Source organism: Xiphias gladius, chromosome 8, assembly GCF_016859285.1.
Source record: "Xiphias gladius isolate SHS-SW01 ecotype Sanya breed wild chromosome 8, ASM1685928v1, whole genome shotgun sequence".
NCBI classification, from domain to species: domain Eukaryota; kingdom Metazoa; phylum Chordata; class Actinopteri; order Istiophoriformes; family Xiphiidae; genus Xiphias; species Xiphias gladius.
In genome coordinates this window covers 22,081,454-22,185,531 of record NC_053407.1, presented here as the reverse complement: position 1 = coordinate 22,185,531, position 104,078 = coordinate 22,081,454, and the positions used below count along the sequence as shown (strand labels likewise).

At 41.1% G+C, this 104,078-nt stretch overlaps 4 protein-coding genes and 1 long non-coding RNA gene across 14 annotated transcripts; 3 read left to right on the top strand and 2 right to left on the bottom strand.

The window, feature by feature from the left end:
• Positions 1–7,576: 7,576 nt before the first annotated feature.
• tmem117 (transmembrane protein 117) lies at positions 7,577–49,885 on the bottom strand. 5 transcript variants are annotated; one of them, XM_040132477.1, is made up of 8 exons: positions 49,437–49,885; positions 47,610–47,917; positions 30,554–30,686; positions 19,424–19,523; positions 16,058–16,155; positions 13,852–14,011; positions 10,522–10,651; positions 7,577–9,491 (listed from the first exon to the last, which is right to left on the bottom strand). In XM_040132477.1, exons 2-8 carry the CDS (start codon positions 47,887–47,889, stop codon positions 8,830–8,832), a joined length of 1,563 nt encoding a protein of 520 aa, XP_039988411.1. In that variant the 5' UTR covers positions 47,890–47,917; positions 49,437–49,885; the 3' UTR covers positions 7,577–8,829. The 5 variants fall into 5 exon arrangements, 4 of the variants coding, with proteins under 4 accessions (XP_039988411.1, XP_039988410.1, XP_039988412.1 ...); XM_040132476.1 differs by having other exon boundaries at positions 49,489–49,885; XM_040132478.1 differs by lacking the exon at positions 49,437–49,885 and adding an exon at positions 48,375–48,468.
• LOC120792992 (P2Y purinoceptor 1-like) lies at positions 35,507–38,477 on the top strand. The gene is made up of 2 exons (XM_040132489.1): positions 35,507–35,593; positions 37,477–38,477. Exons 1-2 carry the CDS (start codon positions 35,557–35,559, stop codon positions 38,475–38,477), a joined length of 1,038 nt encoding a protein of 345 aa, XP_039988423.1. The 5' UTR covers positions 35,507–35,556.
• Positions 49,886–51,969: 2,084 nt separating the features above from the next.
• Positions 51,970–61,193, top strand: twf1a (twinfilin actin-binding protein 1a). The gene is made up of 9 exons (XM_040132487.1): positions 51,970–52,021; positions 53,611–53,691; positions 53,851–54,029; positions 55,492–55,587; positions 55,796–55,900; positions 58,012–58,137; positions 58,698–58,848; positions 58,974–59,095; positions 60,026–61,193. Exons 1-9 carry the CDS (start codon positions 51,997–51,999, stop codon positions 60,191–60,193), a joined length of 1,053 nt encoding a protein of 350 aa, XP_039988421.1. The 5' UTR covers positions 51,970–51,996; the 3' UTR covers positions 60,194–61,193.
• A 14-nt stretch (positions 61,194–61,207) lies between these two features.
• On the bottom strand, positions 61,208–68,691 carry irak4 (interleukin-1 receptor-associated kinase 4). 6 transcript variants are annotated; one of them, XM_040132481.1, is made up of 11 exons: positions 68,353–68,691; positions 68,075–68,220; positions 66,915–67,088; positions 66,046–66,209; positions 65,903–65,967; positions 65,375–65,489; positions 65,181–65,290; positions 64,683–64,869; positions 64,088–64,150; positions 63,511–63,675; positions 61,208–61,734 (listed from the first exon to the last, which is right to left on the bottom strand). In XM_040132481.1, exons 1-11 carry the CDS (start codon positions 68,511–68,513, stop codon positions 61,678–61,680), a joined length of 1,407 nt encoding a protein of 468 aa, XP_039988415.1. In that variant the 5' UTR covers positions 68,514–68,691; the 3' UTR covers positions 61,208–61,677. The 6 variants fall into 6 exon arrangements, with proteins under 6 accessions (XP_039988415.1, XP_039988416.1, XP_039988417.1 ...); XM_040132482.1 differs by having other exon boundaries at positions 66,046–66,206; XM_040132483.1 differs by having other exon boundaries at positions 66,933–67,088.
• Positions 68,692–69,870: 1,179 nt separating this feature from the next.
• LOC120792993 lies at positions 69,871–89,805 on the top strand. Its single transcript, XR_005707919.1, has 3 exons — positions 69,871–69,942; positions 70,330–70,403; positions 89,629–89,805. It is a non-coding gene; the product is annotated as an uncharacterized LOC120792993 (long non-coding RNA).
• Positions 89,806–104,078: the final 14,273 nt, after the last annotated feature.

Sequence of the window (104,078 nt, the reverse complement as noted above, 5' to 3'; positions counted from 1 at the left end):
GCAGCGGCTGCTCGTAGGTTGGCAAGGGCACCATCTGGCCTGCTTTGGTCCAGTGGCTTCTAGCTGCTGGTGGAATGAAGCCAGTGGGCACCTGAGTAGTGGTGGCACAGCAGGGCAGACTGGTCCTCCAGCTGGCTCCTAAATGTCCAATTTTCCATGGCAGTGCTGAACCCTCTGCAACAGATGCTTGGACCCACAGGGAGTCCACTTCACTGCCTGTCCTATATTCACCGTTAATGACCGCACATATCATTGTTATTGTGGCCGGTGTAGCAAGGCAACAGAGAAAAGTAATTTTTAATTTAGTGGGGAGTCTAAATTGATAAAATGCATTAGCAAGCAATATTTTGTGCTGTATGATTTTTTTTGTTTCCATTACATTTTTAGTGATCTTCAAATAGCTCTAATTGGTCTGCAAAATGTTCTCAGCTTTGGAAGAGATCTCTGTGGAGAGAGATTATTTCTGTCAAAGAGAGAGCAGGAGCGTGCTCTTAATCAAAAGTGTTCATGTTTTGACTTGGCATTTACCATCTTTGCAGTTAGTATAGCAAGAGTACTTGGACATGTGCAGATTAAAGCATTAACATGTAGAATATTTACATTTTAATCACTGCAGGATCAACTCTGTGTTGTCTGTTTCCAGCAACACGTGCAGGATTGACTGAGTGCACAATCATTTTGAGCCTGGACCAGAACAAGGAGAGCATACTTGTCTGTATGAAAACAAACCACCAGGCAAGTGTGAATGCTCTACGGTCTATGGTTTTGTGTCCCAGATTTAACTGTGGCTGCAGCTGAAACTGAAATAATCAGAATAGCCACCATTCATCAGGAACCGATTCACTGTTACACTGAAACTCTAATATGCTGGATATGAGAGGAATGTGACTATTTGTCAATAAAAAACATTTTCATTAGTTCTCTCCCAATTTAATAACTTCCAATTCAAACTGCTCTGCAACAGTAGCTGTAACTTGATGTGACTGAGCTACCCCTGGGAACCAGATGTTTGTTGGTACTGATTAAATGGATATGCTTTGTCAATTAGGGAAGTTGTACAAAACTAAAATGTGCTTTTTCTTTTATTGTCACTTATATCATGTATTTTTTACAAATGTTATGTCATTCAAAATGTGATTATTGGAGGACTTTGCAGTGATGAAAAAACAGATTTTAGCACAGTCAGATTACTTGGACATCCCACAGATACTAGAAAAAATATCGTTTAATCAATATCTTCACTCAAGGTTCACTTACTAGTTTTTTTTTTCTGGAGCTTTCAACTGTATCACACACTCTTCCACAGTGGCTAAATATTGTTTAGCTGTCGTGGAGGTGTCGGCTGTCATGATGACTGCAAACTCCGTCTGCTAAGAAAGACTGGAAAATGCAGCTAAACGCTCAGGAGGAAGCCTCACCAGTGGACCCGGAGTTAAGATGTGAGTTAAAAGCAACGCTACGATGTTCATCTCACAGCAGCTTTTGCTTATTTTAGAGGCCAATTGTTCTCGTTTCCATGAATTGTACAAATAATCTGACAATGCTAAAATGCTGATTTGATCTGGAGTCCTCCAACAAGGTTTCCAAAGACAAGAACGAAATTTCACACTCATATAGATGTTCACACTCCTCGGTTTTATTGTGTCTCATGTCTTCCCATGCGGGATGGGTCATTTCAAACGCACACATACAAATTGACCTCAAATGAACGAAATGCAGTGTTTAATTGCTAAAAGTAGCTGGATTTTTCAGCAGTGGATTATCTCCTAGCATGTGTCACTGGCTGTTCAAGTCCTTGCTGCCGCGAATCACTCCCGCTGTGCAGCACCTAGTCCAAATTTTCACTGTTAAATTCTTCCCTTGATCTGACTAAAAATAAACAGATCCCCTTCCCTCACAGAGGAATAGTAAGGCAGACATTATTATCACAAATCCATGTCTGGGGATTCAGTCCTCCAAGTGAGTTGTTGGATGTGTTGAGAGATTTATCCGACTCACAAGTTCCTCTGTAAGGTATCAGAGACCTAGTAATTAGTGATGAATTCTGTTTCCCTTGTGGCCCATGGGGAGAGAAACCATCAGGCTCGGTAAAGGGACTGAGGGGCAAACCAACTAGCTGGCTGGGACTGACTGCGCTGATAAATTTCACAGGGTCTCCCAGAGTCACGGAGCTGTCAGCACAGAGTGATGGGCCATGCTAGGACATGATACACTGATCTAATTGCAGGATAGCTCAGAGACAGTAGAGGAGATTCCAGATGCTGTGGCTCTCCTCCTCTGGGGGATTTTTCTGGTTTATATTTAGCCGTAGGTACAACACTTGCAGCACTAGTTCCTGTGTGTTTCCTGATTCTGCGGTAAAAGATATGTGCATAGAGCAAAAAGTAAATAATGTGATAAAAATAATGTGTCAAAAAAAAAAAAAAAAAGCCTCCAGAGAGTTTAAACCCCAAGACATGAAAAAAAAAAACGTCATGAAAATTTGATTAAAAGTAGAGCGAAATCGATGATGAACGTTGCCAACACAAATGCATCCACTGCTTTGAGGAAGTAGTCGATACACCGGTAACACAACAAGGGCATCAGGCACCAACACCCTACAAACATTTTTGAAACTCCAGTTTTGATGTGTTCTCTCAATTACTGCGTGGTCCTCCAAAAATCAATATCTCATTTCTCAGCTGAATGGCAGACTTGGAAGAGGCCTCAGTCAAACAGCTAATACTCTCTGGCAATGAAATTTCCCAGACAAACAACAAGCAACAGTAAGACCTCAGGTGTTCATACAACTACTTGGTTTTCACACAGTAGGTATTCTTTCAAATTTACCATTAACAGCAACTAGCTGTTGTTCCTATCAAGGAAAATAATTACACGTCAAAAACACTATCTAATGGTATAACTACTCTAGATGGCATTGTCCCGGCCTCCAGCACCACCGCAAGGAGTTTTGGAGTTCTCTTTGATCGGGATATGTCCTTTCACTCCCACATAAAACAAACTTAGAGGACTGCTTTTTTTCACGTACGTAACATTGCAAAAATCAGGCGCATCCTGTTTCAAAAAGATGAGAAAAAAATAGTCCATGCTTTTGTTACTTCTAGGCTGGATTATTGTAATTCCTTATTATCAGGCTATTCCAACAAATCTCTAAATACTCTCCAGCTGATCCAGAACGCTGCAGCGCGAGTACTGACAAGAACTAGGAGAAGAGATCATATTTCTCCTGCGTTAGCCTCTCTGCATTGGCTCCCTGCAAAATCCAGAATAGAATTTAAAATCCTCCTCCTCACCTACAAAGCCCTTAATGGTCAGGCACCATCATATCTGAAAGAGCTCATAGTACACTACTACCCCAGTAGAACAAAGGCTTACTTCTGGTTCCTAGAGTCTCCAAATGTAGGATGGGAGGCCTTCAGTTATCCGGCTCCTCTACTGTGGAACCATCTTCCAGTTTGGATCCGTGAGGAAGACACCCTCTCCACATTTAAGAGTAGGCTTAAAACCTTCCTTTTTGATAAAGCTTATAGTTAGGACCGCCTCAGGCTTGGCTTGAACCACCCCCTAGTTATGCTGCTATAGGCCTAGACTGCCGGGGGGACTTCCCTTGATGCACCGAGCTCCTCTCTCCTCCTCTTCCTCTCCATCTGTATGCATTCATATCCCTTCAATGCTCGTTACTACCTTGACTTCTTCTCTCCCCCGTAGTTTTGTGCTTTCTCGTCTCTCTCCTCTCTCTTCCTGTCGCTTTCTGCAGGTACTTCTGCCCCTGGATCTGTAGAGTCTGGATCTGTGACTGCAAACCACCTACTGCCCCCATGATCCCACCACTACAATTGTTATCAGTAGTAGTCACCATCTTCTTTTACAATTATTATTAGTTTTCTTCTTCTTCTATTATTATTACTATACATCTCTCTATGTGGAACTTTGTGCTATGTTCTCTTTCCTCCCGGCCCCTCTCTCTCTCTCAAATTCAAATGTGCTTTATAGCTATGAAAGTTTTTAAAAAACAATGTTGCCAAAGCATCAACATTCAATTTTGCCAAAAAAGAACAATAAAATAACACCAAGATCGATATACATGTACGTATTGATTTTATATTTACAGTATATTAATTTCTGTATGCGTGCGAGTGTGTGTGTGTTTGTGTGTGTGTCTAGGTCATTCACTGTCCCTCAGGTTGTGGCATGTTGATACGCCCTGTCTCCCCCTCCTAGGAGTATTTTTAATTTTGAGAAGTCATTTAGTTCATTGAAATTAGGAATTACAGAAATGAACCGGTTAAAGTAAATCTTCCTTATTTTCATTGAATGACACATTTTAGGAGGAAGTCCATCTCCGTCTCATCCTCACCTGCTGAACAGTGACCACATGTTCTGTGTCTTTCGGTTGCCATGGTTTTTCGTGTCTTCCTTGTTCGATTGCCAGCCTCTGGCCACCGAACCTGTACTTGGTCAGGATCTGCCTCTGCTTTCTATCTCTGACAGTTCAGAGATATTCTGCCAGTTCATAATCTCTGTTTAGGGACAGATAGCACTCTAATCTACTTTGACTTTGAGTTTCTTCTCTCCAGTGTTTCAGATGGGTTTCCTTACATTGTGTTATAATTCAGTTTACTCTGACCGGTGTTTGAAAAGCCCTGTTGTTGTGAGACCGGTCAGAGTGTGTTTGAGAGGGGGCAGTTAGTCTCAGCACTAACTGACATAAGGGCACTCATTTCTGGGCTCAGCTCTTGGGCTTTGTAGGGCTTTGGAATGGAGGGTGTCTGGGGGGCTGGATTTAAGGAGATCAAAAAAATTGAGTTCTGGCATTTGTTGGTGTTTTTCTTTGTACGTGGAAAATGTATCTGCAGACTTCTGCATGTAGAGATTCTGTTGGGTCTTTATGCCAACGGGTAAAGTCATGGTGACCGGGTGGACGCCATAACTTCACCACCATATAACCCAATGGACAGGATAACACTATCAAATATTTTAGGCCAGACTTTAATTGGAATTTGGCTGTTAGAAATTTTTATTTTAACTGTATTTAGAGCTCTTAGAGCTCTAAATACTCTCTTTCTCTCTCAATTCAATTCAATTGATGAAAAAAAGAATAATTGAAAAAAGTGACCATAGGCTCTTTCCTTTGTTAGTTGCCACAACATTTTGTGTCATCCCTTCTCTATGGGTAGACTGTGGTCACTGAGTCTGTATTTGCTGGGGATCTGTCTCTGCTTTTTATCTCTGACAGTAAAGAGATAGTCTGCCAATTTACAGTACATTCATGTTTTACGGCCAGATAGCAATTAAGTTTGTTTTCAGTTTTGGTTTGATTCGTCCAATGTTCCAGATAGGCATCTTGACGTTAATGTAATAATTCGGTTTACTCTGATTAGTGGTTGGAGAGCAGTGCTGGTCTGATGTTGAACAGTGCTGAGTGTTATTTGAACAGTAAATCTCAGGATTGGAATGTTGTGTCTGTAAAAAATGTATATGAAAAGTGCCCTGAGATATCCTCTGTATTAGTTGTGTGTATTATATATATGCATATACATATACATACATACATATAAACACACAAAAATATACATACACACACATACACACACACACACACATACATACATACATTTACCACACACACACATACATACATATACACACACACACACATATACACACACACATACATACATATATATACACACACATACATATATAGCATGGCAAACCATTTAATAGTTGAGATATTTCAGTCTGGACCAAAGTGGTAGACTGACCAACATTGCCATCCCTAGAGCCACACTGCTACTTTGGCTAAAAAGTGAAAAATTGGAAAAAGATTAGAAGAAATTACCATAATTTTTCTGTAGCAGAGCACATTTTTCCTTCTTTCCTATCCCGTTAATCATCTCGCAACCCCTCATAGTAATCTGAGCTGGGTGTCGTGTATGCAGGCTACATATTCAAGTGTCCTTGTGAAGATAGTGTCATTATTTCTCATATCGCCCATATTAATTGGGTCAGCAGCTGCAAGAAGCTTGACCTTAGCTGTTGCCTGGCAACTATTTCCCAAGCATATAGAAAAACGTGAAAAAGAACTTTTCTCTCTGGGAATTACATAAGGAGATCAGCAACCAATCGGAGTATGTAACAAATGTATTAATTTATTGGTAACACAAGGTTCAGCAGACGTTCAGTACATTGAGCAAACACTGAAAGGAGAAGAGTCAGTTTTGCAACACAAGACAATGAAAATAGTATGAGCAACAAGTGTGAAACACTCACATTTAACCTAGACACAATACATTACAAACATATTGGACCCCCTTGGAGTCCAAAGAGGTTCCACTCTTTGGTTAAACACTAATATCTGATGTCTTCAAAGAGCTGTTATGTATAAAAGGATAATTACAGAACTGGGCTGCAAACCAATTTATGCTAAATAAATTGACCTCTTCACATAACGGCCTTTGACAAAAACAAGTGTAGTAAACACTACACAAGCCTACAGTGCACACATGCACACAGACGCACACAAACACATAGACACACGCAACAGACAGACGGACAGATACACACAAAACATGCACTGTACACAAATGGACACCTCAGCCCCCACAATGTACACACACAGCCCAACACACGCGCACACACAGAGCATTAGTGCATGGAGTCTGGAGTGTGCCACCGGAATAATTACAGAATTTAACAGTGTTTAACTATAATCGATTAATAAATTAATACATTTACAAAAATAATTTAAAGCTATATTTAAATGCTGTATTTATAAAGTAAAAAAAAAAATCCACTTGCTTATTCCATCTTTGTAATATTTACAAATTATGTCAAACATTTAAAGTTTCCATTTTATGTTTGACACGTCTCATTAATTTGAAGACACGTGAGCCGCGTCTCACCTAAAAATGAAACAAAATCAAGTGTTTTGAGTGTTTTAAGAGTGTTATATGTCCGTAAGTAGCAGCAGGCCAATCAGAGCTCTGTCTGACCAACATAGAAGACACATTTAAAAGCCTTTTTTGAATTAATGTTGCAATCCATTTTAATATTTAATAATTAATCATTTAAAGACAGAATAAGGACAATGACTCATTTAGAAACAAATTAAATAATCTTTAATTATCATCGTTATTATTATTATTATTTGAGTATATAAATCCCTCAATGTAATTAACTGATTTAAAAAATCTTTTAAAAATCCATCAATTTACTAATTGATTATAATTAAGCACTTCAAAAGTTTGCAGTACAATTCCAGTTGCGCACTCCAGGCTCCACATTCCTGTACTGCTGAGGGGGGCACTGCTATGTCTTTTGAGGGTAGACCAAAGAAACAAAGCAGATTACTTTGAAAGCGAATAATGCTGAACAAGATTTTTTCAGGATTGTGGTGTTGGGGAGCTATGGATGCGGTTATTTATAGTAGTTTTCTCTTTTTAGGGAAAGACATTAGAGTACATTACAGTGTATTATAATTCAGAGTGATGCAAGAGCCCATAATATCATTCCACTTGAACCATCATGAATATATATATATATATATATATATATATATATATCCCTATCCCTTTTAAATTAGCATATTTTCTTAGGCAGCATAATTGAAAATACTGTATTAGTTGGCATCTTCGGTCACAAATATATGCAAAGTATTCCTTTATACATGATAAACTTAACATGAAAAAGGTACTAATGTAACGATTCAGTTGGTACTTGCACTTTACAGAAAAAAAGGGACACTTTTTGGACCAAAATATTTGTATTTTAAAGAAACTGCATACCAAAGACAAGTATGTAAAAAGGCAGTGAACACTTTCGAAGCGAGTGTAAAGATAAATGCTGTAGGTTTCAGTTGTGTCTGAAATCAAGGATTTTTTTTACAGGAGGATAATGATCCAAATAAATATTTTTCATGCAATTACCAAGCCTGCAAAACCGCATCTACAACCTTCAAGGTTTATCTAGACATAAAGAAGCCCCGAGCTTTGGAGCAAAAGCCTCCCCTGCACTTCAATGGCCTGTTTATTCCAAGGGCAATACCACCTTTCCCACTCTGTTGGTATTCACTCTAGGTGCAGCAGCCACATAAGCAATGAGGTGGCTCGTTGGTTTGCTATTTGATCTCTGCTGATTGCATTTATTATCTCTGCAACTAGTGAGAGGATGTCAAAAGGTCATTAAGAAATATTGACGTTCATAATCATATCATTTCAACAAAAGTGATCATTTTAAAATTGTGTAAAAGACATCACATGGGAATTAAAATGGTAAAGTCTAACGACCAAACGAGGTAACGACTGTCCATATAGTATGATATGAGAGTCAGAATATGTTTCTATCCATATCTCAACATATGAAATATCAAGGCACTACTGCAGCTGTAACACCGATGTGATACTGCAGTTTCAAGACTGTAGAAATACTCCTCTGATATAGACACCAAAATAGTTTACCATGGCAAAATTTAATTACGAAAATGCAAAAACTGGAGCGAGCACCATGTCAATTAAGTTTTGCATTCTGTTTGAAAAGACGTGTTTTATTATCGGAATTGATGCAATTGTTTGGGGGGCTTTTAAAAAGGTTGGTTTAGAAAAATATATTAATACAACTGCAATAGCCATCACATTAGCATGGTAAATATCACTTTGTCCTTCTCTTGAATCTCATGACAAATTGTGTTAAACATCTTTCTGTTGCAGCTTGGTCTTGTCCGAAGAAAAGCAACAATTCAACATCTTGACCAACTCCCATCCCTCCCAAGGCTCCCCTTTTCAACCTGTCTGCAGTTTATATAGTTCAAAGTCTCAGAAGTTCATAAGGTCACGGAGAGGGTTTGTGGACATCAAAAGAGACTGCTGGCTCCTCCTGCGCCATACTGTCAATCACAATGCTCGGATGAGTCTCTCGGGTTTCCGTGGAAATAGTCGAGGTTGTGGAGGGCGTCGCTCCAAAATGTGGCCCATCCACTGAGAGAAGCATGGGCGTCCCCGGTTGTTTTAAACTATCGCTCATGGTCATATGCATTTCCTCTGGCGTCACACCCATTTCCTTGCTGTACTCTGACGGCGACTTCCTCTTTATCCTCTCGTACATTTTGTCTTGATTTTCCGTGAAGGTCTCGCTGTCCTGAAATCGCCCGAACAGCCAGATGAAGAACCCGAAGAGGACGAATGCTGCCAGACTCGGGATGAAGGCCAGGCACTTGACATCCAGGCTTGCTCCGATGTAGCGGCTGTGGAGGAACATGTCCCGCTCCACGTAGCTCAGGTTGGTGCTGGGGTCAATGTTGGTGGAGCGCCACTCGTAGGTGAGCGTGCTGTGGTTGAAGTCCCTGAGTGTTTCTGGTTCCTCCACTGTGTAGATCTTCTCACCAGGCCCGACATACTGACCATATTCATATGGCTTGTAGAAGATCTGGTTCTTCCACATGTTAAGGTCCAAAATCAGCACAAGGAAGATGATTCCATAGTTGAACCACTTACCTGTAACATGACACGTGACTTCTATTAGATTGCTAACCGGGCCATCTTTGACAAACAAACAAAGAATAAACATGCATGCAATGTAACAAATAATTTAACAGACAGGCAGATTGATGTACAATGCAAGCCCAATCCAAACAAGATTTAGAGAGCAGACTCACACAGACAGATATTCTGCCACATTCATTTATCAGGAATCCCTGTCTCTTTGCATAGAGCTCATGCACTGAGACAAATAGATCCATTTGCAGGTGCTACTTCTTCCACAGTATCTTCTAACGAGATCACTACATTACCACGAGACAGCCATCTCCCCAGGTTGACTGATGGCAGACAGATGTCTTCCTGGGAATACGTGACACCGCTCCCTTCCTCTCCCTGAGTTATGTTGTTAATAAGCTTTTAGTTAAACCAATCACGTTGCGCCGGAGCCATTTCCATGATGCTTAATGGAAATGCAACGCATTAAGGTTAACAACCTTTCGCGAATCACTGAACGTTTGAATGGCTTAACATTTAACGCAGGAACACTGGTTTTGCCTTCTCTTGATGGCTGTGAGCTGCCGTGTGCACGCGGCGGGACAAAATGGAGAACCCAGGAGGACGGTTTTAAATGGGAAATATACTCGCTCACCGAGAACATTAGGACACAGAAATGTGAAAGATGATGAGAGACGTGTCTTGCATGACAGGGAGGAACACGAGTTAAAGGGGAAAAAAAAGTTGCAGTGGTGGTGGCACCTGCCACATCAGCTACACATGAATTATAAATGGCTGCTGTGGTTTCACCATCCCCGTGTTTCCCAACAGAGGAAACTGGAAAACTAGAGCAGCCACAGCAAGTTTGGTATTCACAGATCAAGTCAGAAATACACCAAAGTTGCAATATGTCTAACCTAGTGGACATTTTGATGTCTTTCTGCTACTCAATCAGTTTATGAATATGGGTGTTAAAAACTGTTTAGGGAAGCTACATGTACTCCTCGTGAAACAATGAGTTTACCCTGCTCTTTGTATGCGGCAGCTGTACCTGTGATATGAATATGGTATTCCTCTTTAAAGATACGCTTGCAGACAGGAAGCTTGACCTTCACATGCGTTGTTGACATCCCTGGTAGATTCATATCCAGGTCACCCATGAAGTGAGGGAACTCCCAGTCCTAAAGATCACATGCGGAGACACATAGGTCATATAAAAATTAGCTTGCTACTGTTATACTGTAGCCTCAGCTGAAGAAAACTGAACACATTTAAATTAAGGTACTGACATGAACAATGCCAGCCGTGCATCATGCTTTATTGGATGTCCAACATTTCACTGAACTCTCTCATATTAGCTGATATTAAGTCTCTGTGGAGTCTCTTCATACACTGACTGGAGGTCAAACGTGGTCCGCTGTAGACTCTAGACTACACTGTGTGTTTACAGGCTTGTGGAGTGTACTAATGTGCACTGGGATTTCAACACGTCAAAACACATCAACAGGCACCCCAAACTGACATTTAGAATCTGCCCATGCCCTGTGGTGTCACTTAGCTCCTTCTGCTAGTATGTGGTTATATCTGGTGGATAGTGGCTTTCAGCAAAAAGCACTCACTATCATCAAGAAATACATTTTTATGGGTGGCAATAAAATTTAGAGAGTATATGTTTCTAGAACTACCACTCTCCTGTGAAAACCTGGTATATCCAAAACGTCAGCTTTTCATGGGCTAATAAATCAATGCTGTTTTCAGCATTGTAAAAGGGTATTTTTCAGTTAACTGTTGAATTTTAAAAGGGACAGTTAATCATTCAGTTTATCTGAAAAAAAAAAAAAAGAATCTCCAAAGCTTGGAGACGGATGGTTTGGTTGTATTCAAGATACAGGAAATAAAAAAATGTTCTGTAAGTTTTAATACAACAGTTTGCCAATTTGAGGTAACAATTAAATATTACATTTTGCAACTTGCAACTTGTTTGTGGCCTGTAACTGATGTACATACATTAAGGGGTAACTTTGAAACATCTGATGCTGGAGATGGTTCCTTCATTAAGAAGTTAATGTCTTTTATTTTACATAATTGCCATAATTGCTTTATTTTACAGTAAATGAAGTACAGTTTAAATTTCTCATCGATGCTATCTATATTTTTTATGCACTCAAAAATGTCCATTAACTTATGTAACTGTAACTGGTTAGCATGTAAATAAAATAAATAGATGAAACTAATGGAAGTCACAAAAATTGTTTCTTTCTACTGAGCTGACTTAATCATCTCACAAATGAGCTTTTAAAACATCTCTATTACTGAAAAAAAAAACATGTCATATAATTCCTTTTTTTAAATTTCAGATTAGCTACCTTTCCCCTTGGTTACCTTTATTTGCACAGATCGTCCTGCTGCATGAAATTACCACATGTCTGCATCCACTATGTCCTCGTGTGATCCAGAGTCTCCCATGCCAATATCTATGAAAAGCGTAACAGCTTGGTGATGGCCCCCAGGATATTAATTAAGTCCTCCTCTCCTCTTCCATAACTGCAGTATCTGTTGCTATAGCACTAACAGGCATGGCATTTAAGGCAGGCACCTCCCTCCCACAAAACAATGAATCTCTATTACAAATATAGGAAGAATAAAATGGCAGAGGGTTGTCAGTGTATCATTTACATGTGTAAATGTTATATGCTATATGCAGAAAGGACACAGAAATCTAACACTCAGATGGGAAAATGCAGAGTTACAATACAATTATACACAAAACTATGTAAAAAAAAAAAAAAAAAAAAAAAAAAAAAAAAGGAAAACCCAGCTTGGAGGTAAATCCAGACAGGTCATTAATTGGGGCATTAATTAGTTTGAGAACAACGATGCCCATCTTTTCTCATGGAGGTAAGAGATTAACCACGGCACCCTGTGCTCCAAGATGGAGGTGAATGAAACTGTTGGGAGGGCTGTGGTGAATGAATTTTTATCGACTGGAGGAACATAGTGATGGCCGCCAGTGGATGGGCCCTGTAACGGTGCTAGTTAACTCGACTCATAAATAACTGTAGTAAATGTGCTTGCTGTACACTGCGCAGAAAATGAGAAGGGCCCGTCGTAAACAAATCCATGTGGGTGGGGAATGATAGACCACTGAGTTAAAGGGAGAGAGGAGTCGCAGGTCCAGAGTGGCCTCGGGGAGTCAAACGGAGGAGTCAGAATAAGCACTTCATGGGACGTCACGTTCTGTGGCTGGTAACAGCTTGCTGAGCTGTTTCTATATATCTGCATATTCACAATAATTGAGTAAATGAATGAGAAAAACACCAAAGTGTGAAGTAATTACTGTCAAGACCAGCCAGAAGCCCTCCTTATAATAATTAATTGTTTCAATAAATAAGTCTAGAAATCACTTTTAGTGGTACAGTTGGTCTAATACATATTCCCATGGGGATTTATAATGGTGTTCTTGCCAGGTTTCCGTGGAGTGGTGTATTTGTAACACTAGAAGATGTTCTCCCATGCAATTACAGGCTCTAAGTAATTAGCATAATCGACAGAGTAGAAACGTATATTTGGGGGATACCAAATATTAGTCTTGCAGCGTGTCCCCTAATACCCACCAACAAGGCCTAGTGAAATATGTTCATTAAGCATTTGGAGGAGCCGAGCCGTGTTGAATTAGGCTTGCAGTCAAACCACATACATGATTGGCCTGAGGTTCTGGCTCCTGGCTAGCGGGCATGAGGAGAGGAAAAAAAAAAAACAAACAAACAAAAAAAAAAAAACACCTCCCTCTTTCTCTTCAACACACAGTTATGTGTTTTTTTCTTTTGCCCAGACAAACACATTAACATATTCATGAGCCACTGACACAGGCTTTATTGATCTACACTCTCCTCTGGGAGGGAGAGCATTGGGTGGGAAAAAAAGACGGGGGGCAAGAGAGAGTGAGAAAAACTCCAATCTTGTGAGTCATCATTAAAGAAAAATAAACTAGGCTTACAAGGCAGCAGGGGAGGAAAGGGTGAGTTCATGGCTGAGGTCTGGGAAAGAGGAATAAAGGGACTGAAAGAGAGGAGATTTAAAGGAGTAAATAACAGTTTGTATATCTCTATATTTGTTGGTGAATGTGTGTGTGTGTGTGTGTGTGTGTGTGTGTGTGTGTGTGTGTGTGTGTGTGTGTGTGTGTGTGTGTGTGTGTGCGCGTATGCATTTATGTCCATGCCAGCTGGGAGTGATCAACCACCCCTCTCGCTGCTCTGTGCCGCAGTGCCCCATTGATGAATGGGGGGGGGGACTGGCAAGATGGGTATGGGAGTAAGCCAAGAGATGTCCCAGCTCCCTTTTTTTTTTTTTTTTTTTAATTGGCCACAGGGGAGTGGCATACCTGCATGACAATGAGAAGGTCGAAGACCAAGATGAAGGAGGCCAAGAAAGCTCTGGAGACCTCATCGCTGGGCAGGAAGCCACGGTTCAGGTTGTCCCAGCTGATCCAGTCGGTACTGATGACCAGAACCACCACCGACGTCAGAGAGATGAGCACTGCCCTGCAGGAGGAGAGGAGAGGAGGAGAGGAGGAGGAAAAGATGACATGAAAGGAAGGATTGGACAATGAAGCAAAGGAGAGGACAGGATAAGGAGGAAATAAGAGGAAGCAAGGCAGGAGAGGAGAGGAGGAGAGAGACGAGGTGAGGAGAGGAGAGGAAAAAAAGGAAGAAACATAGGAAGATGAAGAAGAGTGGGGAGGAAAGGGGAGAACAAAAAGAGAAAAGGATAGATGAAAGACAGGAGAAAAAAAAAAGAAAGGAGAGGAGAGAAGAGAAAGGAAAAGGGAGAAGAGAGGGGGCAGAGGAGAGAGGAGGGGAAGGAAGGAAGAAAAAAGAAAGGAGAAGACAGAAAGGAAAAAGGAGAGGGAATGAAAAAAGGGAAGGGGAGAGGCAAGGAGAGGAAAGAAAAAAGCAGAAGAGAAAAATCTATTATGTGAATTAAAAAGTAAAAGACCTTGAAAAAAGATCATTTCACTTCAAAACTTCAATCTAGATGAGGTGCAGTGTTGATGTTGTATATCTTGGAAGAAAAACAACCCACCAACGTCAATTACAAGAAAAGATAAATCAAGCACTATTCTGTTTTTCTTTTCATTGATTCAATAATGTATTGAACAACAATTTTACCTGGATTTGAAAAATGGCAGCAGATAAAACATCCAGGAAGATGAATGTGCACAGGTGAAAACTGTGTCTGTTTGTCTGCTTGTGGATGCAGAGACAATGCAATTCAAAACCACCACTGCATACATATTTCCATGTATTTACATATTTAACATGAGCCAAAATATTTCATTTGCCTGCAAGTAGTCGTTGCTGTGTTTCATTTTTTTCCTGTGTTTTTTCACAATCTGCAATTTTTTTAAATGTCATATTGCAGTAATTCTGCTTTCACTGTTTACTGGAAAATGTCTCAGCCATCTTCAGAGAGGCACAATGACAAAGGCTAGTATTATTCTCCACTATGTGTTTGTCTCAATGTCACCCAGTGATTACTGTGGTCTTGTGCGCGTCCTCACACCACACGTCAGCTGGCTGCATTGCAGATAGTGCATCCCAGCTCTTATCCCATTTCAGCTGTTAGGGAGAGAAATTTGGAGGGTTTTCATAATTCCACGGTGGGATTCTTTTCCTTAGCATAGCCCTTGCTTTTGGCACTGTCCTCTAGTAATTGCCACAACCCTTCAGCGCATATTGACAAGACATATCCAGCGACACATTTATCGGTCATATTTCAAGCTCTGCATTCCAAATGATAGCTCGTCAAATCCGGCATTGATTGTGACAGTGCGAGTCGGGGGCATCGATCAGTAAAATGACAGGCTGCAGGAAAATTCACGGAACAATTGCCCGCTTGCATTCCAATCGCAGGTAAATCGATTCTGCCAATGGCAATGTTGAACACCGAGGCCAAACTGTCTCTGAGGATGTCTATGTCTTCAGCTCTTTGTGTACATATTAAACACATGTCAAATTGTGTCAACCCTATCCTCTTACTCACATGTCCTACTTCTCACTGTGGCCCTAAAATGAATCACTGCGGAAGGCATTCACATGTCACATTTGACTGACAGCACTGAGCCACTTTGGTGAATGAACACCGCTGGGACCATGCACTGGTGGTGTAATACATCTCAACCACGAACAATTCTTCTTGGCTTTCTTGTAATGGGCATATCAGACATGGTTTGCAGCATTTGTTTAGCAGTTATTTAAGGGTCACGGCTTGTGGTACGAAAAGTAAAAGGCAGGGCTCCAGTTCGCCCCACGACCTTGCTGTGTCCATTGATTTTCACCCTGTTCTTCTAATTAAAGGTGCTGACACTGAGTGAAGGAAGATTAACACAGCTATTGACTGCGTGTAACCCTGCAATGGGCTGGAGAGACCACATACCACACACACACAAACACACATCTACAGAGCGTCGTAGGAATGTATAATGAATTTTGTGAGCCAGTAGGCAGTTCAAATCTGATCATGTTCATGCAGAGACAGATATACATGGCCTCACAGACATTTTATCTCATTATGAGAAGCCAGCATACCAGAAGAGAACAATCCGGTTGTTGCCTTGTTTCCAAAATCTTCTGGCTGCTTTGCCCCAGTCTGGGTAGTGCTGATCCTGGAGCATCATATCTGTCACCTGCAGAGATGAAAGTGCATAAAATGATTGAATTAACTGAATTAATTGGATGTAGAGGACTTCAATCCATAAAACAGATTATCTTAGCTCAGCATAAAGACAGAAAAAAAGGAAAAACAGCTACTTTGGCTCTGTTCAAAGGGAACCCCAGGAACCTATCCAATACCTGTAGGGTGAGCTGGAATGCTGGCCAGGTCTCGTCTCCCAACATCAGTGCCTGACCTTACTAATGCTCTAGTGACTGAACGGGAGCATATCCCTGTATCCAGGTCCCAAAAACCCTGTGGAAAGCCTTCACAGCAGAAGGGAAGTTGTTGTAGCATCAAAGCAATGCCCAAAGATTTTGGAAGGAGATGTTCAGCAATCACATATGGGTGTACGTTTGCGTGTCCGCATACTTTGGGCCACGTAGTAGGTGTATGGGAACCAAAAAAGGAATGGCAAATCATTGACTGGTTTTAGATAAAGTGTACAGTTGACAGTGTTCACCTACAGGAATTCACTATCCCACGTTCCGGTCCACCAATACACTTTGATTACACTCATTTTTAATTATACATATGCTAACAAACGGTTAATAATAAATAATGCTAAATGATGCAATTATAAACACGCATCAGAAAATGTAATTATATGGATATTTAAATTTAAATATTGAATGACTGATATTGAATAACACGTCATGTGTAATTAAATATACTGAGACTTACCATCAATAAATATTGGCTTGTTTCATTATTAATGTTGTGGTTGTGCCCATCTTTCCGCTTCCTATATAAGTTAGTGATAATGTTTTCACATTGTCAACGTTAATGTCGTCTAAAGTATTCTACAGTAGATTTTCCTATATGGATGTAGGGGTGTATCAGAGAGCTTCGTTTTTTGAACGAGTATAAAAGTTCCCACTATATTCTTTGCGTAGAGCAGCTGCAGAGACATGGTCAATTTGTCAATAAAGTGCCTCGGTGCAGATACTGTAACTCATGTTGGAAAAAGAATCTGAGTCAGGCAATCTATGAGATGTTTGTGGCGTTGCAGCATTACAAAAACAGAAACTTCCTGCCCGCACATGTACTGAAGACGCACTGTAAATCTGCTATGCATAGGAGACACAGAGGTCATCTTCAAAGTGCCTTGTTGAATTAATCGAATGTAAAAAGCCTTGCGAGTAATTTCTGGAATCAGCACTTTGCCATGGCCTGACTTTCTCTCTTTCTCTCTCATACACAAAAACATCTCTGTCTCCCCGATTCACCTTCTCACTTGCTGCTTCCCCTGTCCTCCCTCCGACCAGACCTCCACATTTTCCTTTCCCCTTCACCTCTGTTTCTTACTCCTGTCTCTCCTTCCACCCTCTCTCTCTCTCTCTCTCTCTCTCTCTCTCCGCGGTGCGTACTGTAGAATACTAATGTGACTTGTGAGGGAGCTTGTCAAGTTGTCTTAGCCGTGTGCATGCAGGTGTCAGAGCCCCGCTCCCCCCACCACAGGTAGTCCACTCCCGCTGGAGCTCTCCTCCTCTCTTTATGTTGACAAATTAACTGAGGTAGGTTTCTCCTCCAATACACTCTTGTCCCTCCCTGTGCATCTATTGTCTCCTCTGACCCTCCTTAGATCACAGCCACATGCTACCCTAAAGATTTGGGTAGCGGATTGAACTGGATTGGTTTAGAGGGATACACCCGACAGAGAAATTAGATGAGTGTGTGAAGAACGGCTTCACCGTGTATCTTGATTTTATATGGTCATAAATAAACTTTGAACCGAATTAAGACTTGTGAAATGAACACCATAACTAAGAGTAACCAAGAAAAGCAAACTGTGGGTGAATAAATGCTATTCTTGTATCTTTATCACCAGTGGGCAGAGAATACGAAGTCTGGCCCGAGAAAATGATGCCACAGGAATGCCAGTGTTGCTAACTAGCTCATTGGAAAGGGTGTATCTATGTACTCCTTTATTTTCATCAGCCTAATACCAAGGTCACAGCATGTGGGATGAATAGTAGGGATGGGAAAGATTGCCATGATTATGGAAATAAACATTTCCATGACCCTGAAGTCATCTCAGGGTTAAAATTTCTTTCCATGGAGAGAAATATATTCATTAAATTTGGGTTTCATTTCCTTGAAACTCCACTTCCATATTATTAAACACCAAACTGGATATATCGGTGCTTTTCTAAAAATTCATAACCATCATGACTATGATTTGGATGTTTACGTGAACGCTACTTCCAAGTCGGACACTGGTAATCACGATAAATCCAGTATGACATGTACACGGCATAGGCTGCACTTCATTAGTCACAAGCTGTGCTTTGAGCTAAATGTTGATGTAACATAGTAACTAATACAACTAAATGTCACTGAATGTTAACACTCTGATGTTAAGCATAAAACATTTAGCATGTTAGCGTGCAAGATTTTGGCAAGTTCACATGCTAACATTTAGCTAGGGCTACGTATCAAACCACATTCCTTTTTTGTACCAACTGAGATGTGTCTGCCCGTGTGTCGGAAACTGTCACCTTCTGAAACTTGGAAGCAAATGTCAAATCAAAAAATGTCAGATTCGTTGATTTGAATCAAGATTTTGCCAATTTTAGACCGTAGTTTATTAAGGTCTTGTACAGTTGGTTTGCATTAAGACAACACTTAACATTTGGGAACTTGGCCTTCGGCTATTAAGGAAAAAACATGGTTATATATATATATATCTATATATATATATATATATATATATATATATATATATATATATATATATATATATATATATATATATATATATATATATATATATATATATATATATATATATATATATATATCTATATATATATATATCATAGTAAGGTAATGAAAGAATTTTTGCTTCTATATCAATATAAAAAATTGTTTATCATGTTGGTATATCACACAAATGTTTAGCATTTGTAAAATGCCTTCTTGATGGGCATTAATTTCAGCCACTGGAGATCAAGTGTTACTTTGTCATGAAATTAGGTTTTAATTTTGATCTTGTGACGATAGATGATAAGTTAGAGGATCACCAAAACCACTGAGATTCATCCTCATATATATATACATATATATATATGTAAGTTACCAAACTGTGTTACCAGCAAGGCTAAAAATATTACTTTAAGGTCATGTGTTTTTAATAATGCATTAGTAAAATTAAAGCTTCAATGATATAAAATAAATCTTTCCCTTTGATTAATGCAAACTGCTCTCATGTTGAGAATACATAAGTGTTGGAATCTCACCATCCACGCAGTAACAAAGTCTCCCATCCACGTCCCCACTGCAGCAATCTTCATAAAACTCTCATTCCTGATGCCCATGTACTCTGTCACCATGTGAGCCCTGAAAGGAAAGAAGATCAAGAGTGAAAAGGACGTAAAAAAAATTGTAGTGTACGTTATGAGGGTAGTAAAGGCAGGAAGAAAAAGGTAGGAGGCAAGAGGACCAACAAAAAGAGCCAACAGAGAGTCAGTGGAGGGCGAAAGAGAGAATAGTCACTGTCACTAAGTAACATGATGCTAGCTGTCAGAATCAATCAATATCAATCTAATCCTGTGAAAACAATGAGTGATGGCTCTACCTTCCATAAAGCCCTGAGGATCGTAAACAATTTACGCCAGCACAATGGAATTTATGCAGTATCACTGCTTTCATTTGGTCCTGCAGTGTTTGACAAATCATCCATTTGTTTGGCAAATCTGTCTCGTGTCTAGTTGAATTTCAAATCAACAGTACCAACCCAATGAGATCCCTCCTGTTGATGCACTGGACCTGACTGAGCTCACTTAACATCAACTGCAATGGCACAGAAGGAAGCATAGGCTGGGCCAAGACACACCATTAGAGAAACAATCTCACATGCAATAGTATCTGATAAGAAATGACGTGCTTTCTTTGGAGTCCTAGTTACGCCTTCATCTCTGTACAGTAAGTGAAGATGAGAAGCTTTTGTTCCGCCCCGCAAACCCACCAACCCAACACACAAAGACACACAAACACACACACAGACACACACACACACACACACACACACACACACACACACACACACACACACAGCACATCACTCCATTTTCTCCAGGTAATAGCACAGGGAGGGGGGAAAAGTGGGTCAGTCGCCTCCTATATGGGACTTGCGCTGGGGAGAGAGGAGAACAGAGGGGAGCGAGGAGGCCTGTTTGATCTCCTGGCAGCCAATGTCTTAGAGGCTGAGTGGAGCAGGTGGGCGCCTCTCACCCCCCACAGGTCACACTCATGAATATAATAGATGGCGATGGATAGGGCTCTGGCTGTGCTTTCAAGGGGTCAATGGCTCCATTCGTCTTTGTTTTCCCCCGGTCATTTTCTGGCCACCAGCAAACACCAATAAAAATGTTTTCTACTGCACAAAGGGGCTCTCGCTTACAACCTCGCTCGTGCTGGTTACTCTATATATCTTTCATTTTATTTAATCTTTTAGCTGATTGCAGTAGGAGTTCCATTTGGCGTGCTATTCACTTTGTAAATGAGTCGTTGTCACACGAGGCTAAACAATCAGCTGAAAAGCAGTGGAGGGTAATCCTTTTAAGCTATTAGTTAATGTAGCAGCTTTAATAGGTGTTCATTTTTGATTAATGCTAATTGCTCATGCCTTTTCCTATTATAGGTCCAGATCTGAGAAGCATAATAAATGCTCACAGGCAAAACAGAACAATCATGATTAACTGTGGCAAGCCAGTGACCTAAAATGCAAACAATTTTCAACTACCTGTGTACTGCACATGTGCAACAAATACTCTTTCCTGGAAGGAAACATTATAAATCATATGTCATCAATGAACCATGCGTTTAACAGATTTGACAAGATTTTATTGACGAAAACGTGCAGTACCACAGGTGACGTATTGCCCCACTCAAGCCCGCAAATAAAATGTCCGTGATTGGAATGGCAATTTATATCTGCATTAAGTCAGTTAGACATTCAGTGGCTTGGAACTGCTCCAGTTACCAAGGAGATCCCATTGGGAGTCATTTACCCGCAGCGAAATTCTAATCGATACTTCTGGAAATGCTGTCTGGCACCACAAGCTAGGCTTTCAATCTAAAAAACTACCCTGCTGCCAACCCCTGCCCTTCTCACATATTTAATTGATCAAATGTTACCCCTGTGCTCCTCAAAGAGAGGGTTGTTTTTTTTTTTTTTTTTTTTTTTTTTAATGCAGAGTACCTATGATGAGTTTGGGGACTCTTCGCACTGCATGATCAGAGGCAGCACTCCCTGACTTATTCATGCTGACTGAAAATTTAATGGCCTTTAGAGCCGGCTGACCTAATGAGAGAATTCAGTGTGGTGGAACATCAGTACAGTAGCACCGTGAATAATCAGCCCCAAAATGGCTCCCGTGGCTTAATCGCAGAGCCAGTGGCAGTGTCGGTGCCAGCCTGCCGGCTCAGCCAGCTTTGACCCTCTGTGGAATGTTATCAGGTTTTCCACACTTGTTCAGACATAATATTCAAGGACATTTCAATGCCTTTTAAAGTCTTGTTCCATCACATGCAAGAAATTACAATTTTGCGCTACAGAGGGTACAGAGTTATAGAGTTATATGTTTGGCTGTTACCCTGGTTTGACATTAGCCAGTGAAAAAGGCCATTTTAACTGCTGCATTAAAGTGGTCACCTGCAACATCATTGTTCTTCGATTTTGGTGACATCTTTGGTGCCGAGGAGTCATTGTGATTTTTTGACTGCTCACTTACACGCTTGTAGTTGGAACAATACCTCTGCCATTGTATTTTTATTCTGATGGAGCTCTTTTCTTTGTCTGTTCAGCTATCACTGCTCATGTCCCTCACTCTATATTCACTCCAGTCAGGAATAATGGTAAGTATCTTGAAATCACTTTGACTAACCAACTGTCCAATTTAATTAATTCTTTGTTTATTGATTAATAGTTTCTTCTATAAAAAAAAAAGGTCAGAAAAAAGTGAAAAATACCCATTATATCGTCTATATTGTACTGAATTTGCTTGTTTTAATACATCTAACAAGCCTAAATCTAAAAATATTCGGTATACTTTCATATTATATAATATCCTCACATTTAAGAAGCTGGAACCAATGAATGTTTGCTGGTACTTACTAATTCCTCAATTATCAAACTAATGGCCAATCAAATGACAATAGACAACTGACTAATCGATTAACCAATGAATTTTGCCAGCGCTAATTCAATTTATAATTATACAAAACAGAGAAAAGCTGAAATCCTCATGATTGAAAAAACGGAAACCTGCAAATATTTCTCATTTTTACTTAATAAGAACCTGAAATGATTATTAGCAAAATTGTTTGAGATTAATTTTGTTTTGATTGACCAATCCATGATATCAACTAATTGTTTCAGCATTGAAGAAATGATCTTGTCATGTTCTTGTTTCACAAAAAAAAAAAAAAAAATCATTCGAAGCATATTGTTTTAAAACCCCAATATAATTAGATACTAACTTTTAATTACTGCTTTTTGTTTCACGTTACGTTTTTAAGATTTAATACAGAACACAATACTATTCACGGAGTTCAACGCGCTGAGCATCAGTTTGATTGCTTTTCTCTATATGTGGTGACACACAGTACATCTGCCACATTATAAAATGTATATCAGACAAAAATAACTAAAAAAATATGGTGTTGATTACTCCTTTAAATGTGTAACTACTGTGGCTATATGAAACCATCCAGTTTCACCATGAAAAAGGACTTTTCATAATGGAGTTGCCCCGTAGAGAATTTGTTTTTACATCTAAACCTATGAAAGTCTTCCCACTACAGTTGTGCTTTCCCATTTCATCAATGGTCCACACTGCGGCATAGTGCCAAAAACACTTTTGCAATGTCATACCAAGTACTTCTACAACTACATCTATTCACCAATTTAAAGTAACTGATTTATGGTTTCATTTTATTTTAATCAAAGTCCCAAACTCAAGTATTTCAGGCCCATGGGAGCCCTGGTAATTAAACTTATGAAACAGCGTGCTGAGAGAACTTTCACTACTCTTTGTCATCGAATACACTGATTTCTATAAATTTTTTTTTACTCCACTTGGACGCATATGCTTTCACGCTGGGTTTAATAAACTTGTTTTCTCTGTCAGACAGCCAGTGATTCAGTAACTGTGGAAACTGAGTGGCCTCTTCTGCTTTATAAAGGCTGGACTTGTTCATAACATTAAATTTTGACCTTGGTTGGCTCCACATTGAAGTGCATTGCCTGTTTCGTCCCTGTGCACTACAGTACCTAACGTCGTATTTACAGTGTACAACGCTGAGCAGCAGTAGTTACCAGGGAGCATAAAGCTGCCAGTACACACTCATCATCCCTTTCACTATACCTTCTCCCAAGGCAACTTAAACCCTCAATCTTTATTCATCACTCAGCACAGAATCAGACCACGTATTGTATTAAAGTGGCTGGAGATTGAGTTCTTTAGTCCTTATCATTCCCCCAGCTCAGGAAAGGGAGTGAATACCGTTGGGCCAGCACTGTATCAGGCCATCCATTCCAGGTCTAGGTCTGCCTGAACCTTAACACTGAGCACACTAGTATCCCCGACAAGTCCTCCAAATTAATTAACGAAATACATCATTTTAGAATTACACACTGTCTGTGCCTTCCAAAACTGTTATAAATCACTGTTGAAAAATAAACCTGTTTTATGATGTGAAAATGCTAATGTTAAGGTTTGGTAGGGTTTAGGCAAAAAAAAAGACTTGGTTGGGTTTAGGGAATCATCATTACTACTTGTTAAGTTTAGGGGACTTTCTACATCATGGCTACAATGATTACCACTTGGTTAAGGTTAGGGAACAGCTGTGGTCATGGTCAAAAGGTACCAACATTGACTGGAAATTAGAAACAGTCACCCATGTTAGAGTCTGATATTTTGTTTACCCCGTGATCCTTGCTTTACAAATAACTTCACCTGACCTGGTTATGTTTTGCACATGTAAACACCGGATTCGGGTTTGAGAAACCTGGGTATGCTAGCTGGAGTACTCCCGACTGAGACACTGTTGTGTCCAAAACATTCTCTCCAGGTTTTTGATCATTCTCTGCCATGTGTTCGCAGGTGCGTCCTCAACTCCAGTTACGTAGTTGTTAGTCAGTTCAGAAAAAACATGTATGATGATTACCAGTATAACGATGGTATACATGCTGAGATAAAAGTAAGTCACAGAGGTATTAACAGTGGTAATGCAGAGGATACACTTTATTGTTGCTCTCATCTTCCATCATAGAAGATGAAGATAAAAAAGGTAAATGAAGCTGAGTCCAGGCGGTCAGAAACAAAACTGAATTCACCCTCAGCTGTGGAGGTAAATCACTTTGTGCAAAACTGTCAAATTTGCTGGATGCGGAGAGGTCAAAGACACTCATGCACCCACACAGATGATCAGAACCATGCATAATATTAGAATGATGTAAAAAAGAGATGAATAACCAGGTCTCTGCATGCCCCAGGTATACATTACACCCCAAATAAGACTGTGTAAATATTGTTGTCTTTTACCACTGTCCTTTGAAAACTATGGATCTCTAAAATGTCAATCTTATTTGAGCTAAGAAAGAAAAGCCCTGTTTTCAGTTATGAGACAATGCATATTTCAGAAAACCTAATGTTTTAAATGGTCTTTTTTTGCTTAAGTAGCAAAAACATTTTCTTACGCTGCAGAGGAAAACTGAATCCTGTGATTTATCTAAAAAAACTCGAAATCACACGTACACACAAAGTAAAAACATCATTTTAGACAACTGGTAAGAAGCTAATTGCTTCTAAAACATAGGTTTTTTGTTTTTTTGACACAGAACAGCACCAAAGTAATACAACGAGGTGACAAGACATGCCTAAAGTTGAGCTTAAAATGATGGAAATGAAATGTTATCAGAGATATTAGTTGTTATGGTGAAACATAAGGAACAGATGACAAGACTGAATGGAGTGTAGTTAAGTGGTACTACACACAAACACACACACATGCATGGACAATCTATCTGTCCTGCTGCAAAGCATCAACACATCCATGCACATTTACACAAATCTAGAATATAATACACATATATCCCCAATGGACACACACCGCTGTCACGGTTATGATGTTTATTGTTTAAAACTGCGGCTGTTGCTCTTTATATGACAGGGAGGTATGTGGAGGGCCACGGCCACCGCTGACGCTCCTACACTCTGCCCCAGAAAACAGCAGGATAATATAATCAGAGACAAAATGACAGTCTTCGCTGCTTCATGTAGCACACAGTCTGCTTCAAAGATATTCTGAGAGAAGAGAAAATTACTTTAGACGGGAAGCTTTACACTAAACACTTGTTAAATATGTAATGAGTCATTTTTTGAGGTACCAACGTAACATGCAGGATGTGTAGGGGTGTGAAAGACAGCAGGAGATGTGCTTGGAAAGTAGACGTGGGTGTGTGTAAGTATGAGAGAGGCAGAGTGAGGAGGCAAAGATAGACCAATTAATCTAAACTGCAAGACATTTAATGCGATGTACAAACAGCAACAGGTTTCTATATCAAGGTCTAATTGTAAAACTGTTTCTGACAATGGCTTCAGAAAGGTATTGTGGGTGTTTTGTTTGTCACAAAACTGACAAGCAAATTGGTATATTTAAAACACAAATTCCTAGTAATTATTTAAATAAGAGCTGAAACTAATGATTATTTTTACTGTAAATTTGTCTGCAAATTATTTCCTCGATAAACCGATTAAGTATTTGGTCTACAAAATGCCAGAAAATGATAAATGACCATCACAACAGTCCATAAGCCAAGGATAAAGCCAAGCATCAGTTTTCTATCACATAAGGAAAACAAAAGTGTGAGATGTCACAACCGAGGAGCTGGAACCAGAGAATGTTGAGCATTTTTGCTAGGAAACAATTCGTGTTTATGGAAATAGTTGTTGATTAATTTTCTGTTGATCGACTAATCACGTCAATCACTAATCTTATTATCCTACATGCCCAAAAAATCCTGCAAAAAAAAAAAAAAAGGAAAATGTGCTGAGAATACACATGTTCTTAATACTATATATCCAGTAGTAGATCGGTTCAAGACAGACTCACTGGAAGTTGTAGATGTCCACAAATCAAAATCAAAAGCATTTGCCCAATAGTATCATGTTAGCATAACGTTCCTAGACAATCTTCATCAAGAATTCACCATCTCTTAACAGACATTTGGTGAAAATACAAATGCCATTATTAAAAAGGCTCAGGCTTCCACTGTCTACGACACAAAACTCCTCTGAAGTAGCAAGATTCGTTGCAATATATCCAACTTTTTAATTTATTTGCCGCTTTTCTGTCAAAAGGTCAAGAGTCGAATAGAAGTTGCCTTTAACTTCAGCTCTAAAGTTATTAGCGAGACACAGAGATCTTGTTCTGCCTAATACTAAAGAAGTCCTCAAAAAGGCGTACATGATTAACAACGACCCCATGGCCAAACTTGTTCTTTACAACTTCTTTAAGCTAATGCCATCAAGAAGTTTGGTTTTAGAAGCCACGAGACCTGTGAACAGCTTGGGTTAAAGAGTAGGTGAGTTAACTGTGGGCATAAACTAATGAACGCATGTGCACTTCTTGACATAATATGCCTTGTGGTGTTGGAAACCTTTGGTCAGCAATGGACTCGCCACTGCCGTTAACCCTTGTGTCTTTCAACCTTTTTCCCTCCTTTTTTGCTTGAACTGAAGGTGCTGTAGTTTAATCATCTTTTTAATTACCTACCTATATCTGTAACTGTGTACACAACATGAGTATCTATATCTAAAATTAACATAGAGCTTGTTAGTCATACATTTCGGTGTTGAGTCCAAAGTCCAGGTTATAGAACTGATTGGTAGAAAATGCTGCCATATTGTAGGCAGAGGCAGCAAGTCCCATGTGTGCTTGCATGCAACAGGAGGCATCTACATACCACAACATGCTATTTATTCAGCCTTTTAAATCCACTTGTCCATGGTATTACCCCAGCTTAGTGCCAGACAAGCAAACAGACAGACGAGAGGGACTGGCATGCACGCAGCATAAAGGATCATGGTAAACAAAGACAAATACCCTTACACGATGGGGTCTAATCCCGCTCAGGGTATCGCTGTAGTCAAATGCCAAATCCGCCCCTCCCTGCTCCTCATCAAATATACCCACCAACAGAATCCCACCCCTTCACTCTCTGCTTCATGTTCCCGTAGCCCATTTGTCCCCACTTTTTTCCCCTCGTCCCGACATCTATCAATTTATTCCTCTACTGAGTAACAAAACAGAAGAAGTATAGACATCATTTTACAGATTTACTTTCCCCGTCCCACTGCAGTTCCTCATTAGTTTCCCCACATACTCCCTACCTCCCTCCTTCCCTCCACCTTCACATACTTTCCCAGCCCCTTTCTCTAAATTAGTCATGATTAATGTGTACGCCACGCATTGGGGCATCTTAATTAAATAACACCATCTAATTAGGGGCTGATTTCGGCTGGTAATGGCACCGTAAGATGGCGGAATGGGATTGTGCGGCGTGGCAGAACATTCATGAAGCCCGTCAAACTCCCTGGGCGGTCACACTCCCCTGGTTTCACACAAACAGCCCCCTCTTAATCTGACAGTTACATTAAAATGCAAATAGCCCAGATGTGAGGGTTTGGTAACAAGTGTGGATTACAGCTCCCAGGGAGCCACGAGGGACAGGGCTTTTTTTTCCCCCCTGATATGACATAAGCCAGGTAACAGGTTGATAGCTGTTGACCTAGAAGTGGCTGTTTAAATATTGGCTAACACACTGTTGGACATGTGTAAGATTACACAGTCTAGAAATCTCTTTCAGCTGGGAGATAATGGCTCTGATGAACTGATTTAACACGACTAATCATGAATAAATACCTCTCAACCAAAAAGATATGCACTCTCTTATCAATGATTGTTTACTGTCCTGATGGTGCAGTTTATCTTCTTTCCTTGTGGATGTATCGCTAGTTTTAATTAAATCAAGCTCAAGACCAACTGAAAGGTCAAAGAAAATTAAAGCATATTAATGAGCGAAGGGCGCAGGCAGCATACAGCATCAGGTCAGGGAGACAGCAGGGAGACAGACGCCAACCCCCCATCCTACCACGACACACACAAACTCATATGCATATGCGCGCGCACGCACACACACACACACACCGACACACAGACACGCGCTCCCACATACACATACATGTCCCGACAGCATAGTTTAGCAAAGTGTGAGACGTGAACAATATGTGTTTGGTGTGTGTGTGTGTGTCTGTCTGTGTGTGTGTGTGTGTCTGTGTGTGTGTGGGGGGGGACGCCCTGTGTAGCCACCAGAAGAGCATCCCCTGCAGTGCATCATCATGGCTAGATGTCAAAGCCAACTAACCCATGCCAAAATACCTACCCTTTAAAAACCCTTGGCAGTAATAACACCTTACAGCAGCTTGTTCTTTCAGTACAAATGAAAAGGAAAAAACACCATTCATTCCCACAGAGGGCCAGCTGCAGCCACAAAGGGATATTGTACTTTTCCTTTGTGCTGTGGCAAAAGAGAAAACTACACCAGCCTCGCCGCGGGGTGAGGGAATGGTTGAAGGAATGGGGGAGTTGGGTGGTGGGGTGGAACATGCAAATAGAGCTTGGGCATAGATCAAAAGACATAAGTTTCACTGCATCATCAGGGCTGGAGCACTGCTCAAACTCCCCACAGACTCCCTCCCTCCCAGCCTCCGTCACCCCCCCCACTCTGCTGCATACATGCTATCCCAGCCTGGAGCCCTTCTTCTGAGGGGCATCCTGGCAGAGTGTGAACACTGCTCTTACATGTCGGTCTTGAACAGAGATGTGAAAACTAATGGTTTTTGGCAGGGCCCGGGTCCTTGGTGGACACACTGCTGGAGCAGAAAGAAAACAAATGGGGAGAGAGGGACAGGAAAAGGGGGGGGGGGGGGTCAGTGTGTCCAGAAAAAGACCAGGTGTCTTAGAAGGGTCAGGCTCATTCGTTTTACAACAGCACCATCTGTCTTTGCAAGCAGAGCTCTACAATGATGAATAACTGATGTCAGTGCAGAACACACATCCAAAGCAAATAGTTATGGATGGGTTTTTTTGGTAGTGTCAACTAGTATAATTGTATAATACGCTGTTATGGTTGCTACTTTTTATATCTGGACAACTGATGCAGCTAATATGAATGGTGACTGTGTGACTTGCACGTTAGACGCATATAAATTATATGTTAATGTCTCAAAATGTCTAAGTAACTCTTTATTTTTCTCTAAGTGTTATCCAGATGTCATCTAGTGACGCTCTCCTGACAAAAACGCACTGACAGACTAAGCAGGGCCCACTTTCTTCGCATTTCGAGGCTAAGATGAGAGGCAGTAGAAAGGAATCCTCCACGTGACACGCGCACTCAGTGCGACTGCAAATGTAACTTTTCCCTGAGCAAGCTACATTCGTCGTCTCTGCAGACCTGCCCCTCTGCTCAGCCGCTTCCTTCTTTTCAGCCAACCAGAGAGAACGGACAAGATGGATGCCGGTGTCACTGTGCGGGCCAGAGTGACAGATGGGCCGATTATACAAACTCATCCCACTGGTCGTAGAAATCACAACACCTTGCCTGCTAGCTAATAGCCTTCATCTGCCTGCACCTTATGGATAGTTGATGCTTGCTACTGTTATGGGAAAGCATTGTATAGACAGATCCCATTAGAGCCCTGGCCTCCCTCTTGACAGCTTGTACCTGAATAGACACCTGCCACACTGTTTTGGGTTTTTTTTGTTTTTGTTTTTTACAGCCCAAACAAACAAAATGGTAAATCACCTCGCTGCGACCTCGTGTCTGGCTGGCTGGCTTCAAGGGCATGTTTTCCTTCCTCTAGATGGACACATTGCAAATGCATAAACGGATTCCTGTCATCGGCTTGATGTGTGGCTGTGGAGCTCTGCTGTGCGCAGTGGTTTCTCAGCAGGTAAGTTGGAGCAACAGGAGCAAAAACCAAGGCACAAACAGAGAGACGTGGCAAAAGCATCTTGGTTTTCAGCCAGAGAGGTGTCAAAAAATAAGTCAAGAGCATTGGAGAGTAAGTGTGGGTGCTGAAGGTGATCTTTCAGGATTAACCAGCCTCCCCTTGCCTGCTCATACCTGTGATTTAAAGTCTGGGCTGATTAATCAGGCTGGTATCAGGTCTCTGTTCAGGCGAGACGTTTAGATCAATCACGCCAGCCAAAGGGGAGTGTACAGTGTCTAACAAATGGGAAGCAGAGAATGGTGGAAAAGGGGCAGAGGGGGAGAGAGAGAGAGAGATTGAATGGCTTACTCCATGCTCCCAGCCATCAGCAGGAAAAGGTTGTAGATGTGTGAGAAGATGAAGAGGAAGAGGATGGTGCTGAAGAACATGGTCATCCAGGAGCCATGATCCTCGCGGAACATTTTCAGGCGCAGGTATCGACCTAAAGGGGCATGACAAGGACACTGCTGTCAGTGGCGGTTCAAACAGCATGTCGACCTGCTAACATGTATGTCCCAGAAAAATGAAGATGAAAGTAAATAAATTAGTCACATACATCAGTATTGTCCTACTCTGTCAGACAAGTGCCCTTTAGGCAATAAAATTGAGATTAAAGACCACTCTGAGGTGTCACTTCCGCGACCCTGAAGTAATCGTCTTTTCCTGACCGATTTCAACAGTCACTATGTCATGATCAGTCCCAACAGACAATATTCCACATACACATCATTTCATGCATCTGGTGGGCATGCCGTCAGTGGATTGATGCTAGCTTGTGTTTCATGATGCGAGTTCTGCATGATTAGAGAAATTATTCAAACATTTGTGACCTGTGGTGTTTTTTTTTTTTGTTTTTTTTTGTTTTTTTAAATACGGTTCTGGCATGGAATCAAATTATGGAAAAATCTCTCTCTGGCGGAGCATGAGATTGATTCAGATACGCAACCTTCTGCACAGAATACATAATCACACGAGCTTTTCCTCTGGTGGCAGCGCTCAGCAGAACTCCTGAAGACAATAAGATTTATTATACCACTGTTAGCTTGTTGTTGTACCTTTAAAAGACTACAGTTGGCGCTTTTAGTGCCTCTGTGGCTCGCTATAAATACGACAGACCAATTTTTATTTAGTTGCTCCTAATGACAAATAGAAAACTATTTATATTTTTAATTCAAGGGCTCACATTTTTTTTCCGGTGAGTGGGATGAAAAAGGATTACATAAGTACAGTATAAATTACTGAGAGATATGAAAAATAACGTGTGACGCAATTAGGTATGCATAATGATAATTGCACAACAGCTGTCAGAGTCCTTGATCTACCTCCAACACTGATCGTGTAACAGAAGGATGTCTTGGGTGTCTGTATCACCATTATTCAGACCTGGGTCAAATAGGATTTGAATATAAAATCTAATGAAATAACACACAGATGTTTTAAATATATATATATATATATAATATATATATATATATAAAAAACACGAATTTCACTCAAATACAACCTCTAGTTAATGAGATTTTGAAAACCACGCTGAAGTATCCCTTCAACATTTTCAGGGCCTTACAGGTATATTTATCACAGGATCTTTCTCAGATTCTTGGCTCTGTTGACCAGCTAAGGTCTTCAACCAGCTCACTTCACTCTGTGCAGAGAAACAGCCTATAATAAAGAGCACACGCAACAAATATCATTTTCAATTATCAATCCGTACTAAAATACGCCAAGTGTGTGATTCATTCAAATACATGCTAAAAAAAAACAGCCAGTTTGGTCTGTAAGATAACGTTGTAAAGTCTTGCCCAGCCTGGTCAGCTGGCGGTAAACATGCAGGCAGATCAACTTGCTAGCAGTAGTGCTAACTTTGGCTAACCCCTTCGGTCACTTGACCCTCGTCCTGAGGGTCATACCAGTCTGTCAAGAATATCCCATTTGACCCCCCCTGCCTGGGAAATGCACACGTCTCTCAAAATCCATGCCCCTAGTTTGTAACGCAGGTTTTTCTTTTATGCTGTAAACGTTTAATCTCCAGGCCCAAGCCGAGATAACCCTGATGACGTCGCTACGAAATGTCATAAATCACCGCCTTGTTCACTCAAACACTATTCCCCGTACAACAGACACTAAATGTTCGGTTTTGGATATTTTCTAATTCATTGTCATTTTGCTTCATCACTGACGCCTGCGGGGACGCACAACGCTAATTTTCACATCTCTTTAAATCGCATCGAGGGATTGTTTGCAGAAAGCAGTGTAGAGTTTTTTTGAGGGCAGCATATACTGGATACATTTAAACAGTCAGAATTTGGACGCTGAAATAAAATGACGGACAGTAATTGCAGTGCACTACGTAGTAAACAGGGAGTGACGTAGGACACAGCGTCAGACCTGTCAAAGCTCCCTCTAGGGCCACAGAAGCCATTACACAACCATCTTCACAGGCTGAGTAGAGCTCCATGAGGAGGTCATGTGGTGAACCCCAACCATCAATCACTTCGAGGTTTCTCAATTGACTGTAAATTAAAAGATCCTCCATGAGTAAGCGTGGCCATACATCCCTATTGCCACTGCTTTACACATTGCTCTCACACACACACACACACACACACACACACACACACACAGAAGCACTCCCTCTGTTTGGTCTCTGCGGGCTATGATCTGGTGCCAGAAGCGGCCATCTTCCCAGGAAAAACTCTTTGTTTTTCCTGTCCTCCAGCTCAGTCAGCTTCCCTTTGAGTTACAGCTCCTCAGAGAGCTCATTGTGTTTGTGTGCCCCCCACACACACACACACACACACACAAAAACACACACACACACAGACACACACACGCACACACAGTCAGAAAGATAGCAAAGCAGAACGCTCCATTTATTTTCCTATTACCGCCTGGCTGGTTTACTCTCCAGTAGTTTTACATGCTGTTCAATCTCAGCTTGCTCACTTTTAGTTTTTTCTGCTGCGCACATAAAAACAAAGATGTTGAGATTTCTACGGAGACGAAGATCTTTGCTGAGTTCAAGGGCAGTTACACTATTTGCACTTCCTGTTGTAGGTTCGAATATATCATACCGGAATGGCATCTTAGTTAACAACAGATCTGCAATATGAGTTTGACTTAGTTTCTTTACTTACTGTGAGCTTTTATAGAAGAGAATAAAAACTTGAATATTCCCTTGATAACAATATTCAACCTAAAGTTTTGGGAGATTCAAGAAAAAGCTAAGTGGCCTAGTGTGAGGCCACACCATATGTCTTGCTCTGTGGTATTTCAGGGCTCATCACAGATGCATAATTGAATTGACGTGCATGGGTGAACTTAATTGCCTCCAGTGCCAATGAGCCCTGGCTTAGATGTAGGTGCACAGTGTGTATCGGCAGATCTGACTTTTAAAAGCAGCACGCCGCGCCAGCAAGCACGGCCGGCCTCTCGCAGCCCGTGTCTGCAGGATTTAACTAGGGCGTGATTCAAGACTACTCAGCCGGGCCGACCTGAGCCACTGCACCTCCCGACGGCAGAGTCCCCCCAATACGGAGCGATTCATGAGCAGCGCCTGCTGCGAGACTCAGCCCAACAGGGCCCAACGGCAGCCCAACACGCATGGACAAGGCAGCAGCAGACCCAAACACAGGCCCCAAAACAAAACACACAGGGAAGAGAGGGAGACACTTGTTATACCTCTTTCTCAGTCTCACTCACCCAGACTGCAAACACACCCAGTCACATGGACTGAGCTGGTGTATTACGCCAGAGAGCGCAATTACATTTTGAATACTAGTTTACAGTATTTACAGCCTCGTTCCTCCAGTTCTATTCATAATGTTCCGTTTGGGGTGAGATCACATCCACCTCTCCTCACGCTGTTTCCCGAATGAATATCCAACGTGCAGCTGTGTCGCCATCTAGTGGCGGTACGTGGACGCACACCGGCGAGCTGACTGGCAAAGTGCACTGATATGAAATATGCAGACAACCACCGGTGCCCCACAGTCAGCACAGGGTGTCCTTTTCGCATCGTAGCCTCTGCAAACACAGTAAAACACTCCCCACTCGAATCTTCTCGACCCTTTTCATGCTTTTAAGATTTTTCTGAGGGATGCTCATTTTCAGCATTGCTTTGCTTTGCTTTGCTGTACATTTACATGTAGCATTTGTCTGTCCACTCATGTCCTTTATATTGACTTATCTTAAAATGTCAAATTTGTGTCTGAATTTAGAGCACGTTGCAATCCTGATTTTTAAACGACTCCCAGGGCAAGCAAATGTCGCTTACTCTATAGAACCCACTTCTGTTTTTTAAACAAATGTCTTTAAAACATCACACCGTAATTTTCGGAACTCAACCTGTGAAGATACTGAGCACAGTGCTGTCATTTTTTGGGTTAAATCGAATTCCACAATGCCTGTATAATACCTATGAAATAATCAATGAACTCACGATGAACAGATACAATCAAAATACAATAAAATTAAAACTGTCAAATGGTGTATGGTTGTATGTTGTCAGACGACATCCAGTTTTACGGACATGACAGAAAAGTACCCAGGTTGTGGTCTAAGATATGTTTCAACTTTGCAAATAGTTCACAAGGTTGTACTTTTCTCCCCAGCATGCATGAATAAATTACTAATGCAGTAAATCTGTGTTTAATGCATACAGAACGTGCTGTATACTGTATGTGGCATGATAAGGCAGGTCAACACAGAAGAGGAAACAGTGGAACAAGCTTCTCAGCCGAAGAAACTGGGCGGTAAGTGTCTTTTATAAGATCAAATTCACCGTAATTCCTATGGAATAACAACCGTTTTTCGGATTCCCACCTTGTCCTGATTGTCTCAAAGGATTCAAACTGGAGACATGGTTATCAGTCTGTTGCTATCTGATAATGAAATCAAATTCAGTAATTCTGGGAAGTGCTCAGGTTATAAAGTCACCAGATTTATAGTAGTAATCCACTTACAGGACACCCAGTAATCCTTGGAGACAGACACACGAGCATAACAATAAAAACTAGCAGAGACCATCAGCTCAACACATGTACCGGCACACGTGGACAAGCAAATATGTATCTCGGATTTTCTAACGGTAGTTTTGTTTAATCCTCTGTTTACTTTATCACACACACACACACACACACACACACACACACACACACACACACACACACACACACACACACACACACACACACACACCAGTCCCATAGGTAGGGCAGTGCACCGACAGCTCCTGACAGATGAGAGGCACACAGCTGGTGGAGGAGGAGTGAAGGCGACCTGAGATGTGATCGCCGTCTTGATTCATCACGATGCCGCTATTCAACAAGTCTGACACGACTAAAAAAGGTAAGTACGATCTGAAACTGAAATACTTTGCTTTTTTGACATTTTTTAGGATCAAACAGTTACAATATTGTACATAAAATCTATTAAACTTTCAAATAATTCATGATAGAATAATGAATACATTTTATTTGATTAATTTATTTGAATTTCCTGACATGAATTATGTATAAACAAAGTCATTACTGTCTACATTATATAGTATCCTCATACTTTCTAAATTGATTACTTACAGTGTAGCTGTATGATCAATTTTCCCGAGTGTTTTAATACTTAAATCACACATATTAAAATGAATCGTCGCAAAATAGGATATACAAACCTTCCCATTCAGTGGGTATTGACAGGTGGACAGGGAGACATTATCTAGGTTGAGATGTGCTCAAAGTAAATTGTTAAGATCTGCTCACCTGAACAAAATGAATGTATTATCTCTGATTAAGTGCAAACAGGGGCTGACATGGTGGAGGCAATAGATCAACAATATCCCAGCTTTCATTGTTCGCAGCAGACAGCCAGGCATTCGCTTCCTGGACACACTGGTGACGCTCAGAGACTATGGCGACAGCTACAGTAAATATAGTGGGCTCCGACAGAGAGCGGGCGAACACATCTTACTTGCCGGCAGAGTCAATAAAACAGACTATGACCTGCATTATACTGGAAGTTATTAAAATCTTGAAAAAATTAAATCTACTTAAAATATGTATGCCATATTGTAAAGAAAAGTGTTTCATAGAGCTTCAATTCCAGAAGAATAAGAACATTATGTTTTAAATGCCTTGCTTTTACAGTACTTCACATGTATGATATTTTGCTTTACATAATGAATATTTATCCAAAGGATAAGCGAGACCATCATTTACGTACGTCAAATCAGTCACAATGAATATCAGTCTTTCTGTGGATAGAGAACTAGGTCATGAAATAATTATTTCTTCATACTTTTTTAAATCTGTTGCTTACTTAACAGGATCATGCATTTATTGCCAGCTGGTTCAATTTTAAGATATTCATGAAGTATTCATGAGTCAATTTAATATAATTTTCTGTGACTGACACCTTACCTGGCAGTTCTCTACTGTTTTATTGCTAAAAAAAAAACCCCATCCCTATCTGAAGGTTTGAGCATCATAGCATCATAAAGCAAATGTCAGGAACCGTTTGACACATATTTTTTAAAAAAAAAAGGGACACTCCACCAATTTTTCCTGTCAAGGTCAATTTATAAGCAACCAATGAAAACAGATGTACAAAGTCTTTTGTGGCTCTGAAGGAGCTTTGGCAAGTCTGATAAATGAGTCAAATGTGATCAGTTGAGTAATCTCAGTTTGGTCTTTGAAAACACTTGACTGATTTATTTATTTACTTTCTTAAGCCGGCAGGCTTCCATTACAAACTGAGGGTGTGGAGCTGAAAGATGTGAGCATTTACCAGTCGGGTTAAATCTAAGACAGACACTTATCCAGCTCCATTACTTGAAGCGAGGAATTCTGCGTTTTTGGGGGTTGACCCATAATGGGACCCAAAAGTCAGGATATATCCCCTGACTTTTCGTCTAGCACCTCTCTGAGGCTGAGTCAAATAAACTACTGGATAGATTGACATTAAGTTGGGTGCACGCATTCATGTTCCCATCAGGACGAATAATAATCACTTTGCTGATCCTCTGACTTTTCCTCCGGAGCCATCGTCAAGGCAAAATTTCAATTTGTCCAATACTTTGGTTTATGACCAAATACCTGCACAAATGTTGACATTCCCATCAGGCTCAGATGTATTTTGTGGTCGCTGCTAATTAGCTACTGTTCGCATGCACAAACACAAAAAACGAGGATGATGACAACGATAAAAAAAAATTATGTGTATCTGTTCTTCTATCCCAGAGGTGCTTCTGGAGTTTCCCAACCAGTCGACTGTATTCTGTAGCCAGTTTGAGAACGGCCAGTGGTATTGCTATATTCTGCTGGTACTCTTCACTTTTGCTCTTCCTGTGGGGATCTTAGGAAACATCGCCGCTCTCACCAACTACACCTGCTTCAAGAAGACCTCAAGCACCAGCAAAATTTTCCTGTTGAACCTGGCACTGTGCGACTCAGCCTGGATCCTCACCCTCCCTTTCACCCTCTACTTCACCTTCCAGAGGCCCTACCTTAAAGACATACAGATCTTCTGCCAGTTCAAGAAGATCTCCTTCAACATCAACATATACGGCAGCATCCTCTTCCTCACACTGATCAGTTTTGATCGCTTCGTTGGGACGGTGCACCCTATCAGCTCTCTACGGTGGTGGGATGTGGGTAAAGCCAAGCTGTGCTCAGTTTGCACATGGGTCGTGCTCGTCTTGAGCTCCATTCCCGACTTATTTGTAACCTTCGCAATTCAGCGCCAAGAAAATGTTACCGTGTGCATGGACCACATCCAGGGTCCTTTTACCTACGTCAGGACAATCTCCATTATCAGAACAATAGTAGGCTTCCTGCTACCATTCGGCTTCATGCTGGCTTTTTACATCATGACAGTTCGTGTTTTGCGGCATCTCCCAAGGGGTAGAAGGCACAGAGGAGCCCAGTGGGCAGGAGCGAAGCCGCTGCGGCTCATCACTGCCGCTATACTCGTTTTTGTGGTCTCCTTCGTGCCCTACCACATCATGGTCATCACTCTGGTGTGCATGAGGATTCATAAACAGATCACACCATTTAACATCAGTGTCCTCTATGCCTCCTATGAGTTCTTTGAGGCCATGTGCAGTGTAAGCAGCTGTCTGGACCCAGTGCTGTATATTGTGGCTAGTGAGCAGTTCCAGAAGAGGCTGCTGGCCTTGAGAAGAGACCAATACAGGAGGCTGTGCTGCAGAGCCAGCACGAGGGTTGGGGTAATTGAGTGACTGAGTGGATCAAATGCATGACTTTTTTAGCTAGGTACCGTAAATTGCCTGGGCTGGATCACTGTTATGCATGTGCCAGTGACTGATGTCAATGGTACAATTATCTCGGCCTAAAGCATGCCATAGATAAATTGCACTATTGTGGAACTGGAATTAAAGAAGAAACTACTGTGGCTGAGAAATTGTATTCAATGCAAAAAAATCAAGGTAAAACCACAGCATGGCTTGAAAAAAAAACATTTTATTAAAATATATTTGACTCGTTGACTTGTGGCCATAAAACTTTCTGTTGCCAGAAGGTAATATAAATCAGCAGTGTTCTCATCCTCGATGTTTTTACCGTGCAAAGTGGTGCATGGTAAAATCCATGCACAGTTTGCTTTTGATAGATATTGTCAAAAACCACGTAGGGAAGCTAAAAGTGATGTCATGATAATATCAGAAAATTGTATAAAATGCCCAATATTAAAGATAACATATTTAAATGGCTTGTTTTATCTTACCGATGGTCCAAAACCAAAATAATTCATTCTACAAAGACACAAAACAGAGGCATCAAATCCTCACATTTAAGAAGCTGGAACCTTTGAATATTTGTCATTTTGGCTTGATGAATGAATTTTAATGGAGTATCAAAATATTTGCACATTCATTTTCTGTTTATCAATTAATCAACCGATCATTTCAGCTCTAAACACAAGTATAATTTGTCTTCCAAAACATATTGCTAGATGTACTGATTTGTTCAATCACATACAAACAGGTGACAAATTAAAGGGTAAACCTGAATAAATGGTTGCAGAAACTTAATTAAATGGACCTAATTTTTTGGATGAGGAAATATAATGTTCCTTTAATTTGTCACCCTACACCCTGGCCTCAGATTTCCTCTGCACGTGTATCATAACAGAAAAGCTCAGGTGAATTAACACATCCTCCTATTATTTATTTGCAATTCTGGTGGGACTAACCCCTGTTGTAGCGTAAAAACACTCACCATCACCTCCTGTTCAAATATTATGACCGTAGTGCAGTGACCTGGAAAGTGTATTTGGAAAATGTGATCAAAATTAACAATGAATGAAGTAAACACCAGGCCTTGAAAGGTGAAAACATGGCTCATGTTTGGCCACACAGAAAGTGATACCATCATATGCATATTGATTCTTGAACTATAGATAGCGCAGTCTTCTGGTCCCAATCACTTCTCTTTGTATTCAACCCATCAGTTTGCACACATTATGTTCAAACTGTAAGGGCAGCCCGATTCTTTTTGTGCGTACTTTCGTCTTTATTAGGTTTCAGTGCAAAGCTCTACTGTATCCTGTTTTGATTCCCAGTATCAGGACAAACATCCTGCCCCCCTTAGAGATTCTAATGAGCTTTCTCCCCCAAAAACAACCCCAGAGTGCAGAGAGTCTGAGCTACGGCACTGCCGGGATCTTAGCATGTACACACTAGCATCACTGGGGGGGGGTAGCTATGACTATGGCCGCTGGTGTCCCCAGAGCTGAACTCCTCTTTAACTAAGTGTCTGGATAATAAATCAGAGGTTGGAAGTGATAACAGGGCTCCCTCCGCAGGGAGACTGGAGCAAGTTGAGCCACGACACGGTGAGCCACTGTACCACTCTACCGGTTCCAGTAAGCAATCTATGAGATCATTTCATCTTGTTATTTATTGCTTGGATGCGGACCAAAGCAGTCATACATTTCAGGTAAATAAGCAATTTCCTTTTTGGCTGGTTTCCCTTGTTTGCTAGCTCTCATCATTATTGCTCCGTGTCTCCGTCTCCCTGTCTGCTGTGTAAACACCTTTGTGTTTTATCCCTTACTGCAAGAACACGGAGATGACGTTCACTCTGCACAATAATAATGTCTTGGTGACATGGAAAAATTATCTATAGGTTTATAAAATGTTGCAATATATGTTTGGGGTGGAAAATGTCAATGGTTTTCATTTGGCACTTTTTGTTGAATTGGGGGCTACACAAGATAAGAACTAAACTGCAATTCAACTTGCATCATTTTGGCCACTTGGGGGCAGCATAACAAGATGTAAACAACACTGACATATTATCACTGTATAAAGTTGATATGGTTAACATGCTAGCAATCATTTGCCTTTTTATTCATCTAGCAGACATGGAGCAATAACAGCATTCATTTGGAGTCTAGTGTCTGGCCACCTTATAAATTCAAGTCCAATATTCACTCTGTTTTATGCTTAGTTTTGGTCTCCACCAAATCCTGTCTTTTTAGCAGCTAAATGCTCCACTATGTTCACAAGCTACTTGTTAACTTTGTGTCTGCTGTTTGATGCTGAGCAGGTAGCGCTCAGTGGGTTTACCAGAGTCTTTTTTCCACTGAAAATACCTGCCTGCTGCCGCAAACAAGGTTGATGAGAGTGGTGAGACTGTTGTAGGCTATAAAACCAAAACACTGAGCTGAAAGATGCTAAAATGCTCTGCAGAACTGAGGAGAAATACAGGTGATCTGCAACGTCTTTCATATGTTATTTATATTTTTTCCATTGTTAATATAATTTGATTCTTAACTTTATTCTCATAATACTGCTATTGGAGCAGATACCATCAGACAACAAACACAAACATCATATGGTGGGAGTGTTTACGGTATAGCTTCGATCCCCAGACAATAATACAACCTCATATATAAATGCATACTGTACTGAAATGCATCAAAGACTTCAACCTCCAGGAGATAGCAGCTTCAAACTGTATGATAGAGGTGCTGTTAATTCAGGCTGCAGGGGCACAGCAGCGCACTGACACCAGAGCAATCATACATTATTTACAGAGGAAGGGGGCAGCCGCTGACGCCAGCTAATAGAGACGGGGCTGAACTGAAGGAGAGTGTGTAACATACAGCTCTGCAGGGCACCATAAGTTATGGTAGTTAAAATTAAAAGACTAATCATTTTGTGACTAGTATAAATAGATGCAGAGACATCAATTCCCTCTCAACAGCAACACGCTCTCTCAGACACACACACATGGACAATGAAGTACCCCGCAGCCACAAACACACACAAAGCATGCAGAGAGCCCCGATCCTGCCACCCACCCATCCACTCCTACACACACACACACACTCTCACTCCACTTTGACCCGCAGCCACACAGTGCCGTACATAGGCCATCTCAGCCTTTGCGTGGCACGGTAATAACATATGACAGAACCCAGATGGCACCCTGCAGGCTACAATCATCAAGATGAGGGAAAGGGGACGAGGGGCACTCCAACAACAGAGCAACCAATGACATGTCTCAGACTCTCTGAGCACACACACACGCAGAGCTCAGCAGAACGTCCAGTGGCGTTAACACTTCTGTAAAACAAGTTTTCACATTACTATCACCTTTTCTTGTGCTGTTCACACTTGTCTGGTGCCTCGAATGACTCATCCAAGTGGAGACGAGAAGTCAGTGTTCAATTTAATGTAAGTGTCGGTAATGACATGCTAAGCAGTGACTAATCCGTTTAGGACGGCGCTCCACATCACTCAAAATTACACTTCAATTTACCTTTTAGAATCCGCAAAGCCTAGGAAGGAGATAGGTGAATATATTATGCTAATCTAGGGACTAGGACAGCATGAGTGAGAAATGAGAAGCAGGTTCACTCCTCGATTAAGGAGACGGGAGATAGTCATTTACTGCAAAGGCAGGCCCATGATATAAAGCTTTGGTGCCGTGGTGCTGCATCACTACAGCAAGAAGAAGAACTAGTTGTGTATGAGGCATTTGTCATAAATATTATATAACTTAACATTACACACACAAGTGATGTCTGCTTGTCACAAAAAAATGTAATCAAAAAAAAATGTAGGGAACAGTTCAACATTTTGGGAAACATCATATTCACTGTCTCGCTGAGAGTTAGATGAGAAGATCAAAACCCCTCTCATATGGCTCTTTCCAAAGATAACAAAATCCACCTCCTAATCTGTCCCTCTAAAGCTCACTGATTATTATGTTATATCTTGTTTGTTTCATTCTTATATAACCACAATCTAAAAAAGACAACTTGTGGTTATATGGAGGTTTTTGATCAGGCTATTTCTTGGTGAGGAGCAGTGACTTTCTGAGTAATTTCTCTTTTTTTTTTCTTTTCACTTTGTTTTTTGTGTGGAACAAACAAACGAGATATTATGTGTTAATTAGTGGGTTTTTTTTTTAGAGGTGTTAACAGGTGGATCTTGTCACCTTTGGACAGAGCCGGGCTAGCTGTTTCTCTGTTTCCAGTCTTTGTGCTAAGCTAAGATAAAGGCTGCCTGCCGTAGCTTCGTAGGAGACAGACAGGACAGTTATATCAATCTTCTCATCTAAATCTCTAAAAGAAAGTGAACGAGTGTATTTGCCAAAATGTCAAACCATAAGTTTAAATGTCTTGAATGTCAATGGACCTCCACGTCATTTGACCTGTAGCAGTCTTATTTGTTAGACATGGGACTCATGGATGTTGTACTGTCAAGGTTTATAGCTTCCTTTGCTGTCATTTTCCTTCACTATGGAAAGGATCAACAACTCCCAACTTAAACCAATGACTTTTTCAAAAACTGCCTCAAAATCCGTCTCTATTTTCTAGTCTTTAAGGCTTTGTGCTCTGCATGTGTTTTGTGCGTTTGTGTGCGCGTGCACATGAGACAGAGCTTCTGTTTTTCTTTTTGTAGTGAATATTTGACTTGTCTCGCAGCCTCACTTTCAGACTCTGTCAAATTAAACCTAATGACTGAGTCTACTAATCTTTATTGTATGAGAAGTCAAAGGCCTTTTACATTTGCATGCCTTCTGAGTAAAAACAAAAAGGACATTTTCACGATTTCTATTGTGGTTACAGCTAATAGTGTTTCCAATGCGCTCCCACTAAAAGCGACAGAGATAAACACATTTTTCTTAAAATTCTTAGTTAGTAATCTTTTGTAAGTAAATCATCCCAAAGGAGTCTCAGTCTTAAAATTTAAAAAGGTAGCTTAATGTAATCCATGGCTGAATGCAAACAAACCACACTCAGAGTGAAATAGACAGCTAACCAACCCAGTGTGACCTAAGATTTAATACAAATGCATAATGACAGCCAGTCTCCCTCTGAATGACCAGAAGTCATTGGCTACCACCCACTCGATTAGAGAGCACTCATAGCCTTGAGTGGCTGAATGGAAAAGCATAGGTTGTTCCTTGAACCTCAAATGTCGTTTTAAATCACATAATCTGTCATAAACTATTCATCTTCTGTGGCTTATTCTGCTTTTCCCCTACAGAGGCAAATGGAGAACAATACTGTGCACCTCTGCCTACTCAAAATAGCAACAAGACTGAAAAGCGTAACCGAATATAAGGATGGCAAAGACTCTGTTATCCAGCAACTGGATTACTATTTGTGTGGGTTTCTGAGGGGGTAAATCACATATTGTGGCAAATACAGGAAGAAGAAAACACTAATCACTAGCGGGAGGAGACGGAGGCTTAATCCACTGGATTTTCTAGGCCAACATAAATGATAAATGATCAACGGGATGTGTCATCTTTCAAAAACAACGTCTGTTTCCAGGTTTGGGACAAATTGATATGAAGTTTGGCACAGCTGCAAACAGCATTAGCTTGAAAATTATTCTAGTTACACAGCGCATTACATTTGTAAAATAGCGTTAGAAAACACCTTCTCAAAATGTGACTCCAGAGAACTCTTTCGGCAGCCACAGACTGTAATTCCAGGGTGCTTTTCAGGTACTCAAGGACCGTGTTCCTATCCAGAAGTGTTCCCACTGCCTGCCTACGTATGAGAGAGCAGAGGAGACAGTGGATCAAGATCTGCAGGGTTTTTAGTGGAGACATGATGTGCAGTAGGTGGGACAAGTGGGCCTGTGTGACAGATCTATAATAGATGATAAATTTTACAGCAGGGCTGGTTCTATACTACAGCTCCTATGCGGTACCTGGGTTGTGATTACGTAACTGCTTTGCTGAAATGTTGTGCAGGACACGGCACGGTTCGCCTCTCCAACCCTCAACATCAGCCTCTCTTTCACTCTCTATCACAGATTCTCTCCATCTGTCCTTTCTTACATGCTCAACTCTCACAGTACGCACACGGACATGTGTTCAGTCGCACATACCCAAACACGACATGCACACACAACACACAGCCACTCTCTCACAAACACACATGCATCCACACAGGGGAAACGCAAACCATCTGTTTGGAGGCTTGCTGTGCAAGTGCATTAGTCGTACCTGGCTGCAGGAGGAGCTGCACTCTTCCTTTGCTCTGCACCCTCAAGCCAATGTAAGTGTATAGGCCCAGGGCCTCAGCGTTAAACCTCACTGAGAGCTGACTGAAGTTCATATGAAGAAGCCTCTACTTTCTGCTAAAGAGGTAGTCCCTATGAAAACTCTTGGGGTCTGGGGGCTGCCAAAATTCGGACGACCTACACTCAATACTGCGCCTGAATGCATCCTATGTAGACACAGACGGACGACTGTAGCTGCTGCTGGTCTCCTAACAAACTGCTCCGGTGTGCCTCTTAAGGAGACACGGTGTTATTCGCTATCTCGCCAAGAGTTGGATGAGAAGATTGGTATCACTCTCACGTTTGTACAATAAATATGAGGCTACGACCGGCAGGCAATCAGCTTATTTTAGTGTAACAGGGCAAATCTTAGCTTTTATGTTGCATTCGCAGCAATGCCAGGGGGTTGGGTAAAAGCGAAAAAACTTCCCTTGTTCCAAGGTGGTTTGCCCTAGTGTTAACTCTGTAGTCACACCGGATGAACAGCTTAAATTAGCTACTTTTGTTGCATTACACATTTGTAGCAGTTCCTTACCAAGTGAAACCAGATACAAACAGTGTTTAACTCCTATAAAATGAGCTGAATTGATTTTATTACTGTTTGTATTAGATGTTATTCTACCAGTGACGGTTCATTTCCGGCCATTCTACCAACAGTTTGTTGACATGTCTGTAGTTCTTTTCACAAGGAGGGAGACATCCTCAGTATCAGAAATTCCCAATATCCCCTGCTTCGAATCACAAGTCGGAGGCTGATGTGAACAGCTTTTCCCGCTCGGCTGCTCATTACGGTTTAAACGACACGACATGGATGCGACATTAGTCAGTTGGCCCTGTCGTCACCTTGAAGTTGCCCTGCAACCGGCGGAGACTCTGGGAAGTTACTGCACCCAAGCAAGAAATAGTTACAGCACCCAACTCCCCAGAACATCAAATGGGGAGTTGCGGACCTAAAAAAAAGACCTTTTTAGGTCCTCAAATCCTCATGACACCAGCAATTGAGGTTGGTGTCTTTCAAATTTCAATATGATGCTCTTATGTATTCTGGTTTCAAAAGGATGGGGAGGGGGGGCAACTCCACATTGTGTGTATAAAAACGATGATATATTGTATTTCAGAACTATTTTTACTCGGAGTATATCAACTGAACTTCTCCATCAAAGTCCTAGAAATCTCCAAGGACCCTGTATCTATACAGATTCGAGTAACCACACGTGGGGTCCTGACCCATAGGAAGAGAAACTTTGTCACAGATCCTAAGTAAGGAAACAGTAAACCAAGTAAACGACTGCAACTTGAGAAGCTAGAACAGCTGGTATCATCAGATCCACTAAGTGTCTCAAAGCCATTTTCCACTTATCCTCCTAGTGAGCATTCTGTATTTGAGGAAAGTATCATGTCAATATGAACTCTCGGCTTGCTATTTATGCTCAGAGATGATAATCACTCACAGAGTTGTAATAATAACAGGGCCTAAGTGAGTTGTGGAGTGAGTAGGAAATAAAATGTGCGAGATGAATGGAAAGCACTGCGCACCGCTGCACAGTTTAAACAAATGAAGGGCTGATGAGATTAGAGTCGCAGCCTTATGAGAGGCTGATTGAAATGGAAGGATTCAAGCGGGCAATAAAATGAGAGCAGGCGAGAAAGATGGCGAGTGGGTGAGAAAGAGGAGGAAATGCACCGAGGAGGTGTGAAAGGTGAGGGAATTGAGCAACGTGAGTACTGACTAATATATGTAGCATGCCGAGGTTGATGGATGTCGTGCTGCAGAGGTTCTCAACTTGTCACAACATGTCTCGGCAGGAAAGGCACAGGTGTAGTTATATAACTATAATTAATGATGGCGCCGGTCCATTTAGGTGCATCAGGGTCCCGCTATTGCATTTTGCGTAGTGGTCTCGGGCACGGCCAACTGGGAAACACCAACTGAACTCAGCTCATCGCTGGTGTTTTGACTTACACTTGTGTTGCCATGACGGCTCCTAATACGCCACTCTCACCGCAGACATCTTGGCCCGTCGTAGCAGGGAAAGCACCGGTGGAACTAATATAGCTAATGATGGCTCTTTACCATCTGAGTGTCCCCAGGCTTAGTGAGCATTCAAACAAGCAACAGGTCACGTTGGAGCTACTGAACCTCTAATGTACAGTATTGACTGACTGTGATATTTTCCTATAATTGTCTAAACCTTGCAGTAGCCTCACCAATATACTTGAACCCAGAGCTGAAACAATTAGTTGATTAATCAGTTGAGTCATGTTACTTCATTTTTAAGTCATTTTCTTTTTTTTAACTGCCAAACATGCATCCAATTTCTGCTGATCAGTCTCTTTTGTGATAGAATTTTTTTTTTTTAAAGGTTTTCAATTCTTAGTCGAAAAACAAGCAATCAGATGTTATAATCTTGGGCTTTAAAAAACCGTGGCGGACATTTTTCGCTATTTCTTTGTCTGTTTTATTGACCAGTGGATTAATTATGAAAATAATCATTAACTGAAGCCCACTTCAACCAGAGCGTAATAAAAACAGAAGAGATCTGCAAATGCTGTTTGACCCAGATCTGATGATAAGTGAGAAGAGGGGCAGCGGAGAGTTGAACGAGAGGGCAGGAGCACAGACACAAAGATGAGAGCTGATGGTGGAGGTATACCAATCTCCATGATTACATTTTTTATTCACAAATAGTGGAGTACGAGTGTAAAAGGTGCTTCTCACTGATGAGCAGCCACAAGGGAAACGACTCAGGACGAAGGCTCCCTCCCTCAGTAGAGCCATTACTCGGCACATTCCACTGTGTTATTGTGCGGATGACTTACCAAAGAGCTGGCGGTGGAATATAAACTTCCCAGCTAGCAGGCCAGTGATAATGGCCAGTATCCAGCACAGTACTTTCAGGATGTTCCATCCGAGGCCAGGGTACTTGTTGAACAGGAAGGAGAAGCAGTTGCCCACCACAATCATGTGAGCCTCTGTCTGACTGTGAGAGACGGGGTCCTCGGCAAAGATGAGGAAGTTGAAGAAGGTGACAAGGTAGGCCACGATGAGACGCGACCAGGGATGCTGGAAATAGTAGCGGAAACGGGCATCTATTTCCATCCTGCTGAGCCCCCCAGCCACACTACACCTGGGAGTTAGAGAGAGAGAGAGAGAAAGTGCTTCTTTCAGTCAGATTACATGACACTCAAACCAGCAGGGCAGATTAGAGTGAAAACATCTCTCAGACTCAGATTAGTGTTGGGAATTTCACTGAGGTTTGGTACGGATTGGGTTTATGCTAACTTCCGACAACTCAGATAGTTCAGCGACGGTGCCCGCAACACACCTGCTGGGAGACTTCTTCAAAGACTTTCCCCATCGACCCTGAGATTACAACGCAAATATGACACTGAGGTCGCGGTCTGACTGGTCGGTGATGCAGATGCAACAACAAGAATCATCGACGTGAAAACTGGTTCGACTGCTGAAAAGTTAATGAGTTTACTGAGCTTAGATTGAGCAGGAAGCTGCTCTTCAGAGGGCCGAAGTTTAAGCTTTAAATTCCTCACCAGTCAGTGAAACAAGCTGAGGTGCGAGTGTCATACCTGGATAAGGTAGAGTTCTTGAAGCGCTTAGCTGTAAAGTGCTGGCTTTTGAAAGGCTTATCCTCTCAGCCTGCCTGCTCCGTGCTCCCCACAAAAAAAAAAAAAAAGAAAAGAAAAATTGTGGCAGCATTAGGTTTGCTCGGGAGAACCTGCCAAGCAGCGACTGAGTAACTTCCCAACGGTCTACCCCACTTTTATTATTCACTCATGAACTCCACTCTGAACTCCCTCGCCGTGGCCCCCCTGCCCCGTGTCTGGTCTGACTTTGCTTCCCGGACCAGGCCCCCCCCCCCTGCGACAACGCTTCCTAAAATAACGCGAATGGGAACTTGGAGTGATGTAACGGCCTCGGAAATAGAGCTGCCACAGTGTGACACCCATGTGGCTGTTTAATTTCACCGGCATCATGTTTTGTCTTGACATTATCTGCTACCCCGGGTGATGCTGAGCTACCGAGCCCACTAACTGAAGTAGAATCAGTTAATTATACAGGTAAAAAAAGCAGAATTGGCTGCTTCTGCTCATCCCACATGAACCATTAAGAGGAGTGGGCAGCCTCTCTCACAGAAAGGACTCATTAGCCCGGGGTGTACAGTCTGGCATATGGTAGTGGGCTTTAATTTAAACGGTGCTGGAAATCCAAGGAGGTGGGATTTGCAGGATCCGTGGTATCATTATCATCTGCATCCTCCTGCACATGGTGCATCCTGTGAACTCTCTGGCTTTTCCCTCTAAACTGTAAAAATTACATTGGGAGTGGCCCAAATAAACAGTCTTAAGGGCTACGGGAAACACGCCGAATGACCCCCCCCCACCACCACCACCATTCGTGGCAGCTCTAGCAATTTCTGAATGGACCCTGGTGTTGAAGAGCAGAAGTCTGTGCCCACTCACGTCCTCCCTAATTCCACGACAGTTATGACGCCAAATGTCACATCGCAGACGCTACATATCTCGGAGATAACGCAACAAGCTTGACTGGAATAATCTGATTATACAACTTGGATGTCGGTGCAGCCTGCGAGATCTGGGACGGCCGAAATCCGAGCGCACCCTACCCACCTGCACCCCGGGATTGTTCGTGCATGTGCGGCAAATTCAATCACCGACGCACCTGCTCCACGCCGTCTTCCTCTCAGTCGACAGCCAGGACGACAAGCCCCGCTCCCGCGCGGCTCCCCTGCCACATCGAAGCCGACAGCGGCGCTCTGATCATCCCCGGCACGAGACGATGCGGGGGGGTTGCGGGGGGATTATCCGCGCGACCTGTTGTCGGTACACGACCGGGGCGCCCCCAAATCCTCTGCCATTGTGCTGGACCATCCATGCGCCGGGCGGGCGGTGCTTCGTCAGCGAGTTCCCGCCGGACGGTGCAGTTCCCGGGCTGTTGGTGGGACGCTGCTGCTGCTGCTGCCGAGGAGTGGACGGAGATGACTGGGTCCACGCAGCACGCATAGCATCAGTGCAGTGTGGCCAACACGTTGACTCACCAGCGCCAAGGTAGAGCCAGTAAGAATATACGTCTTCCGCCCGCACCTTTCAAAATAAAACATGACGAATACGGAAAAAGTTTTTGTTAGTAAATATCCAAAATATGCAAACTGGGGGGGTCTCTTTCAAGTGAAAATTGTTCCATTTTCCATTTAAAAATAATTTCATGTCAATAATTTCATGTGGGCTAAGTTGTTAGTTTGAGGTTTTATGTATTCGTTTCATGGTTTAATGTTGTTTGGATTATTTCCTGTATAATAAGTACAATGCCTGTATTTATTTATTTATTTATTTATTGTTGTTGCCGTTGAAATGTTGAAATTCCTTCATAAATAAGTGGTCAACACGCCATTAAAGACTGCTCATTGACTACCGGTGTAAAGGTTAGACTCTTTTGTATGGTTTAACTGACGTTGACATTAGGACATTTAAATATGGCTCTCGTTTGAACTATTACTGTGTTATGTATTGCTTAAATACCAGCTTTAGCTGTGGCACTGGACTTAGTTTTGTTGTAAAGAGACACGCTACGCACCCTTATTTTGAAGACGGCTTCATATCGTTTCCGGTATGACTCCAGCTGTGTCTGCCGCGCTTGACGCAGAGCTGAGATTCCCCTTGGTGACAGGATGATTTCGCTGCTATAAAATCAGTTCGTTCTTTTATTTATTTTTTTGAGGAGGCGGAGGTGGGACAGGACAGAGACAGGAAAACCCGGTGGCTTCCAGATGTTGCGGGATGTCACGCCAAATAAGATCTGCTGCCACGAGAGGCGGAAATCTCCCCGTTATCACTGACCACAGACTTTCTTTAATTTTTATATAAAATCACATACGTACGTAGTTTAGTGATTAAGCAAACAAATACCAACGACGATTGTTAATAAAGGCCGATACCGTTTACGTGTTATATTGTATTGTATTATATTAGTTGTTGTGTAGTCCACACAGAGACCAGGGAACCAGCCAGTACTCTTGCGATTTAGTACCACCTGGCCTTTTATGTGTGTCAGTTAATTTGATATTTGAATGAACACGACTTGATTGTGGTATTTTCCCCATGTGTGCACAAGAGACACTATGATAAAGTCTTACCAGATTTTGACACAGGCCCTCCCTCAAAGACTGGATAACAGGATTAGTTATCATTAAGGATGTGCCTTATTTGATGTAGTTTTTAAGGAGTGCAAATTCTTAATTTAGTTTGAAATTGATAAAATTGTGTATAACCAATTGAAAGACAGTGGAACAGGGACCATTTGGGCCCCTCGGGGTAGTCAGGGCAGTTGTCTGCATTGCCTGCTTGGTAGTCTAGCCTTGGTGGTAGTAGTAGTAGTAGTAGTAGTAGTATTATCAGTGGAGAAATACATTTACTCACATACTGTGCTTATGATACTTCTACTCCACTACATTTAAGAAGTGAATACTGACCTTTTTTTTATATCTGAAAGCTATAGTTACTAGTTACTTTGCAGATTCAGATCTAGCGTAAAAAAGAAATGATAAGCTTATAAAATATGATGCATTGATACAGATCGAACTGCACGATTTTAAGTATGAAGTATTTAAAATCGTCCCCTTCTCGACCAGGGACTACCACGTTAAAATGCTGCTTACAAGTTTATGCATAGTAATCCAATAATACACTGCATACTTTTACTTAATGGGATTTTGAATGCAGGACTTTTACTTTTGATATATATCTTAATCTATATATAGATATATATATATATATTTATAGATATATCTATCTATATATCTGTGTATATATATATCTATATATCATATATATATATCTATATATCATATATATATCGATATATCATATATATATCTATATATCTATATCTATATCTATATATCCAGATATATAGATTTATAGATATGTATATAAATATATAGATATGTAATATAGATATATAGATAGATATATATATTTATAGATAGATAGATAGATATGTATATATCGATATATGTATGTATAAATAAATAAATAAATAAATAAAAAATGTGATTTCGATGTTGATGACGACACACTTGGGGTGGGTCTTGTCGATGTAGTTCTCTTCCTGCTTCTCTGCCCTGGTTTCGCCTGATCAGCTGCACCAGCCCTTTATCCGACGAAAGACACAATGTCACATCAAACCGGCATTCAAGGTAGATTGCGTTTCTCTGCTTTCAGTGTCTCTGTCTTTGTGTGTCCGGTTGTGCGAGTGTGTGATTTCCCGGGCGAGCTATAGGTACCTGCAACAATTCATTGCAACGAGAAGCTAGCGTCAAGTTAGCTAGCCACTCCTAGCTAGCTCTGGGCTGCCGTGATGTGTGTGACCAGCGGTGCCCTGTTTGAGCACTTTGAGGACTATGAATCCCAAAAGAGTCTTCAGCCAGTGTACGGGCCGCCTAAATCACGGATACTCCGTCTTTGTTTCACACTACAAAAGCCTTTTATGCTCTATGTGGGGCTTAAATCCCGCAACGTTAGTTTAGCCTTCTGAATGGATGGGCGACGCCTTCATTTAAACAAACTGCTGGCCTGGCAGACCGGTCGGTGTTCCCACAAATGTGAAAAATACCACTGGCACCACCGGCATTGGGTTATTGGATTTCAGTGAAAAATGGATTTCAGTAGGGCGGGACGCCCTGTTATGTATGGCAGTAGAGGCGCGGAATTGTTTAAAGTCTGTGGTCACAATTTTGTTTAGCCCGAAGTAAAACAATATGCAATTTAGCTGAGTTAATAACAGACAGGGAGATGTAGCGATTGTAAATGTCTGTACTAAGCCCAGGCCACCGTTCAAAACAGGTCTTTTATATAAATTATCTTAAATGTAAATTTGAATATTATCAGTTGTGTTGAGCCTATGTGTGTTTATATTCTCCACCTGTCATAATTAGTGTAGTTATTCTGGAAAAGACACAAGTTTTTCCCTCAAAACTCTAAGCTAATTTTTTACATTTGTGCAGAGCCCAATGCAATACCTATTCTTAGTAAACGGTTTCCATTTATAGACACAGCACCCATGTATAGCTGAAAATGTTTAAAATGTATTATGGTTTCTAACCATTTACCTTCCTGTCCGTGTCATAGGAAACAGTTTTGCCATTCAACCCTCCTGCATGTTTTATCTTAAAAAAAAACAAACAAGCAATCATATTTTAGTCTTACATATATTTTTAGTTGGGCATGTTCTCAAGCTTTGGCAGGATGGAAAACTGCAGAGTCACCGCAAGTAAAAATCATTAAGACGCTAGTTTGAATGCAAATTGGAGACAAGTGTTATTAGGCCCGGGTTTTGGGTCAAAGGTTGTCAGCCGTCAGTCACATTAGTACTCCTGAAGTGTTCCCGAGCAAAACCCTGAAAGCTAACAAATTGTAGTGTTGCTGCTTTGTCTTCTGGTTATCATAAATTATAATAAAATGTAGTGTTTTGCAGTTCAGATTTTGTTTATTTGTTGCCCAGATATAGGAACATGGAGTTCCTTAGAGCGTGTTTAAAAGCGAAATATAATGGATACTTGTTATTCTGCCATGTGTTATTAAATTCATGTGCGAGAATAATTGTATATTCTTTGTATAATGTCTAATGTTTGGTTGTTTTCACAGGTTATTAAGATTCATCAAGCTTTTAGATGCAAATGTAGAATCCAGGGCTTAAAATGGCCACATTAGCAAGAGTGCGATCTTGTCAAGCAAGCATCTGTTTAAAACAGATTAAAACAGAACCCTTCACTGTCTGTTTTTTCAGCGGGTAATGATGTAAAGGATATCTTTGCCAGTGCCAAGAGCGGAGACCAATATCGAGTCTTAAAGATCATCATTGAGGATGGTAAGCAGTGTCCCAGAGTTTGTTTACGGCTTCCGCTGCCAAGAAAATTACTAATTCATGCTTCTACCCAAATCTCTGCAAAGGCTGACATTAGAATGTCAGCATGACTACCAAGCCCATGCACTGCTGAAATTTGTGTCGCACACATCTGCCTTCCAGAGCAGTTGACTTTGGGGGCCACCAGAAAAGCATCAAAGAAGTGGGACCAGGAGTATGACTCCTTAGTGCTGCCTCTCCTGGAGGATGACGTGCCCTGCTACATTCTGTACCGGCTGGACTCCGCTAACAACCAGGGCTACGAGTGGATCTTCCTGGCCTGGTCACCAGACCACTCTACTGTAAGAAAACTGCCGGTCTTAATGAATAGCTGTCCACACTACATGGCATTTGCCCTCCTCTGCTTTGAGTGTCAGATGGGTGGGGCTTACCACATCAAGGCAGCAATTCTTTGTATGCTAGATGAAAAACTGGATAAATGTCGGCATCGGTGCATTCATTATTTCCTACCAGACCTCTTGAAATCTAAATATAAGTAAATTATGGTGTTTGCCAAATAACATGGTGCTCACCCTAAACATCTCATCTCTGACTTAAAATTCTCCCTGTTAGTTCTTTTAGGTGATATAGGATGATCACATTGTGTTTTTCCTTGTTATTTCCTTGGGATTTTTGTGTTTGCTGTGTTCTGGACTCATACAGTGTCACCTAAGTTATTGTCATTTGGTTCCACTGAAATTTGATGAACCACTTGTAGTGTAGAGTCACAACGATTCAAAATAGCCATGACGAATAGACATTCAAATGCTGTTTCTGTAGCAGTGGAAAGAGGAATGTTGCAAGTAGAGGCCAGTGCCAAAATAAAATGCCATGCAGGATTTTGTAGCTCTATAACTCTATGGTGGAACTGAGCTAAAATTCGCTTTCTGAAAGACAGAGTTGAGCTTAACATTCCTTCCCTCCAGCTCAAAGCAGAGGGCTTCAGGTTGAGGCTTGTCTGGAAGTTGCAAAAATCATTTCACAACCATTGCATGCTGCTGTCCTGACTGAATTCGTTTAGTGTGTTCACTTTTGGTTTAGACAAAGTGAGGTCTAATTTTTGATTTGAAATGTCAAGTCAACTGTAAATAAAATAAAATAAAATAAAATAAAATAATAAATGAATGAAATAAAATCACAAGTTTCAGGGGGCATTTAAAGGTACCCTGTGGAGTTTTTGACCACTAGTAGCACAATGGAGCAATGTGTTCATGATAGGGTTGCCCTTTTTAATAGTTTTTGTAATCTAAAATTAATGTTACCACCAAGAAATGTTCTAAGGCACCAGCAAAAGGAAGGGAGAAGATTTTTTTTTTTTTAGCAACTACATATGGATGTAAACAATTCAGATTTCAAAATGATCAAATTGGCTTATTGGCCTGTGAGGGAGGAAATGGATTCAACACGTTTGTTAGACCTCAAGGATTCACACAGTGCATTTTGCTTGATAACACTGAATGTAAACCAAAACTTTGTTTATGCACACAGGTCACCTTTATTCAGTGAAGTGGTTGCAAGAATATAAGCAACCATGAAGCACAATTAGTTATATTCAGGCGTATAACATGAATGCCTGTTTTTCCATACTGTATTATTTATTTTATTATTTCTATAAGAAACCGTAATAAAAACTCATAACAAAGCAAAAAGAGAGAAGAAAAAGATAAATAAAATTCCAGGCCATTTAAAAAATGTCTTAATTTTTTTTTTTTTTTTTTAAACAAGCCTTCTGAATGAAAAACATTTTCTTCATATTCTTAACAGGTGCGACATAAAATGTTATATGCTGCTACCAGAGCCACACTGAAAAAAGAGTTTGGAGGTGGACACATCAAGGATGAGATTTTCGCTACCACTAAGGTTTGTCAGATTGATCATACAACAACGCTTGAAATGATGTGAAAGGCTCTTTTATGCACTTAAGCATCACTCGAAAAGCATTGGAAGCCTTATTTTAACATGTTAAGCTTCAGTCTTAGACGTTCTGCTGATCTGAGCAATGATGTATTAGTGTGTCAGTCTGTGTTGCTGTGTGATGTATGATCGTACCATTTATTTTGGCCCTCAGGATGATCTGAATCTCAGTGGATACAGGAAATATCTGACCTCTCAGGCGGCTCCCCTGCCCCTCACTGCAGCAGAGGAGGAACTGAGGCAGATTAAACTAAACGAGGTAAAAATACACACGTACAAGCAAACACAAAAACTCAGACAAGTAATTGAGATTTCTTCTCTCGGTCATCGTTTCCATTTGAGATCATCTTAGGGGAAATAATGTACTTCAGTGCTTGTGTACACAGTCTGTCGACAGGTTGTGTGGCGTGATGTGTTCTGAAGTGGGTTTGGATTAGGCTTGTTCTCTGTTTCAGTTCTGAAAAGGGGTGACACTACGTCATCCTCAAACACTGAGGCTTCAGTTGATGGGGGGGAAAAAAAGCTTACCTCAGCTCACAGCAGTGTTCCTCCTAATCACATGTCCTGTGTTGTAAGCTTTAAATCCCACCAGACACAGTAGTATCAGATACAGAGTATCAATGAAGGCCAGCGATGCATCCTTCCAAACAACACAAGGTCAGCAGCAGTGCACGTCTGCATATTCTTGCCCGGCAGTATCAACACTGTGCAAAGATGCTGGTGCACTAGAGAGGCAGTTTGTATGCAGGGAGGAATCTATTAGGCTTGTACAGCTCAACCTCATAGCGCCATTTAAAAAGTCTTGTTTTACAGCCGTAAACCTTGTTCAGCCTGAGCAACAAAGTGGTTAAAGAAGAGCCCTTGATGAGTGTTCATGTCTCATATTTCCGTGTTGAGAGAGCTATGTGCAAATGACACGGCTTTGTAGCTTTGAGTACCTGGCAGTGATTCTGCATGGAGCACAGGTGAGCGGTATCATTGTGCTTTGCCTTTGTCGGTAGCAGTGATAAGACCGAGAAATACTGTAATATGACACCCATTGCTTGCTGCTGATGACGCCGGCAGAGTATTTACACTGCTGATGTGAAACACTGTAGGGCTATGCCCAGATAGACTCCACCAGACAGAAAGTGGGAAAAAAAGCAGCATGTGAAGTTTCACTTTTCATACTTTGGTGGTTTGTTGGTTTATTCCTGCGAATGAACCCGAATTAACTCGTCTTCTTTTGAGAAACAACCTGTTCTGATTGCTGCCCTCCCAGTCTGCCGCATTAACAAGAACTGTCTTTCTTACCATATATGGAAGTGCTTTGAACAGCACAGTCCCTCTCCAAAGTATGGTCAATTAAAAGCAGCACAGCAAATGGGGAGTGAGGTTTGTGCTCGTCCCACTTGACCAGCTGCTGAAGCAAGATAATATACCATTAATCTGTACCGCCTGGATGAAAAAGAGGCTTTGAAAATATTTATCATTGGCATGCCTTGGAGACTTCCTGCCTCTTACTAAGCAGATGGATAAAAGACCCACAATCCCTTTTGGTATGCGAGGTTGCTACATCGGAGGCTCAATCATGTTTGCACGGCATTTCATTTTGTGTGAACAGGGTTCTAAAAATAGATACAATCCATCAGTGTAATCCTCCCAACGTTTCCAGTTTTCTGTGATTGTTGTGGAGGTGCCTCGTCATTTCCGATACAAGCACCTCATCTGTAATCATCATGCTCCAGCATTTAGGCTGCTTGTTGCACTTGTAAATCTTTATACTAAAAAAACGAACATTTATTCTATTTCACAAGTCGTTAGGACACCAAAATCTCCAGTGGAAACCTGTGAATGCTTTGAAAGAACGTTGGTTTGTCCCCTCACGTGACTGAATTTAAAGAAAAGAGCTGAATTTAAGAGTAACATTTGTTCTGCCCATAACTTCGAATAGTCAGCATAATGACGTAGGCCACAAGCATGTCAGCATAATGTGGTCATAGTAGCATCTGGACGTGTGTGTGTATATATAATCACAGTCTTGTGAAAATAACAAGTCAAGAACTTTCTTAACTTAGAAGAAAATAGAAATGGCCTAAGTGCTGTATACCACAGGTTCTCTCTGTAGATTCAGTAATTTATTTAGGTGTTGGAGCATGTTTCTGCATAAATGTGCATATTAATAAAGAATATACTTATGTTAATGTATTCATATTAATACAACCCATGTGTTTATTTGAAAGCAAATATTTGCTAAGTAATGCACTGATCAGCCTAATTAATGATCTCATTAACACAGCTGTTTTTGTTTAGTGTGTGATAGTGACCATGGCGGGAGAACAGAAGGCTTAAGTGACTCATGTTTTTCTGGTATGTTTGTGGTGTGTTCAGGTGCAGACGGACATCAGTGTGGACACCAAGCAGCAGACTCTGCAGGGAGTGGCTTTCCCTATTCACAAAGATGCTGTTGCAGCACTTGAACATTTTAGAGACAAGAAAATAAACTATGTGCAACTGGTGAGTTCCTAGGAGCAAATCATTGGTGAAAATGCAACCTTTGCCAGGTCAATAACCTGAATAAGCAAATACATTCTCTGCCTTTTATCTTATATGTTTGGAGAGATGGAGACGTTTTTGGTCAGGAGTTGTTTACAGACTGACACAATGGATCCTTTTGCCCAAAAAGCCTTTGTGTCAGTTCTTCTCATTGAAATTCAAAGCTTTTGTGTCACCAGATCAGATCAGTGCAAAGTACAAAGGAATAATTGTTACTCTTGCGACCTTGTCTCGGTTCCCTTTTTGTTTGCTAGCCTAAAAGCTTTTCCAGAAAGCAGTATGTTTTGTTCTCTTAACCACTGAAGGCTCACTGGCGACCGCTGAGCAGCACACAAGCAACTGTTAAATAAGTGTTTTATTCAGACACACCTGAGATGGAGGGGGAATGGTTTGTTATTCACTGTCCACACCCAGATTTCCCTTATGGTCTGGAATTCAAAGCAGGGACTTTGTGATCACATGCGCACATCACCCACCATGAGAGTAACTTTTTTTATTTTCTTTATTTCCTTTGTCAACAGCAAGTAGACGCTGAACAGGAGCTGATTCGGTTGTGCAGCACTGAGCCGACAGAGTTGAAAGACCTGCCAATGAGAATCCCTAAAGATTCTGCACGTTACCACTTCTTCCTCTACAAACATTCCCACGAAGGCGACTACTTGGAGTCCATAGGTGAATAGATTCTCACAAGTGATCACGAACAGCTGACATACCCCCTGTTATTTCTGTAGTTTTTTAATGTTGCTTTGGATGGTACTTTGTGTCCGTTCCTCTCATTGTCCTTTTTGCTTTTGCAGTCTTCATCTATTCTATGCCCGGGTACAAGTGTAGCATCCGAGAGAGGATGCTGTATTCCAGCTGCAAAAATCCTTTGGTGGACATGGTGGAAAACAACCTCCGGATTGAGATTGAGAAAAAGGTAAGAAACATTTTACCATGGTAACAGGTTGTGGTTAACACCATAAGAATCTGGATCATTTTTGACAGAAACTTTGGAAAACTTTGGTTTAAAGCTCGACTATGTATCTTCATGACTAAAGCAGCAATAATAAAAGTTAAAGTTAAAAAAAAAAAAAATTCGTCTTGCCTTGTCAAGACTGTGTGGGTGTGGCTTCATCTAGAGCTACAACAATTGGTCAATTGACAGTAAATTAATCTGCAGCTATTTTGATAGTGGATTCATTGTTTGTCATTTTTCAAGCAAAAATACCAAACATTCACTAGTTCCAGCTTCTCAAATGTGAAGATGTGCTGCTCTTTGTCATATATGACAGTAAATTGAACATTTTCGCATTTTGGACTGTTAGTTGAATAAAACAAGCTATTTGAATAAATTATGGACATTTATTATATTATTTTCTGACATAGACAAAACGATTATTCGATAAATGACGAAAATAATCAGCAAATTCCTTGATAACTAAAATAGTTGTTAGTTGTAGCCCTAGTTTGATCAGATTTGATTGACCAGGAAGTGACTATCACTGGATTTTCATTCAAATATGCTTAATGTTTGTTTATGCACAAAAGCACGTAGCATCACTTTTCCTATTAGCCTTGCTCACTTCCAACCAGTGAGAAAGTACAGACAAGGAACAAATGTCTAATATGAAATAACCAAAACCATTACAACTTTCTGAAGCTGACTGAGAATGAGTTTTGACAAGTAAATTCATGAGGTAGTGTGAGTGGTATGGATCGTACAGACTTTTGAAATGGTATTTGTAACTGATGGACATCAAAAACATCCTGTAATGGCCAAAAAGTACATATATTCCTTTTAAGAGTATGATTTGAAGTCAGTTTTACAGTCTGGTTCATCTGCTTATATTTTCTTTCTGTTTTCCAGTTGGAGATCGATAATGGGGACGAACTGACCAGCGATTTCCTGTATGAGGAGGTGCATCCCAAGCAGCATGCACACAAGCAGGCCTTTGCCAAACCCAAAGGCCCTGCGGGGAAGAGGGGTGTCCGCCGCATCACCCGACCACCCGCAGACGGAGAGGAGGAAGATTGAACAGACCTCAGCACCCGACCACCACCTCCACCCTGAGCAAGTTCCACAGTGGAACATTCCTGTGATGGGGGAAATCATATTTGACACGCTTGTTTAAAAGAATAAGACGACAACCTCAAATTCCCACATGTCACCCAGAGAGCCAACTATGCACGCCAAGGACAACTGAGCAGTGACACACTTCAGAAATTCCATTTGTAGCTTGCCAAATGGAAGCATATTTATGTATGTTAGTACATTCACCAAACTTAATTCACAATGATTCAAAGAGGCCCAAACAAGTCAAACTTGAGGTTTTTCATCGTTGCCAGCTGAGACTTAAAAAATGTTAGTGCGACTGTGAACTTGCGCCAATATGATGAAATTTCCCCATTTTGAGTTCACATGCTCGAATTCTTAACTTGCATTCCTTCAGTCTGTGTCAATTCATGTTTCCCTGTTTAATGTCTTTTACATTTGTCTCCTACTGTTTGCACAATGAGGTGCTCCAAAACAGAAAAGATATAAGTATCCCACTTGTGTCTGTTGATTCATTTTAACAGTACATTTTATATTGGAAATTTACTTCTTTTTTGATATAACTGTGGTTTACATGAAGAATCATCTGCTGAGAAACTTATTTTTCTATGCAAGTGCTGTAAATGTACATATTGTAGCTGTGTGATGCTCTATGATTAAGAGAGTCTGGTCTGTTCTGGTGATTGTCAGTGTAGGTGAGGATCACAGTGGAAAGAACAGGGGCTTCCAGAAATATTACATCGATACATCCTCAGCCTTCACTAAGAGGAAGCTACTCAAATTTTGCTGGTTCCCATATGAGAGGGAAAGCCAAGCAACCGGATAGGCAAGGGAGTTCTATAAGTACCTTGATCAAAATGTTGCAACATCCACTGGTCTGCTGATTAATATTAGACAAACTACTACGCTCACCTCATGTTTGAAGGGAAATCCCCTTTATATTCATACAGTGTCATTATAAGAAAAAAAAAAAATCATGTTTGGTCTTATTTGTTTTCTTACAAATCTTTCTTTTAAAAGAAGAAAAATAAAAATATTTAAATCACACATTTTGTTTCATTCATTGTTTTCCTTTTACTGTCTTCACAATAAATGCACGAGAAAAGCAATATTAAGAAAAATTGTTTTCTGCCTTTTCAAGATACTAAGCCATCAAACCTTATTACGTAACAGCCTCACAAAATGCTTAATTATATTTCAGTATACTGCAGTACTTCTGTAACTGTTACAACTGTAAAAACTTAGCTATATGCTTCTTACCAAAAATATAGTGAATTATTTAAAATAAAGTAAAAACAAATTCTATTAATTATTATAGAAAAAGATACTGATACAAAAATTCTTCTTTGTCACAGACAACAAGCAACATTCATTTATATACAACTGTTGAGAAGGAAATGTACAGTAATTATCAGTCTGTGCACTGATTGGAGCCGGCTCAGATATCCCGTATCTTCTCTAAGATGCTACAGCTGAAAATCCAGCGATATGCTTTTGACCACCCCTTTAAGCTCGGACAGGACCTGTTGAGACAGATATTAATATTAATAACTAAAATACACAGTGTACAATAAAAAAAAATGGATGAGCTTTTGTATTTTGTCATTTACATATAGAGAATAGAACCTTACATCAGATACAGAAAGAAAAAAAATTCATCTACTCAAGGCTACAGCAAATCCCATGTGATACCTACCCGTCTCAGATCCTTCACTGTTTGACAGACTAATAGTTTGGCTTGTGTTTTAGCCACACTGAAGGCATGGCTGCATGGATGGCAATGTCATTCTGCTGCTCAGTTCACTACTTTGGTCTAAGCTGAATACAAACAGCTATGGGATGACAAAAATGGTCCCCAGAGGATGTAGTCTAACAACTTTGGTGATCCCCCTGACTTCACCTCTAGCACCATCATCGGTTCAAAATTATAATTTGTCCAATACTTTGGTTTATGACCAAATAACTCTGAGACTAATGACATTCCCATCAGCCTCAGCTGTTCTTTGTGCTCATGGTAAATGTTAGCAGGCAAGTTTGCTAAACTACGTAACATGATAAACATCAACGTTAACTATTGACCATCAGCATGTTAGCATGCTGAGGTTAGCATTTAGCTCAAAGCACCGCCGTCACTAATTTCAACCTCAAACAGCTGCTAGCATGGCTGCAAACTCGTCTTGTTACTAGTCTTTGTGTCCTGAAGAACATACAAAGACCTTCACCACAGACGCTTATGTTATCAAAACCGAACTTGCATTTGTGTGAATTAAATATAGCAATACTATGTCACTTGGGTAAAATGTCTTTTTCTTGACCCCTTCATAAAAAGACCAAAGGAAAAATATTAATGTTTCATTTTGACCAAAGCGCCACCACTGTGATATTCCCTGGAATTCACTGCTGCAGCTGCTGAGTCCCTTAAAGGGTAGGTTCACATCTTTGAAAGTCTGCCTTAATGCAATGCTTACATGTGCATATGTGCACTGAAAGAGTTATCAGTTGCTGTATAGGAGTGCGCATTATTCAAATTAAGTGCTTGCCAGACGGTCAAACAGCATATGAAACCCACTCCCATCACACCTTTTCCGATATCTGAACAGGAGGACAACTGCGTCTGACAATTTGTGGAACTTTTCAAAACTGATAATCAAACGAGCACCTGAGGGCAACAACATGACGCCTTTGAGCAAAGCATGTTTTGAAAGTGTGTGCTGTTATAACCATTTGAATTATCATTGAGTCTCGCTCAGAAAACACACCCCACTTGAATTGTTTAACTCAGACTGCTGAGTCCCCATATAAGCTACACCTGAACTTCAGAATCCATTTTTGCAAAGAATGGGAACCGTGGATCCGGTAGCAAAATTATTCTGGCAAATACTTGGGCCACATATTGTGTTTCCTCTGGCTCAATACACACCCTGTACCTCGGCCCAAGTCTGGCCCACGTGCAGCATGATTGTCAGCTGCTACTTCCGCACCTGGACCACTTCTGGCACACACACAGAAAATCCTCCTGGCTGTCAGCCAACACTGGAGGACAACAGCCAGGATCATCACAGATGTGGAGGTGTACGGGCCAGACTCGGGCCGAGGACCCCGGCATATGTTGGGCTCGAAGTTTCATTTTGCTACCTGGGCCCCCCATCTCTTACATTAGATTTGTGCAAGGTAAGGATCGATTCATGGCTAGAATGCACAGGAGGAATGATTACAGCAATGTAGAAAGTGGTGCAGATGCCAGCACACTAGCTATAACACTACATCTCCATATCGGCCAGTGTCATTCCTCACTGTACCTGTTTGATGACTGGCCGCCTGTTTTTCCGATCATGGAGACAGTTACAAGCCAAAGAGTAGGTAGTCTCCACCTGGCTCAGCTCCCAGTCTTTCATTTTTTTGTCCAGAAAGTCCTCCAGAGTCAGCTCCTCGTCTTCGTCATCTATATCGTACCTAACCTCCATCTGGGGGAGAGACGGAGGGGGGGGGATAAAAAATAAATAAATAAATTAAAGAATCACACGACAGCTGACGGCAGTGGTAAACTTTAAAAAGCCGCGATTTGAGGAAAATATTTCTTGGTTTTCAAGTGAGGATTATCGCACTTGTCACGGTGAAGATGTTTGATTTGGAGCGTCCATTTTCATTGGCTATACGGTCCAAAATATTGATTTGTGTATTACCGTCCTGAGCGGCGGCTTGAGTTGCTCAGCATATGATCAGCAAAGATGAAACTTCAAATCAGTTTCGGTTGCTCTTTAAGGACTGCTACCTGATAACGGCCCCTTACTAATTAAATGCAAAGCCTTTAATAAGATGTCATCGCAAACTGCGGCCTGATAGCCGCACAGTGAAAGCCCCTTTTGTGCTGCTTACCAAGAACTGTGGCTCCCGGTTTTCACTGGCTGGCGGGAGTCCAGACAGTATTTCTAGCAACACCTGCAGATGGCAGAGAGACGGGGTTAATCACGTGGCTCTGGACGACAGAAAGCCTTCATTACCCCACCATGTGCCAAGTAACTCCACAGACACTGTAGCCTTTCCACAGCTGTCCTAATAAGACATATAAGCTGTACTCTACTATATGGAAGGTCAGGCATTCTTATACAATGCTGGTCCAGTAAATCATTCAACCAATGTCATATGATATGTTTTTACATTTATAGCTACTAATATAGTTCAGCTGTGCCCATAAACTCACTGTGAATTTCTAGTAGGAAATAATGAGAGATGATACACAAAAAAGAGCTTTATTTTCACAAATGGGAAAAAATTTATACTACAATGTTTGTGTCCTGCAATTACATGTCAGTATTTTGGGAAAACCTTGTTCTCGAATAATGTGCTGAGCTCTGTTCTATATTTCACATTACACTTGCAGTTTTTCCTTTCCTGACATAATATCCCCATCTGCGCGTGCGTGTGTGTGTGTGTGTGTGTCGGGGGGCGCGTGTGTCCGCAGAGAGCCTACCACTCCAAAGCTGAAGACATCAGACTTTGGTGTGATCTCTCCTCTGAGGGCCTCGGGCGCCATGTACGCACGGGTACCCACGATCCTCTCCGTCATCATGGTCGTTGATGTCCGTTTGGCCGATGCTCTCGTCAGCCCAAAGTCTGAGATCTTTGCCACAAATTTTTCATCCAACAGGATGTTTGCACTAAGAGGAAGAAGAAAAAAAAAAGGTTTGTGACCACTTTTTGAATCCTATTAACACGTCGTACTCTGTTTGTTTAATCCTAACAAAAGCAGAAGTTGTAAAAACAACAATAAAGAAGAACGACGAAACAGTTTTCAGTCTTTACACTACGCTAGGCTACCTAGCCTAACTGGCTAACTGGCTAACTGGCTGTGGCTTCACTAACAGGTCTGAGATTGGTATCAAACCTCTGACGCTGTCTTTCCGCAAGAAAGCGAATGAGAGCATTTACCAAAATGAAAAATAACGAGGAGAGACCTTACTTTATGTACCTTTTAACATCTCTGTGGACATGATGGTTGCAGTGCAGATACTCCAGGCCTCTTGCTGTCCCTTCAGCTATCAAGCATCTCTGTCGCCAGGACAGTGGAGGACTGTCTTCCTAAAAGGACAAAAGGTATGCAACTGACCTGTGTGAAAGCTCAAGTACTACAAGGTGGAGCGGTGGCGCGTAGATGGTGCTCACCCAGCAGGCTAGTCGGTCTAGCAGAGAACCGTTGGCCATGAAGGCATACACCAAACATGGGTGCTGTCCATCACACGAAAATCCAACCATGTCAACCAGGTTCTCATGTTTCAGCCTGTGGAACGAGCAGTCTCGTCAAACCAGGCCTGCACTTACAAATGCACTGTATGTAGATTCCTCAGTGTCGATACACAATGTGCAGCAGTTGTCATCAGTGGAAAAAACCCCACCCACCACAAAAAAGAAAGTATGACCGAGATCTGTATCAAACAATCCTATTTACTTTCCAATTAATTATAGTAAGTAGAATAATTGCGTTCCATTAAATCTGAAACAGGTGTGTTTGATGCCTGACTATTACTCTAACCTGTAATCTTTTCACTCTCTCAAGTCCCATTACTATGAGTGAGATGCCTGCTTCAGAAACAGCTTGTCTCGTAGCTGATAAAATGTAATGCCTCTGAGGTGCCTGTGAGTCACCTTAAAGCAAACTGATTAACACTGATACCGACAGAAGACGAAACTCACGCTTTCAGAGTCCGGATCTCTTGGTAGAACTGAACTTGCAGCTCGTCCGATGCAATGTCGTCCATCTAAATGAGATGAGGTTTTGCGTTGTGATTTACGGTATCCACAAAAGGTATGGGCTTACGAAAACAGTTTTCGCTTACTTGATTGAGCTTTTTAACCGCAACGGGTTTGTCATTCAGGAGACCTTTGTACACCGTCCCAAAGCCTCCCTCTCCAAGCCTGCTGCCGCCGTCTGACATGGGACGGTCGTCAAAGTTGCCAGTTATCTCCACCAGCTCACTGTACAGGAAGCTGGAGAAGTCTACTGAGGGACACACAGAAAACGTGCCATTGGGACTTTGGTGGCTAAGGCCCCACTGCTGCCACCTGCTGGTCAATTGTGTAAAACAACTGAACAGCAGCGTTGACCGGCTAAGTCAGGTTGTGGGAATCAAGATGTCACCTTTTCAGGAACTAAGATAAAACTAAGATAGATGTGGGATGTAACTACCTACATTTACTCACCTACTGTATTAAAGTAATATTATGAGGCACTTCCATGGAGTATTTCGATTTTATGCTACTTAATATTTCTACTTCACTCAAATTCAGAGGAAAATAATGTACTTTTTTACTCCTTTACATTACTTTGACCATTACAGATGTTGAATGCAGGACTTATTTGTAACGGAGTATTTTTACACTGTGGCAATGCAGCTTTTGCTTAAGTAAAAGATCTGAATAGTTTTTCCACCACTGCCTATTTGGAAGTAGTTTAGCAAATGTTTAATCGACCCAGATATCGTGGAAATTCCACACACAAGGGGAATATTTCAATTCAACCATGTAAATAGGCTGAAGTTTTCAACGTACTTTGACAGTTTGTTAATACCATACGCTTCACGACCTTCCCTCTCATGTCCAGATCATCACATGTGCAAAAGAAGAAGTCACATAACAGCCACTCCCCAAGTGACCGAGTTAAATCATCTTAAAATGTGGATTAACGCCGATGTGACAGTGCAACCACCTGTGTGCCCTGGTTCACCGGTCTCCTGTAGAATCTGTGGCTGCGGAATGGGGCTGTCAGGCGGCGGCTGTGTCTCCCTCTCCTCCAGTAGCCTGGTTGGAAGTGCACTGTCTGCGTTTACGGCTGGAGAGGCCGGCTGTGCCTCTGCTGAGCTCGCCTCTTCCACTGTGTGTGCTTTAAAAAAAAGAATAAAGAAAAAAAAAAAAAGACACAATGAAATACAGTCTGTTTTATATTGTCTTTTATATACTGATTTGAGGAAGGAATTTTTAATATAGTTAAAAACCAACTTCTTGTGAAAGACTCTGAAATAATAGAAACATTTGTGTATTATGAGATTATTTAGACAACACACAAACACAAAGATGAAATGTGTTGTACAGTAGTAGTATTTATGTTGTAGATTTCTATTCATATTTCCCTTTTTCATCTGTTTTAGAACATGCATTTGATGTATTATGCAGCTTTTTACTTGACTTAGTTCAGAGCACGAATTTCAAATGCTGAAAGTCTTTATTAGTTTGTGGTATTATTGTATGCCATGCAATCCCATGTGGAGGGCCCTTGAACAGCATGGCACAAAAATCAAATTCATTCTAAAACTCGATATATCATGGTCTGCTTTCTGTTTGGTGCTTGCTGGCATTCGGGATCAGTATTTCTTTCCCACTGTTTTCCCACTGTAACTTATTAAAGTTGCTGATATTAGTAGCGGTTACGTTTTAGCAACATCTGTGGTGATTAGCCTTCCTTGCTGGTGCGGTTTGGCACCTCTCTTTTTCCCAGGGATCACTTGACCTTTAAGAGCCCAGGGACTGAATATGGAAAGTAGCTAAATCTGGTACAAAGCCCCTCTTTCCTTTGTATGAGATTCATGGTTTTCTGTATATAGTCCCTGACCAGTAAATGTAATAAAACAAACACTAATTAATGAATGAAGTCTTGAGTTTCTGTGCTCACTCACTGAACATTTTGGACAGAGTTATCTAGTTCTCTGACCGAACCGAAGAAAATGGGACATTGGAGGGGGAAAAAAAAAAAAGGATGGACGATGCAGATGACTCTCCAAAAATGTGCATGTTGTTCAAAGTTACATGTCATCGCCACTGACCTTAGATAAGCGGTGTAGGCTTATTATAGAGTGGTTTTATAAATCATACCAGGGAGCAGCACACTTGCAGCGGCCAGTAACTTGTGACTCCTCAAAATGTCCACAAGTTCACCCACTGTGCTGTTGGAGGTCCCCCAGTCATTCAGCAGCTCCACCGTGGGACTTCTCCCCTGTGCAACAAGGCCTTCAAATCTCCTGAAGGGACAAGGACAGATGGACAGGTGGATAGTTGGATAGTTGGATAGATGGATAGTGTGTTAAAGCGTTCTAGGCCTACTCAATAAAGAAATCGGTTTGTCTGCCATGTCACCAGCTAGAAAGGCCTACCTCACATGATGCTGAGAGTACCTTGCCTCCCCACTCGGCTTTCTTATCGAGACAATGACATCTTTCCAAGTGTCTTGAGGGTCCAGAAAATCGGACAGCTTGCGACGCAGACTGTAACTGAGGTTGCGAATGTAAGTGGCGGAAGTCACCGAATTACACATCGTGCGTGGGAAATAACTGGCAAACCCCCGGGTGCGGACTTTTGTCTGACCGTTACACCGAGACGCCGCGCGTTTTGCGGAGCCGCTGTGGGTGTTTATTATCCCCCGCCGACTTCAGCCAGTAACACGCAGAACCCTCGCAAAGGCTGGCGTTTCGCCGACACACCAGCGAAGCGTTGGCTTTTCCGAAATTGCGCAACTTCCTCAAACGCACCACGGCGGGCCGGTCCCCGCCGGAGAGGCTCCTCCTACAACGGGGAACTGCGAGGCGGCGAGGGTCGAGAGGGGGGGTCCGGTCGCCTCTGCGCACCGTGCGCACCCCGGTATACGGCCACGCTTTACTCCCCCCCCCGCTGCCCGTGTGTCTCCCAGCTTTTTGCCCGAGACCGAGCAGCGGAGAGGGAAACAGAGAGGGACACGGAGAGCCCGTGGTGGTCCATAGGTTCAGAGTTTTCCGATGCCCTCTTGTGGACACTAAAGAGACTTCACTCCTTATGAATGTTTCTTAATGTTTGAGAATATGTTTTGGTCTTTTTTTAAAAACTTATAATTATGTTCTTTTTTTTTTTAACTTAAATGTAATTTGATCCACGATTTGAATGTTTCCCCTATGGTTTCTCGGTTGCATGCTCATGACTTCTGTATCCATTAAGTCGTTATGTATATTCAAAGCAGAGTTTACCTGATGTTTTAATTAACAGGCTGTGTATTACTCCAGCATTTAAACTGTATTCAGTTGTATTAGTGGTTGAATCAGTGCGACCCCCCATATTAACACTTCATTATTTACGTTTTTATCATTTTATTTTTTATATCCCTCTTTGAATGTTTTTGTGACACTTGACTCTTGACAGATAAACAGATCCCTATGGTATCTATTATACCGTAGCTCTTAAGTGTCGGTGTCCTATCTAGCTATAGATAGAAAAGCATCTTTAAACATAAATAAAATGAAAGACAAATACTCCTCCTCTGCTGTCTCAGTCTTGCGCACTTCTACGACTCTACACCACGTAGACGAGGGTGTGTGAACCCTGCGGCCGCGTCTGCTTGTTTAACATCTTATTTAAAAAAACAAAAAACAAAACCACGGGCATTAATGTGCCGCTGTAACAGACTCCGCTCCTTTGGGAAGCCTTTTTTTTTTTCTTTCTTTTTTCATGCGACGCTGAACCCAGCTGCGGGGGTTTCGCTCGCGTCCGTCCGCTCCAACACGTTTACGTTACCAGGGCCGAAGGTCGGTCGGTCGGTCGGTGCATCGTCCCTTCGCGTGGCCACCGGCGGGCGCGGGCGCCAATAAAGTGCAACGCATTGCATTGTGGGGCCGCTGACGGAAAGAAAGTGCACCTACCGCCTTTTTTTTAGTTTTTCAGGTCACTGTGTAACGGATACGTTTCAAACTCTGAATTCTGACATTCACGTGAAAATGGTAGGGGCTGGATATAGTGCTCTTCATGCTAAGGAAGTGATTTCTGACACGGCCCGAAAATGCAGCACAGGACCGCTAGCATGGCCATAGACCCTTACTTTTGTTCGTTCCTGTGGTAGAAGCACACAAAAACATCTTTGACACTTGAATGAAGGCTGTTGACCACAAGCAACTGATTTAATTAACTGAAATATTCTAACTCAGTCAAAAGTAGCACTTCACAACACTTGAGTTATGGACCTAAGACTTCATTTTAGAGCAATACCAGCCTTGTTTTGAGCCTTCTGCCTTATTTTCTGGATTATTCTTTTTAATTCTTTTTGTTTTTGTTTGTTTGTTTGTTTTTTACTCCCTCATCATTTCACTCTCTCACTCTCTTTCTCCCAGCAGTAGCTCATCAGGTTCTACCCCCCCCCGTGGATTTGGATTTAGGAGTGGCATCGCTGGCCGAATAGAGGCAGGTAAGAACTGTAGAGAAACACTGCACATTTACTCACCGTGGAGGTCAGTTGGTTCAGCTAAAAACCACCGCGCCACGCTGGCAACGTACACCAAACACATCAGGGAAGGAAAAGCCATCTCGAACGTGGTCTCCTCCTCCTTTCAAGCTTTGAAGCTGCATGGAACAAACAACCTCATCAAGCCAAACCCGTGTCAAACACCACCGGCAAACTAGTAGAAAAATTGAGGCAGTTGCTCAAAATCACTTAGAGTACCATTTTTTTCTATGTGCACTAGCAATATTTTATCAGTTTACGGTGTGTTAGTTGCCATTTACACCGTGTTTGTTGAATTGTGATTAGTTCCATGTGGACTGGAGGGCCTGGCCGTCCCGCAGGATGGGTGGGGCGATGATTTGCGAGGTGCGTGTGTTTGGAATATTAAACTGTACTTTAAAGCTAAGCATGAGAAAACATTTTATTTGCTAAAACGAACACTAAACCCAAACAGACACATGAAACGAGACTAGAGCTCTACGGCCACTCGTGACTGTACTTAAGCACGGCCCGGTTAAAACTACCCAAAGTCATCTGAAACTATGTGAGGCTACACATAGAGGGAGACAGAATTTCAAAACTTAATTAAAAACCGATGAAAATGTTTTTAATAACGTTGGTATGTGAAATTGTTTTTTTTTTTTTTTGAGGATGAAGTTTGTGGAAACACTGACTCAGAGCATATGGACTGTACGAAAATGCAGCAGCAACAGAGATCACCCAGAAACGCAGGCAAAATAGCAATCCTTTAATGTCACATTCGATTTTGATGAGTCCTGATGACGACAAGCGACTTTTGCATAATTTTTCACAGCTGAGCTTCAGTTTATGCTAATGAAAACGATACACGCAAAATGATGGGAGTCCCCTATCACACACAGGCCTGCTTATTATGTTTTCAGGCTAGGTGGATGACAGCAAACGAGATACCCCTCATAATAAAGGCCTGTTTGTTATTCTCTAGTGAGTCATAAACTATACACTATATGTTTTTCTTTAATAGACTTTTTATGTCTTCTGATAGCACATACACATGGTCTGAGGTACATCAAAAGGAGATTTTGCCACGTGTAAACAAACTGCAATTAAGTTATTTTGTATGAAGCAGCGTAATGACAGCCATTACTGCAATTGTGGTGGCCAAGAGTGTGTATTCTCTATATTCCTGCTTTCACAAACACATAATCCTTAATTGTAAGATGCGAGTCCATTTGAGTGTACTTGAATGACTTCATGATTCTGTGCATGCCTGAGGTGATGAGCATTTAGGTGTGATATTTGTAATATAAAGATGTTGCCTGGTGCCAGTGGGACCTTCAAAGGAACTCTACGTTTGACTGGGACATGCAACCACAAGCTGCGGAGCTCTCAGATTAATTCAATGTGTGTGTGTGCGTGTGCTGGAGTGTGTGTCATTGCATCGCCTGGTGTGGGATAGCCCTCACACCTGTGGACCTTTTGAAGTGCTTAATCATCTCCTGCATGCCTCCACTAACCTTAGTGGCAGGATCCCAACACCTAAATACACCGCACACACAGTTCACACGCAGGAGACAGGGAGCAAGGCCAAACTCTGGGCTCTCCTGTGGTGAGCTGGGAGATGGAGTGAGGCGATGTGGAGGGGGGAGGGAGAGGGATGGAGAGAGTGTTTGAGTAGTGTGACAATCAGAAAGATGAAGTAGCAAAACAGAAAAGTGAAAAAAGGAGAACCAACAGAAGACACAGTAGAGAAGGGCACACGATGGCTATGAGAGAGGAGGAAAGAAGGAGGGCGAGAGGGTCAGGGAGTGAGGGAAGAAGGGATGAAGGAGGGATGCAAGTCCCCTGCCGTTTGGGAACAAGGGCAGAGGCGGGAGATATGCCAGAGTGGCTTAAATCGCCGGGGAGAAACTCTGCAGGTGGAGGAAGTTATCAGAGGAAGTCACACTGTGTGATGTCCAGGAAACCTCCGTGGTAAACAAGGACAGATGAGATGAGAGCTTGTTGTAAGTGAGATAGGGAAACTGTTAACGCCAGTTTGTCCCTCTCATCTATTATCATTACATTTGTGTCACAGAGTTGAACCTGTTTTTCTGGCTTAATGCAGTTGTTAAGCTAATCCCAGAACTCTCAAAGGCTTTTCTGTCCTGGATCAAAAATATTTAATCTCCTGCAAAATAAAAAACGTAACCCTTATCCCAAGTGATGACTCTATTTTTAATCCTGGCAAAATGGTTACATCGCCTTGCATGTTTTGTACAACACCAAAAGAATAGAAAGGTGTTGTTATGCAAAACAATGAAAAATAACATTAATATTCTTAACATTAACATTTTACAATTTTGGTACTCATGATCCAAATCAAGCTAAGAGATTTGTAAATTCTAACTTCTGATTAAGGAAACAGAATTGCAAAAAATTGCTGTGCAGCAGAATGCAATGAGTCCCGTTGTGATGTTATTTTCAAGAGAGACCTGAGTAATGTTATTTTCTGAAAACTGAAGAAAAATAAAATACATTAGAATAGGGTTAGGGTAATAAAAGCAAGGTGTAATAAAAACGAAGCATATCTCTGTGAATAATACTCTACGTACGAGGCACAAACTGAAGTTAAGGGGGCAGCTAGGAGCAACTCTTCTTGCGTAAGCTGAGTTTGTGATTATTATTGTCTCTACTCTCCGCATACCGCTTTTCAGGCTGAACACTTGAGGCTTATGTAATTACATGTACACCTACAATAAGATGGCAACGCAAAACACCCTCTGATGTGTTTCTGCATGTTCTGCTTTGAGTAATTACTGGCTTCAGACAGGTGCGTCCAACTTATTAGATCAAAATGGTCAGATTTATGGTTGTGAGTCAACACTAAAGAGACAATGTGTACAGTTGCTGCGATGAATTAGCAGTCTTATCGTGTAGTGTAACAGTTCACCCGGCCCATCCGAGGTCTCCCATGTTGGAATTCAAATGAGCCAAATGAATGGGAGGACCCGCTTGGGGAGACATAGAGGAGCAACAGGGGGTATGGGCACAGCAGCAGGGTCGAATAGAGGAGCTTCAATGTATGTCTGTATGCCCACTGCCTACCATACAAGGCTTTAGCAGTGTGCCACTGATGGACATTGAGGGTTCACTGCAGGGTGTCTGCTCTCAAACTGGAACACTGTTGAGCCAGTTTAATGTAGTTTTCGAAGGAAAAACCCCCTGGGAGCGTACAGCATCTTATTAGCTTTTGTATTGGAATGTGTTTTATTGCTATGGTTTCAGAACATTTATGGCAGCCCTACCACACTGCAGCATGGTTTAATAATGCTAATTTTTTTTCTCAAATGAGAGTCCATAAGGGCACTGTAGTTACCTGTGTCATGCATAGAGGGCAGCAGTGGCCTACATCTACTCACGATTGACTAATGTGGTCAATCTAAACACATGCTTAAACATGCAGAAAACTAGATATGGATGAAGTCACATAAAAATGAAATGGCGACAAAACAAATGTAATTTTGTGCAGATCTTACAAATGACAGGGGTTCATATTATGTGAGGCGATATGACTCCAGTCAACCAGAAATTAAGGTCATTTTTGTGTGTTTGCTTGCTCCATCTTTTTTCCTGGGCTGAGGAAACACACACACGAGGAAACACACACACACACACACGAAAACACACACATCCACAGCTCATCAGCATTCTACTTCTAAGGAAGGATCTGGCGGCAATTTGAGTGGCAGCTCGGTGTTGCGTTGCACTCGAGTGGTCACCGACACTGCCTGATTGCGGGAGGTTGCCCTCTCATATTTCCCCAAAAATCTCTGGCCACAATCCCATAATTATCTGTCCAGCCGAGCGCAGCAGCATGAGGAAAAAAAAAAAAAAAAGAACAGCCTCTCCTGGCATCTCCACTGCTTGAAGGCTACTTGTTATCCAGGTGTATTCTGGGATACCTGGCAAAAAGCCACGAGTCATGCAATACAAAGCCATGCACGCAAGCACCTGAATTTAACAAAGCGAGACACATGGACACAAACTTTTACGTATATTTATTGTATTTTAATATGAGCATGCCTTCATTCATTAATTCAACAGAGTGGATGAAAACAGAATTGAAATCATACATTTGTTCTGAAATCTTAACTTGTCTTACTGAAGACATGAACTATATGATTGAAAGATTCTATTATAACTATTTTGCAGCCAGCTAAACTTGTATGAACATTTAGCTATGCGTTTAACTCGTGCCATAGACCAATGTGTCAGTAAAACAGCGTTGAACAGAGCTGTGATGAATGCTGATATGAGGAATGGGAAAAGTGACTGGTCCAAAAATCTTAAATCAGGTTTCTGAAAACAGAATTAAAGAACTAAAACAAAAAGTGCACTCAGGTTAAAACAGGTTAATATGGTAATTCATACATTTCTGTAGTAACTATTATATTTGGGTTATTGAGTTTAGCTTCTTATTAGTTATTAGAGAAATTGAGAGCCGTAGTTCATCCTAGACAGGTTTATTCTACAATTAGACAAGTGTTTGAGTTTAAAGGGGTTGAATGCTTTATTGAGTACATTGAGTACATAAAGCATTCTTCATATCACAAGCCTATGGAGAAAGGGTTTGATTTGATTACAGTGGATGTGGATTCCAGTTTAGTTAGTCTGGTTTGCATATTGTTAAGTGACATTTACAATTGATAAATTGTCTGGTCGTGTGGATCTATCACTGTACGTCAGCGGATAGTTAGTCTAAAAGTTTGGAATTGATCCTCTCTTCCATGCCAAGTACTAAATTCTCCATGTTAGCCAGGATCCCACTATCTAAGGGGGCTTGTCTTAAAGTGGCTAGCATTACGTTGTAGCGAGTGCTCATACTGACTATTTCTGTTATGTTCATCTGATTTTTCATCGACTTTCCCATTTTAAAATTGAGATAAATGTCTCTGTATTGTATCAAACTACTTGTCTGGATTTCAATAGAGCTTTCCTGGATTGCTTCCTACCGAGTCATTGGCCCAAAAGGAAGCTGTAATGAATGATATTTATGGATGAAATCAAGATTTATAGCAGTTTGAAATCAAGCTCATTTTTGTTTACTTTAATCAACAACAGTTTTATTTTATATTTTTGTAATTTCCATCCTTCATATATTTTAGTATTTCTGCTACAAACTTGTTTCTGTTTTATAAAAAGAGCTGCCACTTTGTGTTATAGTGTATGTACACAAGGCCTCATTTGCCTGTGGTCAGAGCCCTAGAGTGCACAGTAGTACTTGTTGAGCCTATAACCTCCATTGTTTGGATCTAGATTTCTATGGGGGGTCCATTTGTGTGGGCTCACCAAGATATAACTGGGGCGTAATCATGGGAATGGGGGGGGGGGTGCTGCAGGTCAATAGTGACCCTTAATGCTGAAAAGGCCTTCTGATGTTCCTGAAGCAAATCATTGATGGTAGGTAACCCCTGCCACTGATGCTTTGCTCCTATGAGGGCAGAGGTGAAAGAAGCCAGCATGGCCCTTTGACATCCCAGCAGGGACCCTGTAATCCAACGCTCGTCAGTGCTAATCCATAGCTTCACAGCCACAAAGAGACCAGCACCACATGTGTTGCAATTGCTAACATTCTCCTGACATTAACCAGCAAGTAGGAATGCCAATACACAGATGAGTGGAAGAAAAAAAAGTTAGTTAGTTCATTTATCTCTCAATTCATAGAGGAAAAAACGATTTGCACCTTGAGAAAGGCAGACTCTGATTGGCTGCCCATGGCCAGTGAAGAGTCAAGGGTCAAGTCTCTGACATCTGAGTTGGTTTCCTCTCATTCTTGTGCCAAGCAAGTTTTCATGAGGAATGCCAAAACACTTGGGACGAACTTTCTTTGAGATGTTTAAAGATGTGAAAGAGATTATAACCAAAGGTGGGCTGGGACACTAATCTGCTGAAGTCTCTACATACAAAACCAAATTTTTTTAATGGTTTACAAATTCCTAATTTATTTAAGGTTTTCTGAGCTCACTTTTCTTGGTTTTTCCCTTGTATTGTCATCCTGTAATACTCTTGAAAATACTCGTCTTTAGTTGGATAAATAACCCAAAACGGATTACAGTGGAGGCTCCAATCTCTCACAATAAGCTTCTCTGAAACTTCAAAGCAGGTCTAGACCTCGGCTTTGAGGCCTTTAGCATATGCTTAGCTCAAAAATGGCAAAAGACCGCCACAGGTGGTTTATTCTTCAAACTATAAAACTGTTCTCCACGTTATTTATTGGGACACGTTGATGGATGAAGTTAAGGGCTACGCAGAGGGAAGAGTAGAAATAAAGGGGTTGATACATTGAAAAACACTGTAACGTTTTGGTAAGTTTTGCCTATGTGGTCTTTACTGGGAAAAATAATATGCAACACAAATACAGTGTGGCAAACTTTAATGATTCACATGGAAATGATCTAGAAATATCAGTTTATTGTGGAGCCCTGTCCACTTGCCGTCAGCACAAATAAAAATTCCTGTTGTTGAAAAATAAATCTCTTTTTAGTCTTTTTAGATTCACTCATAATAGTTAAATCAGTTAGTGGTCATAGAAATATATTGTATGCTCCCTTTCAATTGCATTCTCTGTTACAACTTGCTTAAGTCACTGTAATAAATAGCAGCTATACAAAAGAAAACCTTATTATCCAAGTCACGGCAATTCAGCAGCCCGAGATTGTGCTCTCTTTGTGGTGAAGCTATAAATCTTATAATCACTCCTCACAAGCTTAAACATTGAGATTCGATTAATCTTAGTGAAGATTTTGAGTGTTTATCATGTGATTCATCCCTCCCAATGTTCAAAACCAAACCCTTTTTAAAGCACACCTAAAATGCTGAGTCATCCTAATCACATGGATTTATCCTTTGTCCATGGTGAAAAGCGTTGGTGGCAATGGTTAGTGGACTATAAATAAGAACAGTTCAGAATAATGGTGGCTGTGAATGTTATGGAGGATTGAGCACATCCAACACAGATTTAGTCTATGGATTAAACAGCACAACAGTGGGGGACATGGATGGTTATGTGTTTGAGAGGTATGGCAATAATGGTCTTCTGTTGAAGCTTCCCCCCATCATGACCTATGAGGAGTCTATTCTTCCCGATATTTTGATCAAAACACAAGTAGTATAACTTTATGAGCTGACAAAAATTGCTGAAAGCTGCAAAAATGGACTTGTTGTGTCAAAAGATGGCCAGATTTCTAAAAATCTTTTGAAATGGCTTTCGCAGTTTTTTTTGGATATATTCTTGAAATATGGACTTTACAGGATGGAAACCTGAATTGGGATGTAGAATATGTTAACAACGGTGGGGTGCTATTATTAATATATATCTTGGTTTACCAATATTCTTTTACTTTCAGAAAAATGGTTCAGATAATTTTGTTTTAAAAGTTGTACTCCAAGTAAACTGATGGATGATGGACAGAAATGCAAAACTAGAAAGATTTTTAACAAAACCCGGATTTTTCCTTTAAAGTTGAACATGGAAACCATTGGTAGGTTCACATATTTTGTAATCCTTATGCAATACCTACAAAGGTGCTAATACTGTTGCTTGTACGTATGTCTGTATGTTAAACCTTCTAGTGTTCCCTCAAGAAAGGGAGTTTTTCAATAGGCTTCAAGTCAGTCATGCTTCACCTTTGCACCTTTGGAAAAACCTGTCACATAAAGGAAGGTTTGTGGATGTTCAGAACAGGGGCCTCATTTCCGAGTACTTAGCTGTCATGTAAATCTGAGGCTGTCATCATAAACCAAAACACACAGTGCTGTCTGTAGCTCTGCCTGTATCTATCCCAGTGCATTTACTACTGTAGGGCATGGAAATTAACTGGAAAATAAATATGTACAATTATAGATTAAAGGATCAAAAATAACTAAACTCCCTTAAAACTCAGCTTTCTGAAACGGGGCTGCCTAACATGGCCGAGTGTGTCTGAAAATTATCAGTGTGAATCCTTTTAACTTCAATCACCATCTTTGGGATGTGGAGATGATTGCTACATGGTGTAATTGAAGAGTAGATCAAAAGCCGAGGCAGAAGTGCTTGCTGAAGACGAGTGTCAGGCCTTGTCCACAGAGAGAGCTGCATGTACAGACTATGGAACTGTTGGGAAACTTGAGTCCCACAGATTACAGGCCTGAGATTATCATTACGACAGTCGACGGGTGAGAAGCAAATCCTGCCAAAAAATCGACTTCTCTGCAAACAGAATGGACAATACTGTACACAGTACTCTTGGTTTTCTGAGATATTTATTGATAATAATGTAGCAGTCACATTTACATTACAGCTGAAAGTAGTTTCAATAAATCTTTTGTCATTCATAATGTAAGAATTACTGTCAGAAGTCTCAATAAGATCTTGTATTTTTATTAATTTTAAAAAGTTTTTTGCCTTAAATTGCCTTGTCTAATACTGCCACTTGCACGTGTGGATGTGCTTGCATATTGTAGATATACACAAGTTCCCTTTAATCTGCTCTGTTTTCAGGCATTCCTATTTGCAGGAATAGTATAAATGTATTGGTTGTTTCCTAAATGCCGGAAATTCTTTAAAGCATTGTTATAGTATGGGGTTTTGCAGACATTGTTTCAACACTGGCTCTCAGACTTCCAAGCAAGCGTCACTGGTCCCATTCACGAAGTATAGGTGAACTAGGGTTATGGCTGGTCATTTCCATTCCATTCCTCACAGATCACCTTGAGTGTTTGTCCAGCAGGTTCCCCTTCATCCCACTACCGGCTGCCCCACACCCATCAAACCAGAGACACATGTACACACGCTCACATATATCCCAAATCCTTGAATCCACCATGCCACGCCCTGTCTGTCATTGATGGAGTACAGATGCTATCAGGGACGCATGCCGCCAGGTCTGAAGGAGGCTGGATAACACTGTTTGCTCTCTGTAATGCACTGGTCACCTACTTTTCTCTGCATCTCACTAGAAGAGGGAGGGAGAGTCAGATTGAGCTCCAGATAAGTTTATGTTTCAAGTAGACATCCTGGACCACCAGGACAATTGAATGTTTGCTAGGCTCCGTCCCCCATAGCTATGGCTGCTACGCCTGTCAAGCTTTCCAATCTAGCAATGCACGGATGCAGTTTACAATGAAACCTGTGGCAGATTTATCACTTGAAATCTTAGTAGTTTTTGAAATGAGGTGAACAAGAGCAGGCTTCTCATTTCAAGCTAATGATTGTCAATTTTGCTGGCAATTGCAACTAGTAGATTTTATAACCTACAGCTAGCTTGAAAATTAACACTAACTCAGTAAGTTGGTTAAAAATGTTGTTTCCAGCTGAATTTTTTAAAAATGAGAACAATGTAAAAAGGTCTTAAATATGCAATTCAAGCCTATGTACATGATATTATGTTGGAGGACTGAGGCGAAAGATATGCAGTATGTCTCAGGAAAGAAGTCAGCATCCAAAGCAGTTGACGATTGAGCTACAAGACATGGAGATAAAGAAACAGCTTTGTTCTTGTACTGCAGTGCAGAGCTAGTTTCCCCTGGTATTAGTTTAGTGCAGCATGAAAAGGAAAATGTATGATCAGACTTTGTTCTAACATATTCCCTGTTTGGATACTTAATTTACAATTTAAAAAAACAACATATATTGATGAGAAACATCGTAAGTTTATGCTCTATTATTTGTATTATCACTTCCAAAAAGAAGAGGCTTTGAGAGAGAGGAAAGCTAAATCGTAAGTTTGGCGAACAACGCGTTTTCTGAGATCGAGTTTGGCTGGAGTTGCTGTAGTGTAAGCCGCCAACATTAGCAGTAGCATTAAGGACTGGCTCTTATACAGCGGCTGTTTCAGACGGGAACAGGGCTTTTTCTAGCAAAACCTGCAACCCCACAAATAATGTCATTTTAGCCAATGATTTGCTCCTTGGCCTTGGAAGCAACTTTACATTGGCATTAATACTGTAGATAATAAGCTAGTTAGCTAGACATGCTAACTCTTGCAGCTTACATTACGAACAGATAAACACAGCGAGGACCATACAACTGTACCACAGCCTGTTTAATCCAAATTCTTTAAGTATCTCTCTTATTGGACTCCCATGCACACTGATTCTGCATGTGGGGAAAATCCAGAATTTGACATGTCTGCTGTGTCTAGTTACGGTTGCTAGGCTATGATTTGTCATTTGCTTATTAGGGGACTGGCTTATTCCAAAGCTCATTTAGGAGAAAACATTGTGCTGCTCTCTCTCTTCAGAACCTGTAGGTATGTCAGGATACCGCAACAGCCTCACGCCATAAATCTGAAATGATTGATGTGCACCACGAAAACCAGGAATGCTTACTGGCAGTTGTAAAGCTATATTCTATCCATAAACACAGAACCACAACACAAGTCCTCAGGGATAAGGAAGACAAATTGAGGTGTTTCAGACAAATGCCAAAGTTAACTGATGGAGAGGGAGATACTCACCGGGCCTTTTATGGGTCATATATTTTAAGTGTGATGAAAGGATGGGGTTAGCACATATGCTTACACCACGTTTCAGAAGGTGGGATGGAGGGGAATGAGTTTGAAGGCTGCTTGGTATGTAAGGATTAATGTCTGTGGGTAACAGAGCAGTGATTTCTTGTGATGTCTGGAGAGGTGTCATTACCTCTAATGTCCTTTCAGACGGTAAGCACCGGGTCAAAGGGCAGGGAGTAAACTATGTCTCCCTCTGCGCCAGACTGGAGGTAAATGCTGATCGATTACTGGAGGAGAAGAAGATGGATAGATTAGTTTCCAGGAAAAGACAGAAGCAGTCTGGACAGTACAATCAGAAAAGGTCAGAAAACAATGGTACAAGGAAAAAAATAAACTGGAAGGAACAACTCTTTGCTTTGAGTTCTGTGAGATTCCCCTATCAGCTTCATAGCACTTGTTGAGCTGTATTTGGGTCAACCCTGACGTTGAAACGTTGACTAAAAAGGCAGATCGTTCCAGAAGTCTTCAAATCTCAGCAGTATTGTTAGGCATTGATTAAGGTTTTAGTAAACTAAAACAGTTGATCAATCAATACTTTTAAATAATAATGGATCAAGTGACTGCATCTTAATAGGCTGCTAGTAGTGACAAACCACTGCAGCAGTTCCCCTCAGCTCTGTGGAGCTTTTTAGCATATTCCAGCTCCATTTTTCAGTTTAACGGCTCATAATTTTGCTGTTTTGATTCACTCTTCCGTCACTCTTTCATCAGCGTCCTTCCAGCCGGAAAAGGGAAGTGTTTTCACCAAAAAAAGTTCTGATACGGCAAACAAACAAAGTTATTGATTAGCTGGCAAACAGAGGGGAGCATTTAGCTCCTAAAGAACCAGATTTTTTACCCCTTAGGGGTTGGTTGGAGAACAAAAATATGCTAAAAGCCGAGTTAATATCTGGCTTACATTCACCATGTGGCCAGAAACGTGGTCTCTAAATGACCGCTAATGTAGCTCTATGTCTGCTTGATTTGTAAATGCAAAACTGTTTGCTAAGACATTTGCCATGTCAGCTTTATAAGGTGATAATGTGTAATGTTCACAGTTTGTTACGCTGCTCCTGAGTGGCTCAAAATCAATTACGGAAGGTTTAGGGTCAGGAAAGAATGTGGTTATGGGTAAAATATTTTTCGGTCTGTAACATGATGCAAACTCTGGCCTTTAGCATGAAAGTCTGACATGCTGCACAACGATCAACTACCTTACTGCTCACTCACTGCATTAGTGTTGGACATAGATTGTGTGCTGCAGAATTGTCCAAAATACAGGTAATTCTTAAGGTAGGCCAATCTTAGGGGGAAAGATCAGGATACTCTACTCATTGTAAAACCTTGAACTGGCAAAATGATGAGAAGGTTAAAGGCAAAGCCAAACACAATGCAAAGCTAGGAGAGTAATTCACACAATTTGCAGTATTTGTTTTTTGATAAGTTGCATGCATGCAGTCTGTGCATTTGCAATATTCAAACCCACAGTTTGCGTCAACAGAATTTGTATTTGTCTCCACCTGCATCTGAAAAAAAGTCCAACTCCTTCCAAGCCATGATTACATGTTACATTTTGCTGCAATATTTGTAATTAGAGAACACAGAGACAGAGGATGTGGAACAAGTTGAGTCACAGTTCATTTGGTGTAAGGAACAGAGAATTTCATAGCTACATATTCACGTACTTGTAATAAATTAGTTTACCCACTATCATTTTTTAACTTCTTACTTTGAAACAAAGTACTTAATTTAATTTAAAACAAAACAAAACTGTGCAGTAAAATCCTTATGCCCTGATGGTGACCCTGATGGGAGGCTACAAGGCTCTACAGCACTGTACCAACATGCATTTTTCCATTGTTCCATGTGTTATTACATCCATGATGTAATGTGAGTGTGCTGCACCCACCCCGAGGCTACAGTGGGACTTCTGCTGTTGGTGGAATAGTTTGCAATCTCCTGTTTTGTTTGTTTTACCTCACATTGGATGGAATTCCCCTCTTATCTAAATCCAATAATTACTTAAACCTGGATGTCAAAACACTTTCCATTATTATCAGAGCCCCTTTTCCCCCTTTCCCTTTGATGCCGGTTGTTACAGTGAAGGATCACAGTCTCTGGGTCTTTTTTAGCTCAACTTAGTTGTCAGGATCCATAACCACAATAGTTAAGTCCAGAGCACTGAATGACTGTGTCTGATCTCAGGATATACTGCTGACTTGTCAGGATTAAGACAACACAATACTGTATCTAATTTTTATTTAAGACCAGTTTTAAGGTGTCGTGTCTACCTACAGAAAATAGATCAGGCTTTTCATATTAACAAAACAAGTTATAAATAAATTGAGAACAGGATGCTAAAGATGTTTTCTTACTCAAGACTTTGAGTAAATATGAAGTTAAAGTATCATTCAGTATAATTTTAATGACATTGTTTAACTGTCATTGTAAATGCTGGAAAATGGGATAGAAGAATAAGTCACTGACTTGTTCTTTCTTGTGTGTCTCATAATTGCAATCTCTGATGCATAGGGCTGAAGTAATATCGTTTACAAATGGGACACTTACACACTAAAAGGAAGGCACTACAATGATTCCACCGGTAAACGCATTTCTACCAAATTTGATGGCCCTTTTAGCGGTCTGAGCATAATCCTTCTCTTTTCACCAGTGCAAAGATGCTTTGTTCAAGTTGTGGGTGTGTGATTGGTTTGAGCTTCTGTTGATTACGTTTCAACCTGTGTTCCAAATTGGTTTAGGCGTGGCTAAAAGCACCAACGGATACTCAAAGCAAAGGGTTAAAGTGCATGAGTGGCTCCGCTCCAAAAGGCTTTGCAGATTCCACAAGTTCTGCTGACAGGAACCTTTCAGTGGGTGAAAAGACAGCTTAATTCAAAAGAAGGTGGGCATTTAGACTGTTGTTGGTGCAAACACAAATGGCACAGTCTTATACGCTTATAAATCTCCTATACCTACTGTATATCAGGTACTGTATGACTTTCTTTTATTGGCCTTAGAGGCAAAATCTGTTATCCATGCTAATAGAGATAATGATTAATTGTTAACTGCAGCTTATTTTCATGGTTTTGACCATCATTTCCATTGGTTATGATCACCAAAGTAACTGCTGAGATCTGGGAATCTAGTGCCATCACTAAAATGCAGTAAAATGGGCCAAGTAACAGGAGCACTCAGATCAGGATACTCTACTCAGGTAGTCTAAATGGTCATATAATCTAAACCCTTTTATTTGGTGGTAAAACTGAAAGTTAATGAACACAAAATGTTGCTATTAATCCTTAACTATTGTAAGTACGGTACAATTACCATAAGTACAGTAGGATAAAGTTGATCCAGGAAGTCAGACACTTGATGGATGCTGTTCTTTTTTTTTTTAGTGTTTTACCCTGTTGGACTTGTTCAAATGATGGCCAAAAAAAAAAAAAAAGTTTATGAAACTAGTATTTTCCATTTTCCTTTATTCCTTCTCATTGAAAAGTCTATTACTCCACTCACTGAATAGTACAGTACTGTAGTGCAGTTTTTCACAGCACTAAAGATGGACCAGATGGGGAAGTAGGATGGAAGAGAAAAAAGGAGAGGAAAACAGGTAAAATCAAGCAGAAGACTACAATATTTCCCCCAGGGCTTACCCTCCATCCTTTTGTGCTGTAAATAGCTTCACTAAAGTCATTACTTTCTTAATTGGACCTGTTCAACATGTTTTGCCAAAGTCTTAAGTAGTTTATGATTCAGAGAGACATGCACAAACACTAAGGACTGTCGTTTCCTCCAGGCCTCAGGGCGACGGGCCTGTATACCATGTGAGGAAGCAGGAAGACACCTGTGTCACATTTCCCATGATCTCTGTATACAGCAGACAACAGCAGGCCTGCTCTGATGACCTAACTGTAGTCAGCTTATTGTTTCCTGGGGGTCCAATCTCAGATGATGAAAGCATAATGGACAGCCATGTCCTTTTCTAACCTCTCCAAAGGAACCACAGGGTTTAGCAGGGAGATGGAGATGATAATTAGAAGGTGCACCAGTAGGACATCGTTTTCACTCACAATCATGTAAAAGAGAGTTCATTCCTCCTCACTGATTCCTATAGCATTCATGTGATTTGAAATTGCAAGTGAATGAGCAAGCTGGGTTTCAAACAGCTGGAGGTTTCTATGCTTCAGTAGACTCTATGCATCATATTGCTGTACATTGTAAAGCAATGTTTTTGACACATTGAAGGGAGTTGAAGGCGATCTAGTGTAATTGAATGGAAATAGAGGTCCTATCTGGGGATCCATTCTTCTGATTTACTGGGACAAGAAATTCCATGTTAGAAGACCGAAAAACTTTCACTCATACAAATGCAATTCAAACCCCTCACTTGTTTTGACAAAGCTGAATGGTTGGCCATAGCAGATTCTTAATAGAGGCTTAAGAATTCGGGATGTAACACAGCCAGCAGACCACTTTTGAATATCAACATGAGGTTTGGATCTTTTAACCAATGAAATTGCATCACTTGCATGTTTCATTTAACTTGAAGTGTGCTGCTATCGCCCTGATGTGGAACAATAAGCTCTGATTTCATTCTGTCATCAAAGGAATCAGAATCACAAAGGTACCACATCATAGTGTCAGAGTCAAATAGAACCTGACACCATCTTTGAGAAATAGGGCTTATGAGCTCATTTTAATCAGAATGGGCCAAGTTCCTCTGAGTCCCGGTCCCTTGAAGAAGGAGTCCTGCACTCTGGGCTTGGGTTTGTCACCTGCATGCGGAGAAGAAGGAGGTAGGAGACGTGTGGAAAGATTGAATGCGTGATGCGTAGGTGGCTGTGGCGGGACCTCTCTGTGCCTCTCTTTTTCTTTGGCTGGACCAGGAGCCCCTGCGTGGGGGCCACCCCCTCTGACATCAGCGGGGCCCCGCAGCCCTGGGAAGTTGAGCATGTGAGCTTCCCCAGGTCATTAGGGAGAGGCTTGAAAAGACTGTCACCAGGAAGGAGATAAGCCGTGAGGGGCGCAGTAATAAGGCTCTGAATAATAGCCTCTCTGTAGAGAGCCACTGAGGACACAGACCCAGGGATTAAAGGGAGACTGAAAAGGAGAAAGTCAATGGACCTCCACAAAAATATGAACCAGAGTGCTGGTGAATGGTGGGGGGAGTTATCAGCATTCTGGGGGCTCCTTCTCTGGGCCCCATCAAGCTCAAGGAGAAGGGAGGTGTTCTGAGTTGGGAGTGTCCTTTGGGATGAGACTGGCTATTTTAAAACAAAGTATTCTGCTGTGTTGGCATGGAGTGTTCAAGTAACCACACAGAACCTAATTTCACACGCACTTGCTGACCCTGCAGCTCAGAGAAGTATTTCTTAAATCTCTGACTTGCTGCGCAGCATCTCATACCCTGCAGCTTCCACACCTTGTTTTCCAACCGAAATTTATGTATGTATTCTATACATGTGTTTTTAGGCTGTGCGTGTACTGGTGTGTACCCACTGTAGGCCTGTATGTGTTAATCTCTGAATGATAACATTGCCCAAGGGGGTTGGCTCCTTCTGGTTGGTTAGCCCTGATACAGTCTCAGTCATCTTTTCTATCCACATTCTGTCCACATCCCGTGAAAGCAGAAACCTTTATTTCTACCACAGGAAGTTGAAACATCTCATCAACATTATTTACAACGATAGTTTGAGAAACATTAATGTTACCTGCGTATTTATAGTACAACATACTGCAGAATATGCTAAGCTAAGGAACAATGAAGTATCTCTACTGCAAAACCTATAGAAAAGGAAAAAAGAAATCTCTGTTGAATTATCTCCGTCAGACACAATTATGCCCCATACTGAAGTGGCTCAAGGCTATGGATACTGTCTGCTTCCAAGATTTCTTGTAATAGGACAGTTGGTGTCGCAGGTGGAGGTCAGTATAAATCCATACTCTACTACTACATGTCTTTTCAAGATGGAATTTGCTTTCTTACCTTGGGACCTGTTCCTGGTTTATTGATCACCAAAGTGAGTTCAGATTGACAAAGGGTTTGGCCCACTGCACTCTCAGCTGCATGACCATTAACACAAACCTACAGGGTAATTTGGCTTCACGCGAGGAAACGAAGGGAAGGAAACCTCACAAAGCTCTTTAATCTGTCTAAGGAAATTCAATTTTTGGGGACACCCACTAAAATGAACTAAAACAGTCAGGGGTCTATTTGTGAGTTGCTCTCGAGGAGGTTGCTGCATCTGATGAATTGCCAAGTAATTAGGTCATTCCCTTCAATGCACACTATCTGAATCAATTTCCGATCTCACCGCAGTGCTGTGCAGCTTCCGATAATGTGAGCCACATTGTCAAATGCTGGGAGCGGTAATATGAAGCAGACACGTGAGGCTTTACTCAGGTGGGCCCGATCTCATCTGTTGGAGCCATGAGGGCTCTGTCAAGGCTGTCCTTCAACCCCACAGTACTAATATGACAGATAATGACAAATTCAGACATGAACATATTCTCTTCTAATTGACTAGTATCCAAGTAGTAGACATACACAACTATACATTTCGCCTCAAAAAACAGTCTGGCTTTGTGATTCCTGCAGTCACACACATTACACCAAAGCATACAAACACAAACAGCACTTAAAACCAACAAATGTTCCAGAATTTCAACACACACTTTCTATCATTACCCTACTCTTAACTGCACAGATGAAGGCTGGCCAACTATTGAAGCCTGCTCTTTTCACTCCAACACTCCAGTCCAAGAAGTCCGTTAGCAGAGCCCCTCGAAAATCAACCTCTCTCCTCACCACACTGTCACCTCCCACACAGCTGCTTGCTGCCACATTGTCCCCCCATCATTGTCAATGTCACTGTCACCACAGTGCACAACATGCACCCACACTGCTGCTAACCTTTCCTCTCACCAAGCCTGGCCCCTGGGGTTTTAGCTGTCGACTGTTCTGGGACACGCCCGTAGAGCTGAGTGGTGAATCAAAGCCCTGCTCTCCCTCAGCAGGAGCCCCCCTCGACTCTGGCTTGCTCTTGCCCCTTCGGCAAGCCCACGGCTACCAGACTTCATTCCCCACATCTCTGCTTTTAGGAACCCTGTCACTCCCCCCACTCCCCAGCCACAATCCCCAGCCAGGAGCAAGCCCAGAGAGACAGGCAGGTCTGTGAATAGGCGCCAAGACTGAATGGGCATTTCTTCAGACAAGGGTAATGGGTGGTCCCTTTACCTCGGGATTGGACTGCATGGACGCAGCCCAGCCAAAAGAGCTCTCATGCAATGTCACCTTGAACAATAATCGGCAATAACGCTCCAGAGTTTGGACTTCCTGGAAAGACATTTACTTTGCCCCGTTTCTTTTTGTTAAAGGGATTTTCAAAGGCAGCTCTTGCTGAGTAGGGAAGCTGTCTTGAACCCCCTCAGCTTTTCTCTCTTTCACCCTTTCTTTTTCTTTTCTCTCCTTTTCTTTGTTTGCTCAAGAGATGTCAAGGATAAAGGTGTCTTTAACTCACCAAGCTTCTACCTGAGAATTTGTCTCTCACTCATGCCACTTGTATATTTTTATTGCTGAGGCTGAGCATTTTGTACATTCAACGTCCCTATTGATTTGTTTCGTGTTTCTTTCAAATTTGGATTTTTAAATAATTCCTTTGAGTCCTGCAGGAGGGGTCTACGTGAGGTGTTGTGTGAGGCTGAGTGCAGGTGAGCTCACTTTCCATAGCGTGTGTTGTGCAAACAGAGGCTGTCAAAATGCAACAGGGCCTCTCTGAAGGAACCACACCAGACAGATCTACGTCTGTCATCTCACTGTGGGACACACACACGTACACACAAATGCACACCACTGACACTGCATGTAAAGATGCCTTTGATCAGTTTCTCTCAGATCTTCAGCAGCTTCCCTGCCATTTAGACTTGTTTACACAACTTCAAAATCTAACAAGCAGAGGGACAATACCTGAGACACCCATTTGAAAAGTTGGGGGAGATGTATGGCGGAGGATATATTTGAACAAGTTTGACCTGAGTTTGTCCTGTTGTTCCGTTTTGAGTTTATTATCATAACTGTCATCATGATTGTTGTCATGTTCTTCTTCCTCTCCGTCCTTGACTTCTCCTTTTTTCCTCCTGCTCTTATTGCTCCTACACTTCTTTTCTGACTTGGAGGTTAATGTAATCAGGCACTCTAACAAAACATACAAGCATATCAGTTTCCATAAAAAGTCACCGTACTATCTATGCCTCCACTTCTGCTTCGCTTTTCTCTGTTATTCAAATTTTGCAGTAATAGCCTGATATCACAGCTGCAAAACAGAGGTAGCATGTTGAGAGATCCAGTCCATCACGGACGTTATGTTTAATAGAGATTCAACAGTGTTTTATGAGCTGCAGCGCCGAGGTGGATACCGCTGAAATGTATATTAAAAAAAAAAAAAAAAACAGAGCCAAGGTGGACGGATGGGCGAGCAGGACATGGGTGGAAGATGTGACGACCACGTGCTGAGCTCTTGCAGCAGCTCACAGGCCCCTGAAGGGGGGTAGGGGGCTAAATGAAGACCACCTGGACTGGGGCTAATCCTCCAAACACTGTCCTCCTTCCAGGACTGCTTCATGGACCTATGCCACAGGATTTACACAGTTTTGGAATTGAAACAGGCCCATGAGTTGTTGTTTTTTTTTGTTCCTTTTAGTTGGAGAGTGGATGGAGGTGGTGGGGAAGAAGGAGGTACTGAACCTTTTCTCGTGAGTCTCTGGTGTCATGAGCTGCCGAAGGTCATAGCTCAGGCGTAATGAAGGACCGTTTGTCCTATCACAGGTTGTTAGGAGTGATGTACAGTACATGTCATCATAAAATGTTTACATTTTCAAACTTTAAAATCCTAGTGCCTGTTTTGAATTAGGTATTTGTAATCTGGAAAGTGTGTTCAATAAAAGCGACAAATGGGTTTGTTTGGTTTTTTTTTTTTTTACCAAACTTTGCATGTATTTTCTCTTGCACATTTACGCAAGTTTCATGTTCATATCTGTTTGGTTTTTGCCAAATCATATTTTATCAAATCATGGGACCATTTGATACAATTGTAATGCTAGATGAATGCGTAGAGAATTGAGGTCTTCGTTGTGGCGGTATTTAATCAAGATTAGATTTGTGGAAACAGGATCTTTTGAAGTTGTGTATAAGAGAGTAGAATCAAACAATAATTTGGCATCAGATTTGACTTTGTCGCACCAAACGTAAATCACATACATCTGTACTGCGAGGAGGCAGCACGTACACACAGAAACACATGCACCTACAAATAAACACACACACACACACACACACAGATAACATGATTAAATAAGCTAAGGAGACTGGTTGTCTACATGCAGAATGTCTCAAGATAAGTTAAACCTGGACAGCTGATTACCAAATGTTGGAACCATTTCCTCTTGGCTGCAGGTAGACTCGGTATTAACGTGAGGACACAAAAAGCAGAAAAGATCCCAACAGCCTTTGAGTCTCTGACTCAAAAGTTTGTAGAGAACTGATTGCTATTGTTATGGAACAGGTATTGGCAAAAAAAAAAAACAACAACCTTGATGTTCTCTAATAATGCAAAAGCATCTAGCATGGTGCCATCTAATCATCCCATTTCAGTAACACCAGACATATTTTGTGATCCACCAAAGCCTTTTCCACTGCAAACCTCCTGTTTGCCACAATTGCTGCTCTCTATCCATGAAAGAATATGAAATAATGAAAACATGGTTACTTCAGCTATTAAGGACAGGGCATTTTTTTCTGTAGACATGTTCGACATGTCACAGTAGGAAAAGCCCAATTTGTAAAAAATGAAATGAATGATGGCTGAATTTGATTTTAGTTGCTTCAGTTTCAGGGTCCTGGTTTTACATGCTGGCTCACTGTCACACTGACATGGCGGACCGGGACACTTGAATAAAACAGAGCCATTGTTATTAGTAACCCCTGTGCTTTTCCTGCTGTGACAAGCCAAAATGTCTGCGGCGGAGAAAGTCTATCGTATTGAATTATTAAGTGACGAGGCGCTAATACTTACAACATCTGTCTGAAGAGGCGTTCACATCTCTAGGCAACATTTGCTCGGCCATGCGTTACAGTTGGGGTGATGCTCGGCGATGTGGTGACTACCCATAGGGCTAGCACGTTCAGTCACAATAGCACCTGGAGCTTCTCTGCGTTTTCCCTCTACAGTTCTCTTTCCTTCCCTTGGCATTTTGTTCGCCATTGCACACCATTTTTTTTTAAATAACATTTATTGAAGAGGGAAAATAAAGCACTTCAAGCTGACAAGTTTGCTAACGGTCAAGCAGCCAACTGTATTGTACTTTACTGTTCCATCAACTCCTGTCTCATAACTGTCTGCAAACCATTGCTCTTTTGTGGAACAGTTCAGGAAGATTAAATAAGAGCGAATGCTTCAACACAGATTACAAGCTATGATAGCTTGCTCTTTTCTAGACTGTTCAAAAAGGTCAGCCCTGTCAAGATGGCTTGCAATTGGTCAGTTTTGCACATTCACATCTCAGAGTTTACCAAAGTCAAACTGTACATGGAACATTCGTGCGGATTAATTTCACCTCCTCGAGTTACTCTTTTGACTGCAGCAACTCCATTGGAATAAACGGATTGTGCCGTGAAATTCTGCCGCTTTAAATCCTGGTGTGTCTAAGCCTATCAAACAGCGAAATCCAATACTAAACTATCCGACGGATTGTCATACACGCTGATGTGGAAGTATAGATCCACTTCTACACTTCAGAGACAAGCTGTTGCTGTAGTTACACCATAGATACATAGATCATATGATAAGGGCTTGGCATTGCCACAAAAAACTTGTAATATCGATACTGCTTCTTTGAAATTATATGGTTCTTCAACAGAGGTTTTTTCTACATTTTTTTAAAGAAATTGACCGGATGGACTGGCATTAGGCTGGGTCTTGAGTTTCAAGTTATAAACTTCTTAAAATCCTAGCTTCAAAAATATCCAACACTGATTATTTTCCAAAAACAGATGATGGAAACAATTCAGTAGTGTGTTTTTTATATTTCCATTCTTGTGAAGTTTTTAATTGTAAGTGCCTGGCGTATTTACTAGTGTCTGTACAAGGTTTCACTGATGTATGAATGATTTCATTGTGTTTTGTGCATGATTTTACTAGTGCATATGCAAGTGGGTGTAGTTTTAATATGTATGTGTTTTCTATCTTGTGCATGGTTTAGCTTGTGTATGAGAGTTAGAGTTTGAATTATGTACCATACGGTCCCTCATGGCCTCATAGAAGACCCTGCTTGTTCACACACTCTTGCACAGTGCCATGGTTTATACATGCTATCATAAAGAATACAAACACGCACGTACACAATTTAGCTCCGTTTTCAGTCACTGTATTTCTGTACACTGGACTCACCAGAGCAGGAGTGGGACTTGGAGCAAAGTGACGATCAGTGTGCAGTGTGAAATCTCAAGCTTTCTTATCGTGGAACATTCTGACAACACTAATTTTAGATGTCCTGGTATCTCTGAACCCAGGTTATCTCTGGCTGAAAGTTCCCTGGGCCCTCTGAGAGCTGCCATCTTTCACTCTGGGGGAACCAGGTCTTCATCAAGGGACGCCTTGGCACACTGAAACCCTCCTTTGAGCCAGCTTGAGCAGAGAGGGAACACTGTGTTTGTGTGTGTGTGTGTGTGTGTGTGTGTGTGTGTGTGTGTGTGTGTGTGTGTGTGTGTGTGTGTGTGTGTGTGTGTGTGTGTGTGTGTCTTTGTAAGGATCAAATATACTGACAACAAAAGTAAGAGGAGGAGACGGATCTCAGAAGTGCTGAGAGCAACAAAAATGTTTAAAAGTTTAAAAAAAAAAAAAGATAATGCTGGATTTTTTCTAGGCCAGAGATGATCTTTAAGGCTAAGATTTCCACTGGGATTATGATTTTAGTCTAGTATGTGGAGTAGGCTCAGAGTTAGGGAATGGAGGTAAGATTAGTCTTAATATTAAAGGGATAGTTCAAACTTTTTCAAGTTTTGTATGGATAAAACAACAACATGTTAATTAGTGAGCTTTAGAGGTGTTGGTAGGATTGTTTTACTTTAATACAAAGCCAGGCTAACTGTTTCCCCCGGTTTCCAGTCTTTATTGCTCAAATAAGATAATCGGCTGGTGGTTGTAGATTCATATTTACCCTACAGACCTGAGAATGGTATCAATCTTCTCATCTAACACTCAAGAAAGCCAAACGTGTATTTCCCAAAATGTTGTTATTGCTTGACTGTAAAACAAATGTTTGGTCTTCACCAAGATAGAAAACAAAAAAAGGTGTGTGTGTGTCTGCATTTGCGTGTGTGTGTGTGTGTGTGTGTGTGTGTGTATGTGTGTCTGTGTGTCTGTGTACACAACACCTTTGTGCTACTAGGCCCTAATCCTGCTGTAAGTGAATGAAATGAGGCGAAAAGCACAGGGATCCTTTGTGAGACTGTAGAATAGCAGTGCGCTCAGTGGGTGTGTAAAAGGATGAGCCCTGCTCTAGACAGACTGACAATGTTAAAGCCTACAAATGATCTGCCATGCCTCATGTACAAATGGTGACCTCCATTATTCCTAATTCTCATATGGAGCTTTGGAATGGCTATATTTCCGAGAGAATATTCTTCCATTTCTCATGCGAGTAATCTTTTGTCACTGGAGGAGATGCAACTTTTTGTAATTCAGCCATACATTATTTTGTTTTAGGAAATACAAGCTCCTTTAGCTGGTGTTTAATTTGAAGTAAAACATGGGATTCAGTTCACCTCAGTTTGGGGAGATTTTAGTTTGGCTATGGTGACTGTGCAGCTGTATTCTGAGTTCAACCGCTGCCCGTCAGATTTTTTTTTGTGCACAGCTGTTGTGTCATGTGATCTGACCGGAAGTTATTCACCATCAAACAATTCACACGGGTCAAAAGAATGTTTCACACCTTATCTTCACACTTCTTAGAACCATATTTTTTTTATACCATTGTATTGATCTCTAAAGTTGAACAACATCACTGTTAAAAAAAAAAAAAAGAAAAAGTTGAGAAAATTTTCAAGGCAACAAACTTCAGGTGATTAAACTTAATTTCTTATGTGTTGGCACTGAGTTTATCAAACTTGGAATTTTTATTTCTATTAAAGCACTCCAAGTTAGACTAACATATCATTGTACTTTATCACAACTTCGAGTTTTCACTTCTGTTCATTTATTCAAAGTAACTCAAATCCGTATGCTACATCCACCTGACGTTCTTGTTTTATAAATGAGCTCGAATTCCTTTCTATATTTATTTCTTTTCAGGATTCTTAAGTTTAAGATGAGTGTTGCTCTATATAACCCGTATGACTCAGGTGCCTCACACAGTGAAGGTGCAGGAAGTGTCTAAAGTACATACCTCTCTTCATCATGGTTTGCATTGTTGTACTTTTGATCGGAGAAAAGACCGTCTGACTCCTGAGACACATCCTGTATCAGAAGACGCATAACAGCCTCCATCATATAATTTCTTTTCATGTGAGAAAAAAAAGAAGGATTTTTTGGGGAAATTTAATCTTAACGCAATACATGCTGGGAAGTATTGCGAATAAACTAGCAATGTTTCTGAATAACTTAATTTGATGAGTTGCGTAAACGATCCATTAAGTTCTGAAACTGATAATTAACTATTTAAAATTGAAACTGTCAAACTTACATAGTGTACGTGAAATGTTACATTTAAGTGAACTCAATATACAACTCAGATGATTTTGAATACAAAAATCAGCATTTGCACACATGATGGGTCTACAAAAGAATGACATTCATTATTCATCTGGGTTGCACAGTAATGACGCTATACTCTTGCTCAACATCCGCCTTGTTCAGGGTTCAGTTCATTTTACCAAAGAGCACTGACGGGTTTTGAGAGATAACATTAGATAAATATTTATTTTTGCCTTTGTTAGATTACAATTTTGTTTTGACAATTTGATGTATTTATTTGGTTGGTTATAGGGGTTCCACATTCACGATATAACCAGATAATCAGGCTGGTGAGGAGGACAGGTTCAGGTTGAAAGACACAGCTGTTATCCAGGGAAGGGCTGCATCAAACGTCGGCCTCTAATCCAAGCAGTCTATAGAAATTTGTTACACTTCGAAACCGTTTTCAACGGTAGAACCTATTCAGAATCAAAAATGTGGATTTGTTAGAAGACGGGTTTGAAAGAAAGGGTGGAAAGAAAGAAAGAAAGAAAGAATATTCGGTCTTGGAAATCATAATCTATCAGTGGTACATATCCGCCTGTTACTCATCCTTCAAGAATGCAGTGGAGCTTTAAGGGAATGGTTCAACATTTTGGCAAATACATCGTATGTACTTAGCTTCCTTTCCAAGAATGAGATGAGAAGATCGATACCACTCTCATGTTGTGCAACATGAAGATACTGGAGGAAACAGCTTTCCTGACTCCACACTAACACACTGTAACCTATTTGTTTAATCCATGCACAGAGCTGTAAAAATGAATTTGTGGTTTGAGGGGTAGTTTCATGTTGTAATGATGCTGTCATTTCTACTACTATTTTCCTAAAATGACAAACTAATGCTTTAATGCAAGTTTAGTTCTCAGCATAGTGCACCAAGCTTAAAATGGTCCATAGCTTTCTTTTTCATTACCATAAAATTGTACTATATCTATTTCATATATGTAACATATTTTTAATCAAATGCAAAAAAAATCAATTAAAATTAAAGAGCCAGGAGATTTATTACACACCCGAAACCGAGATCCAAACCCTCTGTGGATAAATATGTGTCTGATTACATCCCCATTCCAGTTTTAAGCCATACTCATACTCTCCACGTGGTAGGCCACGTATCGTGAAAGTCTCCTTTTAAACCAGATCTTTTTATATGTGACTGTTACTTTTTGTGGAAAGGTATATCCGTACAGGATTATGATGCAGTCCCCAGATTCCACTGTAATGTATTCAGTCACTTTGATTGAAAAGTCTTTGTCCTCAGGAGTTGCTGCCAAAGAAAAGAACACATTTCTACAATTTTCCAAAATTGTCTTCAGCGTGGGGCATATGAATTTATATTAACTGTAGTTTATAATACGGTACTTGACACACTGAAGCTGGCAGCTGCTGACCTTCAAATAGAGAGACTCACTGAGTAGATCTAAGTCATCTTCCTTTGGCTTTAGAGGAACTGTGCTAATATATATTAAAAAGTAGATAAAATATTAATTAACAAACACAAGATATTTCACTTACAACTGCATTTTCCCTCCCAGGCCTAATTTTCATTACACAACTTATTTTAACTTATCCAAGCAAATATCAGATAGTTATTTAAGGACTAAACATTAGAGTGTGCAATTTATGAACTAACCCCTCAGTCTTCTGTCACTGTTGTTTTCTTCATTTAAATCAGAGTCATCAGTGTCTGGCTGCAGCAATACGGTGACTAGCTTTTTTTCCCATTGGGAGGATGATTCCCTCTTTTGATTTAAGGGTGAAGTCGAACGTTTAAATGCACAAATATCAAAAACCGGAAGCAAATTGGTGGTGATATCATTTCTGAATGAGTGTACCATTCACAGGAAACACTGCAACTTGTCGTTTTGTAGTGTAACAGTCACACAGAGAGAGGATTACCAGACCCAGAGTGAAGTGACCTTTGAATAGAGAATCACCATTTAAAATTCAGTGTAATGCAGGACTAAAACTAGCCTAAGCTGTTAATATGTACCCTAATGGTCCAAGTGTAGGAAAGGACCATTACTGTGACTGCTCAGAAAGAGGCCACAGATTTTCTCCAGAGAAGCTGATCTTCTGGGCACCTGTGATGAAAGCAGAAAACCCTCATGCCAATCTCTCACTGGGTGGTGTTATCTAGTTCCCAAGTGACCTCACTGTTATTTTGGTTGCTGGACACAAATAGTGCAGCAGTTGCACTGCCTGTGGTCCTTGGGGATTTATTGCTTTATCCTCTAATTCCTCTTCTTTTCAAAAGCATGGAAATCACCGGTCATATATTCATTTCTATTACGTGTCCGAGCACTTATTACGATAAGTGCAGAGGTCAGTTATATTAGTGGGGATACTGTATATGGAAAAATAATTTGGTTCCGAAGTGCTGGTGTGAAAACAGACCCTCGCCTAGTTGATCCCTAACCTCATGTGAGTGCTAATAGGACAGGGATACAGGAAATTCAAGGGTGTGTGTGCTTTGTGTATATAAACAGAATGGATGTCATGTCCAGGCATGAAGCCATCAAGTGGGCAGCAAATGGAGTAAAGTAATTTCCCCCTGAGCTCTAAGATATCCAAACATCACCTGCTAACCCTGACCTGTGGAAATTGAAATGAGAGGTTGGTGGAGTGAGAGAAGGAACTAGCATGTTTTAATGTATCTGTATTTAGTCTGAGAGACAAAAAGAGAGAAATCGGCAAGGGCAATGGAAGGGTGATCTACAGTATATGTTGGGATCACACACTGACCATATTTACTGTCTCTCCAAAAGTTAGATGAGAAGATCAATACGACTCTCATTTCTGTGCGTTAAGTACAGAGCTAGAGCTGTGACGTGATTAGCTAGCTTATAGCTTACTGGAAGCAGGGGGAAACAGCTAGCCTTACCCTCTACAAGGTTAAAAAATCCACCTACCAGCACCTCTAAACCTAACTAATTAACACGCTGTATCTCATTTGTTTAATTTTTACCCTAACATTAATGTTCAAACCTCATTTTGTGGTTATAGGCGCGAGAGAGAGAGAGAGAGAGTTTATGTGTAATATTTCTTTGCCATGGGGTGAATGGATATTCTGTAGTTACACTGAGTGACTGCGCAACAAATTGTCGTTTTCCCATTTGTCCGTAAGAACACATTAAACAAACAAGTTTCAACATGCTAATTTGTTAGCTTTAGAGCTAAATCTATGGATAAACGGTGGATAAGAATGTTTCCCAAAATGTTGAACAATTCCTTTTAGACTGTGCTTGCGTTCATGTGAAATAGTGGTGAACAGTAAGAGATGTATTTAAGAAATAAGAGGGGTTAGATAATAATACAAGGATTACTTGATGTAATTATGTCCCCATCTTAAATGTACAAGCTGAAAACCTTGTGTTTAGCCTTTTCACCAATGACCTATTCAAACTGCAACTTCCCAACATGGAGAACAAAACCTGAAAGTCCACGATATCCCATTTCTGCCATTTACATTTCAACTTGGGACATTAGACAGCCCTTTTAGATTTCAAATCACGGTTTAAAGGGGTGTTGTACTTTTCAACTGTATCATCACAGTTAAAGCTCAGCTGTGTGTTTAAATGACCAGTTTTAGCTAGTTTTAGATTTGTGTGGTCTATCACAGTGAATATCAAATTTGCATCAATTACTGACAAAGTCATGTAATCACTGTGAGGTAATAAGTTCAAATCTTTAATGAGTCTTCTAATACATATTCTTATTGTACAGGAATGAATGGAAACACATTCAAGTTTCTAAAACCTAGTAGCATGGTTTGCATTTAGTTAGCTTTGATATAATGTACATTTAACTTGTTGTAAATGGACTAAAACATGCCAAAACCACTGGTGTGGTCCTTTAATAAATTTCATTACCATAGATCTGTGTCTAAAAAGTAAACGTCTAACATGATTAGTATATTGCATTTCGGCTTGCATTTGCATTTAGCTTTCATTTTGGAGATGATACCAGTTTAAGCCATTGAACTGTTAGGTAAGTTAGCTGAACAATATATTCAATTACTCATCACATATTACTCACTGAAAAAAAAGGTCAGTCAAAGGTCTCTGTAAACAACTCAATTCTTGACACCCACATGACACACCTTTTCTACTCAACATGCGTAGAAAATAAAAAAGGAGACATTGTGGTGGCAGCCAGCCTACAATTTGGAGGTATTTACTGACCATCAAAAGCCAGTGTAGCCATGGTCACTTTGTGCGGCACTCCAGAAGATCCATTCTCACGGCGAAGCTGTGGGGTTCACACACTCCAGCTCTGCACAAAACCAAGTGATTGCTTAATGTAGGCTTCCAATTCTTCTCCTAGAAGCTAGTCGCCTGCCCCCACCTGCAGCCCCTGCACCAAGCTAAACACGTTTCAATCCGTCTGTCCACCGAACACAGAGGGACAAAACTGATACCAACCCTTCATCAAACTCCTGAGTAACCAAGTCAACCCCCTAAAATGCTGAAGAACGTTACTGGGATTAGTATCTGAATTTCAGATTGTAAACCCTTTCACTACTTGTTTCTTTAAAAAAAAAAAAAAAGTAGTCACGTGTAATATGCTTTAAGTTATGTGCTAATGCCCAGCACTGGTCAGTAATAACACTTATAAAGCAAACAGAAAAAAAAAAAGAGTCCAGACCAGAGCCATCTTTACCCATGACCTCACACACAGGGCTCCGTGTCCCTGATGTTATGTGTATACTATTAGTGGAGCAGAAGAAAGATCCAAGGACCCCCTACTGGACTGTCATCAAATCTCATGAGTCATTGCCCACTTAAAGTTCACAGCTGTTAATATCCCAAATATTAGGCAGCTGTCTCCCGCTTGGCCTGTGACACTTATCACTACTGGATTAGTCCACTAGGTGACACGAGAAAATGCAAAGCCCTGCAAAGTGAAACGGTCAGCATTTTGACTTCTGGTCATACTTGGAGTAAAACATGATGAGTGCTGGGGAGTTGTGTGGCGTTCAGTCATGGTATGGAGACATATCAGGTGGCGGATCGATGTCTGTCACGCAGTAAGTGCTGGCATTTGATGTCAAAATGTTTCCTCTTGTCGACGGCCCTGGCCACGATGAAGTGTATTAAGTGAGTAATCCCACATTGACATTTTTTTAAAACCGATTTTTCCACTTGCTGGGAAAACAAAAGCATTTTTCAGGGGAAAAAAAAAAAAAAACCCAACACTTACCGGTGTGGAATGTGAGAATAACGTTGGGAGAAATCTGCGCCCACCAATGCTGTCGCTGGGGTGGATGCGCGATTGCCGGCAGACAACTGCAGAAAGGTTTCTCCCTGAAACCTAATCACTCAGGGACAGTCACATGACTTGTGTAGCAGGCGGCAAGTTGTGAGTGGAGTCACGGTGGATACTTCCTGGGCGTGAAACGCTCACATAGCTTCTGTTTAGGTCAACATTTATGAGTATGATGTCTCATTACAATTTATGACCCCCCCCCCCTCTCGGTGTCTGATCTTTTTTAAAGTCAATTTTGGCATTAAACATGATCCCACTTCGCTTGACTGTATGAGTTGTCTCCCCATTTTAGAGTAATTGATACCATCATGTGATTAATTATATTTGCTCCAGTCCTTTCCCTTTTATACCCTTCATGCATCCCAAAAACGCACACATGCAGCCCTTCTTTCCTCTCGTGTCTGTATCCCCACGGTCCTTATTAGCAGTGGAAACGTAAACAAATCCTGGTCTTCAAACAGAGCCAAACATGTGAATGGCTCTTGAGGGGATCAGCTGAGTGGTCACAAACTACAGACGAGGGAGTTTGTAATGTTCTGCATATTTGGAATCAGGCTGTTGCTTCCAAGGTGAAACCCATTTGCTGACTCACGTATGGTAAAAATCTGGGCTGCAAAAAAGACACAGAGCAGAGAGAAAAGAGGAGGCCGTTTAACACCTCTGTCGTTGTGAGCTGCTATTTTCAAATGGTAGAGAACACTCTGATACGAACAAAAATGACTGGGTAACACTTAAGAATTTGGTACACAAAATATTGAGTCATTACCAACAAAAGCTGAGTGGTAATTGATTAATCTCTAGTGTCTGAGTTACTCTGAATGGGACTACATAGTAGATATGATAACTTACTTCAAAACGCCATGTTACTAAAAGAGTGTACAATTTGTTCCTAGACATCCGAATCTACAACCTGAGCAGGTTGTTAATGAGTCATTCCTGATTAACTCTGAAACAGCTGTTCAGTGACACAAAACAAATAACTATCATATCAGCACTTAAAATTGCAAAGTTGGCTCATCAGGGATGAGATTTTTTTTTGCAGAGGCTCAGGAAATTTGGCCCTTCCAGTAAAGCTATGGTCCAGGTTTACACATCTGTTATAGAGAGTGCGCCAACTTTCTCGGTTCGGTAGACCTACTACTGCTGTAACAAATTAGAGAGGAAGGCATTAGAGAAGATGGTTAAGTTTGCATCTAAAACGACTGCCCCCTCTCCCAGATCACTCTCCTCAATTTACGAAGTTAGGCTTCACCAGAAAGCCTAGAACATTCTCGCCCAGCAGCTCCGGTCTTTGGAGAAAATGCCCTCTGGGAGGAGGTTCAGACAACTCTGCTTTGAATCTCATTCCCTGAGGCTGTTCGGCTCTTGAATGGTCAAACTCTGGCACATTGAGGCGCCTTGTGGTTTTAGATGGTTGTCTTTGTAATTATTTGATCTTTGCGTATTTTTAATAGGTTTAGGTTCAAAATGTATCGTTTTTAGCTTATTTTTTACATCTCCGCTACTTTGTGTATTTTAGAATGTTCTCATGTATATGGTTTTATTATTGGCGTGTTGTGTTGAGTGTATTTGTGTCTGTCCTGTTGTACTGTGAACACACTAAGGCAAATTCCTAACAACAGTTTGTTGTAGTGGCAATAAAAGTTAACTTAAACTATTTTCAAATTAATTAGATATTGGTGTCCACCTGAGAAATATACTGTACTTCCTATTTATTTACCATTACTTACCCTTTTTGTGTCTATGTGTAATGTGAAAGGGGTCGCTCGTAGTGAGGAACCCACAGAGCATTATCACCTGACTCTGCAGTTTCCATCAGCTCTCTGGAGCATAACATGTTTCAGCTATTTGTTCAGTCTTTCTCCTCTCACCAACCTTGTTTTAAGACGTGGCTGGGAGCCATTTTTTGTCAGTATTGTCATTCTGTGAGTAACAGGTTATTAGCTAAAGATATAACAACTTAAAAGGCCTTAATATGTCAAATGTGTGTTCTCAGGTGCAAAAAAAAAAAAAAAAAAATGCAGCTTTGGTGTAAAACCAGTAACAGGATAATTCAAAAATAGTAGCTATAATGAGTAACTAACATGTTTGTGATTAGAATTGAATGAGCATTCATTGGTTTGTGCCCCTTAGCGCCAATCAGTCAGGAACAACTAATTAAGAAAGTGTCAAATATGTAGATTCACAGATTTCTAGTACCAAACTGTTAGGTATGTTTCATTAACATACTGTGTCAAAGACTGTTCTCTTTTGTACTATTATCTAGTGTACGGTCCTCGAGCTCAGAGTTATTTGGGAACCTAGTGATGCTTTAATTATCATTTCGTTCCCAATGTGTTCCTCACTTGTCCCATGGTAAGTACTCAAAATTCTGTGAGCTGATAGCTGCCTTGCACAATCCTTCCTTGCTTTTTCCTGTAGTGTAATGACCTCAGCATTACGAAAATAAACAATGACCCTGCCGTGAAAAGAGGATATCGCAATACAGGATGTGTATTTGTGAAAGCGGCAAGATCTCCTCATTTATTTACAAAACTGTACAATTGCAAACCTTGTGGTTTCATTTCATTCAGGAAACGGAAATCTTTTTGTTCCCTGTCAATCTTTTTTTTGTTGTTTTGCCATAATATGATGATTCATCAGTGAGACAGTACTCAGGAGAGTGAGGAGTGAGTGCTACTTTGACGTTGTTTTACAGCTGTCTGCAGGGCTAAGACAGACAATGCCTCGCTCAGTGGGAACAGGAAAGAGGTTGACAGACCACTGTGTTTAAAGGGCACTTGGAATTCAGTGGCTTATGAAGCTTCGTTGTGGCAATGGGGGATGGAAGCTTCTTTTTTTGGGGGGGGGGCTTAAGCTGCAGTGCAAGCCAACACAAGTCTCAGGTGGCCGAGCTCCTTGATCACTGCACCATGAGAACCACCTGAACGGTCACAGAAGGGGGAGGGTGGGAGCAGAGATAGGACAGACTGGGGAGGTGTGGCCAGTATGTTATGGTAACTGCTTCAGTGACACAGTAACCTGTTATCTACACCCCAGTGACTTTTTCATTTATGCTCAGACGATTCAAAGTCATTGCACCACGCAGACTATAGTACAACATTAAGCGTTCAATACAAGTATTTATCTTGTTGCAACACAACACCTGCTATGTAATGCTATACAGTATTTCCCTAAGCTCTGTGGATTGTCGCGATGAACTTGTTGTCAAACAGAACTACAAAAATATACTCTGATGCATTGCAGTTTTTGGGAAACCCTCGTGAGGAACCATTCTTTGTGGTCATGTTACAATCTGTGTACCTCTCAGACGAGCAAATATGCATCACAGAAAGCAGAGGTTGCAACACTGAAAGGAGTGGCTGGTGAGAACAAGGCCCTGATGTATATCAGGAGGTATAGATCACTGTTATGACTGGAGAGTTCAAACCCACTGAACCATGAGATTGAGAGTGGCTCTGGAGCTGTTTGAGCTCTCAGGCCTACGCTTTGCTCAAGTTTGGGGTAAAACGGGGGGGGGGATTCGAACCCTGGATGATAAATCACCTGACATGTCAGTGTAAGAGCTTCCTCTGCTGCCTTTAGTGAGAGTGTACAGTGGGAATAACTGAGCAGTGCTTCGTACAGTAATTGTTGGAGAGTGCCAAACATATCTGGGCAGGAATCTCTGATACTGATTTTCCTAATGCCGATTCAGTGTAATATAATATGTTAATGTAATGACATGATATTTTTGTTTCAGCTGTATTCAAATGGGTCAGCCACCCTCTTTAATTTCTTTATCAAGTCACATTGTATATTTCCCTACCAATTAAAGTGGCGAAGTAAGATCATTTTAAGCAAAAATGGAGTAACAGCACGACATTGCCATGGCATAAATGAGTGTCAAAACAAAGCATTGAGTAAATGATTGACCAAGAACAAAAAGATCAACCATGGAAACCTTGAAGGGGAATAAAAAAACCATAAAATCAAATGTACATACTTGATGCATGATTTCCACTGATGTCTGGTTCACCACAATTGATTGCTCCCATTAGAGACAAACCCTTGGCTACATTTTTCACATACACACATAGCTGGGGCATTCT

Bases quoted from the DNA above. Each gene is read 5' to 3' on its own strand.
- LOC120792992 (XM_040132489.1), top strand. From the start codon at position 35,557: ATGCCGCTATTCAACAAGTCTGACACGACTAAAAAAG. The intron at 35,594-37,476 runs GTAAGTACGATC...CTTCTATCCCAG, and splicing joins GTCTGACACGACTAAAAAAG to AGGTGCTTCTGGAGTTTCCC.
- tmem117 (XM_040132477.1), bottom strand. From the start codon at position 47,889: ATGGAAATAGATGCCCGTTTCCGCTACTATTTCCAGCATCCCTGGTCG. The intron at 19,524-30,553 runs GTAAGCCATTCA...CTTTCCTTTCAG, and splicing joins CTGATGGCTGGGAGCATGGA to GGCTCACATGGTGACAGAGT. The intron at 9,492-10,521 runs GTACAGCTGCCG...GTCATGTTACAG, and splicing joins ATACCATATTCATATCACAG to GTAAGTGGTTCAACTATGGA.
- twf1a (XM_040132487.1), top strand. From the start codon at position 51,997: ATGTCACATCAAACCGGCATTCAAG. The intron at 58,138-58,697 runs GTGAGTTCCTAG...CTTTGTCAACAG, and splicing joins AAATAAACTATGTGCAACTG to CAAGTAGACGCTGAACAGGA. The intron at 59,096-60,025 runs GTAAGAAACATT...TCTGTTTTCCAG, and splicing joins GGATTGAGATTGAGAAAAAG to TTGGAGATCGATAATGGGGA.
- irak4 (XM_040132481.1), bottom strand. From the start codon at position 68,513: ATGTGTAATTCGGTGACTTCCGCCACTTACATTCGCAACCTCAGTTAC. The intron at 68,221-68,352 runs GTAGGCCTTTCT...TTGTCCCTTCAG, and splicing joins TACTCTCAGCATCATGTGAG to GAGATTTGAAGGCCTTGTTG. The intron at 61,735-63,510 runs GTACAGTGAGGA...CTGTCTCAACAG, and splicing joins GGCGGCCAGTCATCAAACAG to GTCCTGTCCGAGCTTAAAGG.